This window comes from Delphinapterus leucas, chromosome 1, assembly GCF_059928025.1.
Source record: "Delphinapterus leucas isolate spDelLeu-1000000601 "Yukka" chromosome 1, BTC_Dleu_Yukka2, whole genome shotgun sequence".
In the NCBI taxonomy this organism is placed as follows: domain Eukaryota; kingdom Metazoa; phylum Chordata; class Mammalia; order Artiodactyla; family Monodontidae; genus Delphinapterus; species Delphinapterus leucas.
Genome location: NC_143129.1, coordinates 149,471,385 through 149,615,563, shown reverse-complemented (window position 1 = coordinate 149,615,563; position 144,179 = coordinate 149,471,385). Strand labels below are relative to the sequence as shown.

Genomic DNA, 144,179 nt, shown 5'->3' with positions numbered 1-144,179 from the left:
CCAACTCCACTGCGAGGGTAAATCAGAGAAGGCTCAGTAAGGAGCTGATATTTTCATTCTTTCTCAGTAGTAATGAACCTCCCATCCACCTACCAACTGTGGTTTCAGTAGAGACATTGCGGGGTGGGGCATGGACTCTTACTAACTCTGGCAAATTGAGTAGTCCCTCATCCTCCTAACTGGTATAATGTCAGTAGTTCTGTGGAGACAGAGATTGGTAGAGTGGATTAGAAAACATGACCTAACCATACAGTGTCTATAAGAAACTTACTTTGAATATAACAATATGGGCAAGTTGAAAGAAAAAGGATGGAAAAAAGATGTATCAGGCAAACAGTAATGTAAAGGAAATCAGGAGTACCTATATTAATTTCAGATAAGTACACTTCAGGGCAAAGGAAATTACCAGAAATGGAGAGGAATATTATCATTATCATACAATGTTAAATGGTCAGTCTACCGAGAAGACATAGCAAGATAAATATAAATGTCCGTGCACCAAATAACAGAGCTGCAATAAGTGAAGCAAAAGCTGAAAGAAAAAACAGAATAGAATAAAAAATAGAACTGAAAGGAAAAATAGAAGTATCCACAATTACAGTTGGATATTTCAACAATACAACAATGATAGAAAATCAGTATAGAACTCAACAATGCCAGCAATCAACAGGACACAAAATGGACATTTATAGAATGCTCTATCAAATAAGAGTAGAATAAATATTATTGTCAAGTACCTACCAACATCTACAAAGACAGACCATCTATTGGCCTATAAAACAAATTTTATCAAATTTAAAAGAATTGGAATCATACTGAGTGTGTTCTTTGACCACAATGGAACTAAACTAGAAATCATTAATAGAAATATAACAGGAAAATCTCCAAATAAATAAAAAACTAAACAAAAAATTTATAAATAATCTATGGGACTAAGAGGAATTTTCAAGGGAAACTTTTTAAAAATACATTTCACTGAATGAAAAATGAAAATAGACCTCATCAAAATTTATGAGCCATAGCAAAACCAATGTTGAAAGGAAGTTTTATAACACTAAATACACACATTAGAAAAGAGGAAAAGTCTTAAATCAGTAATTTAAGCTCTGACCTCATGAACAAGAAAAAAACAAAATTTTAAATCAAAGCAAGCAAAAGTAAGGAAATAGCAGAAATAAATGACATTGAAACAGAAAAATAATAATAGAGAAAATCAATGAAACAAAGAGCTGGTTCTTTGAAAAGATCAATAAAATTGATAAACCTCTCCCAAGAGTGACAAAGAAATAAAGATATCAAATGGAAAATAGAAAATATTATGAACAACCCTAATTGACAAATTAACTGAAATAGATCAATTCTTTGACAAACACAAATTACTACAACTTACACAGTATGAAATAGATAACTTGAATAGCCCTATAACTATTAAGAAATTTAATTTATAATTTAAAAATTCCTAAAAACGAAATCTCCAGGCCCAAATGACTTCATTGGAGAATTCTATCAAATGCTTAAATAAGATTTAATACCAATTTTAAATAATCTCTTACAGAAAATAGAAAAGGAGGGAACACTTCATAATTCACTCTATAAAGCTATTATTTTAAACTGATATCAAAACAAAACAAAGGCAATACAAAAATAAAAGCTACAAACCAATATCCCTCAAAAATATAGACTCAAAAATCCTTAACAAAATATTAGCAAAGAATTCAGCAATATGTAAAAAGAATTTGGTTATATGCTGTAACCAAATGGAATTTATTCAGGGATGATTCAGTATTCAAAAGCCGATCAATGTAATTCACCATATTAATGAGTTAAACAGGAAAAGTTACATGATTATATCTATTGATGCAGAAAATTATTTGAAAAAATTCAACACCCATTCATAATGGAAATTCTCAGAAAAATAGGAATAAAGGAGAATGAATTTAACTCAATAACAAACATCTACAAAAAATCTACAGGTATTATTATACTTAATGATGAAAAACTGTCAGGTACTAGAGACAGCAATAGGAATACAGAGGATATAAGGAAAGACTCAAGGCGTACAGACATAAAAAATAGACAATCACTCTACAGTGTAAGAAGTGCTATGGCAGTGCATAGGGAGGAATTCTGTCATGATTTAGTTGAGTGTCATCTAATCCTACCCAGGTTTTGAAGTGCAAAAGAAAAAAGAGTTCACCAAGGGAGATGAAAAGGAGGAATTCCTAGAAGGAAGGAAAAACAACTTCAATGATCTTAAGGCAAGAGGAGTATTACTAAAAGGCAGGATGCTTATCAGGACATGATGGGAGCTGAGGAGCCTTGACACAGACCAAGTTGCTCAGACCTCAGTTCTGCAGAATATGGGGAAACAACGTTTTACTTTGTCTTAAGCATGGAAGGATCTAAGCAGAGTTGAGTTTTGCAGCGTTAAGAATATCCTCAGGGGTATGAGAGGTCAACAGTAAGGCAAGGAGAAGAAGGAGGCCTATTTCAATAGTCCAAGTAAGAGATGATGATGGTCAGAATTAAGGCAACAGGAGTGGGCTACATGTTTTGTTCCCTAAACAGCCAAACTAATCTCTGGACTTCTGAATCCACAAAGACTGCATCAGTTTCATGCATCACAGAGAGAATATAAGAAAAAGGAAGTTGTATCAGTGCCCTGTAGTCTTAAAGACATGCCTGTAGCCAGGAAAATGGGAAAGCTTGGTGGAAGATTTTAAGCTTAAAATTCAGTGTGAGACAGCAAAACAAATAAAGACCAAAAGACAGCATATTAAAAGACCAAAAGCCAATTCTGATTGTCTATATGTCCTCAGAAAGTCACTAAGACTCTGTAAGCTTCAGTTTCCTCACCTAGAGAATGAGATAATAAGCTTCACCTTGCATGGTTTTTGTGAGGATTAATTATGATGATGTGTGTAAATGTGCTTTGTAAACTGGAAAGTGTGTGAGAAATTATAACGAACAACAAATACCCCTTTGCAAATGCTCTGCTTTAGACCGTCTGCAAAACTGCTCTTGGAGCAGATATATTTCAGCCTTGCTAGTCACAACTTCTTTCTATGTTTTCAGGACAAACAGGGATATTCATACACAAGAAGAGAAGATAAAAAAGGGAAGAAAGAAGAAAGAAAAAATAACATTTGTGGAGCACCTACTATGTACTAGGAATTGACCCATGTGCTTTAACATACATTAAGCCTTCATGTCTCTTGCCATGAAAACAGAGTCAGGGAAGTTAAGTAGTATGCCAACTTCACATAGATGGAATTCAAACAGAGCTGGAGGTAAGAAAGCTAAGACTGTCTCACTTTTTTATTCTTTATAAAATTTTTAAAGGTTACTTTCCATTTATGGTTATTATAAAATATTGGATACATTCCCCATGTCGTACAATACATCCTTGAGCCTATCTTACACTCAGTAGTTTGTACACTCTCCCTCCCCTACGTTGCCCCTCTCCCCACTGGCAACCACTAGTTTGTTCTCTATATCTGTGAGTCTGCTTCTTTTATGTTATATTCACTAGTTTGTTGTGTTTTTTAGATTCCACATATAAGTGATATTATACAGTACTTATCTTTCTCTGTCTGACATATTTAATTTAGCACAGCACCCTCCAAGTCCATCCATGTTGTTGCAAATGACAAATTTTCATTCTTTGTTATGGCTGAGTAGTATTCCATTGTATATATATACCACATCTTCTTTATCCAGTTATCCTTTATGAACATTTTGGTTGCTTCCATATCTTGGAAATTATAAATAATGCTGCTATGAACATTGGGGTGCATGTCTATTTTGGAATTAGTGTTTTTGTCTTTTTCCAGATATATACCAAGGAGTGGAAGTGCTGGGTTTTACAGCAGTTCTATTTTAGTTTTTTGAGAAACCTCCATAATGTTTTCCACAGTGGCTATCCCAGTTTACATTACAAAGTGACAATAATCAAGAAAGTATGGTACTGGCACAGAAACAGACACATAGATAAATGGAACAGGATAGAAAGCTCAGAAATAAACCCACACACTTATGGTCAATTAATCTACAACAAAGGAGGCAAGAATATACAATGGAGGAAAGAAGTCTCTTCAATAAGTGGTACTGGGAAAACTGGACAGCTACATGTAAAAGAATGAAATTGGAACATTCTCTAATACCATATATATAAATAAACTCAAAACAGATTAAAGATCTAAATTAAGACCGGATACTATAAAACTCCTAGTGGAAAACATGGGCAGAACATTCTTTGACATAAATCACAGCAATATTTTTTGGATTTGTCTCCTAAAGTAAAGGAAATAAAAACAAATATAAACAAATGGGACCTAACTACACATAAAAGCTTTTGCACAGTGAAGGAAACCATTGACAAAACGAAAAGATACCCTACTGAATGGGAGAAAATATTTTCAAATGATATGACCAATAAGGGGTTAATAGCCAACATATAAACAGCTCATATTGACTAAATATACAAAAAACAAACAACCTGATTTAAAAATGGGCAGAACTGAATAGACATTTTTCCAAAGAGGAAATGCAGATGGCCATCAGGCACATGAAAAGATGCTCAACAAGGCTAATCATCAGGGAACTGTAAATCAAAACCACAATAAGATGTCACTTTGGGGGGACCTTCAAGATGGCGGAGGAGAAAGACGTGGAAATCACTTTCCTCCCCACAAATACATAAAATACAGCTACACGTGGAACAACTCCTACAGAATACCTACTGAACACTGGCAGAAGACCTCAGACTTCCCAAAAGGCAAGAAAATCCCCACGTACCTGGGAAGGGCAAAAGACAAAACAGAGACAAAATAATAGGGACAGAATCTGCACCTCTGGGAGGGAGCTGTGAAGGAGGAAATGTTTCCACACACTAGGAAGCCCCTTCACTGGTGGAGATGGGAGTTGGGCAGGGGGGAAGCTTTGGAGCCACAGGGGAGAGTGCAACAACAGGGGTGCAGGGGGCAAAGCAGAGAGATTCCCACACAGAGGATCAGTGCCAACCGGCACTCACCAGCCCGACAGGCTTGTCTGCTCACCCACCGGGGTGGGTGGGGGCTGGGAGCTGAGGCTCTGGCTTCAGAGGTCAGATCTCAGGGAGAGGACTGGGGTTGGCTGAGAGAACACAGCCTGAAGGGGGCTAGTGCACCACAGCTAGCTGGGAGGGAGTCCGAGAAAAACTCTGGACCTGTCTAAGAGGCAAGGGAGCATTGTTTTAAGGTGTGCCATAAGAGGGGATTCCTTCCCCATATGCCCACAGAAGGCAGAGCACTGCCTAAATGAGCTCCAGAGACAGGCGTGAGCCGTGGCTATCAGCTCGGATACCAGAGATGGATACCATGAAACTCTAATGTTGCTGCTGCAGCCACCAAGTATCCTGTGTGCAAGCACAGGTCACGTTCCACACCCTCTGGGAGCCTGTGCAACCCACCACTGACAGGGTCCCATGATCCAGGGACAACTTCCTCAGGAGAACACATGGTGCACCTGAGGCTGTTGAAACATCACGCTGGCCTCTGCCTCCACAGGCTCGCCCTGCATTCCAATTGTAACTACCATACTCTTCCCTCCCCCTGGCATGAGTGAGCCAGAGCCCCCAATCAGCTGCTACTTTAACCCTGTCCTGTCGGGGCAGGAACAGAGGCCTGAGGGAGACCTACATGCAGAGGTGGGGCCGAAACCAAAGCTGAACCCCAGGAGCTGTGTGAACAAAGAAGAGAAAGGGAAATCTCTCTATGCAGCCTCAGGAGCAGCAGATTAAATCCCCACAATCAACTTGATGTACCCTGCAACTGTGGAATAGCTCAACCGAAAATGAATTATCCCAAAACTGAGGCAGTGAATTTTGGGAGCAGCTGTAGACTTAGGGTTTGCTGTCTGCAACTGACATGTTTCTGATTTTTATGTTTATTTTAGTATAGTTTTTAGCACTTGTTATCATTGGTAGATTTGTTTATTGGTTTGGTTGCTCTCTTCTTTGTTTTGGTATTATTATTACTTTTTAATTATTATTTTAATAATTTAAATTTCTTTTATTTTAATAATTAAAAAATATTTATTATTTTCTTTCTTTTTTTTCTCCCTTTTCTTCTGAGCCGTGTGGCTGACAGGGTCTTGGTGCTCAGGCCTAATGTCAGGGCTGAACCTCTGAGGTGGGAAAGCCGAGTACAGGACACTGGACCATCAGGGACCTCCTGGTCCCATGTAAAATAAATTGGCAAGAGCTCTCCCAAAAATCTCTGTCTCAACACTAAGGTCCAGATGTACCCAACAGCCAGCAAGCTCCAGTGCAGGATGCCCCGTGCCAAACAACCAGCAAGACAGGAATACAACCCCACCCATTAGCAGAGAGGCTGCCTAAAATCATACTAACTTCATAGAAACCCCAAAACACAATACTGGACATGGCCCTGCCCACCAGAAAGACAAGAACCATCCCAACCCACCAGAACACAGGCACCAGTCCCCTCTACCAGGAAGCATAAAAAACTCACTGAACCAAACTTACCCACTGGGGGCAGACACCAAAAAAAAAAGGGAACTATGAACCAGCAGCTTGCAAAAAGGACACCCCAAACACAGTAAGTTAAACAAAATGAGAAGACAGAGAAATATGCAGCAGATGAAGAAGCAAGGTAAAAACCCACCAGACCAAACAAATGAAGAGAAAATAGGCAAGCTACCTGAAAAGAGAATTCAGAGTAATGATAGTAAAGACGATCCAAAATCTTGGAAATAGAATGAAGAAAATACAAGAAATGTTTCACAAGGACTTAGAAGAACTAAAGAGCAAACAAACAATGATGAACAACACAATAAATGAAATTACAAATTCTCTAGAAGGAATCAATAGCAGAATAACTGAGGCGGAAGACCGGAATAGTAAACTGGAAGACAAAATAGTGGAAATAACTACCACAGAGCCCAATAAAGAAAAAAGAATGAAAAGAATTGACAACATCTCAGAGGTCACAGGGACAACATTAGATGCACCAACAGTTGAATTACAGGGGTCCCAAAGAAGAAGAGAAGAGAAAAAGAAAGGGTCTGAGAAAATACTTGAAGAGATTATAGTTGAAAACTTCCCTAACATGGGAAAGGAAATAGTCATGCAAGTCGAGGAAGCCCAGAGAGTCCCATACGGAATAAATCCAAGGAGAAACATACCAAGACACACATTAATCAAACTATCAAAAATTAAATACAAAAAAAAACTATTAAAAGCAGCAAGGGAAAAGCAATAAAAAACACACAAGGGAATCCCCATAAGGTTAACAGCTGATCTTTCAACAGAAACTGCAAGCCAGAAGGGAGTGGCAGGAGATATTTAAAGTGATGAAAGGGAAAAACCTACAACCAAGATTACTCTACCCAGCAAGGATCTCATTCAGATTTGATGGAGAAATTAAAACCGCTACAGACAAGCAAAAGTTAAGAGAATTCAGCACCGTGAAACCAGCTTTACAACAAATGCTAAAGGAACTTCTCTAGGCAGGAAACACAAGAGAAGGAAAAGACCTACAAAAACAAACCCAAAACAATAAAGAAAATGTTAATAGGAACATATATATTGATAATTACTTTAAATGTAAATGGATTAAATGCTCCAAACAAAAGACATAGACTGGCTGAATGGATACAAAAACAAGACCTGTATATATGCTGTCTATAGGAGACCCACTTCAGACCTAGGGACACATACAGACTGAAAGTATGGAAAAAGATATTCCATGCAAATGGAAATCAAAAGAGAGCTGGAGTAGCAATTCTCATATCAGACAAAATAAACTTTAAAATAAAGACTATTACAAGAGACAAAGAAGGACCCTACACAACAATAAAGGGATCAATCCAAGAAGAATATATAACAGTGGTAAATATTTATGCACCCAAAATAGAAGGACCTCAATACATAAGGCAAATGCTAACAGGCTTAAAACAGGGAATAAACAGAAACAGTAGGGGATAGAGGTAAGGGACTTCAACATCTCAATTTCACCAATGGAAATATCATCCAAAATGAAAATAAATAAGGAAACACAAGCTTTAAATGACACATTAAACAAGATGGACTTAATTGATATTTATAGGACATTCCACCCAAAAACAACAGAATAAACTTTCTTCTCAAGTGCTCATGGAACATTCTCCAAGACAGATCACATCATGGGTCACAAATCAAGCTTCAGTAAAGTTAAGAAAATTGATATCGTATCAAGCATCTTTTCTGACTACAATGGTATAAGATTAGAAATCAATTACAGGGAAAAAAGTAAAGAATGCAAACATATGGAAGCTAAACAATACGTTACTAAATAACCAAGAGATCACTGAAGAAATCAAAAGAGAAATCAGAAAGTACATAGAAACAAATGACAATGAAAACACGATGACCCAATACCTATGGGATGCAGCAAAAGCAGTTCTAAGAGGGAAGTTTATAGCAATACAATCTTACCTCAAGAAACAAGAAACATCTCAAGTAAACAACCTAACCTTACATCTAAAGCAATTAGAGAAAGAAGAACAACAAAAACAAAAAAAAAACAAAGTTAGCAAAAGGAAAGAAATTATAAAGATCAGATCAGAAATAAATGAAAAAGAAATGAAGGAAACAATAACAAAGATCAATAAAACTAAGAGTTGGTTCTTTGAGAAGATAAACAAAATTGATAAACCATTAGCCAGCCTCATCAAGAAGAAAAAGAAGATTCAAATCAACAGAAGTAGAAATGAAAAAGAAGTAACAAATGACACTTCAGAAATACAAAGGATCAAGAGAGATTACAATAAGCAACTATATGCCAATAATATGGACAACCTGGAAGAAATGGACAGATTCTTAGAAAAGCACAACCCTCTGAGACTGAACCAGAAAGAAATAGAGAATATAAAGAGACCAATCACAAGCACTGAAATGGAAACTGTGATTAAAAACCTTCCAACAAACAAAAGCCTAGGACCAGATGGCTTCTAGGCAAATTCTATCAAATATTTAGAAAAGAGCCAACACCTATCCTTTTCAAATTCTTCCAAAATATAGCAGAGGGAGCAACACTCCCAAAATCATTCTACAAGGCCATTACCACCCTGATACCAAAACCAGACAAATGTGACAGAAAAAGAAAACTACTGGCTAATACCACTAATAAACATAAACATGCAAAAATCCTCAAGAAAATACTAGCAAACAGAATCCAACAGCACATTATAAGGATCATACACCATGATCAAGTGGGGTTTATCCCAGGAATGCAAGGATTCTTCAACATATGCAAATCAATCAATGTGATCTACCATACTAACAAATTGAAGGATAAAAACCATATGATCATCTCAGTAGATGTAGAAAAAGCTTTTGACAAAATTCAACACCCATTTATGATAAAAAACTCTCCAGAAAGTAGGCATAGAGGAAACCTACCGCAAAAAAAAAAAACAAAGGCCATATATAACAAACCCATAGCCAACATCGTTCTCAGTGAGGAAAAATTGAAAACATTTCCTCTAAGATCAGGTACAAGAGAAGGTTGCCCACTCTCACCACTATTATTCAACATAGTTTTGGAAGTTTTAGCCACTGCTAGGAATCAGAAAAGAAAAAGGAATCCAAATTGGAAAAGAAGTAAAACTGTCACTGTTTGAAGGTGACATGATACTAAACATAGAGAATCCTAAAGATGCTACCGGAAGACTACTAGAGCTAATCAATGAATGTGGTACAGTAGCAGAATATAAAATTAAAGCACAGAAATCTCTTGCATTCTTATACACTAATGATGAAAAATCTGAAAGAAAAATTAAGGAAACACTCCCATTTACCACTGCAACAAAAAGAATAAAATTCCTAGGAATAAACCTACTGAAGGAGACAAAAGACCTGTATGCAGAAAACTATAAAACACTGATGAAAGCAATTAAAGATGATACAAAGGATGGAGAGATATACCATGTTCTTGGATTGGAAGAATCAACATTGTGAAAATGACTATATAACCCAAAGCAATCTACAGAGTCAATGCAATCCCTATCAGACTATCAATGGCATTTTTCACAGAACTAGAACAAGAAATTTCACAATTTGTATGGAAACACAAAATACCCAGAATAGCCAAAGCAATCTTGAGAAAGAAAAATGGAGGTGGAGGAATCAGGTTCCCTGACTTCAGACTATAATACAAAGCTACAGTAATCAAGACAGTATGGTACTGGCACAAAAACAGAAATATAGATCAATGGAACAGGACAGAAAATCCAGAGATAAACCCATGCACACATGGTCATCTTATTTTTGATAATGGAGGTAAGAGTATACAATGGAGAAAAGACAGTCCCTTCAATAAGTGGTGCTGGGAAAACTGGACAGCTACATGTAAAAGAATGAAATTAGAACACTCCCTAACACCATACACAAAAATAAACTCAAAATGGATTAAAGACCTAAATTTAAGGCCAGACAGTATAAAACTCTTAGAGGAAAATATAGGAAGAACACTCTAACATAAATCACAGCAAGATCCTTTTTGACCCACCTCTTAGAGAAATGGAAATAAAAACAAAAAAAACCCAAATGTGACCTAATGAAACTTAAAAGCTTTTGCACAGGAAAGGAAACCATAAACAAAACGAAAAGACAACCCTCAGAATGGGAGAAAATATTTGTAAACAAAGAAACTGACAATGGGTTAATCTCTAAAATATACAAGCTGCACATGCAGCTCAATATCAAAAAAATAAACAACCCAATCCAAAAATGGGGAGAAGACCTAAATAGACATTTCTTCAAAGAAGATATACAGATTGTCAACAAACACATGAAAGGATGCTCAATATCACTGATCATTAGAGAAATGCAAATCAAAACTACAGTGAGGTATCACCTCACACCAGTCAGAATGGCCATCATCAAAATATCTACAAACAATAAATGCTGTAGAGGGTGTGGAGAAAAGGGAACCATCTTGCACTGTTGGTGGGAATGTAAATTGATACAGCCACTATGTAGAAGAGTATGGAGGTTCCTTAAAAAACTACAAATAGAACTACTATATGACCCAGCAATCCCACTACTGGGTATGTACCCTGAGAAAACCATAATTCAAAAAGGGTCATGTACCACAATGTTCATTGAAGCACTATTTACAGTAGCCAGGACATGGAAGCAACCTACGTGTCCATCGACAGATCAATGGATAAAGAAGATGTGGCACATATATACAATGCAATATTTCTCAGCCATAAAAAGAAATGAAATTGAGTTATTTGTAGTGAGGTGGATGGACCTAGAGTCTGTCATACAGAGTGAAGTAAGAAAGAGAAAATCAAACACCATATGCTAACACATATATATGGAATCTAAAAAACAAAAAAATTGTTCTGATGAACCTAGGGGCAGGACAGGAATAAAGATGCAGACGTAGACAATGGACTTGAGGACACGGGGAGGGGAAAGAGTAAGCTGGGACGAGGTGAGAGAGTAGCATTGACATATAGACACTACCAAATGTAAAACAGATAGCTAGTGGGAAGAGCTGCAAAGCACAGGGAGATCAGCTAGGTGCTTTGTGACCACCTAGAGGGTTGGGATAAGGAGGGTGGGAGGGAGACGCAAGAGGGAAGAGATATGGGGATATATGTATACATATAGCTGATTCACTTTGTTATACAGCAGAAACTAACACAACATTGTAAAGCAATTATACTTTAATAAAGATGTTAAAAAATAAAAGATATCACCTCACACTTGTCAGCACGGCTATCATCAAAAAGAACACAAATAACAAACATTGGCAAGGCTGTGGAGAAAAGGCAACCCTTTTACACTGTCTCGCTTCCTTTGATTCTTGCTACCACACCAAGGTGTTGCATTCCTAGGACCTATGCCTAAGAATAAACTAAGAACATTTAGAATCAGCATGAACCTGATCTGTGATGATCTAAATGGTACCATTGGGTCCTTGTTGCCTCACATGTTGCCTAACACAATGTCTAGTAATACATAGTCGGTGCTAAAGCACATAATTTTAAATGAATACGAGATAGAACAAATGACAAACGAACAAATCAACAAATGAAGTAGAAGTTCTTGAATTCCACCAAGTTCTTACTTTTCTTGATTGTCTAATCTCTCTAAATATTTCACCATGTGTAAAATATACTTTAGGTGCTGAACAAGTAATTTCTGAACGAAAAAAATAAATAAATAATACTTTTTCCTTTTCTATGAAAGATGAGGTTCCAATGGGAACCTTTATGAAAGACAGAAGATCTCATTATTGACCTTCGGACCTTGTTTCTCAATGACATACCAGTAGAGTTTATCCGGGGAACATTTGGGAAGGGAAGAGAAGAGAAAAAGACAGGACACTAGGCTTTTCAGCCAAAAGAAGTGAGTGGGAGAAAAAGAAAAAAAGGGAAAATGACAGAGGGGAAAAGTCAGAGCCACTGTAGACAAATCTTACTGATTTTACCCTAAGTCCAGATAGCATATGTCAGGGCAATCCTGATCTGTACTGGTGCCCTCTCACTTTGGTGATTTCCTGATAATAGTAGTAATAAAATATCAATTTATGATTTTCAAAGGACTTTGACAATCATAATAGAATTCCCTTATAATGATTTCAGAAAAAATAGGCAGGGAAGCACCATAATTCCCATGTTACTGATGAACATACTGAGGCTCAGGGGAAGAGTGAGAAATATATTACATATACAGCTAGTAAATGGCAGAGCTAGGATTTGAACCTAACTCTTGTTTGTCACATAGTCAGAGCACTTTCTACTACAGTGTACAGCCATGTCTATTTGAGAAGTGGGCAGAATATTCCTTTCTTTCTCCCTAATGTTTTTTCCTATTATAAGCCTAGGCTCCTAGAAAGCAAAGAAATTCACTAGTTTCACTGACAGAACAGCACTGCGATTTATCCCGCTGGAAGGCCTCAGGAACTAGGTCAGAGCTCTTCTTGGATTCTGGTGCATAGTGCCGGAAGGAAGGAATTTTTTTTCTGTAATTCTATAACAATAAAAGGATGATTTTTTAATGTCTCAAAAGTTATGGTGCTGTGAGACATAGTCTCAGAAGGCATGAATGTAAATCCTAGCTCAGCTATCCACTCTTTCTTTATGATTTTCTTTAACCTCAGTAACCTCTGGAAGTAGCATATTTGAATGTAGCATCGTGTACAGGTCCTTTCACAGTCTGCCTGCAGCTTATTTTTCCTGGATCATCTCCTATCACTCTCTCTCTTTGGCCCTAGGCATTGAAAAATCTAACCAAACCTTACCACTAGAGAATTTCTGAACTTGATTTGTATGCCTCCTTTTTTTTGTTCATTGCTATTCTCTCTGCCCCAAACGACCAACCTGTCATCTACCTGTCTCCTCCTTATTGCACCCTCCTCTATAGAAATTCCTATCCATCCTTCATGATCTTTGCCAAATATCAAGTACCCTATGAAGTCTTTCCCAACTAGAGCCTAGTACAGACAACCTAAAGCACTATCTCATTAATCACAGTACCATGGAATATAGGAATCAAAATATCCATTATTAGATGAGGAAATAGAAACTCAAAGATGTTAAGTGATATTCCTACTCTCACAAATCTAGCAAGTAGTGAAGATGGGATTTAAATCAGGTATGTGCATCTGACAGATGGCACAAATAATAGGTGGAAGCTATAGGGAGACAGGTTTCAGATTAATACAAGAAAGAACTTACTTGCCATCAGATCAGTCCAACAATAAAATGAGCTGACTCTATAAAAAGTGAGTTCCCTATCACTAGATGTGTCCAAAAAGAGGCTGAATAACCACTGGGTCAGGTCATTTTAGAGAAAATTCTTGTACGCTGAATTCTCTTCTAGCTCTGAGATTCTATTTCAACATTCATGTGACAAAAACAAAGAAACAAACAAATAAAACCTGTTCAGAAAAAAATTCTGGCTTTCCCAGAACTCATCTTTTTTTTTGATCAAGATCTGTGAGGCACCATTTTTTGACCAAAGATGGTAGACTCTTAGTTAGAAAGGCTCTTGGAATAATTTAGTCCAATCTTTTAACTCCTTCATTTCATAAATAGAGAAACTGAGGTCTTAGGAGAGGAAGCAAATTCCTCAAGTTCAAACAGTGGATTACAGTAAAAACAGGAACTAGAATTAAGTTGTCCTGATGCTCAGGTTGGTGTACCGCACTGGGTTACATCTCTTCAAAAAGAATCGGCCATGTGTAGAAGACAGATTTGGTTACTACTTAAACCAGTAGCTTCAGAGCCAAACATCCTTTTCAACTTTTCTTAGAGCTTGACCTTCCTAGAGAGCAAGGTTCCACAGAAAAAGGCCAGTTCCAGAAGTTTGTCTTTTTCATGGCATTTTCCACCAACTGACATACAAGTTTAAAGAACACATTCTAAGGAGATTGTATGAATTTGTGATTCCCTCTTGGAGAGATTTTAAGCTCATTAAACAATGATTCATATATATGCTATCTTCTCTCTCTTTGTTTAAGCATATTTAGAATTGTTGATGTTCTTCAATATATAATACATTCCACTTTATATATAATTCAGATAGAATCTAATACAAACTTATTATGTAAGTTAAGCACTTGTCACTCTACTTTGTCTATTGAAAATACCTCAGGCAAGTAAGCTGAATGGGATGGGCTTGTTTAGGCAGGTTTGTAATGTACCGGCCAAAGGAACTACGAAAGCAGTAAGCCAATGCTTAACCTCCCAGTGACCTCCCAGTAATAATGATGAAATGCTGCCTCCACTGGGCCTAGCACCTGGTGAAAGAGCTGTCTGAGCTCCTTCTGTTTGAGTCCAGGCAAACCTGATAGGAGAATTAGATGGGGTCTAGGAGCACATTGGAAATTGCAGCAAAGCATAACGGACAAAGTCAGTACCAGAAGGAGAAGATCAAGCATCAGATCTAAAAGGATAGTGAAAAGATGAAGGTAGGCACTGAAGCAAGAGGCCCGGAACTGATGCAAGGAAGAAATAGGTTAGGAAAAGGAATTTGAGGCAGGCCAGGCTTCACATTTCAGAATGAGGGCAAAAAGCTATAAGTAAAGGGAAATGGATGCCTGCATACTGCATTCTAGGAAGGGGCATAGTGGTGAGTTTTGCACAGGTTAGGAGTTACCAAAGTTTCTTATGTGAGGCTCTGTAGATTTCCTCCTATCTTCCTGGACAAACTTTCTTGGCTTCTTTTCCTATACCTAAACTTTAAAAGCTGGCATTCACTGTGGTTCTTTCCTAGGCCCTCTTTTCAAACAACATACCGTTACCAGGCAATATCATTCATGGCTTAAACACGGATGGTTCCCAATTCTGTATCTGCAGCCTAGATCACTCTTTTAAATACCTGTCCCATAGGGTGAACTATTTACTAACCAGTTCTACTTGATGTCTTGCAGGTATTTCAAATTCTACATGTTCAAACTGAAATTATAATCTTCTCTTCAATCTTATTTCTTCACTGTTCCCTATTCTCAGGACATGACACCACAACATACACAGTTAGTTGCCCGAGCCAAAAACTTGGTTCACATTTTCTACGACTTTTAATTCACTGTCTATGTCTAATCATAACCAAGTTCTGTTGATTCTACCTGCTAAATATTTCAAGCACTTCCACTTCCCTCCATACCATTGTCTTTATCTTGTCCATCATCATCTCTCACCTGAAGAACTGTATTCACCTCTTACTTGAATTGCGCTGATTGGGTCTTTGTCCCCCAACATTCTTTCCTCACCCACCAGGTAAAATGATCTTTCTCAAGTGAAATTCTGAATAAGTTGCTCTTCTGTGAAAAATTTTTAATGACTTCTCAGGAAATCTTTTTTAAAAATTATTAACCCTCAGATAGCATTCAAACCTCTTAACATCACCTACAAGGCCTTTTGTGATATGGCTTCTGCATACCTCTTTACTCTTAGCACCATTCTCCACCCCACTTCTTACCTACCCCCACCCCTGCCCACAAATCACATTCCAACCATATAGGACAGCAAGTCTAGGACCAAGGTGAGGCAAATGAGGTGCCAACGGTGCAAAATTTAATGAGGCATTCACTCTCAGGTGCCGACTTTATACATGCATAACCCTGAAAGTAAGTGTCTCTTTTTTTTCCAGTCTTATATTTTTATTCCATCTTTTCGTACCTCCTAAATATCAATGTCTTTGTCATGATTAGAACTTCCATTTCTCCAGAATGGTTTTGCAGACCGTATTCCCTTAATTGAGCTATTTGTAATGAGGCAGATGGACCTAGAGTCTGTCATACAGAGTGAAGTAAGTCAGAAAGAGAAAGACAAATACCGTATGCTAACACATATATATGGACTTTAAGAAAATAAAAATGTCATGAAGAACCTAGGAGTAAGACAGGAATAAAGACACAGACCTACTAGAGAATGGACTTGAGGATATGGGGAGGGGAAAGGGTAAGCTGTGACAGAGCGAGAGAGTGGCATGGACATATATACACTACCAAACATAAAATAGATAGCTAGTGGGAAGCAGCTGCATAGCACAGGGAGATCAGCTAGGTGCTTTATGACCACCTAGAGGGGTGGGATAGGGAGGGTGGGAGGGAGGGAGACACAAGAGGGAAGAGATATGGGAACATATGTATATGTATAACTGATTCACTTTGCTATAAAGCAGAAACTAACACACCATTGTAAAGCAATTATACTCCAAGAAAGATGTAAATAAATAAATAAACAAAATAAATAAAAGTAAAAAAAAAAAAAAAAGTTGGTTCTTAATCCAGATGGAAGTGAAGGTAAGTGCCTCTTTAAGAGTGAGGTGCCGAAGGTATACAATTTAAGAAGGCACAGCTTTACAAAGGTAAGATTTTTCTGTTATCCCAATTTAAGAGGTGAGGAAACTGAGACTCAGAGAGTTTAACTGAAAATAGTCCAAGCTCAGATAGCTAAGAAAGAAAGGATTTGAACTCCAAAAGCTTTTGCTTTTTATACTATATCATATTGTCTCCAACTTTTTTCTTTTTAAAGAAAGAATAAATTAATAATAAAATATGAGCTAGGGGACAAAACTACAGTTACCCACACTTATTAGGAAAGACTTATTAATACTAGATTAACTATGGTGGGATGAGAGGGATGTGTTTAATTCTTAAACACAAGGGAATTTTTAGTTTACTCTCTTCCTGTTCAAATTATTCCATCTCTCTGTGGTATCACTGAGATTGTCAGAAGTTCCTTGCTTCCTTCCTAGGAAAATGTATTTGCACTCATTTAAAAATAAATTAGTGACTACGTAAGTCTTGTAGGTTAATACAGATTGCATTAACATTAGCTTGCCAATTTTCTCAAAGGATTTGTCAATCATGCCTGTTATATAATCAGAATACAGCAACTGGCTCTGTTTTCATTATACCATGAAATTTAGTACATCAAAATACATTCCCTTTATTCAAAGCTGAAGGAAGAATTTTAGGAAAACATTCCTTTCATTTGATTAGCAATTGGAGGCCCTGGTATTAGGGCTGCTCTAGGCTGCTGATTGTTTTAGAGGGAGTATATGGAGACTCCTTCCTTCTCACGCTGCTCCAGTTAGTCAGACCCCAGAGTCCTGATTATTCATCTTGAAATCAGACAGCAAATCACATGCTCTTTCTCAAATATGTGCCCAACTTACTCTCAACTACCTTTATAGAAATACAAAGAGAATCTTTACCTGTTTTTCAGAAGTAATCTAAGAAAGATGTCACCATAAGCCTTGCTCTTTTAAAATAGTAATACTCAACAGATTAATGAATTCACCTCTTTTTAGAAGCGGTACCCACCCATACACCTGGTTTAAACATACTCAACCGCCTGGCATCCTGCCACAAAGAATCTGGAAAATCCAGCCATAGAGGAAAAACTCCATCCCTCTTTATGACCCCTACCCATCAAACTCCTTTAACCAGCCACTTCATGCTCTTTATAAGATCCTGTGTTCCTTGGCTCTCCTTATCCAGTTTCCAGTGTTTCCTGGCCACCCTCCTCAGACTGGTGACCTATTCAGCCCTCTCGCTCTGACTTATTGCTCCCAGCTACCTACTTTACTCTTAGCTTATGCATTCTCCTTTGATTTCAGCATCATCTTCACTTTTAGATGAAGAGAAATCTCACTGCCAGCCCCACATATGAAAAAATGCCAGAATAAATAAAAATTTCTTCATATGCTATAAACTTGTTCTGGAAATCTGAGGGAAAAAAGTACATCTCTCCTACATACAACCAGAGGACAAACAGGCACTCTTAGCACTCCATGTATGTGTCCTAAGTCAAGAAACAGACAAAAATAGTATGGATAATTTTTTCTCTGTTGTAAGCGATAGTTACAAAATTCAAGCTATGATAAAAGAATAAAGAAACACATTCTTTGCCCCCAAACAGTTATAAATGTTAGGAAAAAAACATAAGTCAAATGCGATCAAAGATACTCAACACAGTACCTGGTTAGATTTAGAAAACTAATTAAATGTTCAAGAGTAAACAGTAGGGGAGACAGAAAAGGGGCAGTGGAATTAAGATTTATGGAAGCACTAGTAAGTGCCAGGCATTATGCTATGAGTTTTACTCAGATTCTTCCATTCAATTCTTATAATAGCCCTGAGAAGTCCAAAAAGTTTAAGCAACATATAACATCTATATGTATTTACAGTGTACCTGATGTTGCACTAAACGTTTTACATGTGTCATTTTTATCCTCATGACAGCTATATGAGATAGGTGTCATTATCATCTTAGCTTTACAAATGAAAAACTATGGTTTAGAAAAGTAACTGTCCTTCTGAGGTCAGGCAGCTAGTAATTCATACAGGTAGGATTTCAACCCTGGCACTCTGACTACTAAATCCATGATCTTGACCAGGTAATCAAAGGGTAGATTTCAACAATTAAAGACAAAGGCATCAGGAATAATTGGAACCCAGGTTTCTAAGCCACAAAAATTAGACTCTTTTTTTTTATGACTAAAAGAATCTAAATTAAATGTCGCTAAACCTCAATGCTGATTCTGCTATTTTCAAAGATCTACAATACTAGCTAACATTTATTTGTTTGAATTTTTAAATTTTTGTTACAAAGTATTTAAGAATACTAAAAACCCAGATTTAACTTGTGTTAATATTTTGCCAGCTTCAGATCCTTAAAAACAAAGAAAATACTAAAGTTTTCCTTGGAATCATCTCTTCACTAGAAAACCATTCTCCTCCTTTTCTGTCTCTGAAATAACCACTATCTTGCAGTTGTTATATATTCTTTATCTACACATTTTTGTACTTTTATCACATATAATTTTTTCATGTTAATCTAGTATTCAGCAGACTCTATAATTAGTTCCAATAGTTAATCTGTAGATTCTCTATGGATTTTTATATTGAAATTTCTATGTAGACAATCAAACCATCTGTAAATAAATAGTATTGTTCCTGTTTTTAATATAATTATATTTCTTACTGCTGTTTCTTATATTATATATACGGGTTAAAGCCTCAGATGTAATGTTGAATAGACACGTGGGCACCAAGCATCTTTTCTTGTTCTTTTTAAGGAAAATGTTTCTAAGGCTTTTACAACAATTTTGGGTTTTAATAAATAATCTCTATCTAGTTAAAGAAATTCCCTTCAATTCCCACTTTTCTAGGAGATTTAATCATAGTTATTGAATTTTGTATTTTTTTCATCTATTGAGATGATCATATAGGTTTTGCTACTTTAAACTGTTCATGTGGTAAATTAAACTAACAGTAATTAAAATATCCTTGAATTTTTTTGATAAATCCCACCTTTTAAAATTATTTTGTCTACACACTCCTGTATTTTAGTGTACATGATGGATTTGATTTGTAAATATTTATTTTGGATTTTTGCATTAATACGTATAAGTGTTATGGACCTATAGAATTTCCTTCTAGCATCATCTTTGTCTGGTTTTGTTATCAAAGTTTTATCAGCCCCTTAAATGAGTTAAGTTTGGTTTACTTTTGTTTTAACTTGCAGATGGACTTACTTCAAAGTCAGAGAACATCATGGCTAGTAAGTCCAATGTATCATATCTTGGAAATTTTACCTCATTTCTTTAGTTTCCACCTGAAAAATCCTGGGGAATAACTCTAATTTTTTTTGCTTGAATCAACCAAATGTGGTTTAGGCAGCTCCTTTCCAAACCACATGGCTGGAGTGGGAAAAGGAGAATTTCTAAGAAGAAAGTAGGGATTCTAGGAAGACAGTGCTATAGCTATACACTACCTATATCTTCCATGTTCATTCTAACATGCCATAACTAAAAAGAACACATAATAAGCACAAATATTGATTAAAGGAAAAAGGAAAGGATTTGTAGCTAAGCTTAACTACCTACTACCTGTAATTTTGGACCAACTATTTCACCTCTTTGAGATCCTCTTTCATCAGCTATAAGGAAGGAAAAGAAAATATCTACCTCAGAGGCAGGTAGAGTTGAATGAGCTTGCCTATGAGCTTCTTGAGTAGAGAGGCCATGTCTGTATCCCCAGCGCTCCACACAAAGTAGCTCAGTGATAGTTGAATGAATGACTCCTGGGATGTAGAATTCATTTAAGGCACCCAACCCTGTGCCTAATTCAGTCCTACTTACATAATTCATGCCTAATTATTCTTTCCACACTCCCGAGGAGGCACAGTAATATTAGCCTTAACTGCTTTAAAAACCCCTCCTGCTTCAGATGTTTTGTAGACCTTCTGGGAAGATAAAGCCATCCTAGTTGTAACCAAACCTTTGAAAATGTCTAGGTCTCCCTTCTAGCTCATCCACACTAAATTACCAAATAGTGTAAAGGGAAAGTACAGGAAAAGGGAGTTCTAAATTGACCATGTTCTCCCCCACTCCTCAAGAAAAAAAAAAAAAAGGCAGAAGATAGTAAGACACTAGAAAAGCTGCTCTGGCTTTGAAATGCCATATTTGACCTTAGTTCTGGGAACATAACAGGTTTCACTCATTTATCTATTGAAGGAATTATCATGATTCAAAGTCAGGAGGCTGTGAGTATATGCAAAGGGCTAGACAGAAGCCAATGTTTAATGAAACACTGGTGAAACCTTCCCAGAAAAGGCTGGCTTAGTCAAGTTAAATCAAATCTCTAGTGAAAGCAAACTTGCTACAACAACATCGGCTGCCATTTATTGAGCATTTTCTAGGTAGCAGAGTCAGGATTAAAATACAGATCTGTCTAATGCCAAGGCTCGTGCTCTTTCCAATATGCAGTGTTGCTTTCTAATCAAAACAGCTCTGAAATTGACTAAAGGACTTTCCTGCAATTGCATCTGTGCTCATTTTACCACATGAAGGTTTAGTCACTACATTGATAGTATTGTTAGACTTCAAGACTCTACTGTATGAGTGACTCTAAGTGAGTAGATTCTAGAAACTTCCCAAGGTAAGGAGAGCTGTTAAAATAGGCCTACAACTCTCATGGGATTCAGCAGCTATCTATCTCTATTTCCAATTAGCTATGAATGAACTATGGAAATACACAGCAGAACTCCAGTGCTACACAAGCTTAGAGAAGCAGACTAATACTTATTGAGCACTTACAAGTATCGGGCTTTACACTGAGCACTGTACATATATTTAATGCTCACCACAATTTTCTGAAGTAGTTATTATTATTCACCATTTTACAGAAGTAACCAAGGCTTCTAAGTGTGAAAAGCAGAACTGGGAACCAGTTTATTATGTCTGTTGAATCCAAGCTTCTCCCTTATTTCTTATAGGGGAAGATTTGACTGTCAATCAAAAAGGGAATAATGGAGCAGATAATTAGAGAAGGCATATCCTAGAGATAGATAGGGACCTATAAGGACAAGGAAAGTATAAATTTCCTGAGAAGCTAAATTAGTCATTGGCATTAACAGGTATGATTGAATAGCTTTCTCTTTAAAAAAAAAAAACATTAAAAATTAAAGGGAAAAGGTGATATCCATGCTCAAACACTGATTATTTGCAAGATGTTTTTTACCATTCCTTTTTCCCATGCACTAAGACTCTGATCCTATATAAACCCCAGATCCTCAGTAAAAGAAGCATCCCTCCAATTATTCCAATCCTCTTTAATGAGATTTGCTTGGGAAATTTTAGTTACATTAAAGATAAATCAATGAGGGATGTAATTCTGGGAATGAGGCAGAGACACCAACCTCATTTTTGGAATATCAGCAGGAAGGGCATCTCAAGAACAAAAGAAAGTTAAAAAGAACTAATCAGAGGGTGGGGCGGAGTCAAGATGGCAGACTAGGAAGATGTGGAATTCGTGTATTCGCACAACTAAGGCACCTACCAGGCACCGGTGGGGTACCATGGACACCTAAGGGGATGGGAGGAACCCCTAGTAACTGGTTGTTTCAATTATATTTTTATTTTTCCTATTATATTTTTTTACCTTTCTAATTTTATTTTGTTTTATATTATTTGATATTGCACTGCTCCTTATTTCTTTTTTTTTTTTTTTTTTTTTTTTTTTGCCACACCATGCAGCTTGCAGGATCTTGGTTCCCAGGTCGGAGGTTGGGCTCAAGCTCCTGTGATGGGAGCACTGAGTCCAAACCACTGGACTAACAGAGAGCCTCAGACCCCAGGGAATATAAATTGGAGTGAGGCCTCCCAGAGGTCATCTCTGCACCAAGACCCAGCTCTATTCAACTGCCTGCAAATTCCAGTGCTGGACGCTTCAGGCCAAACAACCAGTAAGACAGGAATACAACCCCACCCATCAAAAAAGAAAAAAAAATGAAACGACAAAAAAAAATATGTTACAGATGAAGGGCCAAGGTAAAAACCTACAAGACCAAATAAATGAAGATGAAATAGGCAAACTACCTGAAAAAGAATTCAGAGTAAGGGCAATAAAGATGATCCAAAATCTTGGAAACAGAATGGAGAAAATACAAGAAATATTTAATAAGGATCTACAAGAATTAAAGAGCAAAACAATGATGAACAACACAATAACTGAAATTAAAAATACTCTAGAAGGAATCAATGGCAGAATAATTGAGGCAGAAGAAGGGATAAGTGAGCTGGAAGATAAAATGGTGGAAATAACTGCCAGGGAGCAGAATAAAGAAAAAAGAATGAAAAGAATTGAGGACAATCTCAGAGACCTCTGGGACAACACTGAACACACCAACATTCAAATTAGAGGGGTCACAGAAGAAGAGAAAGAGAAAGTGACTGAGAAAATACATGAAGAGATTATAGTGGAAAACTTCCCTAATATGGGAAAGGAAATAGTCAATCAAGTCCAGGAAGTGCAGAGAGTCCCATACAGGATAAATCCAAAGAGAAACATGCCAAGACACATACTAATCAAACTATCAAAAGTTAAATACAAAGAAAAACTATTAAAAGCATCAAGGGAACAGCAACAAATAACATACAAGGGAATCCCCAAAAGGTTAACAGCAGATGTTACAGCAGAAACTCTGCAAGCCAGAAGGGAGTGGCAGGACATATTTAAAGTGATGAAAGGGAAAAACCTACAACCAAGATTACTCTACCCAGCAAAGATCTCATTAAGATTCAATGGAGAAATTAAAACCTTTACAGACAAGAAAAAGTTAAGAGAATTCAGCACCATGAAACCAGCTTTACAACAAATGCTAAAGGAACTTCTCTAGGCAGGAAATACAACAGAGGGAAAAGACATACAAAAACAAACCCAAAACAATTGAGAAAATGGTAATAGAAACATACATATTGATAATTACTTTAAATGTAAATGGATTAAATGCTCCAGCCAAAAGACATACACTGGCTGAATGGATACAAAAACAAGACCTGTATATATGCTGTCTACAAGAGAACCACTTCAGACCTAGGGACACATACAGACTGAAGGAGAGGGGATGAAAAAAAGATATTCCATGTAACTGGAAGTCAAAAGAAAGCTGGAGTAGCAATTCTTATACCAGACAAAATAGACTTTAAAATAAAGACTATTACAAGAGACAAAGAAGGACACTACATAATGATCAAAGGATCAATCCAAGAAGAAATGACAATGGTAAATATTTATGCACCCAAAATAGGAGCACCTAAATATATAATGCAAATACTAACAGCCCTAAAAGGGGAAATTGACAGTAACACAATAATAGTAGGGGACTTTAACAGCCCACTTTCACCAATGGACAGATCATGGAAGATGAAAATAAATCAGGAAACACAAGCTTTAACGGACACATTAAGCAAGATGGACTTAATTGATATTTATAAGACATGCCATCCAAAAACAACAGAATACACTTTCTTCCCAAGTGCTCATGGAATATTCGCCAGGATAGATGATATCTTGGGTCACAAATCAAGCCTCAGTAAATTTAAGGAAACTGAATTCGTATCGAGTATCTTTTCTGACCACAATGCTATGAGACAAGATATCAATTACAGGAAAAAAAATATAAAATATATAAACACATGGAGGTGAAACAATACCCTACTAAATAACCAAGAGATCACTGAAGAGATCAAAGAGGAAATCAAAACATCCCTAGAAATAAATGACAATGAAAACACGATGAGTCAAAGCCTATGGGATGCATCAAAAGTAGTTCTAAGAGGGAAGTTTATAGCAATACAATCCTACCTCAAGAAACAAGAAACATCTCAAGTAAACAACCTAACCTTACACCTAAAGCAATTAGAGAAAGAAGAACAAAAAAACCCCCAAAGTTAGCAGAAGGAAAGAAATCATAAACGTCAGAGCAGAAATAAATGAAAAAGAAATGAAGGAAATGATAGCAAAGATCAATAAAACTAAAAGCTGGATCTTTGAGAAGATAAACAAAATTGATAAACCATTAGCCAGACTCATCAAGAGAAAAAGGGAGAAGACTCAAATCAACAGAATTAGAAATGAAAAAGGAGAAGCAACAACTAACACTGCAGATTACTGTGGTAATCATGAGAGATTACCACAAGCAACCATATGCCAGTAATATGGACAACCTGGAAGAAATGGACAAATTCTTAGAAAACCACAACCTTCCAAGACTGAACCAGGAAGAAATAGAAACAGACAAATCACAAGCACTGAAATTGAAACTGTGATTAGAAATCTTCCAACAAACAAAAGCCCAGGACCAGATGGCTTCACAGGCAAATTCTATCAAACATTTAGAGAAGAGCTAACACATAACCTTCTCAAACTCTTCCAAAATATAACAGAGGGAGGAACACTCCTGAAATCATTTTATGAGGCCACCATCACCCTGATACCAAAAGCAGACAAAGATGTCACCAAAAAAGAAAACTACAGTCCAATATCACTGATTAAAATAGATGCAAATATCCTCAACAAAATAATAGCAAACAGAATCCAACAGCATATTAAAAGGTTCATACACCATGATCTAGTGGGGTTTATCCCAGGAATGGAAAGAATCTTCAATATATGCAAATCAATCAATGTGATACACCACATTAACAAACTGAAGGATAAAAAACATATGATAATCTCAACAGATGTAGAAAAAGCTTCTGACAAAATTCAACACCCATTTATGATAAAAACTCTCCAGAAAGTAGGCATAGAGGGAACCTACCTCAAAAGAATAATGGCCATATATGATAAACCCACAGCCAACATCATTCTCAATGGGGAAACACTGAAACCATTTCCCCTAAGATCAGGAACAAGACAAGGTTGCCCACTCTCACCACCGTTATTCAACATAGTTTTGGAAATTTTAGCCATAGCCATTAGAGAACAAGAAGAAATTAAAGGAATCCAAGTTGGAAAAGAGGAAGTAAAACTGTCACTGTTCGCAGATGACATGATACCATACATATAGAATCCTAAAGATGCTATGAGAAGACTACTAGAGCTAATCAATGAATTTGGTAGAGTAGCAGGATACAAAGTTAATGCACAGAAATCTCTTGCATTCCTATACACTAATGATGAAAAATCTGAAAGAGAAATTAAGGAAACAGCTCCATTTACCACTGCAACAAAAAAAATTAAATTCCTAGGAATAAACCTACCTAAGGAGTCAAAAGACTGGTATGCAAAAAACTATAAGACACTAATGAAAGAAATTAAAGATGATACAAACAGATGGAGAAATATACCACGTTCTTGGATTCCAAGAATCAATATTGTGAAAATGACTATACTACCCAAAGCAATCTACAGATTCAGTGCAATCCCTATAAAATTACCAATGGCATTTTTCACAGAACTAGAACAAAAATTTTTACAATTTGTATGGAAACACAAAAGACCCTGAATAGCCAAAGCAATCTTGAGGAAGAAAAACGGAGATGGAGGAATCAGGCTCCCTGACTTCAGACTATACTACAAAGCTACAGTAATCAAGACAGTATGGTACTAGAACAAAAACAGAAATATAGATCAATGGAACAGGATAGAAAGTCCAGAGATAAACCCATGCACATATGGTCACCTTATCTTTGATAAAGTGAGCAAGAGTATATACAATGGAGAAAAAGCAGCCTCTTCAATAAATGGTGCTGGGAAAATTGGACAGCTACATGTAAAAGAATGAAATTAGAACACTCCCTAACACCATACACAAACATAAACTTAAATGGATTAAAGACTTAAATGTAAGGCCAGACACTATAAAACTCTTAGAGGAAAACATAGGCCGAACACCCTTTAACGTAAATCACAGCAAGATCCTTTTGGGCCCACCTCCTAGAGAAATGGAAATAAATACAAAAATAAACAAATGGGACCTAATGAAACTTAAAAGCTTTTGCATGGCAACGGAAACCATAAACAAGAGAAAAGACAACCCTCAGAATGGGAGAAAATATTTGCAAATGAAGCAATTGACAAAGGATTAATCTCTAAAATAGACAAGCAGCTCATTCATATCAACATCAGAAAAATAAACAACACAACCCCAAAATGGGCAGAAGACCTAAACAGACATTTCTCCAAAGAAGATATACAGATGGCCAACAAACACATGAAAGGATACTCAACATCACTGATCATTAGAGAACTGCAAATCAAAACTACAATGAGGTATCACCTCACACAGGTCAGAATGGCCATCATCAAAAAATCTACAAACAATAAATGCTGGAGACCTCATTCATTTCCACCGGACTTTTGTGCAGCAGCCCCAGCTCTTGTCATCGCCATCCCTCCGCTGCCTCCCCCGCAAGAGTTCGCTGTCGCTGGAGCCACCTCCGGTTACTCGTAGTGCTCGATTCTCTCTGCTTCACTTCCCACCAACCGCAACCATTGACGCCATGTTGGGTTATTCGAGTGACCGAGACTGCACCTGGGATCGAGGGTTTCATGTCCCTCGATTTGGAGGAAGTAGGGCAGGGCCGTTATCTGGAAAGAAGTTTGGAAACCCTGGGGAGAAATTGGTTAAAAAAAAGTGGAATCTTGATGAGCTGCCCAAATTTGAGAAGAATTTTTATCAAGAACACCCTGATTTGGCTAGGTGTACAGCACAAGAGGTAGAGACATACAGAAGAAGCAAAGAAATTACAGTTAGAGGTCACAACTGCCCAAAGCCAGTACTGAACTTTTATGAAGCGAACTTCCCTGCAAATGTCATGGACGTGATTGCAAGGCAGAACTTTACTGAACCCACAGCTATTCAAGCTCAGGGATAGCCAGTTGCTCTAAATGGATTGGATATGGTTGGGGTAGCAGAAACTGGATCTGGGAAGGCCTTGTCTTATTTGATGCCTGTCATTGTCCACATCAATCATCAGCCACTCCTAGAGAGAGGTGATGGACCTATTTGCTTGGTGCTGGCACCAACTCGGGAACTGGCCCAACAGGTAGAGCAAGTAGCTGCTGAATACTGTAGAGCGTGTTGCTTGAAGTCCACTTGTATTTATGGTTGTGCTCCCAAGGGACCACAAATACGTTATTTGGAGAGAGATGTAGAAATCTGTATTGCAACACCTGGAAGACTTACTGACTTTTTAGAATGTGGGAAAACCAATCTAAGAAGAACCACCTATCTTGTCCTTGATGAAGCAGACAGAATGCTTGATATGGGATTCGAACCCCGAATAAGGAAGATTGTGGATTAGATAAGACCTGATAGGCAAACCCTAATTTGGAGTGCTACTTGGCCAAAAGAAGTAAGACAGCTTGCTGAAGATTTCCTGAAAGACTATATTCATATAAACATCGGTGCACTAGAACTGAGTGCAAATCACAACATTCTTCAGATTGTGGATGTGTGTCATGATGTAGAAAAGGATGAAAAGCTTATTCATTTAATGGAAGAGATCATGAGTGAGAAGGTGATTAAAACCATTGTTTTTGTTGAAACCAAAAGAAGATGTGATGAACTCACTAGAAAAATGAGGATAGATGGGTGGCCTGTCATGGGTAGCCATGGTGACAAGAGTCAACAGGAACGTGACTGGGTTCTAAATGAATTCAAACATGGAAAGGCTCCTATTCTGATTGCTACAGATGTGGCCTCCAGAGGGCTAGATGTGGAAGATGTGAAATTTGTCATCAATTATGACCACCCTAACTCCTCAGAGGATTACATTCATCAAATTGGAAGAACTGCTCACAGTACCAAAACAGGCACAGCATACACTTTCTTTACACCTGATAACATAAAGCAAGTGAGTGACCTTATCTCTGTGCTTCCTGAAGCTAATCAAGCAATTAATCCCAAATTGCTTCAGATGGTCGAAGACAGAGGTTCAGGTCGTTCCAAGGGTAGAGGAGGCATGAAGGATGACCATCGGGACAGATACTCTGTTGGCAAAAGGGGTGGACTTAATACATTTAGAGACAGGGAAAATTATGACAGGTTACTCTAGTCTGCTTAAGAGAGATTTTGGGGCAAAAACTCAAAATGGTGTTTACAGTGCTTCAGATTACACCAATGGGAGCTCTGGAAGTAATTTTGTGTCTGCTGGTATACAGAGCAGCTTTAGGACTGGTAATCCAACAGGGACTTACCAGAATGGATATGATAGCACTCAGCAATATGGACGTAATATTCCCAATATGCACAGTGGTATGAACCAACAGGCATATGCATATCCTGCTACTACAGCTGCGCCTATTGGTTATCCAATGCCAATAGGATATTCTCAATAAAACTTTAGAAGTATATGTAAATGTCTGTTTTTCATAATTAGTCTTTATATCGTGTGTTATCACACAAGGTAGTTATTTAAGAAACATGGGAAATGAAGAAATGACTGCAGTGCAGCAGTAATTATGATGCACTTTTTCGCTATTTAAGCTGGAAATTTCTCTACATTCCTGAAACAATTTTTGGTTTCTTTGTACTAGAAAATGCAGGCAGTGTTTTCACAAAAGTATATGTATAGTGATTTGAAATACAATAAATGAAGGCAATGCATGGCCTTCCAATAAAAAATATTTGAAGACTGGAAAAATAAATAAATAAATAAATAAATAAATAAATAAATAAATGCTGGAGAGGGTGTGGAGAAAAGGGAACCCTCTTGCACTGTTGGTGGAATGTAAATTGATACAGCCACTATGGAGAACAGTATGGAGGTTCCTTAAAAAACTAAAAATAGGACTAACACATGGCCAGTAATCCCACTACCAGGCATATACCCTGAGAAAACCATAATTCAAAAAGAGTTATGTACCACAATGTTCATTGCAGTACTATTTACAGTAGCTAGGACATGGAAGCAACCTACGTGTCCACTGACAGATGAATGGATAAAGAAGATGTGGCACATATATACAATGGAATATTACTCAGCCATAAAAAGAAATGAAATTGAGTTGTCTGTAGTGAGGTAAATGGACCTGGAGTGTGTCATACAGAGTGAAGTAAGTCAGAAAGAGAAAAACAAATACTGTATGCTAACACATATACATGAAATCTAAAAAAAAAAAAAATAAAAGGTTCTCATGAACCTAGAGGTAGGACAGGAGTAAAGATGCAGACGTAGAGAATGGACTTAAGGACACGGGGAGGGGGAAGGGTAAGCTGTGACAAAGTGAGAGAGTAGCATTGACATATATACACTCCCAAATGTAAAATAGAAAATAGATAGGTAGTGGGAAGCAGCTGCATAGAACAGGGAGACGAGCTCGGTACTTTGTGACCACCTAGGGGAGTGGGATAGGGAGGGTGGGAGGGAGAAGCAAGAGGGAGGGGATATGGGGATATATGTATTCATATAGCTGGTTCACTTTGTTATACAGCAGAAACTAACACAACATTGTAAAGCAATTATACTCCAATAAAGATGTTAAGAAAAAAAAACTAATCAGAACCACGTTCACATAAAAGGAAAATTTATTTTTATTACCTAGAACGGAGGCCAAGAAGATTCGCAAGAAGGAGACAATCATAACTGAGAACATGAAGCTGCAGTGACTCTGTAGGTCAGGAAGGAGAGTGAGTCATAGAGAAGACATATATATCCAGTTTAGGGCTATAAAACCAGTTTGTACTTTCTGAACCTTGAGTCTAGCTAGCTTGATCTCTACTTGTCAGAATACTGATCTAGAGATCCACGGTAGAACACTTGTCTCTGCCTCGCTATATTTAGAGAACTGCCTAGCATGTTGGGGAGAACCTGCTACTGGGAAAAAATGAACCCATAAACCCTGTAATAGCCTCTTTTCCCTTCTCTGTTTCTACCAGCAAATGAACAGACTGCTTCTGCTCAATAAGTTTGGCAAGATATGAAGGTTATTTTATTTGAGCAGATATGAGTCATCATCACTCTGAAAAAAAGGATGTTGATAATAATTTTTTTTTAAAGAGCTGAAGATGACACTAGCAAGAATGGTATATTTCTCTTGGGATCCTAAATCTCCTTTGGAAATTTAGCTTTTATGTAGCCAAAGTATTTTTGCAATCATTTCTTTCTATTCATTCATTTAACACATTTACTGAATGCCTACTGTGTGCTGTGGAGGCCCTAGGGTACAACATGAGGAAAAAGCATGGTCCTTGACCTTGTAGAGCACATAGTTTAGTAGAGGGAGAGAGAGATAACCATATAATCACACTAATATAAATGAAAATACGCATTTAAAACAGTGCAGGATGAGGGCTTCCCTGGTGGCTCAGTGGTTAAGAATCCACCTGCCAAAGCAGGGGACACGGGTTCAAGCCCTGGTCTGGGAAGATTCCACATGACGCAGAGAAACTAAGCCCGTGTGCCACAACTACTGAGCCTGTGCTCCGCAACAAGAGGGGCCACTGCAATGAGAAGCCCAAGCACTGCAAGAAAGAGTAGCCCCTGCTCACCGCAACTAGAGAAAAGCCCCAGCAACAAAGACCCAATGCAGCCAAAAATAAATAAATAAATAAATTTATTTTAAAAAGCATTTTTTTTTTAATAAAAAAGTGCAGGATGATTTGAGAGCATATAACAGTGGGATAATTTAGAATGTGGAGCCAGGTTTCTCTCAGAAAGTGCCATTCCACTGAGATCTGACAGTTGATTGGGAACAACAGACAAAAGGTATGTTTATAGGGGTGGTAAGAAAGCTATTCAGGTAGAGGGAGCAGCATGCACAAAATCCCTGAGTCAAGAGGTAGCATGGGACACTAGAGGATCTAAGAGGGGCAGGATGACTGGGACACAGAAAAGGAAAAGATGGGTGTGAGAGGAAACCACAATGTGGCAGCGGCCTCCTCTTAGAAAAGCCTGTAGACGACTAGTATGTTTCCCAAATCTTAGTCATGGGTTCTAGCTTCATGATTTTTTCTTATTGAGGTATAATCAACATATAATATTATTAGTTTTAAGTGTACACTATAACGATATATCAAGAACTCATACAATTCAATAGCAAAAAAAAAAAAAACAATAGCCCAATCTGATTAAAAAGTGGGCAGAAGATCTTCAAGATTTTTGATGTATTTCTGTATCATTTTGACAAAAATCTATTGTTTAAATCAACCCTACCTCATTTTACTTAAACACATTGCTCCCTTTAGTAAATAAAGTTTATTTCAAATGTATACGTGTAGCTGATTCACTTTGTTATACAGCAGCAACTAACACAACAATGTAAAGCAATTATACTCCAATAAAGATGTTAAAAAAAAAATGCTAGGCTGTCATAGCCCTTTTTAAAAGACCCAAGCAAAGGGGTTTGTATACAAGGTTTTCAAACATGGGGTTTGAAAAGAAGATAGATATATATATATATGGAATCTAAGAAAAAAAAAAAGATCATGAAGAACCTAGGGGTAAGAGGGAAATAAAGACACAGACCTACTAGAGAATGGACTTGAGGATATGGGGAGGGGGAAGGGTAAGCTGTGACAAAGTGAGAGAGTGGCATGGACATATATACACTACCAAACGTAAAATAGATAGCTAGTGGGAAGCAGCCGCATAGCACAGGGAGGGAAGAGATATGGAAACATATGTATATGTATAACTGATTCACTTTGTTATAAAGCAGAAACTAACACACCATTGTAAAGCAATTATACTTCAATACAGATGTTAAAAAAAAAGAAAAAGAGGTAACAGTGTTCCTCTGATGGCAGCAAGATCAGAGGGAGGGACTGGGAAGGTGAAGATAAGATTTTAGAAAACAAGGTCACCAGTCTAGCCCTGCTTCCCTCCCTCCAGAGCTTACTCACTCCTAACCTCAGTTCTTACAGGACAGTTTAGGGTATATTTTAATTAAGTAGGACATTTTCTCATAACCCTCATCCAAATCTTAACAAAATAAAATCCACAGAAGCCCACATTGAAATCTAACTTTAAACTCCCAGTGCTGAGAGACACAGAGTATATGAGCTATGGCTTTTGACTCTGGATCTATTCCTGGCTTCATCATTAACATGGTGAATATCCTTGCTTTGAGATTTTTAGAACAACTTTAATTGTCATTTTTTTGTAGTTTGAATTGTCTTATTAAAATATAATTTTCCAGGAGTTAAATTTATTTACTTAATTAGAGGTCTATTCTCTCTTCAATATGCACATTCTCAAAAGTCAACTCACATCTTCGAATGGGGGCAGGGTGTAGTATACCCTTTGGCATAATAACATCTAATTACAGGATTACATTAGTGCACTCAGTACCTTTAATCACATAAGATTTGATAGAGCACCAAGAAAACCTGTGCTGATCTCTCAACACTAAAGACCTTAAAGCATGAATGTCAGGACACACCATAGTTGTCTCTGCCGCATCTGTAGGATCTTTGATTTCAAAAGAAAAAACAGATTTGGAGATCCTGATGATATTATTTTGATTAGTGATAAATTAGAAAGATTCCCAGAAATAGCAATAATTATAACAATAATAACAATCATGACAATAATGTACAATGATAATGTTTAATGGTTTTCAAATGCTTTTCATATAAACTTTCCCCTTTGATCCTCACAATGATAAAAGCAGGGCAAGAATTATCAGTCCTACTTTATGAATAGAGAAATTAAGCATCAAAAATGTTCACATTTGGAGGAATATCTGGGAACATGCACAAGGAATCAAAGGCAAATATGAGAAGAGTGCTTTTCCAGGTATTTCCTATGAGAAAAACTATGAGACCTTGGGAAGCCACTGAAACTCTCTAGCCTCAAATTTTTCATCTGTAAAATGGTCTAGATTATAAGATATGAATATAGAAGGAGAGAATAAGACACTAGATTTCACGGCAGGGAAGAATTAGTATGGGTAAAACCAGGGCTGGGCCTCCCATAGACATTTGTACACAGGACTAAGATTGTCACCAGGCCCAGACTCAGGAGGTTGAAAGGTCTGTTCCACTCACACCCTTTAAGGAAAAAGGCAGCATGGTGGAGCACAAAAATACAGGTATCGGTATCAAACCAAAATTAATCCTAAGAGATTCTCAGCTCTGCTACTTAGGGGTCATTCGACATTGGGTCTTTTTGATCCTGTTTCCTTATCTAAAAATTAGGGATAATAATGTATCTCTGCCAGGGATGTGATGAAGAAAAAATAAGTTAGTATGTACAATATCTATTACAGTGGTTGACAAACTTTTTCTGTAAAGGGCCAGATAGCAGAGGCAAAAACCAAGTATATTATATTGGAACTTATGTAACGAGAGCAAAAACACATTTCCACAAAATTTTTATTGATGAAATGTAAAATATAATAGTAATAAAATGAGCTCTTTTTTGTAATACAGGTTTAGTAATGAATAGAATGGAATTTTCCGTGGGAATATCATTTCTCTAATTTGGGAGGCAAAGCCAGTGTTGCCTATCATCAAATCAATTGCAAATGTTCATCTGTAAAAATCATTTTTACTCAAGAGCCATAAAAAACCAAATAAGCTGGATTTGACTTGCTGAGAGTGTATGAAAGTTCTATTATTCTACAACTTCATTAACATTTAGTGTTTTCAGTCTTTTTTATTCTGGTGAGTGTGTGAAGCTGCTGCCTTTTCAATAACTTCTACCACAAGCAGCAAGACTCAAAGAAAATTTTCCCTTAACCTAGAGTTGAAAGCTGAAGAAAATTCAACTAAGAACTCAGGTACTTCTGAGAGGAAAAAAGTAATTATCTGTAAGTGTTTTAAAGTTTTTGCCATTTTATTTTTTTTAAAAGGAGTCTTTTATTATTAAATAAGTATTTAAGAGCTTAATTCACATGACTACTAATGACTTTAGAAACAGGCATGAGATAATCTATGAGGATTCAGAATTTTATTACTTTATCTGCTCATGCCAACAACCCAAGAGCCAGGAGATACGGGTTTCCGAATGGCTCTGCCACTAAATAGCAGTTGTTCTTAAACAAGTCATTTTTCTTCTTAGCTTTGATTTAGTAATATAACAAATAGCGATGATAATCACCTTGCAATCTCACATAGTTCTTTATTCAATTAACAAATACTTTCTGGGTACCTATTATGTGCAGGCTTTAGGGATACAAGAGTGAGCAAAAACAGACACTGGCTCCACCCTCATGGAATTCATAGTGCAAAGATGAATCAAAGTCACACAAGTAAATATAAAATGTAAAATTAAGTTGTAAGCATCAAAATCACAGAATCAGAACCTCAGAATTAAGAGATCTTAGGGATCATCTAATAAAATCCTCCAATCTTTTCTTCAGAGATACACAAAACACGAAAAGATGTTTTTTTAAAAGTTAATAGTTCCAGATAAAGAAGTGGTAATATTACTGTTATGAAATTTCAGGAAGATAACTAGATGTATTTCTGCTCCAACATTTACAATTAGAAACTAAGCATAGCTTGGGCTTACCACCTTTGACCTCTAATTTGGCTCACAGAAGAAAAATTAATAGTGGTATCTCATTAACCTAAATAAGGTAGTCTATGTTTGTGAAGGTGATAAGATAAGGGCCTAAGTGGAGGGCCAGAAGTTCAGAAGAAAAATACATTTTATTGGTCCACAAAGGGAGAGGCATCTAGGTCTCTTAAAAAATTACTATATTTAGAGCTGGTTTGGAACTCAGACCTAGTTTGGCTTTTTTTCTTTAAGTAACCTTGAGTAAACCTCTTATTCTTCCTGGGTCGGAGTCTCCTCATCTGTAAAATGAAGAAGTTGGCCAGATAATGTTTTATGGCTCTGATTTCAATGACTCCACCACAACTAGTAGATCAGATGGTGTCTCTTTTTACTAATAAACAGAAATAAAGCCAGTGAAGCAGAAAGTCAGATAGATATGGGTTCAAATCCCTCCTAACTATGCAACCTCCTAACTATGTAACCTTAAGCAAGTCACTTATTCTCTTAGATCTAAATTTCTTCATCTGTAAAATGAAAATAATAATGACTATTTCATATTATTGTGAATATTATGAATATTCCAAAAAATGAGGTATATAGAGCGACAGGCATGGCATATAAATAGCTTCCTTCCCTTCTCCTTAGTCTGAGGATGACAGCACTGAACACAGAAAATTTCAAGCATCTGATGACATGACTCACTTAAGCCAGCAGCTACCATGTGTCCAAACCCAGTGCTTCTGCTAAGGCTTGAGGATGACGGAAGAAAGACACAGTCCCTGCTTAAAGTACTTACTGTAGGGGAAACATAAGCAAAGGAAAGGAGGTAGGAAAGTGTAGGGCAGATTAGTTTTTGCTGGAGGATAACTAAGCATCTTTAAAATAATATTGTCTCTATGTCAGACCCTGTATTAGGCATTTATATGCATTATTTCATTTATTGCCCTCAACTTTTAGATACTTTGAAATATAAATTATCTTGCCCAAGATTTTCACAGCTATTTAATGATAGGACTGAGCAATAAAAAAATGTATCTGTGACTCCAAAGCCCAAGATTTTTCAAAATGATGAGTAATGAGAAATGCAGCTAGAAATAAGGACTGGTTTGACACCAGGGAGTCCTCTAAATGCCAAGGTAAAAAGTTTGCACTTTAGGGAGCCATTGGAGGTTTCTGAGCAGGAAAGTGACATAGATGAAGATTCTATTACCTAAGGAAATGTAGTAAAACATAATGTTTAAGAGCTTAGAATCTGTAGCTAAACTACCTTGTATTAAATGGCCTTGGAGCAAGTTACCTAACCTTTTTGTCCCTTAGTTTCCTCATCTTTAAATAGGGATAAATAATAACAGTACCTACCATGTACTGTTATGGGGAGGATTACAACCATTAATACATATAAAGCTCAGGAATACTTCCTGGCATATAGTAAGCACACACGGAAAGTTAAGCTGCTGCAGTTGTGGTGGTTAGTATTATTGCTATTGTGTTAGGAAAGAAGCCCGTTAGGACAGAATTCTCAGAACCCAGTCTGACAATTCAGCCCTCTTCTATTAAGGAGAGAGTGAAAGGTTAATTGTACATTGTCGGTGAAGTGAAGGCTTGCTTTGTGAGTTAACAGCAACAAAAAGAATCCAGGAGGAATTGTTTAATCTAGTTAAGAGAGTAAGTAGTTCAATGTAGAGAACAAACGTATGGACACCAAAGCGGGGAAAGTGGCGGGGGTGGTGGTGGTGGTGGTGGTGGTATGAATTGGGAGATTGGGATTGACATATATACACTATATGTAGAAAATGATAACTAATAAGAACCTGCTGTATAAAAATAAACAAATAAAATTCAAAAATTAAAAAAAAAAAGAGAGTAAGTAGCTCAAGACATGGCACCATCCTCTAGTTTCTACCCATAAGAGTAATTAGGACCTGATTCCCTTTAGATGGGGTCCAAGATGGCAGGCAACACAATACAGTGGAGAGGAAATACCAAGCCAGGAAACCTAGATTTCAATCTCAAACCTGCTGCTCTCTCATTCTGTTACCATTAACAGATGACTCTCCCTTTTATGTCTAACAGTCCTGAACTACAAATAAAGAGTGATCTTGCCTACTCCACAGATCATCATGAGAATTAAACAGGATATGCAAAGCTTCTTTTGTTTGAATGCTGCTGTGCACAAAGTAGGCACTCAAAACACTTGAACAAACTGTTAAAATTTGAGAAGTGGTATTTGAGAGGTGAGAAAAAAAGCAAAGCAAGTAGTGGAGTAGTCCTGCATTATAGCCCTGAGAAAAGTGAAAAGCTCTATACTGAAACAGTTCTTTAAAATGTATAGGAGGAAGCTTGGCATAGTGGAAAGAGCCTGAGCTTCAAAGTAAAACAGAACTAGGTTCAAATCATAGCTGCACTATTTATTAGCTATAGGATCTTGAACCAACTTTCCGAGCCTCTGTTTCTTCAAAACTAGAATATTAATACTTACCTAATAGGGTGACTCTGAGAATTAAATGAAAAAGCTATTCCTAACAATATACCTAGTTCAAAGAGAAACTCAGCAGACCGCACCAGTACCACCACCCCTATTATTAATAATAATAATGGCAGTTAACTTTCAATGAGTGTTAATTGCCAGGCACTATTCTAAACATTTTACATGTATTATCTCATTTAATCTTTATTTAATACACTAATAAGACTCATTTCATTATTCCCCACAGATTTTATTGATGAGGAAGCAGAGGCAGTGAGCAGAAGATCTCATCTTAGGACACAGGACTAGAAACTGACAAAGCCAGGACATTGCTACTATTATTTTTCTCTCCTCCATAAGTCAGATTTTTAAAAATCTTGCATAAGATTCCAAAATACTTTCCCTCCCAGTATCTCACTTTATCTTATCCTTAAAGCAACTTTGTGATGTAGGCTGACCAAGGATAACCATCCCCATTTTACAAATGGGAAAAGAAAAGCCTGTAGAAAATAACTGACTTATTCAACGTCATACAAACAGCAGTCATACCACAACCTCTGCCATGTGGCAGAACTGGAAAATGAACCCATATCTTCAAAGTTCAAGACTAGTGTTCTTTCTAGTAGAAAACTGAATTTTCCACATGATACCACAGAAAGGAGATCTCTCCTTAATTCAGGATCTTCCCATATCAGTCAAAATTAGTGATGTTTTGCTTTCACTGTTATTTCCAAAATTTATGTTTTGGGATGGTCCCTGAATCAAGTGCTAGTGAACTCACCTGGAGGAGCCTTTCTCTGGGGCTCAAAGAGCCTGAGCTCATCTAGTTCAATGATCAAGTTTCCAATCTCTTAACATTTGGCATTAAAGCCTTCTAAGTACCAACACGGATTAAATCTAAAGGGAAATTATATTACACTTTAATGTGAACCAGTTCTTTACATTAAAGAGTGCTATAATGATCACTCTTTAATCACTAAAGAGTAATGATTAAAGCATTATGTACAGGAAGACATTCTCAGAAAAAAAGAAGGTAGGTTCTAACTTTGTATCTACAAAATAATGGGCTAACTCCAACTAGGGATGCATGTTTGCATTAGACAGGCCAGAGCTAGTATCCTGATTTTTATCACTGTGTGAACTTAAACAACTTACTGTACCCTTCTAAACTTTAGTTCCCTTATCTCTAAAATGGGGATAATAACACCTATATCAGAGGATGCAGGAGGAGAATTAAATAGCAAAATGTAAGTAAAGTTTTAGTACACAGCAGGTCTTCACCAAATGGTAGCCATTACATCAAAAGGAAAATATGAGGGTCTAATTAAGACAATCAGAGAGCACTAATAAAGTCACAATGATAGGAAATGGTGAAGCTGAAGTTTTAATTCAATGTTTCTATTCTCTGTTTTCAATATTACATTCTTTTCTACCAAAGTGTTTTTCACATTGTGAGAGGTTTGTTATTTAAAAAAGAGACAAAAATAAAAGAAAAATAAAGAAATTCTCAGAGCTGTTGTAGTTTACTCTATACCTCTCCACGCTGCTTTTTAAGTCGTTACCTATTCTATTTCCCTGTTCTGGTCAGTTTGGATAAAAGGTTAATACCCTGCTATTGAGATACATTGGTGATAGCTTCAAAGAAAATAAACATCTCACACAGAGTATGATATACCTTCAGTAAAACAAGCTAGCAGAAATTAAAGTAATTTCAGAGTTTGTGTATCTACTGATTGATTGTGAAGATCTTCCACTTTACAACTTTTTCTGTGTTTAGAGAAAGGCTTGTCCCAGAAACATTCCCTTTATTACAGATATTTCAAGTCTTCTTTATGATGATTTACATTTTCTTCTTAATTGCCTGTTTCAATTGCTTTTCAACTTTTCCTGCCATCCTGTGTTCATTGACTACTTGATGGATTCATTGTAACAAACATACTCTGAGCACTTATTGTACATCACACACTGTGGGGGCCTAAGCAGAGCTGCTACATAGTTAATCAGGGTGTGCCTCACACAAAGACTTCCTGTTATGGGCTAAGTCTGGCCCAATGGAATGAGTATGTTTTTTTCTAACTCAAATAAAGATTTATTAGGAGCTAGCTGCAGCCCTGCTGGGATACTGAAATGGATATGACAGCGTCCTCATCTCTAAGGATCTTAAAATATAATGAGGAAGATATACAAATAAACACAGAATTATACTACAAGGTCATAAATGTTATGATAAAGGAAAGTCCCAGGAGCTATGAGAACACGGAAGAGGAACTTCTAACCCAGCCTAGAAGATCAAGGGAAGTTCTCCAAGGGAAGTGACAACTGAAATGAGCCCTAAAATGAGTAAGTGTTAAAGAAGTATTTTTAGGTAAAGGTGGGCTGTGATATCTCGCACAGAAAGGGAACAATTTTGGAAAAAGAACAGAGGAAAGAAATATCATTTTACGTGAGAGAAAACTACAAGCATTGCTGTTGGAAAGACTTTGAGTTTAGGACCTACAACAAGGTGAGAGAGGAAAGGAAGAAAACAAGGACAGATATTGAAGGCTCTGTCAAACTAAGGAGCTTATTTTATTTCATAAGGTAGGAAATAGGGAGCCATTGAAGGAGATAAGGCAGGAAGGGATATATGATTAGATTTGCATTTCATAAAGATCCTTCTGACATGGGAATGGAGAAGTGCTATGTCTAGGACTTTCATATAACACCGTTAGAGGTATTTCAAATAATAATTTGTTAAGTAATACAATTTGGATCTTCAAAGCAGAGAGGAAAAAAATAATAGCCTTAGAAATGTTCGTATGACTCTCACTGTGCTAGGCATAGATGCCAAGTAGACAGACAGTCCTAACAGTGATGCAGATCTCTTTTCTGAATGACTTTATAAAGCTCAAACTTGTTTCATATAATAAAAATGATAATCGAAACATAAATTTTAATATAATGGGCAATATTTCAACAGATTCCATTTACATTACCCCTGCACAAGGCATTATTTATGACGGTACATGTACACCTAATCTTGATGTTGTGAAGGTGACTCAGGCATGCTGGGTGGGGAAGGGAACTGAGCCAGTGAAAGCATTTACACATTATCTCAAGTGCGTATTACAAGCTCGGCTCCTCGAGAAGGGCAATTTGAACCATGAAGAAACACTAGACTAAATGGAGGACAATAAGAGTATTGAACTAGTATACCAGTACCAAGACCCAAATTCCATTCTCAAAGGAAAACACACCCGAAGAGAGGAAAATAATATTAATTCTAAAACTCTTTGGAGGTTGAGGCAAAAAAAAAATTGATTATCACCAGGGTGGAAAATGGACATCCCTCCTGGCAAAAGTAGCATAGTCACAACACATTATGTTTAAAAGCTGATTTTCAGTTGACAACAAAATGTCTTACTCTTTTCTTCCTCATGAAAGTTTTTGCTAAAAGGATCAAGAGTTCAGTGACAGGAGAATGAAGGTCAAAGGAAAATGAGAGTCATTCAGCCATTTATTCAATAAATATCTATAAAGCTCCTCCTATAATCTAGGCACTGTGCTAGGAGCTTTCCCAAGTATTGTCTCATTTAATAGAAGTACTACTACCCCCTATTTTGCAGGTAAAGAAACTGAGGCAAGTAGAGCTCAAGACCTGATAGAAAGCCCATGTTCAGTTTCTCCTTAAGCACAAAGTATTCCTTTACAAAAAAGGGACATTCAAACTAAATAGAAGTGTTCAATAAAACAACCTTTTAATGACTTTTGAAAGCATTTAAACCATAAATATATACAGACTATTTTAAAAGGCAAATATACCATGGAAAGCTGCAGCTACCTTTCTTACCAACCTAATGTTGAATCAGACTTAATTATTTTAAGGCTTCCCTGTTACAAACCCTGTTGTTTCCTAACTGACTTGCCTATTTTGCTGTTGTATACTGAATCATATTATTGTTTATTCATTCATTCATTTCTTCTACAGATATATACTTGGGGTCTATCATATGTCAAGCTCAGTGCTACGGACTGGAGTACAATGGGACATCCTCCCGCTCTCAAGAGACTCATGGTTTGCAAGGGAAGCCAGGCAACTAAACAGATAAATAGCACACACAACGAGAGGTGCTATGATATAAGGATGTTCAGGGGGGCTGTGTAGCAGCGTCAGGTTATATGCATTCAGTCTGGAGGCCAATTCATCTGACAAAACCCAGGATCTTCCTACCTATAAAAAATTCTGAGATCCAGCACACTTTTCAAACATAATCCAGTCAATCTTTCCTTGGGTAGCTTCTCCTCATGACCTATGACTCCATGATCCAAAGCCTTCCTTCATTCACTCAACTAATATTTAATGATCATCTACTGTGTTCCACACACTGTGCTAGGCACTAAGGAACAAAGCTAAATAAGACAGAGATGTTCCCTGCCCTCATGAGTTTGTAATCTGACCCCCACAAAAAAAAAATCTGCCATAGCCTTTGAAAATATTGCTAAGTTGTGTCACTTAATATAAGCAAGCAACTTGAGTTTTGTACACCCTTGCTGTGCAACCTTGAACAAGTCATTTCACCTCACTATTCCTTGGTTTCCTTATCTGTGAAGTAAAAATAATATTTGCCCTATTCGTTTCACAGCATTGTGTTTAAGATCATATGATATAGTGAATGCAAAAGCACCTTGAAAACTAAAAACAGAACTACCATATGATCCAGCAATTCCACTCCTGGGTATAGAGAAGAAAACAAAAACACTAATTCAAAAAGATACATGCTTATGGACAAATGGACCTACATAGAGGATTAAAATAATTAAATTAATTATTCAATTAAAATCTACTTACTTGCAGCAAAAAAAAAAAAGATACATGCACCCCAGTGTTCATAGAAACATTATTTATAATAGCCAAGATATGGAAGCAACCTGTTTCCATTAACAGATGAAGAGATAAAGAAGATGCGGTACATACATACAAGGGAATATTACTCAGCCATGAAAAAGAACGAACTTCTGCCATTTGCAACAACATGTATGGCCCTGGAGGGTATTATGGTGAAATAAGTCAGCCAGAGAAAGACAAATACTGTATGTTATCACTTATATGTGGAATCTAAAAAATATGACAAACGAGTTAATACAACAAAACAGAAACAGACTCACAGATATAGAGAACAACTAGTGGTCACCAGAGGGGAGAGGGAAGAGGGGAGGGGCAAAATGGGGGTAGGAGATAAAGAGGTACAAATTACTGTGTATAAAATAAATAAGCTACAAGGATATATTGTACAGCAGAGATAATATAGCCAATATTTTATAGTAACTTTAAATGGAGTAGAATCTATAAAAATATCAAGTCATTATATTGTACACCTAAAACTAATATAATATTGTAAATCAACTATACTTTAATAAAAAAGAATACTATAAAGGGATGTGAAAATATAATGAATTTTATTTGTCATCCTCAGATTAAGGGAAGTCTCTGATTTAATTAAAAGGATGAATCACAATATATTTTAAAATAAATGCAATGTATTACTTTCTAATATTCACAGTAACTAAAGGTAGGCCAATAAACTACCATTTAGTAAAGAACATTTGGAGGTTCACTTAATGCTATAGATATAAAGTATTCATATTGATTTGTGCAATTAGATGCTTCTGAACTGTTCAAAAGTAGTCAGGTCTATACATAATCTCTCTTGCAGAGAGGTTTATACCATTATTTGCTTTAATAAGGATAAGTTTGCAGAGAACATGCAAATGTTGGCCCACATTTTTCAATTTTCATATTAATTGAAAGTATACTTGGGCTTACCCGGTGGCACAGTGGTTAAGAATCTGCCTGCCAATGCAGGGGACACAGGTTCCAGCCCTGGTCTGGGAAGATCCCACATGTAGCGGAGCAACTAAGCTCATGTGCCACAACTACTGAGCCTGCGCTCTAGAGCCCGCGAGCTACAACTACTGAGCCCATGAGCCACAACTACTGAAGCCTGTGCACCTAGGGTCCCTGATCTGCAACAAGAGAAGCCACCACAAGAAGCCCGTACACCAGACAAAGAGTAGACCCTGCTCACCACAACTAGAGAAAGTCCATGAGCAGCAAAGAAGACCCAAGGCAGCCAAAAATAAATAAATAAATAAATTTATTTATTTATTTTTAAAAAAGGAAGTATATTAATAAGTTTCACCAGTTTGAAATTGAAGGATGGCAGTAATATGTCAGAGCAGAAAGAAAACAGCATTTGTCATCAGAATGTCAAACTTGAGTCCTGGTTCTACCACTGATTTTTTTTTTTTTTTTTTTGCGGTACGTGGGCCTCTCACTGTTGTGGCCTCTCCCGTTGCGGAGCACAGGCTCCGGACGCTAAGCGGCCATGGCTCACGGGCCCAGCCGCTCCGTGGCATGTGGAATCTTCCTAGACCAGGGCACGAAACTGCGTCCCCTGCATCGGCAGGGAGACTCTCAACCATTGCGCCACCAGGGAAGCCCTACCACTGATTTTGAGTGAGTCTCTTAAATGATACTCAGCTTTCTGATCACTGAAATATGGAAAATAAGCACAGCCACATGACAAGTTAATTGTGAGAATTAAGTGAGATAGCACATATGAAAAAAATGATTTTATTTTAACTTGTAGAGCAATTTAAAGATATTAACTGATATTAATATCATTGGTTTTAGTATGTATATATATGTAACTCTGCTTCCTTATTAAATGATATTCAAAGGACCACTTACTTTACCTTGATATCTGAGTTCATCTTATTTTATAGGTAAAAACATTGGAGGCTAAGAAGCATAAGACTAAGAAATAACACAAGACTGGGAATTAGGAAATGTGAATTCTGTTATTGTTTCCACCACCAATGGCTCTGAAGCTGTATGCAATCACTTACCTTTTTGGTATCTCAGGATTCACTTTTGAAAATTGAAGTAAACCCTCTACTAGATCATTGTAAAGGCATCCATGACACAGTGTGGAAGCAGCAACTGTGGTTTCCCCAAAATGTTTTGCCAGGTCCAAGCCAGACAGACAGTCCAAAAGGAATCACCAATCCAAATGAGACACAAGCCATCTGAGCTTGGCAGAGACTGAAAACGGGAAACAGGGAATGAAGCCTAAACTGTTGAAAAGCAGACCATTTCAGAATTTAGACAGTTTTTCTTGTTTGCTTTTCAATCTAGTCCCTGTAGCTGTTGGTGTGGAACACTGAGTAGGGGAGGGTAGAGGTGGGGGCATGAGTGGTATTTAAATATACATCTTGAGTGTGGACATATAAGGTCTTGGCTCAGCCTCTAAGAACTGAACAAAGCATAATCTACGACTCCCTTAGCAATGCTAGGTCAATGTTAGAATAAAGCTGACCTGTTATATCTATTGATGTCTCACTCTTTATTCTAGCGACTTCTGGGAGATCATGACAACCTTCTCATTGCTCCTATCTGGTAATATCTTACTCCCTCCTCTGGTTAAGGTGGTTTTATCCACTAGGTGCTAAACTCACAGTGCCCAGAGCCTAAGGGCTTTCACGAGTCTATGAAAAATTTTTGAGATCTGAAAAAAATATTGGCTCAAAAATGAAACAAAACATGACTTCCCTTGTGGCACAGTGGTTAAGAATCCGCCTGCCAATGCAGGGGATACGGGTTCAAGCCCTGGTCCAGGAAGATCCCACATGCCGCGGAGCAACTAAGCCCATGTGCCACAACTACTGAGCCTGCACTCTAGAGTCTGTGAGCCACAACTACTGAGCCCACGTGCCACAACTACTGAAGCCCGCATGCCTAGAGCCCGTGCTCTGCAACAAGAGAAGCCACCGTAATGAGAATCCTGCGCACCGCAACGAAGAGTAGCCCCCGTTCGCTGCACCTAGAGAAAGCCTGTGTGCAGTAACGAAGACCCAACGCAGCCAAAATTAATTAATTAATTAATTAAGAACAAAAGAAACTTTTAAAGCCAAAATTGATAAGTGTGAATTAAATAGCTACAAAAATGTCAACTAGTCAACTGAAATTCAACTCAACCCTTTTTAGAGATATACACTAATTTTGTTTGATTTGAGAGGTCAGCATATTTTAATGTTTGTATTGAAAGGTAGATCTCAAAAAGTAAGAAAGCCTAGGGCTTTCAAAAGCCTTAGTAAGGCCCTACCTCTAATTTCCATCTCAACTTTGCCCCTGGACTTTGGACATCCTACTTTGGGTATCTTGAGCACTAACCTACTGAGTTCTGTACTCAGCCATGACTTAGACTTTGGGTTTCTAAATCCTCATGCCAACTCCCACTGTTGACCTGGCTGCCTGATCCAAATACCACATCTAGTGACCCAAATAAATTCTGATTTCCAAACACACATGGCACGCCTCTCCCTTTCACTCAATTCTTGTTGTAAATTACGTGGAATGCCACCTCTTAGCTTCTGATCTAGAAGTTCAGTACTCACTGAAGAGCATTCACTTTATACAGTACATCTGTAAGCCCCATCAAGGAAAATTTGGTACACCCTGTCATAGAACTGCCAATAACTGCTACAACCTGATCACACTTCTATTATTGCTTTACCGTATTGAATTAGATTTTCTGTTTATTGTAATTATCTGTTTATCCTGGTTTTATCATTAACCAGATGCAAGTTTATTAAGCTCTCCAAGCCTTAGTTTTCTCATCAGTGAGATGAAAATAATGATAATATCAATTCATAAGGCTATTATAGGGAATAAATGGAATAATACATGTAAAATCCTCAAAACAATGTCTGGCACATAGGAAATGCTCAATAAATGTCTTCTTGTTGTCATAAATTGTCATGTCTTTATTATATCATATCCTAGACCAGTGGTTTTCAAACTTTAATGTGAATAAGAATCAACTGGACAGCTTATTAAAATAGCGTCCTGAATCTCTAGAAATTCTGAATCATTAGGTGGGAGTCAGATCCATGAATCTGTGGTCTTAGCAAGCTGACAAGTGATGCCAATGCTGCTCTGAGAACTGCATTTTGAGGACCATTGCCTGAGACTTGTTTGCAATGCATAGAGAGCAGGGACTGTTTATTTTCATCTCTGTAACTACATTCCCTAACACTAACCAGTGCTCAGAACAGAGTCTAGCTAGCACACGGCAGATATTCAATTATTGCTATATGCTAAACAAAAAAAGGTAATGCATTATTTATGCCTTCAGAGAGTTCCTGAGAGATGTACATAGAAAGGCAACTAACTCTACATGTCACATATAACCATGCTGGTTACTGAGAGGAGGGTCCATGAAAATAAAGGACCTGAACCATTAAGAACCTTGTTTGTCATTTAGAATTCTCTCTCTTCATCCAGTATCACCAGATATTAGCTATTCTCATAAGCTCTGACCCCTGACAACCTATGTAAAAAATAACTGTAGCCACCATATTACCTTAAGTGACCGACTGACACGTTGATCCTAATTCCCAAATGATTCTTACCCACTCTGCTTCATTTAGTTAACTTCTAGCCAATTTCAAACCTTAGCTTAATGGTCACCTCCTCAGAGACACCACCTTGTGTCACTAGATCATGTCATAATCTGTCATACCTTACCATAGCACCTATGCTTTCCCCTGTACCAGTTTGCTATACCTATTTATTTGTGCGAATATTTGACTAATGTCTACCTTTTCTACCAGTCTATAAGCTCCATAATAACTAGTGGCTGGTTTTGCTCAACTTCATATTCCCAGCCCAGCCCAGTCCCCGCTTCATGACAGAATCTCAATAAATATCTCTTGAATAAATAAATGAATCTCTTTTACATGATCCCTGACTTTCATTTCAAGTCTTTAGGAGCATCACTCAGTTACAAAAAGACCCTTTCACCCCGTCCCTGATAGTTTCTTTCCCTAGAACTAGACGATGGTTTTGGCATTTTTCTAGTCACTAGCCGGCATCTCTCACCTGCATCAGTCCAGAAGCACCTTTCTAATACAATGTAGAAGCACATCATTGGTGCTGGCCAGATGCCAGTAACTACCAATACCTAGACAATACTCACTATTGAAGTGCTTCTACCACTAGGGCCAGGCCAATCCGTCTCTTTAAATTGTTGCACCCACCTCAGAACCACAGACAATGGGCAACAAATGAAAGGGATGTTTCTGTGAGTGTCTGCCATTCACAGCCTCAGATGTGAACCACTCATCCGCACTTGTTCTCCACTTCTCATTTCTTCCTTATCTCAAAGTACTTGCTATGATGTAAGTAAGGTGTGGGGGGGGTGGGGGGGGTGGGAAGAAAGAGACTAATCCAGTGGATTGGCATTCAGTGGGTGAAGTTAAAGCTATCAACTGACCCTCTGGAATTCACCCAGAAGTCTAGTTTACTGGCCATTTTCCAGTTGTGTTATGAGGACAGATCCAGCACCCTCTCTCCTGACAGATACTTGACACTCTCCACCATCCCCCTTCTCCTTCATCACACCATTACAATTAGGAGTGCGCCCAGGCAGCACCCTCTTTTGCTTGATCTGTGTGACCCAGGAGCAGGTGCTTCTCTGCTTGGCAGAGGACAAAAACAAGCTGTATGGTAGGGTGGAAAGAACACTGTGGGCTCACACCAAATCACCTGATCACCATGAGTGGCAACAAATTCTGCTGCAGCTTCCCCTCCCCTTCCTTGCCAGGCACAGGTCAGTCAGCTGGTGTCAGGGCAAGCCTGCTAAGCCAGCAAGAATTGTCCATGCTGGCTTAATTCTGCTGGTTCAGATACACACTGGCACAAAAGACACTTTGCTTTGTGGTCTTTACACAAAAGCAGAATCTTCAAATTAGATTTAATACAGGTTAAACATAACACAAAACTGGAAGAGGAACTATAAATCACTCATTCTAATCACCTCATTTTGTAGATAAGGAAAACAAGGCCCAAAGGAGAAAAGGGCCTTGGTTTAATTCACATAGTAATACAGGAGCATGCCTCCTTACCTCCCTTGCAAGTGTTCCTTCTTTCCACTCTACCAAACTGCTAATGTTTGTCCTCTGCCCAGCAAAGGAGTGCTTGCCCAACACAGAGAAGCAAGTATGGTACATCCTTGAGGCAGGATGGGGTGCAGAGATGCACAGAAATGCATAAGGGGACTTTTGCTGGAAAAATAAACCCTGATCATCTGAAATTCCTCCATTAAGCTTAATCTTTGGAGTACTTCAGGCTTTTTCTCATCGTTAGGAGTGCCAACTTAACCCTTTAAATGCTGAATTCATCTATATTTTCACAATGATTGGTGATAAACATCACCCATAAACTGGATAGTGTAGCGAAAGGAGTAAATCTATCACTGAGAGACATTAAGGTTATCAAGAGAAGATCTTAGTGAGGCAGAAAGACAAAATGGAACAAGCACAGGATTGAGAGTCAAAAGACTCTAGGTCTAGTCACACCTCCACCATTTACCACATGTGTGGCCCTGGACAAGTCCCTGGAGTCCTTTGTGCCTCAGTTCAATTTCCCCATCACACAGTTCAGAGTTGTGAGGATTAAATAAGCTAAAGTACTTAAAGTGTTCAGCACAGTGCTTGCTATAGCACTGGACTTTAAAAATATTAGTTCAATTATAGTCTTATTTTACTTGATTCCAAAAACCTGGTATTTGTTTGATTTCTTTTAGACCTAGCCTAATTTCCCTAAATTTAAGAATATGATAACTGGGAAGTAAAGAGAAGTAAAAGGAAAAACTTTGTTCAGAGAAGATCCCTGACATGTGACATAAGGCTGATTCAATCCTTCCAGTTGACTGATAACAAGTCAAATTAGTAAAATGCAAACTCAGATAGCTTCGTCTCATTAATGAATGAATCAATTCAATATAGTTATTGAGCAATCACACAGTGTTAGGTATTGAACAGAAATGTGACTAAAGCATGATCCCTGCACTCAGCCTGAACTCACATGTAAGTTTTATGTGGGCTCGTGTCTGTCCTTCTCATAGCTGTACCCCCAGTGGCTCACCAAGTGCCAAATAGTGAGAAGCTCAGTCAAGCTGGACAGGCTTGACATGATGATAAACATTGTCATCACTATTGTCATGATCGTAGCACTAACCATTTCCTGAGGGCTTACTACGTGACAGGCATTTAGTGCACATTATGTCATTTAACTATCCCAGCAATGCCGCAAGGGATAGGTGGATTATACATTTTATACATCTTACCTGCTTCCTTACCATGCTCCCCCACTCAACACTCATTCTGAGATTCTAAGCACATATATTATATTCAGCTCCCCACTACTATTAATAGTAATGGTAAATACTTGTTATGTCCCAGGTTCTGTTCTACACACATGAACTATATTGACTCATTTCATCTTCACACCAATCGATCAGGTAGGTACCATTAGTATCTTCATTTTATAGAAAGGATAAGTAACTTCCCAAGATCACACAGCTACTAGAGCCTGGATTTGAACACCGGCAGTCTAGAGCCAAAGTATCCTTCTTAGTTACTCTGCAAGTTCTAGAGGGTGAGAAGAAGTAGGAGAGGAATCACTTTAACCTAAAGCGACCTGGAGTCCTGGGCATGAGAGCTTGGTTGCAGTTGTAGTTAAGGTTCTTATATCTAGCCGCTTGACTGACCACAGTGTGATCTATGCAGGGTCTTAAAGAAGGATTCCACATGGTCACTGCAGTCACAGAGAATATTTTTTTCTATTATCAGATAGACATTATGGTGTTTTTCTTCTTGACATACTCTCCACCCTTCTCTGCCTGGAAAAACTTCTAATTATCTTTAAAGATGCCTCCCCAGGAAGCTTACCTTGATCCCTTCTTTGTAACATCATAACAATTTATCCATACCTTTATTATAGTACCTCTGATACTATCTTATAATCACTGATTTGTTCATCTTTCCCACTAAACTGTGTCCCCCCAAGGGCAGAAACCAGTCTAATTTACTCTGATAGCTAGCTCAGAGACCAACAGTGACTGGGGTAAGACTTAATGGTCTAATGAAAGGGTATGGGGTTTAGGTTTAGTGAAACCTGATTTGACCCTTGCTCCAAAACTTGCAACCACATCATCTTGGGTAACTTATTCTTTTGGTCTCTCACCTATAAAATAAAAATATAAGTCTCACAGACTTAGAAAACAAACTTATGGTACCAAAGGGGAAAGATGGGGGGAGGAATAAATTAGGAGTTTGGGATTAACATATACACACTACTATATATAAAATAGATAATCAACAAGGACCTACTACATAGCACAGGGAACTCTACTCAGTATCCTATAATAACAAATAATGGAAAAGAATATGGAAAAAAATATATATATATACTGAATCACTTTACTGTACACCAGAAACTGACACAACTTTGTAAATCATCTATACTCCAATATAAAATAAAAAGTAAATTAAAAAAAAGAATGTCTCTCCTTACTCGTATAGTCTCCTACAAGCCAAGCTTCATTTTCCTAAGAGATATCAGAAGAGGCTAATGCCCCGCCTGGCAGGATTGGATAATCTGGCTGAACCCTGTGTCTACTTATCAGAAGCTATGTCCTGTCAAGAGACCTAAGCAGTATCCCAAAATAAATAGTTTAAATTCAAATCATAGAGTTCAAGGCAAGAAGGAGAGTGATCCAAAATGTTGGTTTCATTGATTATACAATCTTTGATGGGAAGAAGTATATCATTAAAAGAAAAAATTCAGGTTTTTGTTTCTAATGTTGCTATTATTATTTATTAAATGATTTCTTGCTAAGTAAGGAAATTATTAATTAGAATCATCTTTCATTAAAAAAGTGCTTTTTTTTTTTTTTTCTTTAAAGCTGAGTGTCTCACTTGTCTATGGAAAATGCCTCTACACTGTCTTCAGGATAAAGTCCAAATTCATGGTTTGCACAAAACCCTTCATGATCTGGGCCTGTTTACCCTGTAATCTCAGCTTTCACTATTACCAGGCACATGGTCATGATAAAATGGTTGCTTAATATGGGCCAGATGCTATTCTAACTGCTTTCTCACTTATTCCTTAAAACAATCACAGGTCATCTTACTAGCACCTCCATTTTACGGATGAGGAAATTGAGGCACCAAACATTAAATGACTTTTTAGAACTAGTGAGTAGTTAAGCTAATATCAAATGCTTGCAGTTTGACTCCAGAGTTTGTGTTCTTAACCAACGGGTCTCACTGCCTCATGAATTACTACTTACTATTTCTAGGGGTGCCATCCTCTTTCCCCATTTCGTGCTTTATGTCAGGAAAGGGCCCCTTGGAGGCCTGTCAAATTCCTTCTCAAACAGCTCAAACACCACTGCCTTTCTGAAGTATGCCTTAATCTCTCTAGACAGTATGAGTCACTCCAACCTTAGTAATCTCAAGTTGTTTTCTGAGTGTCCTATTACAGCACTTGACACTTTATAAGTATGTGTTTATGGAAGTCTCTCCTGCAAGACTATAAACTCTTGAATGTCTGAAACTTAATCTCCTTTTTAATCTCCAGAGAACCTCTATAGGGCTTGCCACAGAGCATTGACCAGACACACACACTTCTTCACATCAATGTCTGGGAAAGACGACTGCTTCCTCACTAACCCTGTCTCCAAAGAAATGAGGTTTTCTGACTTAGATCAGAACAGAACCTCAGAGCAAAGCTTCCCTGTTGATAGAGAAGATGAGTGGCTTAGAGTGGAAGATCTAAGAGGGTCAGAGAATCTTTTCTTTTTGTAATGTAATCTCTTCTCTCTCTTCCATGCAGCAGAAATGATAAACATCCTTACAGGAACCTCCTGTTTGGGCACTGAAATAAGAGGGCCCATGGAAAGGGAACACAGAGCCAAGCTTGCCTCTACTTGACCTAGATCTTATGTAAAAGAAGAAAAGGAGCCCTCACTGATCACCAGGAAGAAGGCTGGACAGAATTTAGGTGTACAAGCCTCACTAAGAAGAAAGAGTGTGCCATTGGCCCAGAGTGTCTCCTGAGGAGGGACTCCATAGAAATCTAATGTGGCGGAGTAGATGGCTACACAATCAGGTGCCTAGCCTTCAGGATTAGCAACTGCTCAATAAATATCTACTAGGTGGACAGATGGACTTCTGCTGCAAAGCAAGGCCTTTTGTCACAGTAAAGGAAGATAACTTTGATCAAATAGTACTATCTTACTGAAAACTCTACGTTAAACCATTAAAAAGATATAAAGAGAACAAGCTACAAAATCTGGAGAGTCTGGCCTATTTTACTGCTGTGGCTCTTGATCTTACATTTGGACTTCGTGTGTCATGGGATGCTCATTTCAGAGGTATTTCACACAAATAAAAATAGAAACTTTTAAACTGTGACCAGAACAATGCATTAAAAGCTGTATATTAATAATATAAATCACCTTTGCTTAAGAAAAAAGGATCCAAAAAAGGAACATCTAGTCATTTATGTTTAGAGTTTTTAGGAATCTCCTCTCTTTGGACAGTCAAGCATAAAAATAGATATGTGGGTACCAAAGATGCCAGTCTCCAGTGGCTTTGCATCCACTATAAAGCATCAAATTTAAATGCAGCATTAAAAAAAAATCTCATCCCTAGTGACAAATCAACGTCTAGAATGACATCAAATGAGTGTTCAACAGAGGATGACAAAGAGTTTGGGATATACAGTATGACAGAGTTCTTTCCGTGAACATCAATTACAACAGGGCAGCAGCTCATTTGTCCACAAGAGGAATATTTATTCTCTGTGTCTGACACTGTGCATGGTATCTAATTGACCTCTAATAGCATTTACTGTGTAATCCTGGAGTGACTTCTTAAAGTTAAAAGCAGTGGTAGAAGCATATTTTCTAAAACCAAGTCAAGCAGCAGCCAGATATACGAGAAAACAGATGTGCTTTAATTTGGCATGATTAGAGAAGAAAACAGATATTAGATTACTGATATTATACTTGGAAATTATTTATCCTTTGTTTCATTTAAGTAAAATTCGTTGAGCAATGTGCCAGACCCTGTGCCAGAAACTGGAAATACACAAATAAAACCTGTCCCGGACTACTAGAAGCTTGCAGGCTAGACATATTCTGTGCAACTAACTGTAATTCAGTGTTTTCAGTCCTCAGAAAGAAAAGGGATCCAAGTACTAAGGGAGAACACTATTCTCTTTCTCCGTGGTCATTCCCCAAGGGCTCTGGCCCTACCAAGTGGCAGGTACCGGAGACCTGCACCCTGTACATTAATCTTACCCAGTCATCAAGCCCATGAGCACCAAGCATGTATTATACATGTAAAGCCCTATGCCTACCAGAAAGTAGGATAGGGAATTAGGATTATAGCCCTGAGCTCAGTGTTCAGAGCCTGGAAGCAGACACCACTTATTCATTCATTAATCAACAAACATTAAATGAGCTTTTATTAGATGCTGTGTCCTGAGCCTCCATTTACCTGCAGTCTTCCTTCTACTGCTCCCAATTCATTCCGTACAAGTTATGCCAGACTCTTAATTTTCACTTCAAATACCAATAAGAATTCCTATAAGAATAAAGCCTTGCTTTAAACCCCATCCCATTTGGTTGTACTGCTTACAAATCTCACAACTCTTGTCAGCTCATCTCTTCAGGGAATTTGCCACTGTTACTTATTCCTCGTCTACTAGCTAGGATCCTTCTAATCTATAACTCTAGCCAGAATGAAGAGATTGCTAACCATGAAATATTCAAATAGCTTTGCTTCAACCTGGAAATACTTTTAAACCCGCTCTATTCAGTAGGCAGGAAATACTTGAGAGGCATCTCTAGCTCTTGGTTATCAAGAATTAGTCCCCTGGTCTGTGGCAGCGTGTCTGCATTGTATAATCCTGGCCCCCAGGTCACAGCTGACTGATTGAATTAGACTAATCATATTTTCTTCAGTAGAAAATCAAAATTAGGAGAGACAGCTAGTCTCTGGGTGTGTAGCCCCTTACGAAGTGATTGATTTTAGACATGCTGAGGCAGTATGATGTTTGGGGCTTGATGACCAACATGATAGAAGGTAGAAGGTAAATTATAAGATAGAGAGAAATATAGGGTTTTTGTGGGATCATCTAATTTTTTCATGGGGAATAAGAAGCAGAAAAAGTCTGTCTGGAGGAAATAACAGAGAAGAATGACACCTGAGTTGAGGAACAAAAGAGTTATCTAATGAGTTTCAAGATCCTTCATGAGACCTGGCTACCCTTGGTGCTTATGAGAAACTTCTGCATCTTTTAATAAACTTTTTTTAAAACTTAAACTAACTCTCAAACTTGTTTGAGTTCTGTCACTTATAAGCAAATAATTCTAATTAATATAACACCTCTATATGATTTAGCCCCACAAACTTGTTAGTGTTTCTAGCTGTTCCAAGCTCCCTCCCCTCACCTTATGACCAACCTCTGAAGTACTAGCATATCTAAACCTGGCTCATTCATTCATTCACTTACTCTTTTAGAAACATTTACTATGTACCAGGTACTATGCTAGATGATAGAGATAGATGAATAAAATATAATCCCTGCCCTCATATCACTCATTGAGCTGTAAGAGAGATAGGAAGTAAGCAATTATAATACAGAATGATTGGGATTAGATGAGTAGTCAAACATACAGCTATAGGAACACAAAAGGTTTAGGTGGCATCCAAAGGTTTAACTGGTCAGGAAAAGGTTCCCAGAGTAACTGCCATTTATAAGATGAGCAGGAGATTGCTAGACAAAAAAAGTAGGGGGAAGTATGATATTTCAAGGGGAGGAAATAGAAGGTACAAAACAAGAAAGTGAGAAATCTTATAGTTGATATATATGGAAGAGCAAGTAGTTCTTTATGGTTGGAGCTTTGCGCATAAATAAAGGGAAGGGAGTAAGTGGTAGGAGGGGAAGTTAAAGATATAGACAACATGTAGGTTGTAAAGAGCCTTGCATATGTAGCTCCAGAATTTGAATTTTATTTTGAACGCTACAGAGTCATTGAAGAATTATGGACTGAAAAGTTACAAAATGAGATTGTTATTTTAGAAAGATTATTGTGTCAACAATTTGGAGGATGGAGTGGGAGACAGTAAGGGAAGAGAGAAAGCCATAAACACAGGAAGCCTGTGAAGAAAACTAAGCAAGCCAGTTTAGAAGAGGCAAAAGCCTAAAATAAGATTGTAGTGATAGGGTGGGAGAGTAGGGAATGTCTTTGAGAATACACCCTGTGAGACTTGATGAATATTTGGTATTGTGATGAGATAAGGAAGAATCTAAAAGGACTCATGTTTCCATATTGGATGACAGCTGGGAAGATGACACCCTGAATGAGATATGGAACAAAGGAGAAAGAACAAATGTAGGAAAATAATGAGTTCAGTTTTAGACCAGTTAAGTTTGAAGTGTATGTGAAATGCCCAAGTGTACCTACATAGCAGGCAGTTATAGACTGGGGCATGCCTCCCAGCAGACAGTTAAGGGCTAGCGATAACAGTTCTGGGATCTTATTGAAGCTCTGAGTGTATATAAGGACATAAAAGAAGAGTGCATAACATCAGTAGAGGAGGGGGTAGGGGAAGAAGCCTAGAGGGACACTGGTGTTTATGGAGCAACTAAAGTCATAAAAGCATAAAAAGAGCATAGGATGTTTTGGGAAATGCAAACCCGCTAATGTGGATGAACTAAGGTAAGGGTGAGAGAGATGCAGGAGATGGGAATGAAGAGGAAGATAGGGCCAGATCATGAAGGCCCTTTGTGTCGTGATATCTGTCACACAGCAGGGCTTAATAAATATTTATTTATTGAATGAATAATAAGGGTTTACTGCTTGTTTCTGTATATGATAAAAACCACTGAATGTCTCTAAGTAGGAATTCTACTTTACTGAACCTAAATCATCATCATCATTGTCATTATCATCATTCTCCCTTACATTTGGATAGGGTGTTACTGTTTAAAATAATTTCCACGATCCTTTCATTTAAAACTTGCAAAAATTCTATAAGTTAGTTGTGGCTTTTTTTTTTTTTTTTCTGGTTTTTTTTTTTTTTGCAGTACGTGGGCCTCTCGCTGTTGTGGCCTCTCCTGTTGCGGAGCACAGGCTCTGGACGTGCAGGCTCAGCGGCCATGGCTCACGGGCCCAGCCGCTCCGCGGCATGTGGGATCTTCCCGGACCGGGGCACGAACCCGTGTCCCCTGCATCGGCAGGGGGACTCTCAAACAGGGAAGCCCGACAATACATATTTTTAAAAGTCTTTTGAAGTATAAATCATTTGACCCAGCAATTGTACTTTTAGGACTTTATTTTAGGGAAATAATTAAAGATGTGTATAAACACATTTGTATGAGAATGGTTCAGTATAGTGTTGCTTATAGCAAAAAAATAATATGAAAGTACAATAACCTAAACTAAATTTCAAATAATAATTACTTACTTACAAAGTAATATAATATATCCATTAAAAATTATGATGTAGAATGGATTTATTGACACTGAAAGATATTCATGACTGAAAATTGAGCAAAAAAAAAAAAAATCACAAAGAAAACACAGTAGGATCCCAGTTTAGTAAACCATCACTCATATCTAAATCTGGAAGTATATTTACTAAAACTTTAACAATTATATATAAGTGGATGGATTAAGGAAACTGTGCATTTGCTTCTTTTTCCTTATCTCTATTTCTGATTTTTCTACAATATATATTTGTTTAATTTCAAAAATTAATTTTTAAGAGCACATTAGTAAATGATAATCTAAGAAACATCAGGATACTCAGGTTTAGTTTCCATTATTTCCTGAGCCAGCCTTTCACACACACCTAAAATCTCCTCTATGGCAATCTTTTTTACATTTGTTCAGCATTCTTCCATTCTGGCTTTACCCACCAGCCTAGTAATATGCACCGTTGACTTCCTTTGTCTTTGACTCTTTTGCTTTGCGTCTTGAATTCTTCCTCCGGGATTTCAGGGAAGAGGATCTACATAACAAAGCCCCTCTGGCACAGTTCTGGGAGGCCCATATTTATACACAACCTTCAGAAACAGTTTTGATTTTTCTAGCCTTGCCTTTCTTTGGCATGGTCTCCAATGGAGTTCAACAAAATAAAAATGTGTGAAAGTTATGAGTGGCTGAAAAAGGCTTGCAGGAAGAGGAGCCACCTGACCTGGGCTGGGAAGAATGAGGTGAGGTTTGGAGAGATGGAGGGTAGGGAGAAAGGAAAAAAACATTTCAGGTGTGCAGATCATCATGAGCAGAGGCACACTGGGAGGAGATAGTAAGTAAACCAGGGAGTAGAGGGTTCTTTTTGGGGGAAAGTGTTAGGAAGTATGATTTTTTTTTTAAATTGAGTGGAAATTTTGCATTATTTTGAATTTCAGTTTGTCTGAACTTTGTTGTGAGCTATGTGCCTAGAACAGAAAAAAAGCTAATAGAAAGTAAAGCAAGCCAAATATCAAGAAAAATTATATTAGCTTTAAATATTACCAAAAAATGCTTTTTGAACTTGTATACAATTTTTTTTTGACGTGCACCATTTTCAAAGTCTTTATTGAATTTGTTACAACATTGCCTCCGTTTTATGTTTTGGGTTTTTTTTTGGCCCCAACGCATGTGGGATCCCAGTTCCCCAACCAGGAATCGAACCCGCACCGCCTGCATTGGAAGGCAAAGTCCCAACCACTGGACTGCCAGGGAAGTCCCACAACTTGTATACATTTAAAAGCCCTTCTCCACTTGGTGTCAATTTACCTTCCCAGATTAGTCTCCTTTTACCTTCATCATAAATTCTATCTATGTATGTGTTACAATTAACTAACATTTAAGTGTATCTTATCTTTTCATTCTTCCACACCTTGGTATATTACTCCCTCTGTTTGGATTGTCCTTTTCTTACTTTTCCAAAAGGCACAATTCTATTTATTCTTTAAGGCCCAACTCAAATGCCAACTCCTCTGTGAGGGAGCACCCTGATACCTCCAGGCAAGAGTAATAACTTCTGTCTCTGTGTCTCCTAGAATCTGTTCATTCAACTATTACAGTACTTGACATTCTCTTATGATTACTGTGAATATGTTGATCCCTCCACCTAGACCAGTACCACCTAAACTGCCAGGATTGTCATCATTTGTTCATTAGAGATGATCATTTGTTCATTTCTAAATCCCAGAACCTACCACAAGGCCTAACACATACTAGGTGTTCAGCAAATGTTTCCTAAATGCATAACCCAAAGTTAGGAAGAGGACAGATACTATATAGTAATTAAAAGAAACTGGGTTAGGGCTTCCCTGGTGGCGCAGTGGTTGAGAGTCTGCCTGCCGATGCAGGGGACGCGGGTTCGTGCCCCAGTCCGGGAAGATCCCACATGCCGCGGAGCGGCTGGGCCCGTGAGCCATGGCCGCTGAGCCTGCGCGTCCGGAGCCTGTGCTTCACAACGGGAGAGACCACAACAGTGAGAGGTCCGCGTACCGCAAAAAAAAAAAAAAAAAAAGAAAGAAACTGGGTTAAAGAAAACAAAAGTATATTTGAAAATAAATATGAAGGAATTAGAAATTTATCTCTCATTTAATGAAACAAAAAATGGAAAGTAAATGCATATTTTAATTTAACAACTTAATTGTAATATTTTGTTTTCCTTAATTTTCCACTAACTCCTATGTAGCCAGAGTGGGCAGTACTATTTAATGTACAGTGATATTTAAGTATCATTTTAATCATTTAACTAAATTTCTTTTAATTAACAAATGCCTTTTAAAGTTCCTAGCCTTGTGTGTAACATTAAGCTAAATCCAATCTTCATAAATCAGTTAAGTTCTTAGCATGATGAAGAGGTTGGCTTCATTTTTCTTACTAGAATAATGCTACTAAAGGTCCAAGTTTATGATATAATAATTATATTGTACCAAAATATAGAAGAAATATTGCTTAGGGAAACCACCAGGTAAATGATTCCACCTGTCTAAAGTTTGGCTTTTACTTTTTAGTAAAATGGGAATGACAACTTATATTATTATATAATACAGTTTACATTAAATCTACATGTGACAATGTATGTAAAGTACCTGGCACTGTGCTTGGATCACAATAGAACCCTAATAATCTAGAGTTACTAATAATCATGAAACCGAGCTCAGCAGCTCTAGGAACTAGAATTTTCCAAACCTAATGGTGTAATGAGTCTTCGGCATCCCCAGGTGCCAGGTAACCATCTAATCTGCATATAGCTAAGGTCTCCTACTAAGGGTCACTGGCTGACAGTAACAAGAAGAGAAGGTGGTAAACTGGCATGGCTCATCTTGCACCAAAATACAACCATAGAGTTTCACATGCCTTTGTCCCTGCCCATCTCCTGGCCAGCACTGTCCCTTTCTAGTCTAGACCTCTAATACATGATCCCATGCCCCACTCCCCAAGTCACCTCTGAACTATTCTCCACCAGTACACTTTTCACTACTAATACCGTCTCTCTTGCCATTCTTCTGAATCCTGGGAAAAGCATTAGCCTGGTGGATAGAGTGATGGACTAACTGGCAGGAGGTCAGAATTCTAGTCCCTGCTCTAGTCCTTTTAGCCCCTACTCTACTCCTTACTCAGACTTTTACTTAGCTGTAGGTATAAGAAATGGGAAACTACATATTAGCAGAGAGAAAAGAACACATGCAATGATGTGTACAGAGAAGCAAGAGGTTTTAAGCATTTCAGATTTGGGTAAAATAAGGCAAACAAAGGAAAAGCACATTCAGGCTTTTCAGCTATGTTTCCTGAAATAAGGAGGAGCTGAAATTTTACTATAAGGAAGGTAACATAATAGTGACAGTACTCTGGAACATAATGGAGTTTTTCTGGTAACAGGTCATCTTGGAAAAAGCCAAAGCCAAGGTAAAGATCTATCAGCCTGTGAAGAGGATGGGATTGCTGGTCTGCTTCAGGATGCCACATGTGTGCAAACTAGGTGTGCTGTGTATTGCCCCCATTCCTGCCTTGAATGTTCTAGTTACTGATGTCCTGATGTCATAGTAAATGTCCTGAACAAGCAGAAGCTAATATGTGGCAGTCAAACTACATATTTTCTATCTTTTGGTTTCCTTATCTGTGAAAGAAAAGAATAAAATGAGAGTTGTTAACATTACCATTGTAGAGCTAGAAAGACATTTGTCTTTAGTTACCACTTTAAAGTACTTTTTACGTGTAAAGTATAATAATTTTATGTATATTTTCTCATTTATATCTCATCATACTCAATCCTCATTTTATAGATAGGAAACTGAGGCTCAGAGAAGTCTAGTGTACAGAGCTAGCTTTGGAGTTCAGCTTTGACTAGCTTCAAAACTCATGGTCTTAATTCCGCAACTGCTCAAATATAATCTAGTTCAACTCCCTCACTTAAAGATGAGGAAACTAGGAGTCTGGATAAAGATGGCTCCTGAGCTCGTGATGAGGACACCCACTATCAACACTTTTACTCACATAGTATTGGAAGTCCTAGCCACAGCAATCAAACATGAAAAAGAGATTTTAAAAAATCATCCAAATCAAAAAGGAAGAAGTAAAACTGTACTACTTGCAGAAAGACGTGATAGTATATACAGGAAACCCTAAAGATTCCACCAAAAAAACTATTAAAACAAATAAATGAATTCAGTAAAGTTGCAAGATACACAAAGATCAATATACAAAAATTGCATGTGTTTCTATATACTAAAAACAAACTATCAGAAAGAGAAGCTAAGAAAACAATCCCATTTACAACTGCATCAAAAGAATAAAATACCTTGGAATAAATTTTACCAAGGAAGTGAAAGGCCTGTCCTCTTAAAACAATAATACACTGATGAAAGAAATTGAAAATGACACAAATAAATGGAAAGATGTACTCATGAAAGGAAGAATCAGTATTGTTAAAATGTCCATACTACCCACAGCAAGATTCAATGCAATCCCTATTAAAATAACGATGGCATTTTCAGAGAACTGAAACAAATTATTCTAAAATTTGTATGAAACCACAGAAGACCTTGAATATCCAAAGCAATCTTAAGAAAGAAGAACAAAGCTGGGGGCAACCACACTTCCTGATTTCAAACTATACTACAAAGCTATAGTAATCAAAACAGTATGGCACTGGCACAAAACAGACACATTGAGCAATGAAACAGAACAGAGAGCTTAAAATAAACCCATGCTTATGGTCAATTAATTTACGACAAACAAGGCAAGAACATACCATGGGGAAAAGATAGCCTCTTCAATACGTGGTGTTGGACAGCTACATGCAAAACAATGAAGTTTGAACACTCTTTTACACCATAAACAAAAATAAACTCAAAACGGATTAAAGGCTTAAATGTAAGGCCTAAAACCATAAAACTGCTAGAAGATAACAAAGGCAGTATACACTTTGACAATGGTCTTAGCAATACTTTTTAGGATCTGTCTCCTCAGACAAGGGAAACAAAAGCAAAAATAAACAAATGGGATTACCTCAAACTGAAAAGCTTTTGCACAGTAAAGGAAACCATCAACAAAACAAAAAGGCACTTACTGAATGGGATAAGACATTTGCAAATCATATATTTGATAAGGGGTTGATATCCAAGATATAAAAAGAATTCACACAAGTCAATATAAAAAAATCTGACTAAAAAATGGGCAGAAGACATGAATAGACATTTTTCCAAGGAAGACATACGATGGCCAATAGGCACATGAAAAGATGCTCCAAATCACTAATCATCAGGTAGATGCAAATCAAAACCACAATGAGATATCACCTCACACCTGCCAGAATGGCTATTATCAAAAAGACAAGAAATAACAAGTGTTGGTGGTGAGGATGTGGAGAAAAGGGAACACTTGTGCACTGTTGGTGGGAATTTAATTTGGTGTAGCCACTATGAAAAACAGTATGGAGGTTCTTCAAAAAATTAAAAATAGGATTACCATATGATCCAGCAATTCCACTTCTGGGTATTTATCCAAAGCAAACCAAAACACCAATTCATAAAGATTTATGTTCACTGCAGCACTATTTACAATAACCAAGATATAGACAATCTAAGGATCCATAGATAGATGAATGAATAAACACACACACACACACACACACACACACACTATAACTCAGTCATTTAAAAGAATGAAATCTTGCCATTTTCAACAACATAGATAGACCTAGAAGGTATTATGCTTAGTGCAATAAGTTAGACAGATAAAGACAAATACAGTATGAGCTCACTTATATGTGGAATCAGAAAACACATGAACAAACAAAAAAAAACCAGTAACAGATTCATTGATACAGAGAACAAACTGGTGGTTGCCAGAGGAATGGGAATGGGGGATGGGCCAAATAAGTGAAGGGGATTAAGGGGTACAAGCTTCCAGTTATAAAATAAATCAGTCATAGGGATGGACATATAATGTACAGCATAGGGAATATAATTGTTAATATTACATTAACTGTATAGTGACAGATATTTACTAGACTTCTCAAATGGTGATCATTTCGTAATGTATATACATGTTGAGACACCATGTTGTATACATGAAACTAATTTAATACTGTATGACAATAATACTTCAATTAAATTTTTTAAATTTAAAATATTTTTTATAAAAGATGAGGAAACTAAAACCTACAGAGGAGGAAAGACTTGAGCAAGGCAACAGACATATTATTTAACCAATAACTATTTTTGATCACTTACTATGTGCCAAGCCTATTAAAAAGAATCAAAGCTAAAGATATTAATAAACCCCTGCTCTTAATTAAGCTGTACCCTATTAGACTGAAATTCCGTAAGGGCAGACATCATAGTCAGATCAAATAAAGGAAAGACAAATCTTCACAATTTTTCTAATCATTTTTTTTCTGACACTACTCCTGTTTTTCTTATTTTCAAAACTAAAAGTAAAATAACCTCATTAATAGAATGAAATCAGGAGATAATTCCATTATTGACAATATCTTTAAAAAGATTTTCTAAGCATTTTCAATTTGGCATATTTCATTTTTATAGATCTAATTATGAATGAAGTTTAATTGGATTTAATTGCAGTGTAAAGTCTCTTGCCCATCCTCCAAGCAGGGGTAGAAGAGCTGGTCTACCATCATATCTAGTCACTCCATGCAGCACACACATAGAAACAGAAAAATTAACATGATACTTATTAATCAGTAGGAGAATATACCAGTTCCAAATTTTGTTTCATTTAAAAAAAATTATTTCTTATTGTTTCCTCATCTTGTCTTTTACAGAAGTTGCTCAAAACTAAACTGGGGTTTACTTCACATTGCTTTTTGTGTAAAGCTCTAGTAATGTTAACTTGTTTATATTTGGTTACATCTGCTGGGGATACCAGCCCCATACCCTTTCTTCACCTGAGAATTTTAATTCACCCTTCAAGACTCCACTTTAGTGGTTTCTCCAGGAAGCTGGTCCTGAACCTCTCCTCTGGGCTTTTATAGCACTCAGAGCACATCTCTTAGACTTTACCATACCATATATGTTAAGTATCTGCTTATGCAAATCCTTCCCCAAGGCCCTAAGCTCCTCAATAGATGTGTGGGTCATATCCTATTTATCTTTTATCCTCAGTCCCTAGCTCAGTACCTGCTTTATAAAAAGGGTTCAATATATGTATGCTCAATTAAATTGAACAGTGAAGAAGAGCATATTGTACTCCTGACCAACCAGAAAACAAATTAGATGAGATCCCAAATATTGTTATTTAACATCTCTGTGCCCTAGGGGCTTCCCCTTAATAATAATAGCACTAATAAACAATATTGAGAGCTAATATTTATTTAATATATATTAGGAATCAGATAATGTGCCAAACATTAACTTATAAGGTAGTATATTAGTTTTCTTGGGCTGCCATAACAAAATACCACAGACTGGCTGGCTTAAACAACAGAAATTAATTTTTTCACAATTCTGGAGTCCAGAAGTCCAAGATCAAGTTGTCAGCAGGTTTGGTTTCTTCTAAGACAACTCTCCTTGGCTTGCAGATGGCCATCTCCCACTGTGTCCACATGGTGATCCTTTTGTGTTGTCTATGTCTTACAAGGATATCAGACATATGGTTGAGGGGGTCACCTTCCAACCGTGTTTTAAAATAACTACTACTTTAAAGCTCCATACAGAGAGCACCGGTGGGGCAATAGCCAGGAGAACACCAACACAGGAAAAAGTTCCCAATGGTGCTCTTCCCCTTAGCCCACGACTGGCATGGATATTAAGGTACAATCAAATTGCCTTCTAGAGAGAGACGTCAGAGTAGGGGTACGTGAGAGGGAAAAACAATCCCCCCATCCCACCCCTCTGGCTAAGCAGCCGTGTGGATGAAAGGTTCTTGGTGCTGCAGACAGGAGTCAGTGCTGTGCCTCTGAGGTGGGAGAGCCAACTTCAGGACACTGGTCCACAAGAGACCTCCAAGCTCCATGTAATATCAAACGTTGAAAATCTCCCAGAGATCTCCATCTCAACACCAACACCCAGATTCACTCAATGACCAGCAAGCTACAGTGCCGGGCACCCTATGCCAAACAACTAGCAACACAGGAACACAACCCCACCCATTAGCAGAGAGGCTGCCTAAAATCATAATAAGTCCACAAACACCCCAAAACACACCACCAGACATGGACCTGCCCAACAGAGAGACAAGATCCAGCCTAATCCACCAGAATACAGGCACTAGTCCCCTCCACCAGGAAGCCTATACAACCCACTGAACCAACCTTAGCCACTGGGGACAGACATCAAAAACAACGGGAACTAAGAACCTGCATCCTGCAAAAAGGAGACCCCCAAGCACAGTAAGATGAGCAAAATGAGAAGACAGAAAAACACCGCAGATGAAGAAGCAAGATAAAAACCCACCAGACCTAACAAACGAAGAGGAAATACGCAGTCTACCTGAAAAAGAATTCCGAATAATGATAGTAAAGATGATCCAAAATCTTGGAAATAGAATAGACAAAATACAAGAAACATTTAACAAGGACCTAGAAGAACTAAAGATGAAACAAACAACAATGAACAACACAATAAATGAAATTAAAAATACTCTAGATGGGATCAATAGCAGAATAACTGAGGCAGAAGAACGGATAAGTGACCTGGAAGATAAAATAGTGGAAATAACTACTGCAGAGCAGAATAAAGAAAAAAGAACGAAAACAACCGAGGACAGTCTCAGAGACCTCTGGGACAACATTAAACACACCAACAGTCGAATTATAGGGGTTCCAGAAGAAGAAGAGAAAAACAAAGGGATTGAGAAAATATTTGAAGAGATTATAGTTGAAAACTTCCCTAATATGGGAAAGGAAATAATAAATCATGTCCAGGAAGCACAGAGAGTCCATACAGGATAAATCCAAGGAGAAATACGCCAAGACACATATTAACCAAACTGTCAAAAATTAAATACAAAGAAAGCATATTAAAAGCAGCAAGGGAAAAACAACAAAAAACACACAAGGGAATCCCCATAAGGTTAACAGCTGATCTTTCAGCAGAAACTCTGCAAGCCCGAAGGGAGTGGCAGGACATATTTAAAGTGATGAAGGAGAAAAACCTGCAACCAAGATTACTCTACCCAGCAAGGAACTCATTCAGATTTCACAGAGAAATTAAAACCTTTACAGACAAGCAAAAGTTGAGCGAGTTCAGCACCATCAAACCAGCTTTCCAACAAATGCTAAAGGAACTTCTCTAGGCAGGAAACACAAGAGAAGGAAAAGACCTAGAATAACAAACCCAAAACAATTTAGAAAATGGGAATAGGAACATACATATCGATAATTACCTTAAATGTAAATGGATTAAATGCTCCCACCAAAAGACACAGATTGGCTGAATGGATACAAAAACAAGACCCATACATATGCTGTCTACAAGAGACCCACTTCAGACCTAGAGACACATACAGACGAAAGTAAGGGGATGGAAAAAGATATTCCATGCAAATGGAAATCAAAAGAAAGCTGGAGTAGCAATTCTCACATCAGACAAAATAGACAAAGAAGGACACTACATAATGATCAAGGGATCAATCCAAGAAGAAGATATAAGAATTGTAAAAATTTATGCACCCAACATAGGAGCACCTCAATACATAAGGAAAATACTAACAGCCATAAAAGGGGAAATCGACAGTAACACATTCATAGTAGGGGACTTTAACACCCCACTTTCACCAATGGACAGATCATCCAAAATGAAAATAAATAGGGAAACACAAGCTTTAAATGATACATTAAACAAGATGGACTGAATTGATATTTATGGGACATTCCATCCAAAAACAATGAATACACATTTTTCTCAAGTGCTCATGGAATTCTCCAGGATAGATCACATCTTGGGTCACAAATCAAGCCTTGGTACATTTAAGAAAATTAAAATTGTATCAAGTATCTTTTCTAACCACAACGCTATGAGACTAGATATCAATTACAGGAAAAGATCTGTAAAAAATACAAACACATGGAGGCTAAACAATACACTACTTAATAACGAAGAGATCACTGAAGAAATCAAAGAGGAAATCAAAAAATACCTGGAAACAAATGACAATGGAGACACGACGACCCAGAACCTATGGGATGCAGCAAAAGCAGTTCTAAGAGGGAAGTTTATAGCAATACAATGCTACCTTAAGAAACAGGAAACATCTCGAATAGACAACCCAACCTTGTACCTAAAGCCATTAGAGAAAGAAGAACAAATAAACCCCTAAGTTAGCAGACGGAAAGAAATCATAGAGACCAGATCAGAAATAAATGAAAAAGAAATGAAGGAACTGATAGCAAAGATCAATAAAACTAAAAGCTGGTTCTTTGAGAAGACAAACAAAATTGATAAACCATTAGTCACACTCATCAAGAAAAAAAGGGAGAAGACTCAAATCAATAGAATTAGAAATGAAAACGGAGAAGTAACAACTGACACTGCAGAAATACAAAAGATCATGAGATATTACTACAAGCAACTCTATGCCAATAAAATGGACAACCTGGAAGAAATGGACAAATTCTTAAAAATGCACAACTTCCCATGACTGAACCAGGAAGAAATAGAAAATATGAACAGACCAATCAGAAGCACTGAAATTGAAACTGTGATTAAAAATCTTCCAACAAGCAAAAGCCCAGGGCCAGATGGCTTCACAGGCAAATTCTATCAAACATTTAGAGAAGAGCTGACACCTATCCTTCTCAAACTCTTCCAAAATATAGCAGAGGGAGGAACACTCCCAAACTCATTCTACGAGGCCACAATCACCCTGATACCAAAAGCAAACAAGGATGTCACAAAGAAAGAAAACTACAGGCCAATATCACTGATGAACATAGATGCAAAAATCCTCAACAAAATACTAGCAAACAGAATCCAACAGCACATTAAAAGGATCATACACCATGATCAAGTGGGGTTTATTCCAGGAATGCAAGGATTCTTCAATATCACAAATCAATCAACGTGATACACCATATTAACAAACTGAAGGAGAAAAACCATATGGTCATCACAATCAATGCAGAGAAATCTTTTGACCAAATTCAATACCCATTTGTGATAAAATCCCTGCAGAAAGTAGGCATAGAGCAACCCACAGCCAACATTGTCCTCAATGGTGAAAAACTAAAACCATTTCCACTAAGATCAGGAACAAGAGAAGGCTGCCCACTCTCAAATCTCTTATTCAACAGAGTTTTGGAAGTTTTAGCCACAGCAATCAGAGAAAAAAAGGAATCCAAATCGGAAGAGAAGTAAAGTTGTCACTGTTTGCAGATGACATGATACTATACATAAAGAATCCTAAAGATGCTATCAGGAAACTACTAGAGCTAATCAATGAATTTGGTAAAGTAGCAGGATACAAAATTAATGCACAGAAATCTCTGGCATTCCTATACACTAATGATGAAAAATCTGAAAGTGATATTAAGAAAACACTCCCATTTACTATTGCAACAAAAAGAATAAAATATCTGGGAATAAACCTACCTAAGGAGACAAAAGACCTGTATGGAGAAAATTATAAGACACTGATGAAAGAAATTAAAGATGATACAAGTAGATGGAGAGATATACCATGTTCTTGGATTGGAAGAATCAACATTGTGAAAATGACTCTACTACCCAAAGCAATCTACAGATTCAATGCAATCCCTATCAAACTACCACTGGCATTTTTCACAGAACTAGAACAAAAATTTTCACAATTTGTACGCAAACACCAAAGACCCCGAATAGCCAAAGCCATCTTGAGAAGAAAAATGGAGCTGGAGGTATGAGGCTCCCAGGCTTCAGACTATACTACAAAGTTACAGTAATGAAGACAGTATGGTACTGGAGCAAAAACAGAAATATAGATCAATGGAACAGGACAGAAAGCCCAGAGATAAACCCACGGACATATGGTCACCTTATCTTTTATAAAGAAGGGAGGAATGTACAGTAGAGAAAGGACAGCCTCTTCAATAAGTGGTGCTGGGAAAACTGGACAGGTACATATAAAAGTATGAGATTAGAATACTCCCTAATACCACACACAAAAATAAGCTTAAAATGGATTAAAGACCTAAATGTAAGTCCATAAACTATCAAACTCTTAGAGGAAAACATAGGCAGAACACTCTATGACATAAATCACAGCAAGATCCTTTTTGACCCACCTCCTAGAGTAATGGAAATAAAAACAAAAATAAACAAATGGGACCTAATGAAACTTAAAAGCTTTTGCACAGCAAAGGAAACCATAAACACGACCAAAAGACAACCCTCAGAATGGGAGAAAATATTTGCAAATGAAGCAACTGACAAAGGAATAATCTCCAAAATTCACAAGCATCTCATGCAGCTCAATAACATAAAAACAAACAACCCAATCCAAAAGTGGGCAGAAGATCTAAATAGACATTTCTCCAAAGAAGATATACAGACTGCCAGCAAACACATGAAAGAATGCTCCACATCATTAATCATTAGAGAAATGCAAATCAAAACTACAATGAGATATCATCTCACACCGGTCAGCATGGCCATAATCAAAAAATCTACAAACAATAAATTCTGGAGAGGGTATGGAGAAAAGGGAACCCTCTTGCACTGCTGGTGGGAATGTGAATTGGTACAGCTACTATGGAGAACAGTATGGAGGTTCCTTAAAAAACTACAAATAGAACTACCATATGACCCAGCAATCCCACTACTGGGCATATACCCTGAGAAAACCATAATTCAAAAAGAGTCATGTACCAAAATGTTCATTGCAGCTCTATTTACAATAGCCAGGACCTGGAAGCAACCTAAGTGTCCATCATCGGATGAATGGATAAAGAAGATTTGGCGCATATGTACAATGGAATATTACTCAGCTATATAAAGAAACGAAATTGAGTTATTTGTTGTGAGGTGGATGGACCTAGAGTCTGTCATACAGAGTGAAGTAAGTCAGAAAGAGAAAGAGAAATACCGTATGCTAACACATATATATGGAATGTAAGAAAAAAAAATGTCATGAAGAACCTAGGGGTAAACGGGAATAAAGACACAGACCTACTATAGAATGGACTTGAGGATATGGGGAGGGGGAAGGGTAAGCTGTGACAAAGTGAGAGAGTGGCATGGACATGTATACACTACCAAATGTAAAATAGATAGCTGGTGGGAAGCAGCAGCATAGCACAGGGAGATCAGCTAGGTGCTTTGTGACCCCCTGGAGGGGTGGGATAGGGAGGGTGGGAGGGAGGGAGATGCAAGAGGGAAGAGATATGGGAACATATATATATGTATAACTGATTCACTTTGTTTTAAAGCGGAAACTAACACACCATTGTAAAGCAATTATACTCCAATAAAGATGTTAAAAAAAAAAAAGAAAAGAAAAAGAATGGTCTGTAAGGGGTGGGGGCTAGAATCAGGGAGACTAGTTAGACTAAATGTAGCAACAGAGATAATGATTCATTGAATCAATGGAGGTGATACAATGGTCAGATTCAGAATATATTCTAATAAGACTTTCTGATAGATTAAAAGTGTGATGTGAGGACAAGAGAGAGAGCTAGGGTGATCCCAGGTGTGTCACCTAATGAGATGAGGAAAGCTTAGTGCAGAGAAGACTTGAAGGAAAGTCAAAAGTTCTACCTGGACCATGTTACGTTTCAGGTGCAGGCTAGTATCCAAATGTAGAGGCCAAAGAGGCAATATAGAGAAGAGGAAACAGATTAGGAAGTAAAATCTGTAGTACTCTCTAACTGAATGCAGGCAGTGAGATGAAGGAAGGAATCAAGGAAACCACCCCCAACACCCATTCCTGGGGTCTTGGCTCCTTTCACTTGTAGAACACATTATGTTCTGTTCTTAGCATTTGGACACCAAGGGTCATATCTTCAAATTCTCTGACTACACCTACAGAAATACATTCATTGAAACTCAGTATGGGACAAAACTGAAAATACACCCCACGATCTTAGAACATTTATTGATGAGAGGAATAAAAATCTTTTAAAGTAGTTCTGCACTTTGCTTAACTACTAGGTGAGATCCTTTGGTTATTACACTGACCCCCTACTCAACCTTACTCATGTCATTAAGACCAGAAGTGGTATTACCATAAGGCTTTTTAATGAAACATATAGTTGCTATTGCTAATAGTAGCATCCTTACCCTACACGGAAAATAGTGAAAGAAAGTGAAAATGATTTGAACAATTCCAGTCAATATTGCCTTTCACTTGTATACCATTAGACTTTTCTTTGGTTGTAAAACTGCAATTACAATGACACATGGCTAACACAAAGGCGTCACTGCTTCAAATCTGAGAATTTATTTGTGAACTTATCCATGGCTGTCCAGAAAGTAAATTAGACTCCAAAGAGAAAGGCTACTTGGTCTCTTCATTTAGAATCATGACTACTAACCATAATAACATCTGTTCATCATTAGGGCTTTGTAGTTTACACAGCACTTTCACACATGTTAACTCATTTCATCTCCAGAGCACTGGAGGTATCATTATATTTATAGATGAGAAAATGGAAGATAAGAGAGTGAAGAAGAGTATGGTATCCAAGGCTGTGAATAAAGGTAAAAGAAAGTGTGAGTTTCCCAAAGTCATCTAGGAGAAGTGAAAGGAACTTCTCTATGACATGTATTCAAGTAGGTTCTTTATAAGCTTTGTCTCATTTTGTGATTATTATTATTCCTTAAGGAACTGAGGTTCAGATGGGTTAAGTGACTTGTCCAAAGTCTCAAAGGTATTACACATAGAACCAGGATTCAAATCCAGGAGGACTGAACTCCAAAATCCATGATCTTTCCAATTCAACACAGCGCTCCAATAGTACTGTGCAGGGAGATTCCTATGTATGAGATTACTTTCATGCCAGAGAGAGATTTCTCTGCAGGACAAGCAACTGTCGAGGCAGAGTTTGAGATTCTCAGGAAAAGCCTTGTAAATGCATGTAAGTTTTTTTTTACCACTGCACCTGAACATTTTACAATTTAAGTCTCCTCCTTGGAGATATTATAATAATAAAAGTGATTGAAACCAACCATCTTTTTAGCCCAATGGACAAATTCTCACTCTCCACGTACAAATAGATCAAGGTTCAATTAGTGATGTCTTTTCAAATACTCCAGAACCCAAGTGTTATTAATAACAATGATTTTTCAATGACGTTTTCAAAAATTACATCTCAGCCCTTGCATGCATGGCAATACCCAATATCACCAGAAGAAGTGATTTCTGCCTTAGCGGGTCTAAGGACACTGGAGTTCTATCCAGTAAATTCTCTCTGCCTGAAACCAGAACAGAAAACTCAATTCCAAATATTAACCACAGTGCAAATGAATCTGCACCACTCCATTTCTCTTGACTAGATCTGGCATACCCACCTAAGTCAGTTCTGGGGCTCCATGAAAAACCATCCCCAGAGATCAGAATTATTTCTAGAATTCCTCCAAGTCAGCTCTCATTTGCTGACACTATTAACTCCTTGTTCTTAGTGTTCTGTACTTCCTTAATTTATTTTGTCTCCATACTTCTATTCATGTTTTGTGTAGAGTCTTAGGACGGAAGGTCATATGTGGCTGCCCAAACCCTAACGATCTTAGCTTCCAATAGCAACATTCTACCCCAGGCATCATGAAACCATAAACTAACGATGCCCCCCCACCACCCATTTCAAAGCTTTTAATCAGGAAAGGGAGACAGAATAAAAACAATGTGACTCGTAGGTGTTTTTAGAGTCTGTCATACAGAGTGAAGTAAGTCAGGAAGAGAAAAACAAATAACGTATATTAACATATATATGTGGAATCTAGAAAAATGGTATAGGTGATCTTATTGGCAAAGCAGAAATAGAGACACAGATGTAGAGAACAAATGTATGGACAAGGAGAGAAGGGGGGAGTGGGAGGAACTGGGAGATGGGGATTGACATATATACACTATTGATGCTATGTACAAAATGGATAACAAATGAGAACCTACTGTATAGCACAGGGAACTCTACTCAGTGCTCTGCGGTGGCCTAAATGGGAAGGAAATCCGAAAAACAGGGGATATATGTATACATATAGCTGATTCACTTTGCTGTACAGCAGAAACTAACACAACGTTGTAAAGCAACTATACTCCTATAATTTTTTTTTAAATGCCAATGTGACTAAAACGCATTTGGTAATCCTTGACATTATCCTGTAATAAAAAAATAAGATTATTCAAATCACTTAATTTGGGGCTTGAAATGAACCCTAAATCTGGTATATCCCTCAGTGTTGCCAGCACTGACAATATAACGTAGTCTTTTCATATTATCATTCCCAAGAGACGAGTTGACTTTTTATTAAATATTCTTGACTCCTTGAGGTACTACATGTCATCTTAGAAACCAATGATTTGTTTCACAGGGATCTCTAGATCCTCTGATAATGCTCTAATCAACAACCTTGCTTTCTTCTCTAGAAATAACATACTTAGCTCCCTTTAGTTTTCCCCTAAAATTTATCAGAGGTAAATCCAGTATTTGCGGTGTCAAAAGCTTATGGGGGTCCTCTTTAAGAAAAAGAATACAAAATTATGAATACGTAATCAGGAACAGGGCCTTGGAGGGGATCCATACAAATGAAGGAATCTGAGATTTAAGCTTCACTAGCTTCAAAGTATGTCTGCCTTTATCAGGCACTGTACTTAAGCATTGAAGTACTTTATATGCTTTATCTCATCTGTATAACTCTATGAGGTAGCTACTGTTGTTACTCCTATTCCACAGATGAGAAATAAAAGTTTAAGAAATATGCCTGAGGTCACAAAGTCACAATCACGATGGAGAAACCTAAAACTTGGTGTTGAGAATCAAACACCACAAAAATAATCCCCACCTTTCCCCCCCAAACATTATATACTTAAAGTATTGGTACTATATATGACAATTCTCTACCTTCACCAAACTGGTAATCACAAACTATAAAATGATACCTTTGCTTATTTACACCTCTAAAGCAAAGCTCAGACTCAGAAGATACAAATATTTATTTGCTCAGACTCAGAAGATACAAATATTTATTGAAATCATATTGAAACCAAACACTGACATAAATTATTTCTTTCATATATATTTTCTCATTTAATGTCCATATAAACCCTGTGAGATACTTATTCTTATCCTCATTTTATAGTAGGGGGAAAAATCAAGTTCCAAGAGATAGGGTTGCTAAAGAATCGAAGATACCCCTTGGGAATTTTTTTTTGTTTTAATCTGCTAGATTCAATGCATTAGGATATGCCTAGAGAATGACCACGCTATTATTCCTCTTTGACTTCTATGAGTTTCCTCTCTCAAAAACAGATTTTATTTTAGTCCATCAAGATAACCTTCTTGTGGGAGGGAAACAAAAGAGGGAGGAAATATGGGGATATATGTATATGTATAGCTGATTCACTTTGTTATAAAGCAGAAACTAACACACATTGTAAAGCAATTATACTCCAACAAAGATTTTTAAAAAATAATAATAAATAAAAAAATAAAAATAAACGTGGAAAAACTGAAAAAAAAGATAACCTTCTTACATGTAACATTGTTAATATGAAAAATGTTAGTATAGAACATTAGAATTTGTGAAAATATTCACAGATAATCTATTTTAATCTTCAAAACAATCTTATGAACCTAATATTTATGCCCTATTTTCCAGATGTGGAAGTAAGGCTCAGAAAAATTAGGAGCCTTGTCAACTTCCTACAGTTAGATAAAGCATGGACACAGTTTCTAGCATGCAACAGTCATCTATAATTGCTTAGAGAATAAATGAATGAATGAATGAATAAGTGAATGCCTTATTCCAAGGGCAGTGCTATTTTCATTATAGCAGTACCTCCTTGAAACAAATCAGAATTTAATTCTGAGTACTTGGTCCCCTAGTAACCAGTATCATAAAACCAATTGAGTTATATTAGATTACTTGTGCAATTATACATACAACAGTGTCTCCCTTACCTTTGTGTCTACTCATCGAGTTCTTTCAGTATAGAAACTCTCACCCATTCTCCAATTTTTCCCTTCTTCCTCCCCTTCTCCAATGGCTCATTCCATTTCCACTCCTCTTTAAAGCCTTAGCTCAGAGACCACCTACTCTGGGTGCCTCCCTACCCTCCCTAGTCTGTGTCAGGGGCCCCTTTTCTTGCTCCCACAGCCCCTGTGGCTTACCTCTATTGTCACTCTCATCTCATCATATGACAACTGACCATTTATTTGCCTAACTCCCACTCAAGACTACTAGCTCTTTCAGGGCAAGATTCATGTTTTATTCCTCTCTGTAGCACTTATGCCCAACACAATGGCTTTACATAGTATGCATGCATCTAATATCCATCCATAAATGTTTGCTTGAACTAAACTAAATACTTTCTGACTAGAACTCTGTATATAAAAGATTCTGTTCTTTGCCACTAATTACAAGGGGAGTGAAGAGCAAATATCTGAATAGAAAGTCTGGCACCATGTTGCTAAACAGTTTCTTGGCAACCCAACAGGTATATATAATAAGAAAAATAGCACAAACACCAGATTTTAAAATATTAGTCCCCACAACAGGAACTTGTTTGCAAACCTCACCTCTGTCAGAGTTTCCTTCTGCTTCTGGCCCCCAGCTTCATGATCCAGCAAGGCAGTGACTTCTTTTTTAAGAATCAAATATAACAAAGAAACAAATTTGGAGATTCTAAAACTTCTCATGACAAAAATAAAATCTTTAATCTGGCTATATTGTTTCCCTTTTTAAAACCTTTCAATGGTCCCCCACACAAAAGGATAAACACTTGATCTTACTCTATGTATCCTGCTTCATTTCTCACCAGGCTCCACACCCTTCTTTTACACCACATGTTCCAGCCAAGCTGAACTAATATTTGATTCCAAGCAAACTGAGCTGTGTCAGACCATTACGTCCTTCCTTATAACACTTTTTTCAGCAGAAATGCCCTTGAACTCCATATCTAAGCCTGAAAAATATCTTCCTTTCTCAAAGCAATGCTCCCCTGGGGTTTAACACATCACTTCTACCTTTGTGCCCCACTGTCCTGTGATACTGCAGTACATCTATTTGTAGATGGTGCAATCTGCACATCAAGCTCCTCAAGGGCAGGGATTGGGTCCACCTCATTCATTGTTGTATTCTCAGTACCGAATACAGATTCTAGCATAGAGCAGACACTCAGAGAATGCTTGTGAATCATTAAATCAACATATCAGTGACTATGAAGACATAGCTCTGCTCAAGGTATAGAAGGAATTAGGAATGCTTTTCTGCTTAAGACCCAGCCAGAATCTGCTCTACCATAATCCACATTCCAGAGGCAGCACTCCAAGGTTGTTGACTAAACCAAACACTTTAAGGTGAGATCCCTAATCCTTGGTCAACACCTGCTCACTCATAACCCCAACCCAGACATTCTGGGTCATTCCCTTACATGTGCCTATATCTTTCTTGAGTTCAAAATTCAACAAGCATGCACTGATCACCGACATATGCCACACACTATACTATGTACCAGAGATTTAGCAATGAAGAAAATATCTGTCTCCTCAAGGAGTTCCTAAATGGGTGATATCATTAAATCATCACTGAAATAACTCATATTATAATCCCAGGACATGAGACACATGGGAATTTATCAATTTAACCAAGACCACATAAGTTTGTGAGTCCAGGTTGTGATATAAAAGTATGTGGTTCAGAAATACAAAAAAAAAAAGAAAGAAAAGAAATATGTGGTTCAACTATGTAAGAAATACGGGTGAAATTAGTATGTATTTAAGATGGTATTTGTCCAGGGGTGCAAAGTACATCCTAATTCTTCCCTCAATAAATCACTCATTTCCAAGAGACCCTGGAAAAAAGATATACGCATACAAAAGATAATTACCAGTGGGGAGGCTATTTTATTACTAGCTGTGGCTTAGGAGCTCAACCCCAAAATAGGGAAGTCCAGTAGCTGGGTTGGACTAGAAAGAGCACTCTTTTTTTTCCTAATCTTGTTTAGTATGAATAGTTTCAAATCAAAGGATGATGTGAAGCCTACTAATTCCACTGTTCCCAACCTCTAAGAATCTGGATATGAATTTCCAATCTTAATTATATGACTAAAGGAAAACTCAGACTATAATCAGGGAAGCATCACTGTACCCTGAACCCAAAATGAAGCATGCATTCAGATCATTAGGTTCTTTAATAAATGTTAATTCCCCTTTGCACGATACCATAACTGTCTCAACAGAACTACCTACGGTTGAAAACTGCATAATTGATAAACCATGAATTCAGAGAGAACCAAATAGAAGAGTATTCATTTCAGCATTATCTTACGACTTATTGACATTTCAGGGGAAAACACAAAAGTTATATGCAAATCACTTGAGTGTACATCAATGGGAAAAATAAAACATCAATTAAAATGGCAATTATATAATATTTCATGTAATCAAGTTTATAATTGCATGAAATTGGAAAATATAGCTTTGTCTACACTATTTAAATGCTGGAGACAATGCTAGTTTCTTACTGAGACAAAGAAATGAGTAGTATCAGTCTCAAACAAATGTGAGATTCTGACTTTCAATTAACATTAATTCAAACTTGTTGGCAGACTCAAGAAAGTCCTGTGTAGCACTGAACATTTGTGTTTACTTAAATAGGAAAAAATCCACTCTTCCTTATTTTTATTTTGTCACAAATGGATCCCATGAGATGCCTATTTTGACTCTTAATTGGCAGACTTACTCATGTAGTAAGGGGTTGATGGGGCATTCTTTTGTGTATCTGCATGACCCTGAATGAGATACAAAAGCATACCCCTTGCAATATTCTAAAGCCATCTATATGAAAGCCACTATACCCAAAATAAAGTAATTAATTATTTTTAAATGGTATAGAAATGGTTTAAGAGCTATATATCCTTTGCTCCAGTAATTCCAATTCTAAGAAGCTATCATTAAGGAGATAATACAAAACAAGGACAAGCTTCTTTGATCAAGATGCTCACTACAATAGTATTTATAGTAGCAAAAAAACCCAGTAATAATAAGGAATAAAGAGGGGGGAGGAGCTTCAAGATGGCAGAAGAGGAAGACACTGAGACCACCTTCCTCCCCGCAAATACATCAGAAATACATCTACATGTGGAACAACTCTTACAGAACACCTACTGAATGCTGGCAGAAGACCTCAGACCTCCCAAAAGGCAAGAAACTCCCCCACGTAACTGGGTAGGGAAAAAGAAAAAAGAAAAAACAGAGACAAAAGAATAGAGACAGAACCTGCACCAATGGTAGGGAGCTGTGAAGGAGGAAAGATTTCCACACACTAGGAAGCCCTTTCGCGGGCAGAGACGGCAGGTGGCGGAGGGGGGAATCTTCGGAGCCATGGAGGAGAGCACAGCAATAGGGGTGCAGAAGGCAAAGTGGAGAGATTCCCGCATGGAGGGTTGCTGCTGACCAGTGCTCACCAGCCCGAGAGGCTTGTCTGCTCACCCGCTGGGACAGGTGGGAGCTGGGAGCTAAGGCTCGGGCTTGAGTCATATCCCAGAGAGAGGACAGGGGTTGGCTGCGTGAACACAGCCTGAAGGGGGCTAATGCAAGACAGCTAGCCAGGAGGGAGTCCGGGAAAAAGCCTGGAGCTGACAAAGAGACAAGAGACTTTTTCTTGCCTCTTTGTTTCCTGGTGCGCAAGGAGAGGGGATTAAGAGCGCCCCCTTAAAGAGCTCCAGAGACGGGCGCAAGCCTTGGCTATCTGCGCGGACCCCAGAGACGGGCATGGGATGCTAAGTCTGCTTCTGCAGCCACCAAGAAGCCTGTGAGCAAGCACAGGTCAGTATCCACACCTCCCCTCCCAGGAGCCTGTGCAGCCCGCCACTGCCAGGGTCCCGTGATCCAGGGACAACTTCCCTGGGAGAATGCACGGAAGGCCACAGGCTGTTGCAACGTTACACCAGCCTCACCCCACATCCGTACCCCTCCCTCCCCACAGCCTCAGTGAGCCACAGCCCATGAATCAGCTGATCCTTTAACCCCGTCCTGTCTGAGCGAAGAACAGACGCCCTCAGGTGACCTACACGCAGAGGGGGGTCCAAATCCAAAGCTGAACCCCAGGAGCTGTGCAAACAAAGAAGAGAAAGGGAAATTTCTCCCAACAGCCTCCAGAGCAGTGGATTAAATCTCCACAATCAACTTGATGTGACCTGCATCTGTGGAATACCTGATGTGACCTGCATCTGTGGAATACCTGATAGACAACAAATCTATCAAAAAATTGAGGAGGTGGACTTTGGGAGCAGCGATATATATATATTTTTTCCCTTTTTCTCTTTTTGTGAGTGTGTATGTGTATGCTTCTGTGTGTCATTTTGTCTGTATAGCTTTGCTTTTACGATTTGTCCAAGGGTTCTGTCTGTCCGTTTTTTTTTATTACTTAAAAAAGTTTTTTTCTTAATAATTATCTTTTATTTTAATAACTTTATTTTATTTTACTTTATTTTATTTTATCTTCTTCTTTCTTTCTCTCTTTTCTCCCTTTTATTCTGAGCCATGTGGAGGACAGGCTCTTGTTGCTCCAGCCAGGCGTCAGGGTCGTGCCACAGAGGTGGGAGAACAAAGTTCAGGACACTGGTCCACAAGAGACCTCCCAGCTCCATGTAATATCAAACGGCAAAAATCTCCCAGAGATCTCCATCTCTACGCCAAGAACCAGCTCCACTCAACTACCAGCAAGCTACAGTGCAGGACACCCTATGCCTAACAATTAGAAAGACAGGAACACAACACCATCCATTAGTGCAAAGGCTGCCTAAAATCATAATACAGCCACAGACACCCCAAAACACATGACCAGACATTCACCAGTACACAAGACAAGATCCAGCCTCATCCATCAAAACAGTCACTACTCCCCTCTGCCAGAAAGCCTCCACAACCCACTGAACCAACCTTAGCCACTGGGGACAAAAACCAAAAACAACGGGAACTATGAACCTGCAGCCTGTGAAAAGGAGACCCCAAACACAGTAAGTTAAGCTAAATGAGAAGACAGAGAAACACACATCAGATGAAGAAGCGAGGCAAAAACCCACCAAACCTAACAAATGAAGAGTAAATAGGCAGTCTACGTGAAAAAGCTTTCAGAATAATGATAATAAAGATGATCCAAAATCTTGGAAATAGAATGGAGAAAATACAAGAAACGTGTAACAAGAACTTAGAAAAATTTAAGAGCCAACAAAAAAATGATGAACAACACAATAAATGAAATTAAAAAGTCTCTAGAAGGGATGAATACCAGAATAACCGAGGCAGAAGAACGGATAAGTGACCTGGAAGGTAAAATACTGAAAATAACTGTTTACAGCATAATAAAAAAAAAGAATGAAAAGAAATGAGGACAGTATCAGAGAACTCTGGGACAACATTAAATGCATCAACATTCGAATTATAGGGGTCACAGAAGAAGAAGAGATAAAGAAAGGGACTGAGAAAATATTTGAAGAGATTATAGTTGAAAACTTCCCGAATATGGGAAAGGAAATAGTTAATCAAGTCCAGGAAGCACAGAGGTTCCCATAAAGGATAAATCCAAGGAGAAACAAGCCAAGACACATATTAATCAAACTGTCAAAAATTAAATACAAATAACAAATATTAAAAGCAACAAGGGAAAAACAAAAAATAACACACAAGGGAATCCCCATAAGGTTAACAGGTGATCTTTCAGGAGAAACTCTGCAAGCCCGAAGGGAGTGGCAGGACATATTTAAAGTGATGAAGGAGAAAAATGTACAACCAAGATTACTCTACCCAGCAAGGATCTCATTCAGATTTGATGGAGAAATTAAAACTTTTACAGGCAAGGAAGAGCTGAGAGAGTTCAGCACCACCAAACCAGCTTTACAACAAATGCTAAAGGAACTTCTCTAGGCAAGAAACACAAGAGAAGGAAAAGACCTACAATAACAAAACCAAAACAATTAAGAAAATGGTAATAGGAACATACATATAGATAATTACCTAAATGTAAATGGATTAAATGCACCAACCAAAAGACATAGACTGGCTGAAGGGACACAAAAGCAAGACCCATATATATGCTGTCTACAAGAGACCAACTTCAGACCTAAGGACATATACAGACTGAAAGTGAGGGGATGGAAAAAGATATTCCATGCAAATGGAAATCAAAAGAAAGCTGGAGTCACAATCGTCTTATCAGACAAAATAGACTTTAAAATAAAGACTATTATAAGAGACAAAGAAGGACACTACATAATGATCAAGGGATCAATCCAAGAAGAAGATATAACAATTGTAAATATTTATGCACCCAACATAGGAGAACGTCAATACATGAGGCAAATACAAACAGCCAAAGAACGGGAAATCGACAGTAACACAATATAGTAGGGGACTTTAACACCCCACTTTTACCAATGGACAGATGATCCAAATGAAAATAAATAAGGAAACACAAGCTTTAATTAATAGTTTAAACAAGATGGATTTAATTGATATTTATAGGACATTCCATCCAAAAACAACAAATACACATTCTTCTCAAGTGCTCATGGAACATTCTGCAGGACAGATCGTATCTTGGGTCACAAATAAAGCCTAGTAAATTTAAGAAAATTGAAATCCTATCAAATATCTTTTCTGACCACAATGCTATGTAACTAGATATCAATTTCAGGAAAAAATCTGTAAGAAATACAAACACATGGAAGCTAAACAACACACTACTTAATAAATAGGAGATCACTGAAGAAATCAAAGCAGAAATCAAAAAATACCTAGAAACAAATGACAATGAAAACACAATGACCCAAAGCCTATGGGATGCAGCAAAAGCAGTTTGAAGAAGGAAGTTTATAGCAATACAATGCTACCTCAAGAAACAAGAAACACCTCAAATAAACAGCCTAACCTTACACCTACAGCAATTAGAGAAAGAACAAAATACCCCAAAGTTAGCAGAAGGAAAGACATCATAAAGACCAGATCAGAAATAAATGAAAAAGAAATGAAGGAAATGATAACAAAGATCAATAAAACTAAAAGCTGGTTCTTTGAGAAATAAACAAAATTGATAAACCATTAGTCAGACTTATCAAGGAGAAAAGGGAGAAGACTAAAATCAATAGAATTAGAAATGAAAAAGGAGAAGTAACAACTGAAACTGCAGAAATACAAAGGATCATTAGAGATTACTACAAGCAACTCTATGCCAATAAAATGGACAACCTGGAAGAAATGGACAAATTCTTAGAAAACCACAACCTTCCAAGACTGAACCAGGAAGAAATAGAAAATATGAACAGACCAATCACAAGCACTGAAATTGAAACTGTGATTAAACATCTTCCAACAAACAAAAGCCCAGGACCAGAGGGCTTCACAGGAGAATTCTATCAAACATTTAGAGAAGAGCTAACACCTATCCTTCTCAAACTCTTCCAAAATATAGCAGAGGGAGGAACACTCCCAAACTCATTCTATGAGACCACCATCACCTTGATACCAAAACCAGACAAAGATGTCCCAAAGAAAGAAAACTACAGGCCAATATCACTGATGAACATAGATGTAAAAATCCTCAACAAAATATTAGCAAACAGAATCCAACAGCACATTAAAAGGATCATACACTATGATCAAGTGGGGTTTATCCCAGGAATGCAAGGATTCTTCAACATATACAAATCAATCAACTTGATACACCATATTAACAAACTGAAGGAGAAAAACCATATGAACATCTCAATAGATGCAGAGAAAGCTTTTGACAAAATTCAACACCCATTTATGATAAAAACCCTGCAGAAAGTAGGCACAGAGGGAACTTTCCTCAACATAATAAAGGCCATATATGACAAACCCACAGACAATATCATCCTCAATGGTGAAAAACTTAAAGCATGTCCACTAAGATCAGGAACAAGACAAGGTTGCCCACTCTCACCCTTATTATTCAACATGGTTTTGGAAGTTTTAGCCACAGCAATCAGAGAAGAAAAAGAAATAAAATGAATCCAAATTGGGAATGAAAGAGGAAAGCTGTCACTGTTTGCAGTTAACATGGTACTATACAGAGAATCCTAAAGATGCTACCAGAAAACTACAAGAGCAATGAATTTGGTAAAGTAGGAGGATACAAAATTAATGCACAGAAATCTCTGGCATTCCTATACACTAATGATGAAAAATCTGAAAGTGAAATTAAGAAAACACTGCCATTTACCACTGCAACAAAAAGAATAAAATATGTAGGAATAAACTTACCTAAGGAAACAAAAGACCTGTATGCAGAAAATTATAAGACACTGATGAAAGAAATTAGAGATGATACAAATAGATGGAGAGATATACCATGTTCATGGATTGGAAGAATCAACATTGTGAAAATGACTCTACTACCCAAAGCAATCTACAGATTCAGTGCAACCCCTATCAAACTAACACTGGCATTTTTCACAGAACTAGAACAAAAAATTTCACAGTTTGTATGGAAACACAAATGACCCCGAATAGCCAAAGTAATCTTGAGAATGAAAAACGGAGCTGGAGGAATGAGGCTCCCTGACTTCAGACTATACTAAAAAGCTACAGTAATCAAGACAGTATGGTACTGGAACAAAAACAGAAATATAGATCAATGGAGCAGGATAGAAAGCCCAGAGATAAACCCATGCACATATGGTCACGTTTTCTTTGATAAAGGAGGCAAGAATATAAAGTGGAGAAAAGACAGCCTCTTCAATAAGTCGTGTTGGGAAAACTGGACAGGTACATGTAAAAGGATGAAGTTAGAACACTCCGTAACACCATACAGAAAAATAAACTCAAAATGGATTAAAGACTTAAATGTAAGGCCAGACACCATCAAACTCTTAGAGGAAAACACAGGCAGAACACTCTATGACATAAATCACAGCAAGATCCTTTTTGACCCACCTCCTAGAGTAATGGAAATAAAAACAAAAATAAACAAATGGGACCTAATGAAACTTCAAGGCTTTTGCACAGCAAAGGAAACCATAAACATGACCAAAAGACAACCCTCAAAATGGGAGAAAATATTTGCCAATGAAGCAACTGACAAAGGATTAATCTCCAAAATTTACAAGCATCTCATGCAGCTCAATAACATAAAAACAAACAACCCAATCCAAAAATGGGCAGAAGAATTAAATAGACATTTCTCCAAAGAAGATATACAGATTGTCAACAAACACATGAAAGAATTCTCAACATCATTAATCATTAGAGAAATGCAAATCTAAACTACAATGAGATATCATCTCACACCAGTCAGAATGGCCATCATCAAAAAATCTACAAACAGGTGCTTCCCTGGTGGCGCAGTGGTTGAGAGTCCGCCTGCCGATGCAGGGGACAAAGGTTCGTGCCCCGGTCAGGGAGGATCCCACGTGCCGCGGAGTGGCTGGGCCTGTGAGCCATGGCCACTGAGCCTGCACGTCTGGAGCCTGTGCTCCACAGCGGGAGAGGCCACAACAGTGAGAGGCCCGCATACAGAAAAAAAAAAAAAAATCTACAAATAATAAATGCTGGAGAAGGTTTGGAGAAAAGGGAACCCTCTTGCACTGTTGGTGGGAATGTAAATTGATACAGCCACTATGGAGAACAGCATGGAGGTTCCTTAACAAACTAAAAATAAAACTACCCTACGACTCAGCAATCCCACTACTGGGCATATACCCTGAGAAAACCATAATTCAAATAGAGTCATGTACCAAAATGTTCATTGCAGCTCTATTTGCAATAGCCAGGACATGGAAGCAACCTAATTGTCTATCGACAGGTGAATGGATTAAGAAGATGTGGCATATACGTACAATGGAATATTACTCAGCCATAAAAAGGAACGGAACTGAGTTATTTGTAGTGAGGTGGATGGACCTAGAGACTGTCATACAGAGTGAAGTAACTCAGAAAGAGAAAAACAAGTACTGTGTGCTAACACATATTTATGGAATCTAAAAAAAGAAAAAGAAGAGAAAAAATTGTTCAGAAGAACCTAGTGGCAAGACAGGAATAAAGATGCAGACCTACTAGGGAATGGACTTGAGGATATAGCGAGGGGGAAGGGTAAAGCTGGGACAAAGTGAGAGAGTGGCATGGACATATATACACTACCAAACGTAAAACAGATAGCTGGGAAGCAGCCACATATCACAGGGAGATCAGCTCGGTGCTTTGTGACCACCTAGAGGGGTGGGATAGGGATGGTGGGAGGGAGGGAGATGCAAGAGGGAAGAGATATGGGGACATATGTATATGTATAACTGATTCACTTTGTTATAAAGCAGAAACTAACACACCATTGTTAAGCAATTATACTCCAATAAGGATGTTTAAAAAAAAAAGGAATAAAGTAATAAGATAAGGAATAAATAAATAATAGCACATTCATAAATGGAATATAATTATTAAAATAATGTTGACAAAGAATATGTGATGACATAGGGAAAATTCAGAATACGAAATTTAATGAAAATGTAGAACAGATAATTACATGCAGAATACAGCACATCAGTGTAAAAGGATATGCATAGAAAAGGAGAAAGAAAAAGAGCCCAATTCTAAGAACAAGGGAACTAATTCTTTAATCAATTGCTCACTGAATGTAAATGAAGGGACAGAAGGAAAAGAAAGACACTGAGAAGTTCATAGGAGTTGTCTCTTGGTGGAGAAATTAAGGGAGATTGTTTTCTATTTCCTCAAAATTCAAAATTTTTACATTAGGACAATATAATCAAAATCAGTAAATAGAAAAATTAATATAGAAGAGAATATTAGTGTAATAAAGACAAGACCATCATTCTAATACCCACAAGAAACCTTAGTCCATTTCAGTATCTTCCCATTACTACTATTAACTCTTTATAAAGTAGTGTTTCCATTAAAGGGATAAAGACATGTTAAATAATTAATGAATAAAACTTAACTCGTATAATATAGGATATTCACGGACAAAAGATCATCAATTAGAAATGAACAATAGAAGGAACTATGGAAATTCCCCAGAAAGTAAAACAATATGCTGCTAAATAACCTATGGGTCAAAGGATAAATCTAAAGAGATATTAGAAAATATTTTAAGTAAGTAAAAATGGAAACAAAACATAACAAATTATGGTATGTAACTTAACACTGCCTAGAGGGAAATTTATATCTTTAAATGACTACATCAAAAAATAAGAATGGTCTCAAATCAATAACCTAAACTTCTGTGTTAAAAAATCAGAAAAGAGAAAACTAAACCCAAGGTAAGAAGAAGGGAAATAATAGAGATGGGGGAGGGGGTCAAATAAATAGAAAATAAAATAAACAATACAAAAAATCAATAAAATCAAAATATGGTTCTTTGAAAAATCAATAAAATTGACAAACTTTTAATGAGACTGACCAAGAAAAAAAAAGATACAAATCACTAAAATCAGGAATAAAAGAAGGGATATCAATACCAATCAAACAGAAATTAAAAGAACTATAGGTATTATTATGAAAAATATTTTTAAATAAATTAGACAAAATAAATGAAATTGACACATTCTTTGAAAAATACATTAACTCAAGAAGAAATAGAATATCTGAATAGACCTATATCAAGTAAAAAGTTGAATCTGTAATTAGAAAATTTCCCACAAAGAAAATCCCAGGCCCAGATAAATGTTTACCAAATCTTTAAAGAGAAAATAATACCAAACTTTTAGAAAATCTTTCTTAAATCAGAGACGGAGGGAACACTTTTCAACTCCTTCTTTGAGGCCAGTATTAGCCTGATACAAAAGCTAGACAAAGACATCAGAAGAAAAGAAAACTACGGACCAATATTCCTCTTGAAAATAGGAAGAAATATAAAAAGCAAAATATTATCAAACCAGATCCATCAGCCTATGAAAAGAATTATACACCACGATCAAGTGGGATTTATCCCAGGAATTCAAGGTTGGTTTAATCATTGAAAACAAAATAATACAACACATTAATAGAATAAAAAACAAAAAAATCACATGATTATCCAGATAGATAACCCCCCCAAAATCATTGAACAAAATCCAACACTCATTAATTATAGAAACTCTCAAAAACTAGAAATAGAAGGACATTTCCTCAACCTGATAAAGGGCATCTATAAAACATTCCCAACTCCCAGTATATTTAATGGTAAGAAAATAAAAGCTTTCCTTCAAAGGTTAGGATCAAGGAAAGCATGTATGCTTTTGCCACTTCTTGCCAGTGAAATGAGGCAAAATAAATAGTTTGCTTAATTTTGTATATTATATATATATGTGTGTGTGTGTGTGTGTGTGTGTATATAATTCAATAAGAAGAAGACAATAAAAATCAAATTATCAAAAGAAATACAAGACTTACACACTGAAACCTACAAACATTGCTGAGAGAAATTAAATACAATCTAAATAAATGGCAAGATATTCCATGTCTACAGATTGGAAGTCTCAAAATTATTAATATGGCAGTTTTCCCCAAATGATCTATAGATTCAACACAATCCCTATCAAAATACAACACCTAGCAAGTTTTTTGTAGAAAATGACAAGATGATCCTAAAATTTGTATAGAAATGCAAAGAACCTAGAAAAGCCAAAATGGTTTTCAAAAAGAATACATTTTGAGAATTGATACTACCTGATTTCAAAACTTCAAAGATATAGTAATCAAGACTGTGGGATATTAGCCTGAGATAGGCATATAGATCAATGAAACAGGATTGAGAGTTGAGAATTATAACCATATATGTAAAGCCAATTTATTTTTAGCAAAATTGTCAAGAAAATTCAATGGGGAAAATATAATCTTTTTTGACAATGGTGCTAAAATAGATATCCAAATACATAAGTTAACTCAAATTGGATCAAAGACCTATACATAAGAGCTAACTTTATAAAACTCTTAGGAGAAAACATAGGAGACATCTTTCATAACCTCTGGTTAGCAAAGAATTCTAAGCTATGATACCAAAGCACAATACATAAAAGAAAAAAATTTATAAATTGTACTTTACCAAAATTCAAAACTTTTGCACTTCAAAAGGTAACATAACAAAAATGAAAAGACAAACACAATATTTGGAGAAAATAATTGCAAATCATATGTCTGATGATGGACTTATATCCAGAATATGGAATTATTTTAACTCAACAATAAGAACTCAAATCTATTTAAAAATGGGCAAAAGATTTAATAAATATTTTACCAAAGATACACAAATGGCTAATAAGTACATGAAAAGTTGCTCGGTCTCATTAATAATTAAGGAAATGTAAATTAAAACCACAGTGATAAATCAATTTGATTGATGAAAATTATTCTTAAAAAGTAAAATAAAAATTTACCATAAGACTCAGGGGCAATATTCATAACATTCAAAAACTCAAAAGAATCCAAACATTCACCAACTGGTGAATGGATAAACAAAATGTGGTACGACCATACGATGCAATACCATTCAGAAAGAAAAGAACATTTTCTATTGATACGTGATATAACATGGATGAAACCTGAAAACATTCTGCTATTTGAAAGAAGCCAGATGCAAAAGATGCATATTTTAAAATCTCATTTATATGAAACATCCCAAAAAATGAAATTTATAGAGACACAAAGCAAATCTGGAGTTCCCTGGGAATGGGAATGGGAACGGTCATTAACTTAAAATGCGTAAAAGGAACTTTTATGGGTGGTAGAAATGTTCTAAAATGGAATTCTGGTGATGGCTGCCTAACTGTTGTTGTTGTTTTTAAGAATCATTGAATTGTACATTTTAAACAGGTGAATTTTATGCTATATAAAGTGTGGATGCAATAAAACTTTTACAACTTTAAAAGAAAAAAATAATTCATGGAAATGTTATTATAGTGGGTCCAAAATTTCTTTCTAGGTGCTTTTGCTGTAAGTATCTTTGCCGTAAACATCTTTGCCACAAGCATATTTGCAGCGTAACTAATTGGCCATAAAGCAATTTGGCCATAAAAAATAAAATACTGGCTGCAGTTTGGTTTGACAAACACAATACAAAAATCATGAAAGGTGATGAGGATTTGTCCCAAAGTTGGTTTCTTATTTTGAAACACAATGCATTGGAGGAGAAAGAGGCCAACGGCCTCAAAGGTGAAGAGTTGAGCTCACATTTCTCATAGAACTTTGAACCATCTATCAATGGACATGTGACAATTATGCCAAGAACAAACAACCGTGTAGGAGGCTTTCACATGCAATACAAAGCTTGTTACAAACATGCATCCTAATACTTGGAAACTGAAATCTTTCTTAATGAAGAAAGAAATTTTAGAGAAAAAAAAAGTGCGATGCGGAATGAGCGGATGAATCAACAAGCAAAAGAAAAGAAAAGAGAAAAAAAGAAATGTATAAAATATTATGAACAAAAGACTTGGAAGACAAGTGCTTAGATACAACCCACAATATAAAATCAGTTATTTGCACAGTACTGCCACAAATCTACACACATTTTAAATGTATTAAAATATTTTGCATTTCACAATAAAGTCTTCTTAACTTTAGTATTAATTTCTTGTGTTTCACTATGTCCTTTTTAATGTTCCTCTTTTATTTTTCATTATTTTATCTTCTACAACAAAATTGCCTTATGGCCAATTAGTTTTGTGGCAAAAATGTTTGCAGCAAAGATGTCTACAACAAAGATGCTTATGGCAAAAATTTACACCCATAGATAATAGGGGGAAGCAATGTTTGTACCAAGCGAGGGAGTGAGATAGGAGTAGTCCCCTCTGGCATGAAGGAATATTTTGTCACTAACTTTATTTAGAATTGCCAGTTTACTGTGACAATAAGAAGCTGACTTGGGCTTCCCTGGTGGTGCCCAAGGGGTTAAGAATCCGCCTGCCAATGCAGCGGACACGGGTTCGAGCCCTGGTCCGGGAAGATCCCACATGCCGCAGAACAACTAAGCCCATGCGCCACAACTACTGAGCCTGCCTGTGCTCTAGAGCTCATGCTCCATAACAAGAGAAGCCACCTCAATGAGAAACCCATGCACTGCAACGAAGAGTAGTCCCTGCTCGCCGCAACTAGAGATAGCCTGCACACAGCAATGAAGACCCAGTGCAACAAAAAATAAATAAATAAAGTAAATTAATTAAAAGAAAATAAGGGGAGAGATCCCCCTTCCTCAAAAAAAAAAAAAAAGAAGCTGACTGATTTTTAGTCTGTTTTATTATTATTTTAGCATTCTCTTTAGAAAATGCACCCCCTGATTGCCTGTACCAAGGCATACTGCTCCTACAGCCCCCTTCTTGGTATGACATTTGCTGGAAGCATAAATAAATACATATGAGAAATTGCTAATATTCTATCATTTTTGACTTATAAAGACAGCAATTTCATCACGTTTAACCTAATATAATCCTATGGACAGCAATTTGACAACACATCATAATTAAAAATCCACCTATCCTTTAATTCAGTAATTCTATTTCTAGAAATTTGTCTTACAGATATACTTGCTCATGTGTAAAATAACTTTTGTACAAGAATATTCATTGTAGCATTGTTTATAATGGGAAATACTGAACAAAACCAAAATGTCCATACATTAAAAAAACTGATTAAACAAATTATAATATATTCCTATAATGAACTACTATGCAAATATTATAAAAAATAAAGCAGAACTAATTTACTTACATATTGTAATGGAGAGGTATAGTGGTGGAAAATGAAGGCTCTAGAGCTAAACTGTCACTATTTGAACCCAGTTCTACCAGTTACTTATAAGTATTACATAACCTCTCTGCTCCTATGTTTCCTCATCTGTAAAATAGGGATAAAATAATATTTATCTTATATATATAGCTCTGATAATTAAATGGATTTTTACATGTAAAATCCTTCAAAGATTACATGGCACATGGTAAGTGCTCTATAAATGTTAGCTATTACTCTCTATAAAATGACTTGTTAGGTAAAAAAAAAAGGAGCAAGTGTGTAAAAAAAAATACATAGTATTATATTTAAGATTGTTGCTTCAATAAAGGAATATATAAGTTTGTATATTTATTTATGAATATATCTGAAAGGATGTAAATATAAGGAACTAATATCATTGGTTGCCTCCAAGGAGGGGAAATTATGTATCCAGAGGACAGAAGAGAGAGGAAACTTACTTTTCTTCATGTACCATTTCATACCTTCTGAATTTTTTTCAATTTGCATTTTTTAAAAAACTAAACACATTTATTTTTAAAATATCTATAGTAGCGTAGCTTTGAATTTGCTTAAAGCTGCATTTTCTCAACTTATTTGTCTACAAAACACTTTTTTTGAGGACCACCTAAAAACCGTCTAGTGTTCCACAGAACATCATTTTGGAAACATTGCTGTAAGCTATACAGAGTCACTGAAATTTGCTTAAGGAGAGAATGACATATTCAGTGTGAGATTTGGGATTTTTTTTCTTTTCTTTTTTTTTAAAGAAGATGTTGGGGGCAGGAGTTTATTTATTTATTTATTTTTGCTCTGTTGGGTCTTCTTTTCTGTGTGAGGGCTTTCTCTAGTTGTGGCAAGCGAGGGCCACTCTTCATCGTGGTGCGCGGGCCTCTCACTATCGCGGCCTCTCCTGTTGCGGAGCACAGGCTCCAGATGCGCAGGCTCAGTAGTTGTGGCTCACGGGCCTAGCTGCTCCGCGGCATGTGGGATCCTCCCAGACCAGGGCTTGAACCTGTGTCCCCTGCATTAGCAGGCAAATTCTCAACCACTGCGCCACCAGGGAAGCCCCTTTTTTTCTTATTTTAAATAGTGTTCTCTTTTGGACACGATAGGTGACTTCTTTTACTGAATATCCTAAGTTTGAAACGCAATTATTTCATAGCATTAGTGAGCAAGAGAAAAGTTTTGAAATACATGCTTTGAGAATAAAACCAAAGACAAAAACACAGCTTTTGTCAGCAACAAAATATTTATGATTTTACTAACTCTGTAAATAAGTCACAGTTCTAGCAGGATTACATAGCGATCTTTTCCTTCTTCAGATCCAACTAGGTTCCCCCCGCATTCGAAAGTATAGCGTTCCTATGAAAACGTTTGTAAGAATGGCATAAAGCAAAGAAGCAATTTCCTTAGGACACATCTTACTAAAGAATGCACAAAATAAATCGAGATCAGGCACAGACGCTTACAGACAGGTTCAAAGCCATGGTGGCTTGATGCTGAGTGTAGTTTCCAGGGAAGGAGCTTGGCAGTGCCATTCTCACTGCTCAGGCTGTACGCTGCCTCTATAATAACTCACTGCAAAACAAATGCTGAACACTATTTTCGCTTTATGCCTCTTTTTTTGGCAAAAGCGAAAATCCTCCTTGAATTTCTTTTAGTTAGCAAAAACTGGTACTAATGTAGGTCTTTCTTAAAAGCAAAGTGGAGTAAAGCAAACTTTCAAAAAGCAGGGAAGACCTGTGTTTTTCCCAGAGGAACTCAACCTAGGGGACTTAAAAATGGGTTCTCACTTCCCAGACAGACAGGCCCTCAGTATAGGCTCTCCCAGGATCTCTCATCTCTGTCCCTCGCTCCATCCTCAGACTGTCACTCTACTTTACATCTTTGTTGTACCAACAATGCAGCTGCCAAGCACAAAAAGGATGGGAATTTTGGCCAAACTCCTGTAGGAAGAGCCTGAGTGGTAGAGCGAGGATTGTCCCCAGTCTGCTTTGAAGAGTTGTGTCCTTATCCACCACAGTACACTCCTACAAGAAACGTTGGTGTACTCCTTCATGTGCAATATCATACATCAGCTTTATGACCTTCAAGGATCTTCCAAGATGAAATTTTAATCACTCTAGACTTATAGAGTATGTTGGTGAGAAGACACCTATTTTCTATTCAGTTTAAAGTTTTGAACTCTTTTTTTTTTCTGTTTTATTTATTCATTCATTCATTCATTTTTAGCTGCGTTGGGTCTTCGTTGCCACACATGGGCTTTCTCTAGTTGCGGCGAGCGAGGGCTACTCTACTCTTCTCTTTGCATGTGCGGGCTTCTCATTGCCGTGGCTTCTCTTGTTGCAAAGCATGGGCTGTAGGCGCGTGGGCTTCAGTAGTTGCGCCGCGCGGGCTCAGACGTTGTGGCTCGCGGGCTCTAGAGCACAGGCTCGGTAGCTGTGACGCACGGGCTTGGTTGTGGTATGTGGGATCTTCCCGGACCAGGGCTCAAACCCGTGTTTCCTGCATTGGCAGGCGGATTCTTAACCACTGCACCACCAGGGAAGCCCAAGTTTTGAACTTTTAAATAACCTTGCTGGATATTTCATCATTTACAATGAAAGTGGGGAAAAAATTGGGCTGTTTCTTAAGTCAGGGTTTCCTACACAGTTTATATTATGCTAAATGTTAGCAAGTGTTCAGGCAACAGAGGTGTCAGTGATCAAATACATTTTAGAAATCCTGGATTAAGCAACATTGGCCCATTTTCATTACTACCAGACTTCTCAAAACTTTAAAAATGCTCATTGTGACTCTCCCAGAGGGGGACACAGTTTAAAGTGCTTCAAATAATCATTAATAGCTCTCAGACTAGTGTTCTATAGCTCGCAATTTGGGAAATAATTCCCTAATGAAACAAGGACAGTTTTTAAAAATGAAAAACACTTGTTTTGCATATTAAAGTGCATGCAGGCCTGCCTTTCTTAGTAACCCAGTTTTGAGTCATTATTTGTCAAGTGTTTGTTAGGTACAAATTACTATTCTGGACACCTAACACTCCTGGAGCATAGATGCATACCAACTTATTCAGGTGGTACCAATATTCACCTGAAAAATGTTGAGTCAATCAACTAAGAATCATTTATAGAACTCTTCATGCCAGTCACTATGCTAGTCATTAAAGATGAGCTAAACAAATTTGACATTAACTCTGCCTCAAACAGTTTATAGCTTTAAAATATATAGATATTCAGTTAATAATTTCAATTAGTGAAATGATTACAAGGGTGAAAAATGCCCCAGGAAAAGTACAAAATGCAAGGACAGTATTAAATGGAGTCCTTACTTAGTTTAGAGGATCAAGGAATTCTTCTCTGAAGAACAGCCATCCCAAGCTGAGGCTTGAAAAACTAGCTGAAATTTGCCAAGAAAAGAAAAGAAAAGAAACAAAGTTCCTCAGTGGTAGAAATTACACTTGGGAGGACCCAGTGAAAGAAAGAACATGGCACATTCAACAAGTTGGAATCAACCCAATATGACTGGAGGACATAGAGGGAAAGACAAAGTGATGCCACAGGCTACGCATGTCTAGCCCCCTCTCTGTGGAATAAGCACAGTGCCAGGAAATACAAAGAAGGCAAAGGCAAGAGGGTGACATAATCTGTCCTCAAGAAGCTTGGAGGCAACTGTAAAAGTCCAGACAAAAGAGAAAGGAAGGAGCTAACTTTTACTGAGTGCATAACAAGGGTAAGGTCTTGTACAATGTTCTTCAAATGTATTAACTCATTTAATTCTTACAACAACCTTTTAAGGATAGAATCTTTTCCCATTTTATAAATGAGGAAATATTGGATCAGAAAGAGGAAATGACTTTCCCAAGATTATCTAGATAGTTAGTGGCAGAGCCAATATTTGACTTGCAAACCCCTGTACATAGAGCTACTTCCTGAGCTAATGGTAAAGGGAGGGATCTGGGTGGAAAGCAGTGGGAAAAGAGAGGAGGGGCAAGGAAAAGAGACATTGGGGATGGCCTGTATACTGAGGATCCTTCAGCAGGAAGTGACGAGTCTATTCTGATCCTTGTGGACTAAGATGTTCTGAAAAAAACAACAAACAAAAAACACCTGACTCTATGAAAGGAAAACACTCTATCAAGATGTTTCACTGGAGAGTACTTTAAGGCCTATGGGGACTGAAATAAACAGAGTAGAATGGTGGTTTCCCGGGGCTGGGAGGAGACATGAGAAGATATTGGTCAAAGAGTACAAACTTTCAGTTAAAAAATCAAAAAGTTCTGAGAATCCAATGTACAGCATGTTGACTATAGTTAATAATACTGTATTGTACACTTGAAATTTGCTGAGAAAGCATTCTCATCAAAAAAATAAAAGTAACTATGTAAGTTAATGGATGCATTAATTAACTTTACTGTGGTAACCATTTCACAATATATATGTATTTCAGATCGCTACTTTGTATACTTTAAATATATATAATTCTACTAGTCGATTATACCTCAATAAAACTGGGGGCGGAGGGGGGCATGGCTGACATTACCATTATGTAATCCAGATGCTAGTTGAGGCATTCCTATCTCTTAGAGATCTAGGCAAAATGGATAAAATTCATCTCACACCCTGCCCCCAGTCTCAGACAATGTAAGTCCATATGCCTCTTCTCTGAGTTCTCAGAGGCTTGGATCTTCAAGGTACCCTCTCATTTCAAGGGCTGTGTCAGCACTTGCTGCCTCTATCTAGTCCATGACAATCAGAATGTGAAATTCATCCCCTTTACCACCTTTCTCTCTAACACACAAACACACACCTCACTTCCATAAACCATTTCATGCATTTGTCCAACACAAAATACCTGGCAGTTGATGGAATGAGTCATGTCATTTGGTACACAACCTTCCTCCATCTCACTATCTCACTATCTCAACCTGCTCTCTCCCCTCCATTCCCCTGTTTATTTTTTATTCCTTTTTACCATCTGAAACAAAAAGGCAAATCTGTCATCTCTGCTCAGGCAAAATATATTAACCTTGGAGTTTCACTACATATCCCAAGAAGTTTACCACATAATATCTTCTAAATAAATGTAAAGATGCTATCAAGAAAATTCAGGTGAATAAAATTTTCTCTACCTCCTCCAAAGTACTATTATTACAATATAAATGATAACTCTATTATTTATTGAGCACAGAGCTTGTGCCAAGCACTGTGCCAAGTACTTTAAAATTACATTGCAACTAATCCACACAAATGTTCTGTGACAAAACTATCGTTTTATCTCTATCTTACCTATTAGAACATTGTGGGTCAAAAAAGTTAGTAATCTGCCTTGCACAAGGTCACAGAGCTAGGGAATAGTGAAGTCTGCACTTTTATCCAGGATGTACTGAAAATATTTTCTCTACCAACATACTCTGCTTCTCAGTCTTATGGAGAGACTCAGTGAGAGGATGGACAAGGGCAGAGAAGGAGATGCAAAAGTTCTAAGCAGGAGGATAGGCTGAATTTCTAGACAAGACAAGCAGTTTTCCCAAAATCTTTTGTTGAGTTCTTAAGTTGGGATGACTGATCTCCTGTGTGACAGTTTCCTAAATTGCATGTCACCTAGTAGAAAATGTATCATTTGATGGGTCCACAGAAGAGGGGATTGTAGGGGAGGGGAGTAAAAAAACCATTCAAAGAAGCACAAAATTTAATTAAGGAAAACATTAGATCAATTAAGACTAAATGGTGATATAAAACATTAAGGTAAAACACGTATTAGTGTGACATTTGCATTTTTATGAAGTATGAATCACAAAGAAATAATATATGCAGCTAAATTTCAGTTAACTCCCTTTTAAAAGTCTTGTTACCATGGCAATGCCAAGAATGAGTTTTCACAGGATGTAAGATATGGATTTTATGATTTCTTAAAAGCAGTTTAAATAAAAACTACCAACAGCATGACCTCTTTTCATTTCTATTATATGACCAAGGGCCACTGAAAATAAGAATCACCTAGACATCTACTCCAAAAATTACACAGAAGGAAAAATACTAAAAGATGAACTGGATTTCCTTGTTATGTTTCCTTTCTTTCTCATTCTTTCTTAGCCTCTGGTATATTTTTAATAGGTTCATTCAGAAAGCTATGCCTAGGCAAATATTCTAATTGTGAGAGAGACAAAGAAGACTATTGTCTTCTTGGCTTTCTGTATAATCCTACCTCCACTGGTTCAGTTAGGAAGTTTTTAATAACAGCTACTCTCATTACTGAGTTAAGTTAAAATTCCACTATAAAGGCTATCTTTGACACTGGCAGCTAAATGGTTCGCCTTCTGAATTCCAGATCTAAGAAAAGTTGCCCTAGTCTCTAATGAGTAATAGGGGATTGAGGTTTCTAGGCTACAAAAATCCTGTTGTGGCAAAAAAGACAGAAACCTAACTCCAAAATCAATACTGTATTACTCTCTCCACAGGCAAGAGCTGCTGGGTCAGGGGAATCATGAAAAATTCATAGTGGAGGTGGCCAAGTCAGCCATAAGATAGAGAAAATGATGCTGTATCTAAAGATCCCCTGAGCAATTGAAAGCACTTTATAGATTTCGCTGTGGATAGTGCTGGTGTGTTTCATCTGGGTGCCTTAATGCTGGTGTGATCTTATTTTTGACAGTCAATGGGGATGGTTTGATCTATACTTACAGGGTCCTATTTATGATAGTTCTTAGCCTCTTTACAGTACTTGGATGGTAGCAGTCACAGGGATATAGCCCGAAGCTGCCTCAGTCGTGAAGATTCCCCTTCACTTGACCTGTCCTGGTTTAGTCTTTGCTCCCCACACTTCTAAAGGGAAAAAACCTTGGAGAGTTAGATTCTTTACAAATATATTTAATTCTCATAACAGCCCTGCAAATTAAGTATTATTGTTGTTGTTATTACTGTTGTTGTTGTTGCCATTTTTTACATCAGGAATTGAAATTCAGAGAGGTTGAGATTCAAGATCACACAGAAAGTAAGAACATGAATCAGGATTCTAGCACAGGTATTTCTCAACGCAAAGACCTCCAAGAACTCACAAAACAAGTCTGCTTGCCTCAAAAGGCCTCAATATCCTTCATTTAAGGAGATTTAACTACACCTGGTAAATTCACTACATTCATGGCATCACAGCAGACAAGGCTCTGTACAGGCCCAGGCTAGGGTCTCTGACTTCCAATCCATTTTACACTCTCTTATTCTCATCTCTGTTTTCCACCAATACCTATATGTTAAACACAAAATTCCTCAGCCTGACATCCTACCCATACTTCAAAATGCAGTTCAAATTATACTCTGATATTCATACAAATAGAAGGTCATTGAAGTTACTGGGTTGGCCAAAAAAGTGCCTTCGGTTTTCAAGTAAAAATAAAAGACACATTTTTTCATTTTCACCAAGAACTTTACTGAACAACGTATTCACCGTTTTGTTCCACTACCTTCTACCATTTTTCAGGCAACTTCATAATTCCGTCTTCCCAAAACTTTTTACCTTTTTTGAGCAAAGAACTGTTCCAGGTGCCTTTTACAGTCTTCCAGGGAATTGAAATTTTTTCCATTAAGAGAATTTTGTAAAGACCAAAATAAATGGAAATCCAAAGGTATGATGTTGGGTGTATATGGCAGATGAATCGGAACTTCCCAGCCAAACTGTAACAGTTTTTTTGCCTGGTCATCTAAGAAACATGTGGTCTTGCATTATCCTGATGGAAGATTATGTGTTTTCTGTTTACTAATTCCAGACGCTTTTTGTCAAGTGCTGCTTTCAGTTGGTCTAATTGGGAGTAGTACTTCTTGAAATTAACCAATTGGTTTTCCGGAAGGAGCTCATAATTGAGGACTCCCCTCCAATCCCACCATATACACAGCATCACGTTCTTTGGATGAAGACTGGCCTTTGGTGCGGTTGGTGGTGGTTCATTTCGCTTGCCCCACGATCTCTTCCGTTCCACATTATTGTACTGTATCCACTTTTCATCGCCCGTCACAATTTGTTTTAAAAACAGAACATTTTCATTACGTTTAAGTAGAGAATTGCATGCAGAAATACAATCAAGAAGGTTTTTTTCACTTAACTTATGGGGAACCCAAACATCAAAGCAATTAACATAACCAAGCTGGTGCAAATGATTTTCAGCGCTTGATTTGGTATTTTGAGTATGACAGCTATCTCCCACGTGGTGTAACGTTGATTGTTCTCAATTAATGTCTCAGTTTGATCGCTATCAACTTCAACTGGTCTACCCGACCATGGAGTAGCGTCCTGCGAGAAATTTCCAGCAGGAAACTTTGCAAACCACTTTTGACACATTTGATCAGTCACAGCACCTTCTCCATATACTGCACAAATCTTTTTTTGCATTTCAGCTGCATTTTTACCTCTTTTGAAAGAATAAAGCATGATATGCCGAAAATGTTCCTTTTTTTTCTTCCATCTTCAATATTAAAATGGCTATACAAAAATGCACCAATTTGGATACGTCTTTTTTTAAATTCAGGCTGATATGACAGCTGTCACAATACAATCTAACAAAATTGTTTTGAATGAAGTTAAAGACATCTGAGTGTTACTAGAACCATTGTACAGAAAAAACCGAACGAACCTTTTGGCCAACCCAATATTATGAACTTTCCCTATGCCAACTCTCCCATGTCCTTAACAGCCATCATGCCCCTGAGAGAAGCTGAAGAATTGCAGTGTTCCTGCTGTCTGGCTGCCCCACCTTCTCCCAATCTGAAACTCCGGAACCAGTTTTATTTTGCTAAATTACTGATTTATCTCTCAATGACTAGGATAAAGCCAAAAGTCCTCAGAATTCAAATCTCAGTTTTCCTTTACATTTTTTTTTTACTTCAAATCATTTCATTATTGTTTTCATAGGCATTTTTAAAGCAGTTTTAGGTTCACAGCAAAATTGACAGGAAGGTATAGAAATTTTCTGTATAAACCCTGCCCCTACAAACACATAACCTCCTGCATTATCAACATCCTCCAACAAAGTGGTGCATTTGTTACAACTGAACTTACATTGAGACATCATTATCACTCAGAGTATCTGGTTTACATTAGGGCTCACTCTTGGTGTTGTACATTCTACGGGTTTGGACAAATGTATAATGACATTAGAGTATCAGAGTATTTTCATGGTTCTAAAAATCCTCTATGCTCTGCCTACTCATCTCTCTCCCCCCCTCACCCAACATCTGGCAACCACTGATCTTTCTACTGTCTTCATAGTTTTGTCTTTCATAGAAGGTCAAGGGCTTAATTTCCAAAATATACAAACTAATACAACTCAATAACCAAAAAAACAACCAACCCAATCAAAAAATGGATGGAAGATCTAAATAGACATTTCTCCAAAGAAGACATACCGATGGCCAATAGGCATATGAAAAGATGCTCAAAATCACTAATTATCAGAGAAATGAAAATCAAAACTACAGTGAGGTATCACCTCACGGCCGTCAGAAGGGGCATCATCAAGAAATCTACAAACAATGAATGCTGGAGAGGGTGTGGAGAAAAGGGAACCCTCTTATACTGTTGGTGGAAATATAAATTGGTGTAGCCACTTTGGAAAACAGTATGGAGGTTCCTTAAAAAACTAAAAGTAGAGTTACCATATGATCCAGCAGTCCCATTCCTGAGCATATATCCAGGGAAAACTATAATTTGAAAAGATACATGCACCCCAATATTCACTGCAGCACTATTTACAATAGCCAAGACACAGAAGCAACCTAAATGTCCATTGACAGAAGAATGGATAAAGAAGATGTGGTACATATATACAATGGGATATTACCCATAAAAAAGAATGAAATAATGCCATTTGCAGCAACATGGATGGACTTAGAGATTATCTACAAAGTGAAGTAAGTCAGACAAAGACAAATATATGATATCACTTATATGTGTAATCTAAAATATGACACAAATGAACTTATTTACAAAACAGAAACAGACTCACAGTCATAGAAAACAAACTTATGGTTACCAAAGGGGAAAGTAGGGGGAGAGATAAATTAGGACTTTGGGATTAGCAGATATAAACTACTATACATATAGTAGATAAACAACAAGGTCCTACTATTTAGCACAGGGAACTATATTCAATATCCTATAATAACCTATAATGGAAAAGAATATATAAAAGAATATAACTGAATTAACAGAATATAAATAGATAAAAAATAAGAGAATATAACTGAATCACTTTATACCAGAAACAGACACAGCATTGTAAATCAACTATACTTCAATTAAAAAAAATAAATTAAAAAAAAGTTGGAAGCATACAGTATTGTAGCCTTTTCAGATTGGCTTCTTTCACTTAGTAATATGCATTTCAGGTTCCTCCATGTCTTTTCATGGATTGATAGCTGTTTTCTTTTTAGCACTGAATCATATTCCACAGTTTAGATGTACCACAGTTTATTTATTCATTCACCTACTGAAGGACATCTTGGCTGCTTCCAAGTTTGGGGAATGATAAATACAGCTGCTATAAACATCTCTGTGCAGGTTTTTATTTGGACATAAGTTTTCAACTCATTTGGGTAAATATCAAGGACTGCTGGATTCTACGGTAAAAGTATGTTTAGTTTTGTAGGAAACCACCAAAATGTCTTCCCAAGTGGCGATACCACTTTGCTTTCTCACCAGCAATCTGTCGTTCCAGATCCTCACCAGAATTTGGTGTTGTCATCGTTTTGGATTTTGGCCGTTTTAATAGGTATACAATGGTAATTCATCGCTGTTTTAATTTACAATTCCCTGATGACATATGATATGGAGCATCTTTTCATATGTTTATTTGCCGTCTGTATATATTCCTTGGTGAGGTGTCTGTTCAGATCCTTCACCCATTTTTAAATTGGGTTGTTCATTTTCTTATTGTTTAGTTTTAAGAGTTCTTTGTATATTTTGGACAACAGACCTTATAAGATATGCCTTTTGCAAATATTTTCTCCCAATCTGCAGCCTGTCTTTTCATTCTCTTGACAGTGTCTTTCACAGAGCAAAAATATTTCATTTTAATGAAGCCTATCCAGCTTATCAATCCTTTCTTTCATGGATTGTGCCTTTGTGTTGTATCTTAAAAGTAATCATTAAACCCAAGGTCATCTAGATTTTCCTTTTATGTTATATTCTAGAAGTCTTATAATTTTTTGCCTTTTATGTTTAGGCCTGTGATCCATTTTGAGTTAATTTTTGTGGAAGGTATAAGTTCTATGTCTAGATTCATTTTTGGTATGTGGATTTCCAGTTGTTCCAGAATCATTTGTTGAAGAGATTATATTTTCTCAATTTTTTGACTTTGCTCCTTTGTCAGAGTTCAGGTGACTGCATTTAAGTGGGTCTGTTTCTGGGTTCTCTATTCTGTTCCATTGATCTATTTGTTTATTTTTTTGCCAATGCCACACTGTCTTAACTACTGTAGCTTTATATTAAGTTCTGAAATTAGGTAGTATCAGTACTCCAAATTTGTTCAATATTGTGTTGGCTATTCTGTGTCTTGTCTCTCCACATAAATTTTGGAATCAATTTGTTGACATCCAGCAAATAACTTGCTGTGATTTTTATTGGGATTGCATGGAATATATAGATCAAGTTAGGAAGAATGGACCTCTTGACAACATTGAGTCTTGTTATTCATGAATATGGAATATTTCTCCACTTATTTAGTTCTTCTTTGATTTCTTTCATCTTGAACATATTTTATTAGATTTACACCTACATATTTAATTTTTTAGAGTGCTAATGTAAATAGTATTGTGTTTTTAATTTCAAATTCCACTTCTTCATTGCTGGTATTCCTTTGCATTTTTATTTCTTATTTTCTAATGTGTTATTAAAACAGTAAAAATTACTTTTATTAAAATTTGTTCCAGATACTTAGGTCACCACAGCGTACTCAAAATGAACCCTGTGCATTCATCAACATTCCTCTGCATGCACTATCCTCTTCGCCTGGCTTTTTCTGCATTTGGTCTCTTGAGTATCATTTAAAGCCTTATCGGAGCCTTACCTCTTCTAGGAAACATTTTCTGGCGCTTCTGGCTGTAGTAATCACTCTCTCCTGTAAGTCTACCCTATCTTTCCAAACCTTTACAAATATTTACACTCTGCCTTAAAGAAGCTCTACTTTTCAGTGTGTCTTTAGTCTACAGAAAGGCTACGATCTCCTTAAAGCCCAGATCAGCTGGGTCTCACTTATCTCCAAGATTATACAGAAGTGCCAGGCACTGTTCAGGTCTGTTTATATTCACATATCATTTAGCCTGACTTCTCCAACCCAGCAGATACTTTTCTTTTCTAAGCTTCCTTGGCACTTTGGGACTTTAGCATGATCTTTTATTGCTCTCTACTAGAATCTTGAACAAAAGACAAATTTAACCAGCAATCTCCAGAACACTCTTTATGGAAACCAATAGTCACTGTGATTGAATTACATGGGAGAATTGAGACTGCCTACCCTCAAATATTATGAAAATATCTTGGTTACAATTTATTCATTGTCAAATGACTTTCATATGCAGGTTCAGTGTTAGGAAGTGAAGCAAATACAAAGATGAGAAAAATATCCTGTCTCTCCAAGGGCACAGAGTCTAATGAGAAAGCTTCAAAAGAATATTGGAACTGGTTCTTAAAAGAGGAGTTAAGTGTTCACTTGTTAATAAAAGAAAAGGAGAGAAATTAACCTGAGTAAAGATCTGGAGTTTGTGAGGGCATTATCCATTCTAATGCACTGCATGTATTCCTTAAATACAGAAAAAGTTTAAAAAATTCTTCTCTCACTACACATTTTCCCATCCTATTCTGGATTTTTTGTTTTACTTTCATGAAAGAAATGAATTAGAAAAGTCACTGGCACCAGAAATTCCTCATCCATGCAAGCCTTTTTATAAGCATTTAGTGCTCTTTGTAATAGGGAAAAAAAGGAGGCGCAGAGAGCCTAGAGGGATTGTTAGGTAAGTCTCAACCTCCATGGGAGAAAGGTTGTATTGTTACCAGACTCATCCAGGCCCCCACCTGCTGTGGTACACTGAGAGGCTTAATCCAACAAATTGCCTTAAAATACCCAATCAATAGCACCACCAAAGCAGAAGGCCTCATAGATCATAAAAGGAGCCAAGCAGAAAGAACAAAGAAGATTTTTCACACTGGGCACCTCTCAGATGCTGTGTCTTTTGACATCTGTTTGGCAATGGCTTGGCCAAACTCCAAATCTGGTGATTATCCTATTCAGCACTAAATGCATCTAGTGGCCTGAACATGAACTCAAAAAATAGGATTCTCTTGTGTGTGTCTCCTAATAATAATAATAGTGATAATCATGATAATAAAAACTATTTATTGAAAATTTATAATATGATAAGTACTTTATATATATATATTATCACATCTAATTATCATAAGAATTCTGCAAGGTAGGTAATTCTTACCACACACCCACACACCTCCACCACACTCACCATCTTACAAATAAGGAATCTGAATTTTAAAGGGCAAGTTTAACAGTAACTTGCCTGAGGTCACACAGCTAGTAAATGGCAGACCCAGGATTTGAATGCAGGCCTGGCTAATACTGATGCTGCTGTCATTTCTACTATACTACTTGCCTCTCATGAAGCGTTCCTATGTTGCCAAATGTTGGGAAATGCCCATATATAACCACAGGGCTACACAGGGTTGTCAAGGAAGACAACCAAGCACAGGACAGAAGGAGGAATAAATGCTACTTCTCACGCCAGAAGTCAAGACCAGATCCAGAGAGCAATCCTGGAAGAAACTAAGCATAAATGTGTAGGCTCTCTTTCTCCATTTCTCAGTTATGATCATTTTTAAGTTTTTATCATTATGGTCTCTAGAGAAAAGTAGTCAATGTGAAGGGACAAAAATCACAAAAAATAATGAAGAGAGATTAGACAAGAATAAAACTAACTGCCGACTCAAAAAGAAAGTTGGGGGCTTCCATGCTGGCGCAGTGGTTAAGAATCCGCCTGCCAATGCGGGGAACACAGGTTCGAGCCCTGGTCCGGGAAGATCCCACATGCCATGGAGCAACTAAGCCCGTGAGCCACAACTACTGAGCCTGTGCTCTAGAGCCCGCGAGCCACAACTACTGAAGCCCGCACACCTAGAGCCCGTGCTCCGAAAAAAGAGAAGCCACCACAATGAGAAGCCCGCACAAGACAATGAAGAGTAGCCCCCGCTCACCGCAACTAGAGAAAGCCCGTGTGCAGCAACAAAAACCCAATGCAGCCAAAAATAAATAAATTAAAAAAAAATAAAAATAAAAGAAAGTTGGAGAGGAAAAAAAGTAGAGATGGCTTATCAATTGCTTAAAATAATATGAATTCGGCAGAAATGAATCAAAGGATGATGTACCCAAGAAGACAAACACGTCTATCACAGTATAACAGAAATGAAAGGGGTTGGAATCTGAGGACCTGAGTGTGAGTTACATTTTACCACTATATAGCTCTATGATCTAGATAATTAATTTCTCTGTGCCTCAGTTACTTCATCTGCAAAATGAGAGAAATAATATATTCTTCCTTTTCAGAGTTATGAGGATTAAATGTAATACCAAAAGTAAATTTTTTTATAAATATTAAAAACAATTTTCAGTTATCTTTAGTATATCTCTATGGTTCATTGCCCTGAGAAATTTAGAGTAGTTTCAGAAAGGCAAGCTGTTCAGAGTGAAACAACTAGAAAACAGATTCAAAGCAACATGCAAACAAATGCATGGCAATAGAAAATAGAAGGTAAAATAGGATAACGTTGGTCAGAAGGGGGGGGAAGAAAAAAACAACCACATTTACTGAGACCTTATCTAGCACCAGGAGCTTTCAAAAACAAGCTTATTTAATAGCCAGCACCTCTGCATGAGGTGTTCTTTCCCCTTATTTTACAGAGAAGATATCTAAAGTTCAAAAATATGAAAAAAATTTATCCGAAGTCACACAACTAATAAGTGTTGGAGTTTTAATTCAGTCACACATTTCTCAAACTCCAAAATTCCTATTTCAGAGGTGGTAACTCTTGATCTGGGTCCTGAAGAAAGAGCAGGACTGGCACAGAACTGTATGGAAAACAAACCAAAACCACACCAAAACCCAGTATGGCACATCATTCAAGGACTGGCTGGAAACAGATGGTGAACTCCAACAAGATAAACAAGAAAAGTGTAATAAAGGGAGTAAGGAAAACCAACCAGGGATAATGAAGTAACCTACCTCTAGCAAGAGCAGAAAGCTGTTACCTTTCTCCCATGGAGCTTAAGGCTTACCTAAGGTCCTCTAGGCATGACAGATCATGGGGAGAGAGTGGTTATCAAAACCTGGAAAATGTAAAGGTGGCCTTTAAGAGAAGAGGAATAAATATTCCAAACTCACTTGTCTCCCACATTGTGATTTCCTGCCAGTCACTGGCACTCAACTGCTAGCCAGAGTATAAGGGGGCCCGCTGATTCAGTCCATAAAGGTCAACGTCTTGGAACTTTAAGCAGGGTGGAAAAAAGTGGAGAGTGGATCTGGAGGGGCAAATGGAAAATAACCAAAACACTAGTTAAATGGCCAGTGAATTTTTAGGTATCAGCCATATTGTTAGGGATGGATTCTTGCTATTACCAAAACTATGACTATAGAATAGAATACTTTATAAAAAGATGAATGAATGTGCATAAGGAGTAGATGTGGGACTTCAAGTAGAAAGTATGATTCACCTCTAAAGTCTAAAATTTGACTTTGCTTTTGCACTAATTTCCCAGAAAATATTTTTTAAAATACAATATATTGGACCACCTCAAACTGTTGAACGTAATCATCCTTTTACCAATTACTTCCCAATATTTCATATTTTTTTTCACTACTACTGCATGGAGAAAGATGTCAGAAAAATCGTAATGTTTCTGTGAAGTTTCTGAAAGGCCTTATAGAATTAAAGTGCTGTTCAAAATAAGATTTTATGGTTTAGCAAACTCACTTCAATCTTCTGAACCCCTCTGGAAATCATGCAAATCTATACGTGTCTCTATATTCTGTGTGTGTGTGTGTGTGTGTGTGTGTTGCAGATTGTGATCTAACCCATTCATTCAACATTTAGCGTATGCCTATTTGAAAGGCTCTGTGCTGGGGAATGGAGAGGTAAAGATATGAAAACCATAGCCCCTGCAGGACGCTCATAGTAAAGCAAAAGTTGTCGTTGTTGTTGTTGCTGATGTTATTGTTTGTTCTTGTTCCCATAAGTAAAACACTGAATTGTATTAGAAAAGAACTGGTTTATTTCTATTATCGTTTCAACAATGTTTACTAGTAATCATATCACATAGTAGGCATCAACAGTTTTTATTAAAAGAGTGAAAAATGAATATTAGAATCACAGCATGTGAAAAACGGAAAACATTACTATGTTCTTTAAGGCATTTTCCTTTTGTTCATGCTCTTTTTATATTAGAACACCTCTCTTTGCTATGATCTTGACTAACCCCCAGTCATTTTGGTAAGTAAACTTTAAAGTATATCATACATACAAAGAAGTATACAAATTACAAATGCATACCTTGAAAAAAATTTTTAGAAATCAGCAGAGCCATATGTACAGCCTTTATATCAAGAAACAGGACAATATCAATACTCCAGAAGCCCATTTCCAGGTACTACCAATCGGCCAAGGGAAATTACTATCCTGACTTTTAATGCAGGTTAGTTTGTCTGTTTTCAACTTTACATGAATGGAATCATATGGTGTATACTCTTTTGTGTCTGGCTCCTTTCTCTCAACATTATTTTTGTGAGGTTCTCCCATGTTGTTGCATATAGTAATAGTTCACTCATTCTCAAGGCTATGTGATATTCCAAGATATAGATATGACTATAACCAAATTTATCAATTCTACTATTTATAACCATTTGAACAATTCCTGAGTTTGGTTATTACAAATAGTGCCACTAGGAATGTTTTTAAGTGTCTTTTGGGAGAATGTTTGTACATATTTCTGGGACTGAAAAACTAGCATTATCTACTAGAGCAAAAGATAGATAGATATAGATATGTATATTCTAGTAGTACTTTTATACTGTTTTCTACAGGTTTTTTGTACCAATTTACATTCCCAGCAATAGTATATAAGAGTTCCAATCTAAATCATTTTTAAAGATTCAGTTTAAGTTTAGTTATTGCTTTTTGCAAGTATTTTCTGATCACCCCAGTCCACTAGCTGTCCTTCACCTGTGCTGCCACACTATAGTTCCATTTTTGTATTCCTCTTTTATCACTCATCTGTGGGTTTTTTTTCCCTGTCTTCACCTCTATCATACAAGTGTCTTAAGGGCAGAAAGTACACCTTACTCATATTAGCATTCCTAATAGGCCCTGGTATAGAAAGCACTCAGAGAATACTTACTGAATAAATGAGTGAATTACATTATTTAATATTACTCCCTTTTTTTATACAAGAAATCTGTTACCTAGAAGAGTTAAGTGCCTTGGGTGAAGCCACCCAATACATCCGTAGCATATTGGTATAGCTGAGGTTACAGTCAGGGTCTCATGCCTCCTAATCTATTGCTCTTTTTACTACATAATACTGCTCCCCCTAAAAATCTTACTCTCACAGTAAATCTACAAAGAAGTTTAGCTGCATTTCTCTCTTTCAAAGAAGAAGGCAAAGGAGGCAGTATAAGTCTCCTGACAGCTGATGATAAGGTTATGGAACTTGTCTATATGCTGGGACAGAAAACCCAGCTAGAAGAGAAACTATACTTCAAGACAAACAAATATACAAGGGACCAAATAGGCATAAAAGAGCTCTGGAATCAATCTCTTAAGTCCATAGATCAAAATATTCCAAAAGGTTAGAGATGGTCTCAATTTATAAACCCCATAAAATGCTCTGAATTATTGGATGGTACAGTATCTGATTTTAAAGGATTATATAGAGATGTGAAGAGATGAGACAGCTGCCAGATATGCCCTGACAGTTTGTAGTTATGGCCTGATGTTAGAGAAATCTGCCAAATAATATTCTAGTACAGAGATTTATGTTGAATTTTATAAAGCACCAAAGAAAATACACTGAGAAGGAAATAGATAAAACATAGTCAGGCATAACAATGAATACAGGGTAACAGCCCAATCTGTAAGGAAAGGGCACTTAGATCATTTGGTTTCTCTCTGGGACAATCTAGTACCCTTTTGTAAATTATTTAAATTATTAGACCAAAATTATTTTAGTTAATAAATCCTTTTTAGTTCTGCCTATGTGCAAAGTACTAAGGAATATATGAGAAAATACAGCAATTTTTATCATGACATTTTCCTGATCTCAAATCTTCAATGGGTCTTACTTAAGTAGAAAAGAAAAGAAAACCCCCCACTATTTAGTTGGACACTCAATGATTGGCTTCAGTCTATTCCCCATCATTTAAATACCCTATTATCTCTCAAAAATTAAGCCCTTAATAGTTCTTTATATATCCCCTGATACCCTATTTCACTGTCTTTGATCCTGTTCTATATATATACTGGTACTATGTACCAGGCATACACTTCATGTTCATTCTATTATTTAATCCTCATACCAGTTCTCTTGAACTTAAGTCAGGTTTTGACCCCATCATTCCATTGAAACTGCTTTTGTCAATATCCTCCATATCTTCTACATTGCTAAATACTATAATCAATACTCATTTCTCAATTTACTTAATAGTATCATTTGGTGCAGTAGATCACTCTGTCCTCCTTAAAACATTTTGTTCATTTGGTTTGACCATACTATACTGTTTTGGTTTCCCTCTGGCTGCTGCTTCTCAAAAACCTTTCTTAGGATTCCCTTCACCTCCTTAATATCTAAATATCTTCTTTCCAGGGTTCAGTCCTTAAACCCCTTCCCTTCTAAACTAAACATGTTCATGATCAAACTAAACATGATCTTTCCTCTCCAACTTGTTCTTTCCAGAGTCTTTCCTATCTTAATGATACCAGTTTCATTCTACCAGATGTTCAGATCAAAAACTTTGAAGTTATCCTCGACTCCTCATTCTCTCACACCCCAAATCCAATCTATCAGCAAACCTATTGGTTATAGTTCCAAATATTCCCAGAATCTGACTGTGCTCATCACCTCTACTGCTAGTACCCTGGTCCAAACCACCATAATCTCTCATCAAGATTATTTTAATTGCTTCCTAACTGGTTTTTCTGCTTCATCATGTCCTCCCCTAAAGTCCATTCTCTACACAGAGGCCAATTCATGCAAGTCAGATTGTACTGCTCTTGTCTTCATGTCCCTTCAATAGTTTTTCCCATCTCACCCATTATAAGTCCTTATATTGGCCCGTAAGACCCAGCATGATCTTGACTCATTACCTCTCTGACCTCATTTCCCATTAATCTTCCCTTCAGTCATAAACAGACTTCCTTGCTTTCCTAAAATATGTCAGTCATGCTCTCACTCAAGGTTTTTGCACTTCTGCCTTTGATTTATATGCTCTTTCTCTAGATATCCATGTGCCTGGTTCATCTCCTTCAGATTTTTGTTCAAATTCCACCTTCACAGTGATTATCTTCTGTTAATATGCTGCTTAAAAAGTGTAACCCTCCATCACTGTACTCCCTGATACCCATCTCTGATTTTTATCTCCATAGTGTTTTTTACCATCTGACATGTTTTCCTTATTTTCTCCCCCCACTAGAAAGCAAACTCCATGAGGCAAAATTCAGGCTTGTGTGACTCTAAAGTTTATATTCTTTTAACAACTCATATTACCTAAAAGGTCCTACCATCATACTTCCATATCTACGTGTATGAACCATATATTGACTTCAAGGCCTAGTCCAATGATGCCCTTATCATAGTGCCTATCACATGGTGGACACTCAGCAAATATTTAAAAAATTAATGAGATTTAGTCTGTGCCTTCAATCACTTTATAATTTAGTGACAGAGACAGTGGAAAAAATAATGGAAAATAAGAAAATTAAAAGAGATGTCAAAAAGTACACATTACAAGCAGTGGAGTTTCACAGACCTAGGTTCAAATTCTATTACTAAGTGACCTTGGGAAAACACAGGTTTTCTCAGGTTCCATTTCCACACTTACACATGGGGAAAACTATAATGACTTACCATACAGTGCCAGGATTAAACGAAGTAAGGAACGAAAATCACCTAGTCAAGTGTCTGGTGAATAATAGGCTCTCATCAAATATTAGTTCACTTCTCTCAAATCAACTAAGTTTTCTTTTGGAATTATTTGAATAAGTATTTTCTGTATCAGAGTTATAGCATTAAACAAACTCTTTTGATAATTACAATGTTAGCTGGACATAACTGTAATGTTTTTCAGATTCCTTCTCCTTCCCACCAACTCCCCTGCAGCATCACAAGTAGGTTACAGGTAGGCAAGAAATGACCACACTCTCTAAAATCAGATTACGTTACTAATATAATTAGTGCAGGATACAGAAAAGTAGCCTAAGCACAGAGACAATGATGGCAAGAATAGCAGATACAACATATCTTTCTTATCTCTTCCTTGGCCCCTTGGTTTCCTAAGGAATCATGCAGCTGTTAGCAATAGCTCCACAAGGGCTCAGTCCTGCCTGAAGTGAAAAACACCCAAATTCTTGCTTCCCTGCTAAGTCTCTTCCCTTTTCACACTCATAGTTTGCATTATCATTTTGGAAGAACTAACATTAAAAATGCAAACATTTCCATTATAAGGGAACTTTTACAAACATCTAGATCCCTTGATTCTAAAACCAAACTCAGCTTCAGAAAGCAGAGTCTAAACAAGTCACTAGTAATATGTGTCCTCAGTGTCTCATAAGCCTTTTCTTCAGTATTTTACCCCCGTAATTGAGCTACCCTCTTACTGGTTTGCTTACTGAAGAATAGCAGGCTGATTAAATTTTGAATGCTAATATTACTCCGACCTCACATTTATAAGATCCTTTTACCTGAGTGGCTCTGCTACTAAATTTGGTCCAAGGACCAAGGTCATAGATCCATTTCCCTTGAACACTTCAGTTAAATTCTGTGGTCCCATTACAACCTGAAAAATGTCAACTATAGTGCTTGTGAAATGACACTGCAGTTGTTTATATGATATATAACCATGAATTGGCTGGAATGTGAGCTCCTCAAGGACAAGGACTATCACTTTTTAAATCTGTACCCCTGTGGCTTATGCAGGGCCTAAAATACAGCACAGTAGTTAGAAGCAAGGGCTTTGTCATTAAGGTTTAAATAATAGTGTTGGCTCTGCCACTGACTAGCTGTAGACTTTGGGGCAAGTTATTTACATGGTCTGAGGCTCATTTCCTTCGTCTGTAGAAGCAGGATAATAAAACTTCCACCTGCTAGGGTTCTGGTGAGTACTAGCGTGTGTGCGTCTGCGTGTGCGCGCGTGTGTGTGTGTGTATAGAATTAAAAGTCTTTAGCACAGTAACAAGAACATCATAAGTACTCGATAAATGTGAACAATTTTTAATTATCACTTTCATCATCGTTATCATCTTCATCGTCATCATCACCATCATTTTTAACATTCAGCGAATATATGCCAAATATTCCTTCTGCAAAATAAAGTAATTCCCCTTTATAAGTTTATTGTATTAAATTAAAACGCTTTAACGAATTTAGCACAGTGTCTGGCACATAATAAATACCTTAAAGGGTTACCTCACATTATTTCTTAGTCCTCAAACAAAAGTTAGAGCTGACATGGATCTCAAACTAATGGGTCCCATGCTGCAACAGAGATTACTAGTTGCCTATCTAATATCTTTTCTACCTGAGTAACAGAGCCCATATTTTGTTGGGGGTAGCACTGTACCAAGCTAATTTCTAAAACAACTTTCCAGACAGCAGTAGCCAAACAAATGTAAGAGGAAGTCACTGGGTCAAATTTTTAGGTAAAATCTCTTTCAGTACAACTAACTCAGTTCGAAGGTATGCCATTTTCTTTTCTGTCTCCTTCCTGTTGCCTAAAATTAGAAAAGAATGGCTGGAGCTGCTGTAGCCACCTTTGAAGACAGAAGCCAAGAGCTATGGATGGTAAAGCAGAGAAACAGAAGGAGCCTGGATTTCTGATGATGATTTCATGAAGTGACCATTGCAGGCCGGAATTGTATACCTCCAGACTTTTTTTTTTATAAGAGAAAAAGAAATCCTTATATTGCCAAACAACTATTCTTTTGTTTCTCTGTTATATGTAGGCAAGCCTAATCTTAACTAATACACTTGCCTTCAATCATGCTGTAGCAGAGATGAGATCCTTCCCTGTTAATTTATATTCCATAGAAGGAGACCCACAATAGCCTTGGTGTTATGAACACAGTCTCTTGTGCTCACAGAAAAGGAGGGCCGGATAAATTTTGTTAGGTACATTTTCCCTGTAAGGTTCATCCCATTATGGTCAGTATCTGTAACATCTGACACCAATTTCAGGCTCTTTTCTCTTCATCAACTGTTTATCTCCTTTCCCTAAATTACTATGCTTTCAACATCCAACATTTTATTTTAAAATATCTTGTATTCTTCCCTAGTTTCCCTTTATGTCCATTCCAGCTTAAACGAATGATAAACTTCTGTGGGGTAAGGGAGTCAGAAAGAGTTGGATACTAACTCTGACTCTGGATGTACCAGCTGTATAACTTCTGTTTTTTTATTGGTAAAATGGAATAATACCACCTATCAAGGCAGATGTGGAAGCTAAATTAGATAATACATGTAACGAGTATAAAACACCTAGCAGAGTGATTGGCACAGAGTCAGCATTTAGTAGGTTTTTTCTATCACCCCACTTCTCTCACTTCCTATTGAACTCAGAATTTCAGAAAAGAGAGGAATTCTCCAAAAGGTGTCTTCATGTCTCTGTTCCTCTTTCCTTTACTATTTAGACTGAAGGAATAGCTCATCTTATCTAGTTCTGAAGGTAAAGCAATTTTTGGCAGATGTTCATCTTATTTGGCTTATTGAAGAAGCACACTTCAGGAAGCCTGGGGAAGCTCCCACAGGAACTTGCTGAAATTTTCTGAACATGTTCAGGCATTAGATCTCTATTACTGGAACCCCAAGGAGCACAAATCATCTTATCCAAAGATTTAGGAAGTTAATAGTTCATTACAAACATGGCTCTGGAGAGCTGAGCTTTCAAAAGAAAGAGAATCTATGTCTTCTGTTTCATTGCCTGAAGACTACTATAAGACTAGTAGAATCCTGGAAGGAGTTATTCTTAGAGGCCCCTTAATGCCCTGCTATTTGAAGTTCCTGCTTGGCTGGGGCAATATACATTTCCATTATCGCTGTAAGGGAATCTAAGGACCATGTAGAGGTATTTATGTGAAACTGTATCAGACAATGAACAGCAAGGATAAGAATGTCAGGAGGAAATAGGAAGTTGCAAAGTCAGGGAATTCAAACATTCTTCTCAAAGTGACATCCAGAGGATAATAGAAAATACCAACCAGCTGACTGTGACATAGTACAACTACAGGATAGGACTGCCATTTACCAAACACTTGCTGTTATAGACACCAATGAGGCACAATATGAGCATTATCTCATTTAATCCACATTGCAACCCCATATAATAAACATGGTTTGCATTTTGCAGCTGAAGCCAAAATCATGCATGCTGTGTCAGGCCCAAGGTCATGCTGTTAGATCATAGGAAATAAATATTAGAGCCAGTACTAATATATGCCTATCTCAGAATAAAGTTGAGTTCTTTCCAAAACACCAGGTTGAAAAGGCAACCATGATATGATCTATCACATTCCTAAATGAAAAATGACCCTAAAATTTTGGGAAAGATATTTCAGCTTTTTCATGGATTCGTATTAGCAGAAAGCATTTTCATATGTGTTCTATAATGTCAGTATTAAGTATTTGTTCATGAATCTTTACTAAAGACCTGAGAGAGTAAATGTAAATGATACCACTTCTACTTCTACCCCTTGGTTCCTTCACCTATATATACTTTCCACTAGGAACACAGCACCATGAGGTGCTTATTAAAAGGTACAAATAAGAGTTCTCTTAGTTAATGCATATTTACCTAAAAAATGTTACCCCATCCTTTCATAGTATTGCCTCCAAGCTGTTTTTTTTAGCTGTGCCTTTAGAAGGCTGTTGCAGTGTTTCTGATGCCAGCTGCTTTTGGGTGGAATGGTATAATACACAATCAGTGGAGCCAATGATGATGGGTCCGCTCTCATACCACCTTTGCTGTGATGTGGGTACCCTCTTTGAATGCTATGTTTTGTGTGATTCTGTGTCTGTGAATCAGGCATTCTATAAGACACTGCATAGTGGCATTGTGGACAAGAAAGGCAAACTCAGATCCAGGGTAGGTATTTAGAGGATGAACTGCTGGCTCTTCCTGCTTAGAAGGCACACAATGTGGTTGAATTGTCCCTAAAAGGCTAGTTGGTCTCCTCCAGAAATAGTGACATATCGGGGACTCAGCATCAGTCTCTGTTTCTCGTAGGTTGGACATTCAGAGGCAGCAGTAGCTAGGTCAGCTTTGGTAAGTGGGAGTCCATGCTGTTGAGACAATATAGAGCCCCCTATGGCCAATCCATTCACGTGACCATGATAGTTCCAGCACATCTGATAACAAAGGCTGGCTGATGTCAATCGGCTGAGTCATTTTGTCTACTGGGTTAATTATAATTAGTGCCTCTCCCATGGAAGATGCTTCCTGGAGGCATTAATATGGATTCAAAACTCCTTTTTAAAATAGATTGTGTAAAACAAATTCATCACCCGGATATTCTACAACCCCATATCCTCTGATGAAGCCTGGTGTTGTTCAACAACATCTGCTATTGCTCATGGGCCATAATCAGAAATTGCCAGCATTGGAAACAGCAGGCATTGGGATCAGGGCTGCAAGGCAAAAAAACTGTTATTTGCCGGTCTTACTCATGGTCATGCCTGAAGCCTGGTGATGTCTGGAATACCTGTAAATAAAGGTATCCTCAAAAAGTATACATCAATGCAGCTCACTGAGACATTCTGAGTGTGCCCATTCCCATTTGTTCAACCACATGCCTCTACAGTACTCATCCTTATTTCCAATCTTTGATTATTTTTCCTCCCAGTCTCCTGATAAACTGGCCAGAACACTGGTCACTTTCCAGGAATCTATATGTACTCTAACTTCAGGACACAGCTTCTTCCATTTAAAGTGAATGGCTAGGTACATTGCTTGCAGTACCATCCATTTGGGATGATTTTTCCCTGTCTACCTTTTATGGGCTAACTTGTATATGGCTATAATGCAGGTGCCATACATTTTTGGCTTTCAACTACATACTAAAGTGACTTACCTATAAACTGAGCACAGGCCTTCCCTTACTCTCTCAGCTGGTCATACAGGATCAGGCCATAGGGCCATAGAGAGGTAGGGAAGGGGATATGGTACAACTGTGGTTGGGTAAAAAAGTTTCGGCTACCTTATTACATAGTTTACTTGTGACTTCTGGTCCTGCTTAAACTCAATCCCAGATGCACCATTTCCAACCTATGACAGGCCTGTCCAACTTTATAACTTGGGAGGTCCAACAGAGCCCAGCTTATAATTGAGATTTCCAGATGCTTGGTCACTTGGTGCCTCATTGTAAAGCATTTCATCTCTTTCAGGGACAAGTAATATTCCAGGAGCTATTTCTCAAAAGGCACATAATTCTCTACTGTGTATGGTAAGGCCTTGATCTAGAATCCCTGTGGCCTAGGTAATGTTTCTTGCACTGGGACTCAGCATACTACATCTCCACATTAAATCTTTTTCCAGTCATGACACCTCCAACAACAAATAGTCTGCCTAATATATGACTCAAGAGGCAGCAGCACTTGCACCACAGGTTGGAATTGCTGTAAGTTCCACTAAAGCTAGCAAACTTATGTACAAACAAGTATAAGTACCAGAGCAGTTTTTCTAGGTATGGAAAATGTTGCCTCCAGAAACCAAAGAGGCCCACTAGGTATTGTGCTTCTTTTTTTGAGGTAGAGAGTGAAAGATGCAGCTACTTGTCTGGGATGGGACATCATGGCATGCCCTTAACCACTGGACATCTAAAAACTACCCTGAAGTGGAAGGTCTGTGGATCTTCACAATGTTTATCTCCCACCCTCAGGTGTACATGTGTCTTATCAAAGCCTCCATGGTGAGCAAGAGTTGGTTCAACTCTTGCTCATCCTGTCCAATCAGCATGATGTCATTGATATAACATCAGTGTTACATTCTGTTTCAGGTTGTTCAGATCTCTTTGGACTATATTATGACAGAGGATGGGAAAGTTAACATAGCATTGGGGAGGCACCTTCAAGATGGTGGAGGAATAAGACGTGGAGATCACCTTCCTCCCCACAAATACATCAGAAATACATCTACATGTGGAACAACTCCTACAGAGCACCTACTGAATGGTGGCAGAAGACCTCAGACTTCCCAAAAGGCAAGGAACTCCCCACGTACCTGGATAGGGCAAAAGAAAAACAGAGATAAAAGAATAGGGACAGGACCTGCACCTCAGGGAGGGAGCTGTGAAGGAGGAAAAGTCTCCAGACACTAGGAAGCCCCTTCACTGGCAGAGAAGGGGTGGGCGAGGGGAACTTCGGAGCCACGGAGGAGAGCGCAGCAACAGGGGTGCAGAGGGCAAAGCAGAGAGATTCTTGCACAGAGGATTAGTGCCGACCAGCACTCACCAGCCTGAGAGGCTTGTCTGCTCACCCGCCGGGGCAGGTGGGGGCTGGGAGCTGAGGCTTGGGCTTCGGAGGTCAGATCCCAGGGAGAGGACTGGGGTTGGCTGTGTGAACACAGCCTGAAGGGGGCTAGTGTGCCACAGCTAGCTGGGAGGGAGTCCAAGTAAAAGTCTGGACCTGCCTAAGAGGCAAGAGACCATTGTTTCAGGATGCGCAAGGAGAGGGGATTCAGAGCACTGCCTAAATGAGCTCCAGAGACAGGGGTGACCAATGGCTATCAGCACGGACACCAGAAAAGGACATGAAACGCTAAGGCTCCTGCCACAGGCACCAAGAAGCCTGTGTGCAAGCACATGTCACTATACACACCTCCCCTCCCAGGAGCCTGTGCAGCATGCCACTGCCAGGGTCCCGTGATACAGGGACAACCTCCCCAGGAGAACACATGGCATATCGCAGGCTGTTGCAATGTCACTCCGGCCTCTGCCACCGCAGGCTCATCTCGTATTCCATACCCCTCCCTCCCCCCGCCTAAGTGAGCCAGAGGCCCCTAACCAGCTGCTCCTTTAACCCTGTCCTGTCTGGGTTGGAAAAAGATGCCCTCAGGTGACCTACCCGCAGAGGCAGGGCCAAAACCAAAGCTGAACCACAGGAGCTGTGCATACAAAGAAGAGAAAAGGAAATCTCTCGCCGCAGCCTCAGGAGTGGATTAAATCTCCACAATCAACTTGATGTACATGCATCTGTGGAATACCTGAATAGGCAACGAATCATCCCAAAATTGAGGCGGTGGACTTTGAGAGCAACTGTGGACTTGGGGTTTGCTTTCTGCATCTAATTTGTTTCTGGCTTTATGTTTATCTTAGTATAGTATTAAGGGCTTATTATCATTGATAGATTTGTTCATTGATTTGGTTGCGCTCTTCCTTTTTTTAATATATATATATATGTTTTTCCATTTTCTTTTTTTTTTTGGTGGTACACGGGCCTCTCACTGTTGTGGCCTCTCCCATTGCGTAGCACAGGCTCCGGACCCGCAGGCTCAGCAGCTATGGCTCACGGTCCTAGCCACTCCGTGGCATGTGGGATCTTCCCGGACTGGGGCACGAACCCACGTCCCCTGCACCGCCAGGGAAGCCCTCCATCTTCTCTTTTTGTGAGTAGGTATGTGTATACTTCTTTGTATGATTTTGTCTGCATGGCTTTGCTTTTGCCATTTGTCCTAGGGTGATGACTGTCCAGTTTTTTTGTTTGTTTGTTTTAGTATGGTTTTTACATTTGTTATCATTGGTGGATTTGTTTTTTGGTTTGGTTGCTCTCTTCTTTCTCTCTTTCTTTTTTTTATTACTTTTTTATTTTTAATATATTTTTAAATTTTAATAACTTTATTTTAGTTTTTTTTTTTCTTTCTTTCTTTCTTTTCTCCCCTTTCTTCTGAGCCATGTGGCTGAAAGGGTATTGGCGCTCTGGCCAGGTGTCAGGCCTGAGACTCTGAGGTGGGAGAGCCAAGTCCAGGACATTGGTCCACCAGAGACCTCCCAGCTCCACGTAATATCAAATGGTGAAAGCTACCCCAGATACCTCCATCTCAATGCTAAGACCCAGCTCCACTCAACAACCAGCAAACTACAGTGCTAGACACCCTATGCCAAACAACTAGCAAGACAGGAACACAGCCCCATGCATTAGCAGAGAGGCTGCCTAAAATCGTAATAAGTTCACAGACAGTCAAAAACATACCACTGGATGGGGTTGTGCCCACCAGAAAGACAAGATCCAGCTTCATCCACCAGAACACAGGCACCAGTCCCATCCACAAGGAAGCCTACACAACCCACTGAACCAACCTTACCCACTGGGAGCATATACCAGAAATAATGGAAACTATGAACCTGCAGCCTGCAAAAAGGAGACACCAAGCACAGTAAGTTAAGCAAAATGAGAAGACAGAGAAATACACAGCAGATGAAGGAACAAGGTAATAACACACCAGACCAAACAAATAAAGAGGAAATAGTCAGTCCACCTGAAAAAAGAATTCAGAGTAATGATAGTAAAGATGATCCAAAAATGTGGAAACAGAATGGAGAAAATAAAAGATACATTTAACAAGGACACAGAAGAACTAAAGAGCAAACAAACAATGATGAACAACACAATAAATGAAATTAAAAATTCTCTAAAAGGACTCAAGAGCAGAATAACTGAGGAAGAAGAACGGATAAGTGACATGGAAGATAAAATAGTGGAAATAACTACTGCAGAGCAGAATAAAGAAAAAAGAATGAATAGAATTGAGGACAGTCTCAGAGACCTCTGGGACAACACTAAACATACCAAAATTTGAATTACAGGGGTCCCCAAAGAAGAGAAAGAAAAAGGGACTGAGAAAATATTTGAAGAGATTATAGTTGTAAACTTCCCTAATATGGGTAAGGAAATAATCAAGTCCAGGAAGCGCAGAGAGTCCCATACAGGATAGATCCAAGGAGAAACACTCCAAGACACATATTAATCAAACTATCAAAAACTAAATAAGAAGAAAAATATTAAAAGCAGCAGAGGAAAAGGAACAATTAACATAGAAGGGAATCCCCATAAGGTTAACAGCTGACCTTTCAGCAGTAACTCTGCAAGTCAGAAGGGACTGGCAGGACATATTTAAAGTGAGTAAAGGGAAAAAACTACAACCAAGATTACTCTACCAAGAAAGGATCTCATTCGGATTTGACAGAGAAATTAAAACCTTTATAGACAAGTAAAAGCTAAGAGAATTCAGCACCACTAAACCAGCTCTACAACAAATGCTAAAGGAACTTCTCTAGGCAGGAAACACAAGAGAAGGAAAAGACCTACAATAACAAACCCAAAACAATTAAGAAAATGGTACTAGGAACATACGCACCGATAACTACTTTAAATGTAAATGGATTAAATGATCCAAACAAAGGACATAGGCTGGCTGATTGGATTAAAAAACTAGACCTCTTCATATGCTGTCTAAAAGAGACCCACTTCAGACCTAGGGACACATAGAGACTGAAAGTGAGGGAATGGAAAAAGATATTCCATGAAATGGAAATCAAAAGAAAACTGGAGTAGCAATTCTCATATCAGACAAAATAAGACTTTAAAATAAATTCTATTAAAAGAGACAAAGAAGGACACTACATAATGATCAAGGGATCAATCCAAGAAGAACATATAACAATTGTAAATATTTATGCACCCAACAAGGAGAACCTCAACACATAAGGCAAATGCTAACAGTCATAAAAGGGGATATTGAAAGTAACAAAATCATAGTAGGGGAATTTAACACCCCACTTTCATCAATGGACAGATCATCCAAAATGAAAATAAATAAGGGAACACAGCTTTAAATGATACAATAAACAAGATGGACTTAATTGATATTTATAGGACATTCCATCCAAAAACAGCAGATTGCACTTTCTTCTCAAGTGCTCGTGGAACATTCTCCAGGATAGATCATATCTTGGGTTACAAATCAAGACTTGTGAAATTTAAGAAAATTGAAATTTTATCAAGTATCTTTTCCAGCCACTACCCTATGAGACTAGATATCAATAACAGGAAAAAAATCTGTAAAAAAAAAAATATATATGGAGGCTAAATGATGCACAACTAAATAACCAAGAGATCACTGAAGAAATCAAAGAGGAAATCAAAAAATACCTAGAAACAAATGACAATGAAAACATGATGAATCAAAACCTATGGGATGCAGCAAAAGCAGTTCTAAGAGGCAAGTTCATAGCAATAAATCCTACCTCAAGAAATAAGAAACATCTCAAATGAACAACCTAACCCTAAACCTAAAGCAATTAGAAAAAGATGAACAACCCCCCCCCAAAGTTAGCAGAAGGAAAGAAATCATAAAGATCAGATCAGGAATAAATGAAGAAGAAATAAAGGAAACAATAGCATAGATTAGTAAAAGTCAAAGCTGGTTCTTTGAAAAGATAAACAAAATTGATAAACCATTAGCCAGCCTCATCAAGAAAATAAGGGAGAAGACTCCAATGAACAGAATTAGAAATGAAAATGGAGAAGTAACAACTGACACTGAAGAAATACAAAGGATCATGAGAGATTACTACAAGCAACTCTATGCCAATAAAATGGACAACCTGGAAGAAATGGACAAATTACTAGAAAAGCACAACCTCCAGAGACTGAACTAGGAAGAAATAGAAAATAGAAACAGACGAATCACAAGCACTGAAATTGAAACTGAAATAAAAGGAATTCAAATTGGAAACGAAGAAGTAAAACTGTCACTGTTTGCAGATGACATGATACTATACATAGAGAATCCTAAAGATGCCAACAGAAAACTACTAGAGCTAATCAGTGAATTTGTTAAAGTAGCAAGATACAAAATTAATGCACAGAAATCTCTTGCATTCCTATACACTAATGAGGCAAAATCTGAAAGAGAAATTAAGGAAACATTCCTATTTACCATTGCAACAAAAACAACAAAATACCTAGGAATAAACCTACCTAAGGAGACAAAAGACCTGTATGCAGAAAACTATAAGACACTGATGAAAGAAATTAAAGATGATACAAACAGATGGAGAGATATACCATGTTCTTGGATTGGAAGAATTAACACTGTGAAATTGACTATACTACCCAAAGCAATCTACAGCTTCAGTGCTATCCCTATCAAATGACCAATGGCATTTTTCATAGAACTAGAACAAAAAATTTCACATTTTGTATGAAAACACAAAAGACCCTGAATAGCCAAAGCAATCTTAAGAAAGAAAAACGGAGATGGAGGAATCAGGCTCCCTGACTTCAGACTATATTACAAAGCTACCGTAATCAAGACAGTATGGTACTGGCACAAAATCAGAAATATAGATCAATGGAACAGGATAAAAAGCCCAGAGATAAACCATGCACATATGGTCACCTTATTTTTGATAAAGGAGGCAAGAATATACACTGAATAAAAGACAGCCTCTTCAATAAATGGTGCTGGGAAAACTGGACAGCTACATGTAAAAGAACGAAATTAGAATACTCCGTAACACCATACACAAAAATAAACTCAAAATGGATTACAGTCCTAAATGTAAGACCAGACACTATAGAACTCTTAGAGGAAAACATAGGAAAACACTCTTTGACATAAATCACAGCAAGATTTTTTTTGTTCCACCTCCTAAAGAAGTGGAAATAAAAACGAAAATAAACAAATGGGACCTAATGAAACTTAAAACCGTTTGCCAAGCAAAGGAATTTACAAACAAGACGAAAAGACAACTCTCAGAATGGGAGAAAATATTTGCAAATGAATCAATGGACAAAAGATTAATCTCCAAAATATATAAACAGTTCATGCAGCTCAATATTAAAAAAGCAAACAACCCAATCCAAAAATGGGCAGAAGATCTAAATAGACATTTCTCCAAAGAAGACATACAGATGGCCAAGAAGCACATGAAGAGCTGCTCAACATCACTAATTATTAGAGAATGCAAATCAAAACTACAGTGAGGTATCACCTCACACCAGTTAGAAGGGTCATCATCCGGAAATCTACAAACAACAAATTCTGGAGAGGGTGTGGAGGAAAGGGAACCCTCCTGCACTGTTGGTGGGAATGTAAATTGATACAGCCACTATGGAGAACAATATGGAGATTCCTTAAAAAACTAAAAATAGAATTACCATATGACATAGCAATCTCACAACTGGGCATATACCCAGAGAAAACCATAATTCAAAAAGACACATGCACCCCAATGTTCATTGCAGCACTATTTACAATAGCCAGGTCATGCAAGCAACCTAAATGCCCATCAACAGATGAATGGATAAAGAAGATGTGGTACATATATACAGTGGAATATTACTCAGCCATGTAAAGGAACGAAATTGGGTCATTTGTAGAGACGTGGATGGATCTAGAGATTGTCGTACAGAGTGAAGTATGTCAGAAAGAGAAAAACAAATACTGTATATTAACACATATATGTGGAACCTAGTGAAATGGTACAGATAAACCAGTTTGCAGGGCAGAAACTGAGACACAGATTAGAGAAAAAATGTATGGACACCAAGGGGGGAAAGTGGCGCGGGGTGATGGGTGTGGTGGTGTGATGAATTGGGAGATTGGGATTGACATATATACAGTGATATGTATAAAATGTATAGCTAATAAGAACCTGTTGTATTAAAAATTAAATTAAGTTAAATTTTATAAAAAAGAAAGAAAAATCCTCAACAAAATACTAGCAAACAGAATCCAGCAGCACATTAAAAGGATTATACACCATGATCAAATGGGTTTTATCCCAGGAATTCAAGGATTCTTCAATATACGCAAGTCAATCAATGTGATTAACCATATTAACAAATTGAAGGAGAAAAAACGGGATCATCTCAATAGATGCAGAAAAGGCTTTTGACAAAATTCAACACCGATTTATGATAAAAACCCTCCAGAAAGTAGGCACAGAGGGAACTTAACTCAACATAATAAAGGCTATATATGACGAACCCACAGTCAGCATCGTTCTCAATGGGGAAAAATTGAAGCCATTTCCACCATGATCAGGAACAAGAAAAGGTTGCCCACTCTCACCACTATTATTCAACATAGTTTTTGAAGTTTTAGCCACAGTAGTCAGAGAAGAAAAAGAAATAAAAGGAATCCAAATTGGAAAAGAAAAGTAAAGGTGTCACTGTTTGCAGATGACATGATACTTTTCTCAGAAAGAGAAAAACAAATACTGTAGGCTAACACATATATATGGAATCTTTAAAAAAAAAAATGGTTCTGAAGAACTTAGTGGCAGGACAGGAATAAAGACGCAGACATAGAGAATGGACTTGAGGACATGGGGTGGGCGAAGGGTAAGCTGTGACAAAGTGAGAGAGTGGCAGGGACTTATATACACTACCAAATGTAAAATAGATAGCTAGTGGGAAGCAGCCGCATACTACAGAGAGATCTGTTCGGTGCTTTGTGTCCACCTAGAGTTGGGATAGGGAGGGTGGGAGGGAAACCCAAGAAGCAGGAGATACGGGGATATATGTGTATGTATAGCTGATTCCCTTTGTTATAAAGGAGCAACTAACACACCATTGTAAAGCAATTATACTCCAATAAAGATGTTTAAAATAAACCCATAGCATTGGGGCAAAACTGAAAGTGAATATGAGTATTGTTTTCCATTCCATGTGAAGGCAAACTCTTTCTGATTCTCTTCTCTAATTGATATAGAAATGAATATATTTGCCATATCAATGACTCTATACTATACTACATACCTGCACTAATCTTCTCTAGCAATGATACCACATTAGACTTAGCAGCTTCAAATGGGCAACTATTTGGCTGAGTTTGTTGCCATCTATACTCATTTTATGAAATCCATCTGGTCTTCTCAAGGATCAGATTGGTGAATAAAATGGACATATGATAGTAACAGCACAATGCATCCTTTAGCACAGGATCATTAAACTACAACACACAAGTCAAATCCAGCCAGTTGCCTGATTTTATAAATAAATATTTATTAGAACACAGTGATAATCATTCATTTAAGCACTGCCTATGGGTGTTTCCATGGTACAATGGAAGAGTTGAATAGCTATGACAGATAATATGGCTCACAAAGCCATGTTTACTATCTGGTCGTTTATAGAAAAAGTTTCTTGATTCCTGCTTTAGAACTTGGATAGTGGTACTAATCCCACCAATCCATTCCCTCTACCCACCCCCAGGATGTGATTTTATTTTTTATTTACAATCTTGGCTGGAGGAATGGTCAGTTGAAAGGTTTCCACTTGGTCTTCTCTACTACAATAGTTCTTACCTCCCAAGCCAAGGACCCAATGTGAGTATTACGCCAACTGCCAAGTATATCAATCGCAATTACACACTTGAAGATTGGGGAAATGACTATCTGTTTTTTCCATGGATCCAGTGGAGCCACTGTGAGTTAGACCTTATTCATGATTCCATTTATTACTGGCTCCCAGATGTCCCCACTCTAACAGAGGCACCATGATGACATTTTGAGTCTCAGGATATTAATCTAAACTCTGATCCTGTATCTAATATACTCAAAACATCTGGTTATTTCCCTTTCCTTGGTGTATAGTTACCCAAATAAATGACCAGAGGACCATTTATGGTCCTCCAGAGAAGGACTAGGGAAATCATTACAGAATGTATATGCTGCAGTACTACAGGATCCTCCCTCCAAGAAACCTGGCTATCTCTTCAGTCAATGGATTCTAGATCTGAAAATTGACTCAGGTCCAGGAACTGAGCAAGGGATGGTGACTTTTGGAGAGAGAGCTGCCATCCTCCATTCTTGTCTTTTTCTGGTTGTGGATGTTAAGCAGCACATTTATTGGCTATCTATCTAGCTTGTCACTAGAAACACCATGTCTTTTTTTTTTTTTTTTTTAAAGATTTCCAGCAATGGTATTTTTTTTTAATTTATTTATTTTTGGCTGCCTTGGGTGTTCGTTGCTGTGTGTGGGCTTTCTCTAGTTATGGTGAGCAGGGGCTACTCTTCATTGCGGTGGCTTCTCTTGTTGCAGAGCACGGGCTGTAGGCGCACAGGCTTCAGTAGTTGTGGCATGCACGCCCTAAAGCACAGGCTCAGTAGTTGTGGTGCACGGGCTTAGGTGCTCCGTGGCATGTGGGATCTTCCCGGGCCAGGGATCAAACCCGTGTACCCTGCATTGGCAGGCGGATTCTTAACCACTGTGCCACCAGGGAAGTCCCCAGAAACACCATGTCTAATGGCTATCAATTTCCTGAAGGTCAAGCCCCCTTGGTTGGCCCTCAAACCTTTCCAGTCATTAAGATAATTATGGCCTTCTGGTCCCTGGTGGTAAACCACCACCACCTGGCCTCTATTACTTCAAATCCCTATTTATCACAAAGGATATTAATGAGTCCAGCTCTACGACAGGCTCTCTTACCATCACTCATGGCCTGTGGAAGAGATCCACCAGGATATCTTAATGATGTTGGTGCTCCTCTCACCAGTGTATACCTGATGGTGTTAGAGAATTGTGTGTCCCAGATCCTCTTTTGTAGAACATAGTCCACTGGTGAGTCTTCTGGTCTCACAAAATATATCCTAGCCAAGAGGCTCACTTCCATTCGCCTTTGTATTCTTCCTTTACTATGTGTCAGGGTACTGAGGCATTTCATTGATTATGAGCCATCACTTTCTCCAGGCTTTCAAGAGCTACCTCACAGTATTTAGCCCATTCCTGTGAGATGGTTACCTGGATAATAAATCGTATATCCTGAGAATATACATACCAGTAAATTAATTCCTGCATATCCACTCTTACTTTTTGGTCTCTTTAATCAACCACCTTCAAAATCCAATCTCCTGGCTCCTGGCAGAAATGCTAATTAATTGTTGCAGCTCCTTTGGTGTATAATTGCTTTTCTTCCTAATTAGGCCTATCAAGTCTTACCATCCTGGGATTCAAACCTAGTTATAGCCTGACAGTCAGGACAAGAAATGGGGGCAGCTCCTCAAGGGGGCACCTGTTGCCTTGTGGGGGTGCAGCCACGGCAGTACCTTCCAGGACTAAGGAAGTTCTAGCTCTGAGGGCTCAAATGGATCTGAAGAGCCAAATTCTCAAAGACACCCATCCAGATGTCCACGTCCCATATGTCAGGATCTCCGGTTTTCCAAACACGTCTCTGACCTTAATATAACAGACATCCTTTGGCTGGGCATTCAAACATTTCTGAACCTGTGCCACTCTAACAATCAAGTACTGAGTCTGCTTCTCCACTGAATCTACTCTTCTACTGCAGGAGTCCTCTGGCTCTCATACTTCACTCTTAACTGTTTGTTAATAGACCTAAAATTCTCATTATCCTTCTAAGTGACATCAATAGAATTTAGCAATAGGCAGCCAACTCCACAGTCCTTGTAGACATTGTTTTCCCTATATCTTTAAAATGGCTGCAGGGCAATCCCCTCCACTGGCACATTTTCCCAGGCCATCATTGGTGAATTCTTCAACTGGATTGGCACCTTCAATTCCTGGCACCTATTGTACCAGGAAATATCTGTATCCCACATAACACCCGGGATAGGATAGCATCCTCTTTGCCTGCAGGGCAGTGAGTGAACCATTTCTAAAACTTCATCTTATTTTTAGTACCACCCCCTTCTCAGTACCACCTGTGTTAATTCAGCTCTTCTGAAGAGCATGTGCCATTAGGCAGGTAACAGATCTATTGAGGGAAATAACTGTGAAAGACTAAGGGAGAGGCAGCAGGAAGAACCTTCAGACCACAAAGCACAGTTTATATCCTGGGAAAGGATGGGGGAATGAAGAACAACTGGGTAGGAAGAATCTCAGATGACAACATGGTTCTAAGAGAGTTTAGGTCAAACCAATAGAGAGTCCTCTATTTAAACTTGGCCATTAGAGGAGTCATTAATCACACAAGAATGTTGCAAGCACTCGTACCCATGCCATGTTCAGTCACTGACTGGAAGCAGTCTACAAGATGTATGGTCTCAGGGTGAATGTGGCAGTGGATCTGGAGGAATAAAATTCTAGCTGTCAGTCAACTATGCTCCCAAGAGTAGAGGATCTGAGAGATGCATTCCCATGGCTGCCACATCTTAGGACCCTGAGGTGTTCTGACATGATTCATAACATAAAAGAACTCACTATACAGTAGAAGAAATGAATCTAAATGGAAAATAAGGGAATAATTTGAACCTGGGATGGAGGATATATCCTGGGTTTTATCAAAATGAAGTATTAAAATTTAATATTCCAGAGGAAGTCTGGAATGATGGTGACATAAAATCATGTAAAACTCTTATCCTTCCTAATTTCCTCTCTATGTTGGCCCTATTATTATAGGGCAATGGGGGATACCTTTCTCACCACCACGAAAGGATCTTACATGCACAGCTGAGGTTTTGCCTTTTGACTTTTTGCTTGGCTTGGAGAAAGCAGCCCACAGAATCACTCAGACAGATAGTCTTTAGCCCTCCCTATACAAAGACGATATTCCTATCTCCCAAATTTTGCCAGTAAAATCACTCAGTCAGACAACACATAAGGGCTCCTTCTGTAACTGGTCTTCATAAATATAGAACTGCCTGTGGCATAATAAGAAATACACTTGCCATTACCTCCTCTGTACATGAGGAAATAAGCATCAATTCCCTTACTGGAATACCTATATTTGCTCATATTTGGTCATTATAGAGCAATGTTAGGAAGATTATTGCTCACCAAAAAAAGCAAAAACCCAGAAATGAAACACTGGAAACACATCTACACTAGTTCAGATGGAAAACACATCAGTCAACAGCATTGATCAATCTAGTGGTTTTCAAAGTATAGTCCCTGGACCATCAGCATCAGACACACCTTGGAACTTATTTTACATTCACACTTGTGATTTTTTTATTGGAGTATAATTGCTTTACAATGTTGTATTAGCTTCTGCTGTACAGTGAAGTGAATCAGCTATATGTATACCTATATCCCCTCCCTCTTGGACCTCCCTCCCACCCTACCCCCAGCTCACCCATCTAGGTCGTCACAGAGCACCAAGCTAAGATTCCTGTGCTTTACAGCATGTTCCCAGTAGCTACCTATGTTACGCATGGTAGTGTATCTATGTCAATCCTAATCTCCCAATTCATCCCACCCTCCCCTTCTCCACTGTGTCCACATGTCCATTCTCTACGTCTACATCTCTATTCCTGCCCTGCAAATAGATTCATCAGTACCATTTTTGTAGATTCCACATATATGTGTTAATATATGATATTTGTTTTCCTCTTTCTGGCTTACTTCACTCTGTATGACAGACTCTAGGTCCATCCACATCTCTACAAATGACCCAATTTCATTCTTTTTTGTGGCTGAGTAATATTCCATTGTATATATGTACCACATCTTCTTTATCCATTCATCTGTCATTGGACATTTAGGTTGTTTCCACGTCCTGGCTATTGTAAATAGTGCTGCAATGAATATTGGGGTACATGTGACACTTATGATTTTTTTATTGATATCTTTTTCCTTCTCTAGCCTGCCAAAGCCAATAAAGAAGAAATTGTGTCTATTTAATAAAGCAGCACAGACTTTGGAATACAGGGAGGGCTCAATAAAGATCTGCTAAAAAAATAAATACTAGAATAACAACAAAACTTTCCAGAAATACTCAGATGTGTAAGAATCTAAGATATGCTAAGGAAATCATAAGAGATAAATAGGGAAATGATAAATAATTCAAGAAATGAAGTAGATAAAATGTTTCCTTTTGCAAATAGTTACTTTTTCATGATCACACCCTAAACTAAAATCAAAGAAAGATACTAAAATTATATATACATATATATTTAATTTTTGATATATTAAATATTTATCTAATATTATATAAATTAGATATATTAAATATATTTTATAATATATAGTTACATTATATGTGACTATACAATATATGATATATAAATATTTATTACAATGTATGCTAATGTATCCAAATATATTATGTAATATTTTATATATATTTAGTAAAATTGCAAAAATCATATAAGATAAACTATCCTCAGGTAGAATAAAGTAGGTCAAAGCAGTCCAATGCTTCCACTGGAAAAATGAGAAAAGCTGGATAAATTACAAAAACGATTTGATGATCTGAAATCCCAAAGAGGGGGGCAAACCTTATGAGGTAAACAGATTGCAAAGCTTTTTTCCCCCTTGAGGGTATTTTCTGACGCTGGGTACAGACTGAGGCAGGCGTGTTCCAAGGAGAAGAGCCCTAAAAGAAAGCCAGCAAAGCTGTGAGCAGTAATCAAGGGCTTGAATGACAAAAAGAAACTTGAAAAGCCTCAAGCATATGGCTCATTTCCCCAACAGGACATTTGCTGAGTTTTGGGGCTGCACATGTCTCTCTTAATTCATACCTCATAACATATATCAAAAATTAATTCTAGGTAGATTTAGATATAAACATGAAAGGTAAAATCAGAGAGCTTTCAAAGAAAAATTCAGGCAAACAGTTTCATGGAGTGAGTGTAGATTTCTTACACAGGACACAAAAAAGCTAACCTTAGTAGAAAAATAATTAATTAATTGTACTATACTAAAATTAAGAACTTACATTCATCAAAAGACACCATTTAAAGAGTGAAAAATCAACCCACAGCATGGAATAAAATATTTGTAATTATATATTTGATGAAGGACTTTTACCTAGAATATATAAAGGATTCCCCAAATCAGTAAGAAAACGGCAGACTACCCAATAAAAGATAAGTGGGCAAAGATTTAAATAGGCACTTCACAGAAAAGGATATCAAAACCAAATATACTACATAAATGGTGCTCAGATTCTTTAGCTATTCATTTTCACTTGGCAAATGAAAAGTAAAGTCACAGTGAGAAATTTCTACACAGCAACCAGAAGTGCTGAAATGAAAATAATGAAAAAAAATAACTGTTGGGAAAAAAGAGAATTCTCATATAATGCTGGAGGAAGTATAAATTGGCACAACTACTTAAGAAAACAATTTGGCTATTTAAAGCTGAACAAATGCATACTCCATGACCAAGTAACCTCTAGGTATGTATCCAAAAGATACGCTTACATATATTTACCAAAGACATGTTCATAGCAGCACTATTTGCAACAACTGAAACCTGGAAATTTCACAAATGTCTATAAACAGTAGAATGGATAAATAAAGTGCAATATTTTCACACAATGGAATAATATATAGCAATGAAAATGAACAAACTTCTACTACATGAAATAATATGGATGTATCTCAAAATATAATTTTGAGCAAAAGAAGCTAAGTATAAAAGAATACATACCATATGATTACATTTACATGAAATAATGAAATAGAAAAACAGGTAATAAAAAATCTATAGTTAGAAATTGGGAGGGACTTCCCTGGTGCCACATTGATTAAGACTCCGTGCTCCCAACGCAGGGGGCCCAGGCTTGATCACTGGTCAGGGAACTAGATCCCACATGCATGCTGCAACTAAGAGTTCACATGCCACAACTAAGGAGCCCATGTGCCACAACTAAGGAGCCAGTGAGCCACAACTGGGAGCCTGCAGGCCATAACTAAGGAGCCCCCTACCGCAACTAAGACCCAGCAAAACCAAATAAATAAATAAATAAATAAACATTAAAAAAAAAAAGAAATTGGGTATTGTTACCATGGAGGAAGACACTGAGCACAAACAAGGGTGGAGGTTAGGAGACTCTAGGATGCTAGTAATGTTTTATTTCCTGATCTAGGTGATGCTGGATAGACAGGTATGTTAAACCAATGAAATACACGCTTTTAGTGTATCCACTTTTTTGTATATCGAAGTATATTATGCTTAAATTTAAAAATTTAGAAGCAGTAGAAAATCATTATGAATATTTATCTGTTACATAGATGAAAAAAACTTCCTAGACCTAAAAGCAAACAAACAAAATAATCAAAGTAAAATATCAGTAAACTTGACTTATATAAAACTTGAGGAACCTATATAAACAAACACAATTTTAGTTTGCCAGAGTCCAAAGAAAAAGGGTTAACATCAGCAATACATAATGAGCAAGGGTAAACTGACACAGATGGACAAAAGACATATTTAGAGAAGAAAAATAGTAGTAGCCAATAAGCGTATGAAAATAATAATTCTAAACTCTTTAACAATTAAAGATATTCAAAATAAAGCAATGAAATAAAAAGTTTCAAGTACCCAAATTAGTATTATTGTAATGATGAGACAATACTGATAAGGATAAGACAAGATAGGCACTTTTTATACACTGTTAGTCTTAATTTAAATTGGTTCTTGAACCAAAACTTCAAAAAGTATAGACTCAGAAGCACCTGAACAATATCTACGATCCCAGTGTCCCAACAGCCCATTTTCATGTAGCCTACCCCTTTCCCTTAGTTGTTACCCTTTTAACTGAGTGGTTGTGACACTGAATTAGTACCAACTCAAAATTTGTTAAAAAAAAAACCCTATAGGTAAAAGGTTAGAAGAATACACTCAAAACTGTCGACAGTGGTTCTAAGAGGCAGGAATATAAGGTAAATTCACTTTTCTATATTATATCCTTTCTGTAATAATTAATTATAGATAATTTTATATTATTTGTAAAATAAAAATAATTATATTTAATCTTCATTCATTTCCTAATTCATTTAACAAATACTCACGAAGAATGTACTACTATGTGCTAAACCCTATGCAGAGTGGTTAGGGCAGGCAGTTAAGGACTAAAGTAGATGCCAGCTGAGGTCTAGCCTCATAGCTAAGGCCTGGAGTCCAAGGTCAAGTAAGTTCTATGACTCTAGTTCAGAATTTTAGTCAACACAAAGTACCTTAGTTGTTACGGCAGAGATCCCAAAAGAAATCAGTCATGCAGGTTGCATCAGAGAAGTCTGCCCTACGCAGCAGTGTCCATCTCTTTAGCTGAGATGAAGAATGGAAGCTCACCCAGTGAAGAGATCTGACCAACTAGCAAACTACCAGAATAAAAACTAGAAATCAAAAAATACCAGACATAAAACCAGTAGCATAAATCGAGTTATGGACAGGCAGTCATGCTAACGTCTTCTGACAGACACCCTTTTCAGAATAGCAAGAAGATATGAACTTGGTGTATCACATCATTCTACATATTTGACATATATTAAATCCTCACAACAATCTGATAGAGGAGGCATCTTAATATTTTATTTTACAAATGAGGAACACAGAGAGTTTGAGGATTTGCCTCACATCATATAGCTAATAAGTGGTAGAGCTGGGATTCAAATCCAGGAAGCCTGATTCTTGCTCCCAGAAGCTCCATTCATTCATTGATTAAACAGACTTTACTGGGAACCTACCAAATGCCGGGTACTGGGATACATACTGTAGATACAGACATGAATAAGAGAGCCTCTGCCTTCATAGAGTAGTAGAATGAGGGGAGTGGGAGGAAAAGTAAACATAGTAAATTCTGAAAGAGAGGAATTGGCCAAGTACTGCTCAGAGGCATGAGAAATTTTGCTGGGGGAGATCAAGAATGTTTTTACCAATAGCATTTGAATTGAGCTTTGAAGAATAAATAAAGGGGAGGCAACTTAAAAAGGGTGGGGAAGGGCAGTTCAGGCAGCAGGTTCAATATGAGCAAAGATATGGAAGTACATATATACATGAAACACACCATGAAAACATGTCAGTTTTGCATGACTACAGAATGGAGTCCATGAAGGTAAGTGGCAGAAAAAGGAAGAGAAAAGGAAGACCAGCCAATATTTCTCCAGCAGCATCAATGCGGCTACTGCCATTGAAAGAACCACCCAATGGAGTCTAATCCTGCCAAGGTTTCATGGAAGTACACATGAAGGTTTTGTCATTTGTTTAAACCCCCAGCAAGCTATATTGTTAACAAAACAATTAGGGACTTAATGAAATAAATATAATTGCAATATACATGTTCTGAGAAGACAGCACCAACTGCAAGTTCCCTCTGTAAAGGAAACTCAGAAACTCAGGGCAGTGGAAACAGCTGAACAGTCTCTTTAAGGTAAGCAGAAGCTCTCACACCACAGCATAGAGGGTACAAGATCTTCATATCTCTCTGCCTTAGAGAGTTGCTTGACTCGAGAGCACTGGTTTGCAGTTTCATATGCAGTTCTAGCTGACTGTACCTCCTATCCTGCTTACTATATACAATGTCCTTTTTTTATATAACAGAAACTTAAAACAACAATTGACATCCTAAAGATGGAAAAGCAGTCTGCTCCAGCAAAGGATAATACAATATCATGTTCTACCATATGGTCTCTTTCCATGAATTTACTCCAGGGACTTGCCTATTCCCCAAAGGAGATCTCCAAAGAAGGCTTGGGAGAAATGTTTTATAATGGGAAAGAAGATTAAAACCTTTATATTTACCCCTTGCGTACGACTTCTTTTTTCTAGAGAATTTTCCATACTACTTTCCCTTTTCCTGAGGGGAAGATTATAATCTGGTGTATAATCTACTATGTGTAAATCCAGTGCATGTTGCAGTACGTGATAACAACATCATTGCTTTGCATTTGTATGGTTCCTTAGAGTTTGTCAAGCTCTTTTGCATACACTGTCTCATATAATCTTTCTATCAACCCTGTAATGTAGGTATTATTTTATTATAACCACCATTTCCTAGATAATGAAAATGAGGCTCATAGAGGATAAGTAATTTACCCAGGGCCACAAAACTAGTTAAATACCAAACCAAACCTTGAGTCTACTAGGTCTAATGACTTCAAATCCCATGATCTTTCCACAAAACTACAACCTGCCTTCTATTGCACAATATTTAGCTATAACATGTGAAAAATTTGGGTTTTAATTGTGATACTCAGTCTGTGTAGCCGTGGCCAAGTCATGAACCATTACATAGCTCTTTTAGCAGCAAAAGAGGTGTGATAATAATAGTATGCTAATAAATTTCAAATCTATCCCCATATAATTCTATATCACATGCACTTGTGGAAGGAACACACATGCAGATTATCTAAAAATCACAGTGTTTGGCTTCATATGGCATTAAATGATTACTTCAACATCATATACATTTTAAAAATTATCTTTAACTATGGTTAATATTAAAACCTAGTGTAATATAATGAAAAAATAATAATAATCCAGTCCTTGTTTCAGGTCTGATTCTAACACTCAAAGGGGAACCTAAGACAAGTGACAAGCCCTCTGAACTTGTTCCCTCATTTAACAAATTACCTGTATTTTACAACTTTGTGTGAGACTTAAATATAATAGCATGTTACAAAGCCTTTAGAACAATCCTTGAGGTGCTGCTCAATAAATTACATTAATTTTGCTTGTTTTTTATGTTTGTTAGTATGGCTATTGTTATCACTCAAATAATTTCATTTTAACGGCCAATAAAAGTAAACAATTCCAGAGTTTGCTGGACAGTAAAGGAGAACCAGACTAGGACTTGAAAAATGATATATATTTAAGGGAAAACAATTGGTGAATCAAGAGTTAGTGTCTTTACCTTTTATTTTTCATTTTTAGAATGTTATTTTGTGCAGACTACTGTAATAGCCTTGGATCACCATGAGTCCATACTGATAAACAATTCAGGGGTCTGTACAGGCGTTCTCAAACTTTATCACCACAAAGTGAAATAATCTATCTGTAAATGTGAGGATGCCAAAATTAGAAAGCAATACCTCATCACATGAGGCCAAAGCACTTGTTTCTTATAATGTTTACAACTGTGATAGAGCCTAAATTAGCACTTATTCTTTCTGATAGATGCTTCTATATGATGTTTGTAGCACATTTCTACCATAGATGCATTTAAAATGATAAACAAAATCAGCACAAATTATCTTTCCTTGCTTATTTTATGTCAGAGACATTAATTATGTAACAGTAACAGTAGTTACATGGTCAGATAAGTGGCAGTTAAATTGCATTTTTGTTCTTCATTTGCTGAAAAATATTGAGTCTCTTTTTTTCCTATTTTACAATTTCTTGCCTCTTATCTGCCTACTGCCCAATAAGCACATAATTTTAAGTTTCCAATTATGCTAACTATTGCTGTTGGTTTTGATAACATAATTCTTCTAATTGAAGTATTAATTGTTACAATTTTTGATTACCTGATATGTGCCAGGGAATTGAGCCAATCTCTTTACATTCATTATTTAACTTAATACTGAAAAGTATCTTGTGAAATAAGTATTGTTATTGCAGTTTCTGAGAGGTTAAGTAACTTTTCTGAAGCTACATTGCTACTCTGATTGTATGCTGAACTCAAGACCTTCTATTTCCAAATCTCAGGCATTTTCAATATCACATGTTATATTATGTGCTTGCATATAAATTAAGATATTCTTTAAAACAAAAAGAGAAAGGAGCAACTGGAGTAAGATTTGCCTTGTAATATGGTTTCCAGCAACAATTTTAACCATATTAGCAGTAATATATAAATACTTATTTGAGAAAAAATAAGTTTTAAAATTTAAGAATGGGGAAGACATCTTCTTCCAGTAAAGATAGAGGAATAAAGATTAAATTTCACCTCCTTACCTCAAACAGATCTTTAAAAAGCAACATAGTTGAAATGACAGTTTTTAAGACATTCGAAGTCAGGCAACAAAGGACAGTGATCCTAAGAGACAAGAAACAAATGAAATGACCCAATGATTTTCCCACCCTACTGGTTAGTTTCCAGGCTATAGCGAAAGGAAGTGGGGTACCCAGGAAGATCCCAGCAGGTTCCTTAAATTGAGAAGAAGCTAGATATTCTGGAAAGCCAAGATAGCTAGAATTCACAGACAGAGTACTGTAGAGTGCTGCACAGAAATAGAGCTTTGAATATCTGTAAAGGGTTTCTCTAGAGTTTTCATCTGAATACTGACGAGGACATCCATTTGTGGAAACTATACCTAGAAAACACCATGAAAAGGATTAGAAGGAACAAAACTTGAGTTTCTCACAGGGTCAGGAAAAGTTCTGGTCCTCACATGTAAGAGCAGAAAACCTCATAATTCATGAGATATTGGGTACAGTACTCAGAGAAGTTTTGTCTCAGTAATGAGAAAAGAGCCCAAGAATAAATGCTGATAATAACACTTCACAAAGTTTATAAGAAAGATCTGAAAGGATCAAACGTTTGATTTCAAGTAATAACTGCAACCCAGAACAAAGCTAAGAAATATTTATATAAATGCAAAAATATCCAGCACCCAGTAAGATGCAATTTACAATGTCTGGCATTTGATTTAAAAATTGCCAGGCAGAGAGGAGCTTCAAGATGGCAGAGGAGTAAGATGTGGAGATCACCTTCCTCCACACAAATACATCAAAAATGCATCTACTTGTGGAACAACTCCTACAGAACACCTACTGAACACTGGAAGAAGACCACAGACATCCCAAAAGGCAAGAAACTCCCCACGTATTTGGGTAGGGCAAAAGAAAAAAGAAAAAACAGAGACAAAAGAATAAGGACGGAACTTGCACCAGTGGGAGGGAGCTGTGAAGGAGGAAAGGTTTCCACACACTAGGAAGCCCCTTTGCGGGCGGAGAATGTGGGTGGTGGAGGGGGGAAGCTTCAGAGCCATGGAGGAGAGCGCAGCAACAGGGGTGCAGAGGGCAAAGCAGAGAGGTTCCTGCACAGAGGATCGGTGCCGACCAGCACTCACCAGCCTGAGAGGATGGTCTGCTCACCAGCCAGGGCAGGTGGGGGCTGGGAGCTGAGGCTCGGGCTTTGGAGGTAAGATCCCAGGGAGAGGACTGGGGTTGGCTGCCTGAACACAGCCTGAAGGGAGCTAGTGCACCACAGCTAGGCTAGGAGGGAGTCCGGGAAAAAGTCTGGAGCAGTCTAAGAAGCAAGAGACTTTTTCTTGCCTCTTTGTTTCCTGGTGCACGAGGAGAGGTGATTAAGAGCACTGCTTAAAGGAGCTCCAGAGACAGGCGCGAGCCACGGCTAACAGTGTGGACCCCAGAAACGGGCATGAGACGGTAAGGCTGCTGCTGCAGCCACCAAGAAGCCTGTGTGCAAGCACAGGTCACTCTCCACACCTTCCCTCCTGTGAGCCTGTGCAGCCTGCCACTGCCAGGGTCCCTTGATCTAGGAACAACATCCCCGGGAGACAACACGTCATGCTTCAGGCTGTTGTAATGTCACGCCGGCCTCTGCCGCTGCAGGCTCGCCCCGCATTCCGTACCCCTCCCTACGCCCAGCCTGAGTGAGCCAGAGCCCACGAATCAGCTGCTCCTTTAACCCCGTCCTGTCTGAGCAAAGAACAGATGCTCTCAGGTGACCTACAGACAGAGGTGGGTCCAAATTCAAACCTGAGACCCGGGAGCTGTGCGAACAAAGAAGAGAAAGGGAAATTTTTGCCAGCCGACTCTGGAGCGGTGGATTCAATCTCCCCAATCAACTTGATGTACCCTGCATCTCTGGAATACATGAATAGACAACGAATCATCCCAAATTGAGGAGGTGGACTTTGGGAGCAACTATATATATATATATATATATATATATATATATATTTCCCTTTTTCTCTTTTTGTGAGTGTGTATTTATATGCTTCTGTGTGTCATTTTGTCTGTATAGCTTTGCTTTTGCCATTTGACCTAGGTTCTGTCTGTCCATTTATTTTTTCTTTGTTTTGTTTTTTAGTAAAGTTTTTAGTGCTTGTTATCATTGGTGGATTTGTTTTTGGTTTGGTTACTCTCTTCTTTCTTTTTATATTTTATTTTATTACTTTAAAAATTTTTTTAATAATTATTTTTTATTTTAATAACTTTATTTTATTTTTTCTTCTTCTTTCTTTCTTCCTTTCTTTTTTTTCCTCCCATTTTATTCTGAGCTGTGTGCATGACAGGCTATTAGAACTCCAGCCAGGCAGCAGGGCTGTGCCTCTGAGGTGGGAGAGCCCAGTTCAGGACATTGGTCCACAAGAGACCTCCCAGCTCCACATAATAACAAACGGCAAAAATCTCCCAGAGATCTCCATCTCAACGCCAAGACCCAGCTCCACTCAATGACCAGAAAGCTACAGTGCTGGACACACTATGCCAAAAAACTAGCAAGACAGGAACACACCCCACCCATTAGCAGAGAGGCTACCTAAAATCATAATAAGGCCACAGACACCCCAAAACACACAACCAGACGTGGACGTGCCAACGAGAAATACAAGATCCAGCCTCATCCACCAGAACACAGGAACTAGTCCCCTACACCAGGAAGCCAACACAACCCACTGCAACAACGTTAGCCACTGGGGGCAGACACCAAAAACAACAGGAACTACAAATGTGCAACCTGGGAAAAGGAGACCCCAAACACAGTAAGATAAGCAAAATGAGAAGACAGAGAAACAGACAGTAGATGAAGGAGCAAGGCAAAAACCACCAGACCTAACAAATGAAGAGGAAATAGGCAGTCTACCTGAAAAATAATTCAGAATAATGATAGTAAATATGATCCAAAATCTTGGAAATACAAAGGAGAAAATACAAGAAACATTTAACAAGGAGCTAGAAGGACTAAAGAGCAAACAATCAGGGATGAACACCACAATAAATGAAATTAAAAATTCTCTAGGAGGGATCAATAGGAGAATAACTGAGGCAGAAGAACGGATAAGTGACCTGGAAGATAAAATAGAGGAAATGACTACTGCAGAGCAGAATAAAGAAAAATGAATGAATAGAATTGAGGACAGTCTCAGAGACCTCTGGAACAACATTTAATGCATCAACATTCAAATTATAGGGGTCCGAGAAGAAGAAGAGAAAAAGGAAGGGACTGAGAAAATATTTGAAGAGATTATAGTTGAAAACTTCCCTAATATGGGAAAGGAAATACTTAATGAAGTCCAGGATGCACAGAGAGTCCCATACAGGATAAATCCAAGGAGAAACATGCCAAGACACATATTAATCAAACTATCAAAAATTAAATACAAAGAAAAAATATTAAAAGCAGCAAGGGAAAAACAACAAATAACACACAAGGGAATCCACATTAGGTTAAGAGCTGATCTTTCAGCAGAAACTCTGCAAGCCACACAGAAGTGGCAGGACATATTTAAAGTGATGAAGGGGAAACACCTACAATGAAGATTACTCTAGCCAGCAAGGATCTCATTCAGATTTCACAGAGAAATTAAAACCTTTACAGACAAGCAAAAGCTAAGAGAATCAACACCACCAAACCAGCTTTACAACAAATGCTAAAGGAACTTCTCTGGAATGAAACACAAGAGAAGGAAAAGACCTACAATAACAAACCCAAAACAAATAAGAAAATTGTAAAAGGAACATACATATTGATAAATCCCTTAAATGTAAATGGACTAAATGCTCCAACCAAAACAGATAGACTGGCTGAATGGATACAAAAACAACACCCATATATATGCGGTCTACAATAGACCCACTTCAGACCTAGGGACACATACAGACTGAAAGTGAGGGGATGCAAAAAGATATTCCATATAAATGGAAATCATAAGAAAGCTGGAGTAGCAATTCTCATATCAGACAAAAGAGACTTTAAAATAAAGACTATTACAAGAGACAAAGAAGGACACTACATAATGATCAAGGGATCAATCCAAGAAGAACATATGACAATTGTAAATATTTATGCACCCACCATTGGAGCACCTCAATATACAAAGCAAATACTAATAGGCATAAAGGGGGAAATCGACAGTAACACAGTCATAGGAGGGGACTTTAATGCCCCACATTCACCAAAGGACAGATCATCCAAAATGAAAATAAATAAGGAAACACAAGCTTTAAATGATACATTGAACAACATGGACTTAAAAATTGATATTTATAGGACATTCCAAATTGATATTTGTAGGACATTCCATCCAAAAACAAAAGAATACACTTTCTTCTCAAGTGCTGATGGAACATTCTCCAGGATAGATCATATCTTGAGTCACAAAACAAGCCTTAGTAAATTTAAGAAAATTGAAATCATATCAAGTATCTTTTCCGACCACAATGTAATGAGACCAGATATCAATTACAGGAAAAGTCTGTAAAAAATACAACACATGGAGGCTAAACAATACATTACTTACTAAATAAGAGATCAGTGAAGAAATCAAAGAAGAAATCAAAAAATACGTAAAAACAAATGACAATGAAAACACGACGATCCAAAACCTATGGAATGCAGCAACAGCAGTTCTAAGAGGGAAGTTTACAGAAGTACAATCCTAGCTCAAGAAACATCTCAAATATACAACCTAAACTTACACCTAAATCAAGTAGAGACAGAAGAAAAAAAAACCCCAAATTTAGCAGAAGGAAAGAAATCATGAAGATCAGATCAGAAGTAAATGAAAAAGAAATGAAGGAAACGATAGCAAAGATCAATAAAACTAGAACCTGGTTCATTGAGAAGATAAACAAAATTGATAAGCCATTAGCCAGACTCACCAAAAACTAAAGGGAAAAGACTCAAATCATTAGAATTAGAAATGGTAAAGGAGAAGTAAAAATTGACACTGAAGAAAAGAAAGGATCATGAGACATTACCACAAGCAACTATATGCCAATAAAATGGACAACCTGCAAGAAATGGACAAATTCTTATAAATGCACAACCTTCCGAGACTGAACCAGGAAGAAATAGAAAACATGAACAGACCAATCACAAGCACTGAAATTGAAATCGTGATTAAAAATCTTCCAACGAACAAAAGCCCAGGACCAGATGGCTTCACAGGCGAATTCTATCAAACATTTAGAGAAGACCTAACACCTATCCTTCTCAAACTCGTCCAAAATATAGCAGAGGGAGGAACACTCCCAAACTCATTCTACAAGGCCATCATAACCCTGATACCAAAACCAGACAAAGATGTCACAAAGAAAGAAAACTACAGGCCAATACACTGATGAACATAGATGCAAAAATCCTCAACAAAATACTAGCAAACAGAATCCAACAGCACACTAAAAGGATCATACACCACAATCAAGTGGGGTTTATTCCAGGAATGCAAGGATTCTTCAATATATGCAAATCCATCAACGTGATACACCATATTAACAATTTGAAGGAGAAAAACCATATGATCATCTCAATAGATGCAGAAAAAGCTTTCAACAAAATTCACCACCGATTTATGATAAAAAACCCTCCAGAAAGTAGGCGTAGAGGGAACTTACCTCAACATAATAAAAGCCATATATGAGAAACCCACAGCCAGCATCGTCCTCAATGGTGAAAAACTGAAACCATTTCCACTAAGACCAGGAAGAAGACAAGGTTGCCCACTCTCACCACTGTTATTCAACATAGTTTTGGAAGTTTTAGCCACAGCAATCAGAGAAGAAAAAGAAATAAAAGGAATACAAATTGGAAAAGAAGTAAAGGTGTCAAGCTTGCAGATATCGTGATACTATACATAGAGAATCCTAAAGATGCTACCAAAAAACTACTAGTACTAATCAATGAATTTGGTAAAGTATAAGGATACAAAATTAATGCACAGAAATCTCTGGCATTCCTATACACTAATGATGAAAAATATGAAAGTGAAATTAAGAAAACACTCCCATTTACCATTGCAACAAAAATAATAAAATATCTAGGAATAACCTACCTAAGGGGACAAAAGACCTCTTTGCAGAAAATTATAAGACACTGATGAAAGAAATTAAAGATGATACAAACAGATGAGAGAGATATACCATTTTCTTGGATTGGAAGAATCAACAATGTGAAAATGACTATACTACCCAAAGCGATCTACAGATTCAATGCAATCCCTATCAAACTACCAATGGCATTTTTCACAGGAGTAGAACAAAAAATTTCACAATTTGTAAGGAAACACAAGACCCCGAATAGCCAAAGCAATCTTAAGAACAAAAAACAGAGCTGGAGGAATCAGGCTCCCTGACTTCGGACTATACTACAAAGTTACAGTAATCAAGACAGTATGGTACTGGCAAAAATACAGAAATATAGATCAATGGAACAGGATAGAAAGCCCAGAGATAAACCCACACACATATGGTCACCTTATCTTTGATAAAGGAGGCAAGAATATACAGTGGAGAAAAGACAGCTTCTTCAACAAATGGTGCTGGGAAAATAGGAAAGTTACATGTAGAAGAATGAAATTAGAACACTCCCTAACACCATACACAAAAATAAACTCAAAATGGATTAAAGACCTAAATGTAAGGCCAGAAACTATCAAACACTTAGAGGAAAACATAGGCAGAACACTCTATGACATAAATTACAGCAAGATCCTTTTTGACCCAGCTCCTAGAGAAATGGAAATAAAAACAAAAATAAACAAATGGGACCTAATGCAACTTAAAAGCTTTTGCACAGCAAACGAAAACATAAACAAGATGAAAAGACAACCCTCAGAATTGGAGAAAATATTTGCAAATGAAGCAACTGACAAAGGATTAATCTCCAAAATTTACAAGCAGTTCATGCAGCTCAATATCAAAAAGCAAACAACCCAATCCAAAAATGGCCAGAAGAAGTAAATAGACATTTCTTCAAAGAAGATATACAGATTGCCAAGAAACATATGAAAGAATGCTTAACATCATTAATCATTAGAAAAATGCAAATCACAACTACAATGAGATATACTCTTATACCCATCAGAATGGCCACCATCAAAAAATCTACAAACAATAAATGCTGGAGAGGGTGTGGAGAAAAGGGAACCCTCTTGCACTGTTGGTGGGAATGTAAATTGATACAGCCACTATGGAGAACAGTATGGAGGTTCCTTAAAAATCTAAAAATAGAATTACCATATGACACAGCAATACCACTACTGGGCATATAACCTGAGAAAACCATAATTCAAAAAGAGTCATGTACCACAATGTTCATTGCA

General features: G+C 37.5%; 1 pseudogene; it reads left to right on the top strand.

Annotated features, from left to right (window-relative positions):
- Positions 1-27,289: 27,289 nt before the first annotated feature.
- On the top strand, positions 27,290-29,159 carry LOC111175793 (putative ATP-dependent RNA helicase DDX5 pseudogene; annotated as a pseudogene).
- The last annotated feature ends 115,020 nt before the right edge of the window (positions 29,160-144,179 follow it).